This window comes from Microcebus murinus, chromosome 3 (assembly GCF_040939455.1).
Source record: "Microcebus murinus isolate Inina chromosome 3, M.murinus_Inina_mat1.0, whole genome shotgun sequence".
Taxonomy (NCBI): Eukaryota; Metazoa; Chordata; class Mammalia; order Primates; family Cheirogaleidae; genus Microcebus; species Microcebus murinus.
The window spans coordinates 73,750,479-73,894,657 of NC_134106.1; the positions used below are offsets into that span (position 1 = coordinate 73,750,479).

The following is a 144,179-nucleotide window of genomic DNA, read 5'->3' on the forward strand; positions in this document are numbered from 1 at the left end:
AGAAATATCCCTGACCACCAAAGACAAGCCTTCCAACCCACCCCCTTTATTTCTGTTTTTCTTTTTCTTTTTTTTTTTTTTTTGAGACAGAGTTTCACTCTGTTGTCCAGTCTAGAGTGCCATGGCATCAGCCTAGCTCACAGCAACCTCAAACTCCTGGGCTCAAGCCATCCTTCTGCCTCTGCCTCCTGAGTAGCTGGGACTACAGGCATGCACTACTATGCTTGACTAATTTTATATATGTATATATATATGTGTATATATATATATATATTATTTTTTTTAGTTGGTCAATTAATTGCTTTCTATTTTTTAGTAGAGACGGGGTCTCACTCTTGCTCAGGCTCAGGCTAGTTTCGAACTCCTGACCTTGAGTGATCCTCCTGCCTCAGCCTCCCAGAGTGCTAGGATGACAGGTGTGAGCCACCGTGCCTAGCCTGTTTCTGTTTTTCAACAAAAGGATATTCAGTGCACATCTGGAAAACAGGACCAGCTGAAGCATTATATGGAGCAAGGTGGTGGCAACAGCTGCCAATGATTTCTCTATCCATTTATTTATTTATTTTTCCTTTTTTTTTCTTTTTTTTTTATTTCAGCATATTATGGGGGTACAGATTTTAAGGTTTCAATAAATGCCCATTTCCCCCCTCCCCCCACACGTCTGAGTCTCCATCATGACCATCCCCCAGATGGTGCACATCTCACTCATTATGTATGTATATACCCACCCTCCTCTCCCCTCCCCCCTGCCCAATACCCTATTACTGTAGTACCTATGTGTCCACTTAGGTGCTACTCAGTTAATACCAGTTTGCTGGAGAATATATCTGGTGCTTGTTTTTCCATTCTTGGGATACTTCACTTAGTAGTATGGGTTCCAGCTCTAACCAGGAAAATATAAGATGTGCTATATCACCGTTGTTTATTTAACAAATATCTACTGAGCAAATGCTCTGAACTCGGAGATGGAGTACAGAGACAGGAAAGGTAAGAAGTTTCTGGTTAGGTAGGAGAGGAAGATTTGTGTGAGCAAAAATACGGCAACATGACAAGAGTAAAATAAATACCAAAGGTGTGGCCAGGAAGGAGGGAGGAGATCTGATGAGAAGGACGGAGGGACAAGGAGAGTGACATATGAGTCGGGCCTAAAAGGATGAGCAGAAGCTCTCCAGGTTGAAAAGAAAAGAAAGGGCACTCAAGATAGAGGGATCAGCATGAACAAAGGCATGGGGGTGTCACAATGAATGATACAAAAAGTGAACTTTCAGGATTGCTGAAGTCACCAGGAGCAAAGTCAAAACACAAAATAGACCAGGGCAAAAATATTTACTCATATCCCAGATAAAGGGATCATTTGTTCAACATATGAAGAGCTTCATCAAAACATTAGAAAAAACAAGAACAAAAATTCAACAAACAATAAGCAAGGGATATGAACAAGCTGTTCACAGGAAAGAGAATACTATTAGATCTTGGACAGAGTAAAAAGATGCTCAACATCACTGGTAATAAGAAATTCAAATTAAAAGCACTTTGAGATACCAATGTTCTCCTATCAGGTTGACAAAATCAAAAGTTTAACACACACCCTGTTGGTGAAACTGTAGAGAAACCCTCACCGATAAACACTACACATGGGAGTACAAGTTGGCATGATCCCTATAGAGGAAAATTTAGTAATAACTCTGAAAATCACAAGTGTGCTTCCCCTTTGGCCCAGAAATTTCACTTCTGGGGATTTATCCTACAGATGGACATAACCCACGTGAAATGACAAATGATCAAAATTACTCATGACATCGTTTGTAATAGGAAAAGTTGTGCATAACCCAAGTGTCTATCACCAGGAGACTGGCTAAATGAATTATGGGACATGGACTACTATGTAGCTATAAAAAAGACAGAGAAAGCACTCTCTGCATCAGTATGGCGTTCTCTCCAAGATATGTTGATAAGGGAAAAACAGCTAGATGAAACCTTGTTTATGGTGTGCTAACTTTTGTGTGACAAAGGGCAGAGGGGAAAAGGCAATGCATTCCACTGTGCTTGTATGTGATTTCAAAAATTCTGGAAGAGACATAAGAAATGAATAAAGTAGTTGTGGGAGGCTGGAGAATAAGATATATGGGGACAGGGTGGGAGCAAGACATTTCTACATATACTTTTGATATAGTGTAATTTTTGAATCATATAAATATTACTCAGGAATAAAATAATAATTTTTAAAACCTTTGTCCAATAAAAGAGAAATATGTGACCTATTGTGGAAAAACAACTGCTGAAATGTGCCAGTCCTCAGCAGCTCATTCCCAATGCGCTCTTTTCCTCCTTCTTTGCAGCTCTCCTAGCCAAGCCAGAGCCCCTCCGCAAGCTCCATCTGCTTCCTAACTGCAGTGCGAAGGAAGGCATGGCTGTTAGGAGCAGGCACCCAAGTGGCACCCGTTCTGCAAGACAGAATGGAGCTGGTGGCAGACGGGCAGCTGGTCTGGGAAGAAAGCAGAAATGCCTGTGAGCCCCAGCTGTGACACAGCCCCCTTTCCTTGATCGAGTGATACAATTCCACCCACACATCTCAGGTCCAAAAGCAAAGACATGTCGGGAAGAATGACAAACTGTTAAGGCATCTCACTTCGTAAGGAGGCCAGATTGCAATCATCTATGTATGAGTAAATGAGTACAGCTATTTTACAGGGAAAATTGGCAATGTCTACTTTTTTAAGAAAAAAATCCTCTATGGCTCATAAATTCCACTATTTGCTGTCTTCTCTAAAGAAATAAGTTCAAGAATGTCTACTAATGCGTTGTTTATAAATATTTAACAAATCAGCTGGAAACTACCTAAATATCCGTTGGTAGAGGGAAGGTTAAATGAACTGTGGTAAGTTAAAAAAGAAAGGAGATGGTACTGAAATAGAAAGATATCCAGGCAAATCATCATAAGAAAAAGGTGAACTGCAGAACAACAAGCACAAAGTGGCAGCATTTATGGAAAAGAAAATATACAGCACATTCTAATGGTATGTAAAGGCAGAGAACTCTGGAAGGGTACTGACCTAGCTAAAGATAGCGGCTACTTAGAGAGGGGTAGGGCAGGAGAGAAAGTCATCAAGAGAACTTTAGCTTTATTTATAACATCTGAATTTTTTACAAGAGGAATATATTAGTGAATTACTTAATCATTTTATTTAATCCTCTGCATTAAAATATTCAAAAGGCTTGGGTTCCAATTCCTGGATATGAGCCAAAGACTAAAATTGACCCTATAGGGGCTATTCTATTCCTGGTTTGGAGCCAAGTTTTCTTCCTGATAACAATTCTCCCTTTCTCTGTACTACGTGTCCTTGGCCCAAAAGAGAGAAACGATCTGCCACTAAATGGAAATGGTCAGACGTTTTGAGTGGAGAAAGCCAAGAATCCTCCCTGGATCTGACCAAGTTCGCAAAATACAACTGGATGAAGGAAGTCTTTCTGATGGGCTGGGAAGTCAACTAGTCTGCACCTCCAATAGGCAACACACCACACCTCCACAGCTTTTTTTTTTTTTTTTTTTGAGACAGAGTCTCACTCTGTTGCCCAGGCTAGAGTGCCATGGCATCAGCCCAGCTCACAGCAACCTCAAATGCCTTGGCTCAAGCTATCCTCCTGCCTCAGCCTCCTAAGTAGCTGAGACTACAGGCGCGCATCACCACACCTGGCTAACTTTTCCTATTTTTCTACCCCTGTTTCTACCCCTGTAGAAACAAGGTCTCACTCTAGTTCAGGCTCCTCTTGAACTCCTTACCTCAAGCGATCCTCCTGCCTTAGCCTCCCAGAGTACTAGGATTACAGGCATGAGCCACCCCACCCGGCCAGACCTCCACAACTTTCAGGGAGATCCCAGGTAACTGGAGACCAGAAGGCAAATGCTTGTGAACTTAACTTGCTGTCTCAGATTCTGTGACAGGCCAGCCACATGGCAGGCTATGGCTTATCCTATAGGCTTAGGCTGGAGGCAGCAAGTATCTGACTGGAGGAGGATACAGGATGCAATGATGTATGAGATCATTTCTGGTCTGAAAGACAGACTGGAGTTAGGTGGCTGCTATAAACATCCTGGTCAAAGGTGGGAGGTAAGTCAACCTGTCTTCTGCACAGACCTCCTCCCCAACCCATTCCTCATTCCCCATACAGCCTTGCTGAGCCACCCACAAACATCTGGTTCAACTGGAAGCTGGAGCAAGGGTGACCTAGAGGACTGGTGTCCAGGGTGAGGGACCAGAATCAGGGCCTCCTCCCAGTTCTTAGCACATATCACCCACATCCTGAGTCCTAAATTAATAGTGTAGAAGCAAGCCAAGTAACAGGTTTTCCCCCTCTGGAAAATCCTTAGCCCTGCTTTTCTTATTTGTATTAGCATAATTATTTGTTTACATAAATAATCATGAAAATCAGCTCCCTCTCATAAACCAGGTCAAACAACCATGAAATGCAGCACATGGGCCAAGGCCACCAGGAAAGGTAGGGCCAGAAGGAAACAAGGAAGGTGCCCGGGGCCCTGGCGGCTCTCCTGTCTCAGGGGTCTCCCCATCTCTGAGAACATTTCACCTTCTGGGAAGTGGAGCATTTAGAAAAAGAGGGGTCTGGATGAGGCCTGTGCCTGGGCAAATGCAGTTGGTCCTCTGAGGGCAGAAGTGTGATCCGTGACAGTATGCAGCCACTCCCTTCTGGGTCCCAAGCTCCCCCACAGGCTGTTTGAAAGGGCCACTGCTTCCCTTTCTCTCCAGCCCCTTGCCCCTGCCACCTGCAGCCCAATCCCATCAGCCCTCAGAGACCAAAAAGGTTTGAAATCTTTCCTTTGTGGCTGAATGGGACCCAGGGATCAGGAAGGGCTGGCCGAGGGAGTCCCAGCTACCTCCTGAGCATGTCACCTGAAGAAGCACCTGGCCAAAAGGGGCCACATAGTTTGCATGTGAATGTTGACTTGGATGAGACCTTAGAGCAGATGGATATCTGGAATCCAGATATATATATAGGAGTGCCCACATATGCTATGGTTTGGCTTTAAAATAAAATGTCTGGATCCTATGCATTAGCACCTGGAAGAGAAAGCAAGCATGGGAGCAGACAGGACAGGCCTCTCAGGTGCCCAAGAAGTAGGTGAGGCTGAGCTTCAGAATCCTCCCAGCCTTGGATGTGGGACCCTTAACCCAAGGAGGTAATGTCCTCCTGATGCACTGTTCACTGTCCAATTCCCTCCCCAGAAGGCCCTTCCAGGGCCATACTCCTTGGAGAACATTGGTCTTCCAAAATTTTAGCTTACATATCCCCTTAAAAAAATTTTTTTTAAAAAACTATGGATCCGGGGGGAGGGGGGCGGGTATATACATACATAGTGAGTGAGATGTGTACCATCTGGGGGATGGTCATGATGGAGACTCAGACTTTTGGGGGGAGAGGGGGAAATGGGCATTTATTGAAACCTTAAAATCTGTACCCCCATAATATACCAAAATAAAAAAAATAATTAAAAAAAAAAAAAAAACTATGGATCCTCCAACCCCACTCCAAATGCATATTTTAGGTTAATTAGGTCTAAATTTTTAAAATGTTAGTTGCCTTAAAGAGGTAAAAGCAGAACTACCATTTGATCCAGCAATCCCATTACTGGGCATCTATCCAAAGGAACAAAAGACATTCTATAAAAAAGACATCCACACTGGAATGTTTATAGCAGCACAATTCACAATTGCAAAGATGTGGAAACAACCCAAGTGTCCATCAATACATGAGTGGATTAATAAAATGTGGCATATGTATACCACAGAGTACTACTCAGCCACTAAAAACAATGGTGATCTAGCACCTCTTGTATTATTCTGCATGGAGCTGGAGCCCATTCTACTAAGCGAAGTATCCCAAGAATGGAAAAACAAGCACCACATGTACTCACCATCAAATTGATATTAACTGACCAACACTTGCGTGCACATTTAGTAGTAACATTCATCGGGTGTCAGGCAGGTGGGAGTGGGGAGGAGGGTTTGGGTATATTCACATCTAATAGGTGCAGCAGTGCTCACTGTCTGGCAGATGGACATGTTTGAAGCTCTGACTCAAGTGGGGCAAAGGCAATATATGTAACCTAAACATTTGCACCCTGTATTATGCTGAAATAAAAATAAATAAATAAATAAATAAATAAATAAATAAAATAATGATCAATTAATTCCAATCAAGTTTCTCAAATTTAAACAAAAAAAAGTTAGTTGCAAGTGTTATTATTTCTGGAATATTTAAGTATCGACATTTTAAAAGAAAAACTATATATTGCCTTTGTAAATGTACCCAGTACCCTAGTGATTGCTTCCTGTTGTCATCCCACCTACAAATGACCCAAATGCTTCTTCAATAGCAAGAAACTTCACATTCCTTTTTGTTCTTTGATATTTCTACTCATTTCTCCATAAAATTTCACACTAATGTAATATATGTTATGCTTAAAAGCATTTTATTGATCAACTTTCTGACAACAAAAATATGTGTTCAATGAAAATCTAATTTATTACATATTTATGTAAGCACAGGATACTACATTTTTTAATTTTTCCAGATTGAGTTATCCTCATTAGTATACAATTGATCAAAATAACAACTATATTTCAAATGTTGATTTTTATTAGCAATATATCTTAAGGAGATAGACCTTTTAAAAATTATTTCATAAATTTATATATTACTCCTAATTAGAATAAGAATTCAATATTGGCTTTATTTTTACTTTGGCTTTTTAAACATAAGCTCTGAGAAAGCTGGTACTTATAAATAATAAGTAGATGGAAATGAAAGGGAGTGTATCAGAGCATTGTCACTCAGTTATTTAAAATCCTTCCAAAAATCACTTGCCAAAAGTCACATAGTCGCCTATCACCCAAAATTATTTTTAATGATTTAAACAACCACCTATTCAAGTCTTCTTTCAGTCATGTTGGAGCTAAAGAATGGACAACCACCAGAACAACAAGAAGTTGGTAGAGTCCTTCACTGGGCACTGAACACTTATACTTCCCCTTTGTTTCATATCCCAGGGGTTCTGATATCTCAGGGCAATTTAACTTCCTAAGATTAGGGATGTAGGAAGCCTGCTGTTCTGACCTGTTGGAGACTAAGAGAAGAGCAAACATGATGAAACACGAAGGCCACTCTGGCCTTCCCTCCACTGCTCATGCGGCTGCCTGCCCGGGGAGTGTGTCCACTGGGTCAGATGAACGCCAAGAGTGTCCACAGCTGATGTCAGGGCTGTGACCGCAGTCATGCCACCTAATCTTCCTTTGATGCCTGGGTGTGGGGAAGAGAACTGGAGTGGAAGTCCTGGGCCCATCTTCCCTCTGACTTCATTTCCTCCTTTGCAATAATGAGGGGGTGGGGGCAAGCCCTGGTCATCAGCTCCAACATTCTGTGGTTCAGTTCCTCCTCAGTGATGGAAAATAACCAAGCAGGAGAAAAGGATAGAGGAGAAATGGGTGGGTGCAATGAGAGGTACTATTCAGGTGAGGTGGCCAGGGGAGGCTCCTCTGAGAAGGTATTTTGAGCAGAGGCCCCGATGTAGAGAGGGTACCAATCGTGCAAGGATTTGGGGCAGTGGCATGCCAAGAAAAGGAAACAAAGAGTGCAAAGCCCCCCCCCCAGGTTGAAAGTGGGCTTAGCAGAAGTGAGGCACGGTGTGAAGGCCAGCGTGGCTGAAGCAGAGTGAGCAGGCAGAGGGCTGAGAGGAGGATGGGGAGGCAGGTGACGGCCAGACCTCCATGGGAGCTGGGTGGATGTGGTGTGTGATGCAAAGCCAGAGGACATTCTTAAACACAGAAGGAACGATCTCACTTATGGCTTTAAAATGCCACTCTAGCTGTTGTACAAAGAACAGACCTGGACCCTGGGCATAGGAGAGTCGGGTGCCAAGAGTGGGAGCAGAGGGACCAGTCAGAGGCTGTGGCAAGGGACTACGCAGGAGTGAATGGCATCTTGGACCAGGGTAACAGGAGAGCAATGGTGAGCAATATATTCCGGGGACAAAGACAACAGAACCGGCAGGTGGCATCAATGTGGGAAATGTAGGGACAAGAGGAGTCAAGGGGAGTCATGGTTTGAGGGCTGACTAACTGTGTAAATGGGGGCATTTAAGGGAAAATGGAGAAGGCTGGAGAAGGGGTCAAGGTGCGGAGGTCAAAATTTCTGTATTTTGGCCAAGTTATATTTGAGATACTTATTAGATATCCACGTGAAGATGTCAAATAGTCAGTTGACTATAAAATTTGAATCTTCCTTGAGATTCAGATTCAGGAGTAACTGGCATGAACAAGGCATATAATGCTGTGGGACACAAGAAGCCACCTAATGTGAGACTGTAGCTGGAAAAGAGAGAACGGCTGAAATCTGAGTGCTGGGCACAATGGTGCAGTGAGGCTGGAAGGAACAGATGGAGCATCAAAGGAGACGCAGAGGAGCCTGCCCGGTGAGAGGAACGTCAGGAGAGGGGAGAGAACAGGGAAAGCTGGATGAGGAGAACATGGCCTGCCAGGTCCAACGAGGACCTGAGTAACGGGCACCTGGCCATTGGATTTGGCTGGAAAGAGGCTGTCAGTGACCCTGTCGGTGAGGAAGGGCTTGAGGACAGAAGCCTGACTGGACTGGGCGGAGGGGAGAACATAAGGCAAGGACTTGGTGGGGACAGAGAAATGCAGGGGTAGCCGGAAGGAGCCATGGGATCGAAAGAGGGATTTTACATTCAAGATGGGAGATGCTACAGAGCACATTAGTGGATTCACAGGAATCATGCGGTAAGAGGGAAGGAGCCATCATCTACGCAGGAGAGCAAAGGAACCCGTAGGGGAGGTGATGTACATGGTTCACATGCAAATAGGATTGTAATTCCTGGGGTAGAGACACAAGGCAGCTCCTTCCTGATTGCTCCTGTTTTCTGGATAAAACATTAATAGCACCTAAAGTATGCTCCGTCGTGTTAGCTGTTGAGATCGCTGTGGTGGCTGTTCCCGGGCAGGCTGGGCTGTCCTCTCCAGCTCTTCCTCAATGGGCCAAACCACACAGGCCACTGTCATGTCCTCTTGGAGTCGTCTTCTGCCACACTCCAAATATTGCTGTACTTTACCTTCAGCTCCTGTGAGGTCCTATTGGCTTCTTCTAGATGAGTCTGAGAAGCGTCTCTTCCTTACTGTCACATGGCAGCTCACAGCAGAGACCACGCACTCCGGCTGATGGGGTGGCGGGATGGGCCATCACAGACAATAAATGTATACGAATGCTGGGATTTTAAAGCACCCATTAATCAATAGAATGAGTATATAGAATTGTAGTCATCAGCAGACATTAAAAAAAATCAGGCATTAAAGAAATTGGTTAAATCAGATAAAGCAATGAAAGATATTAATTACAACCCAGATAGGAGGTGCAAAATTTTACCTACCTAAATCAGGTATGAAAAGTTCAAAGCTGATAAGATAAAAAATTGGGTAAGGATGACCTTTGAAAGATGTCCCTGAGACTTAGTTATGCAACCAGTTCACAGCGAAAAAGCCTGGTGTTAGAACCTCTCACTGACATAGGAGTCCAGCTCCAACTCTGAGAATTAGCTCAGTGTGTTACCCTGTGACGTGTGTCGACCAGTAACCCTGTCTCTCTAGCCAATAGCCCAAATCAAATTCCTGAATCTTTGACCCAGCAACCTCAGGGTCAGAATCTTCGACCCAGGAACCACTTGCAGTAGTTGACCTGAGATGTCCACCCCTTGGTTCAGAGGCTTTACAACACCAGGTAAGTATTAAAAAAAAAAAAAAATGCAGCTGATAACCTAAAGGAAATGAATTACAGTAACACTTTTGTGTTAACTTGTTAAGTTTAGAAATAAGTTTTGCTTTAGAATCCTCCAGATAATTATTTAATGTATCTGAAACAATTTTACACATTAAAGAATCTGAAATAACTTTGTAATTTCAATTTGCAATGTGTAATTGATATTAGACTTCTGATTTTGATTTGAAGAATATAAAACAATGTGGTTAAGTTTGTAAAAAGTGAATTTTTACAGCCTGATTTACTACATTTTTTTCCTTTGCTGTTTTTCTTTTCTTTTCTTTTCTTTTCTTTTTTTTTTTGTTTGTTTGTTTGGAGTTATAGGAAACACTTGGGTGCTTAGAAAGATTTTATTTGTTAAATGTTTAAGTCTGCCCTGGCAGACATTTGATGTGTTTGAAATAATCAGATATATTAAATTTGCACTATTTAAGGGAACTCAATTAACTATGCTAGAAAAGAGAGTTAAATATATAGGGGGATTTAATATGTTGTGAAAGTTGTCAGAAACAACTGTGACATAACTGAGCATTAATTTAAAGAAAAGGGGCTTTTTATTGGCTACACAAAAAAATTGGCCTTATCAATAGCATAGCAAGATTTGTCAGTTGACCTTAAAGTGTTAAGAAAATTTAGGTTTTCAAATATATAATTATAATAAATTTAATTATAGAAATTTAGGTTCAAGTAACTGTAAATATCCTTTCTATACACACAGGTCCTCTTGAACCTTAAAAAAGTCAACTAATATCACAAAACATCAATTGAAACAATTAATACAATATAGATTAAAGACTTAAATGCAAGACCTGAAACCATAAAAATTCAGGAAGAAAACCTAGGAAAAACTCTTCTGGACATTGGCCTCGGCAAAGAATTTATGACTAAGACCCCAAAAGCAATTGCAATAAAATAAAAAATAAATAGGTGGGACTTAATTAAATTTAAAAGCTTCTGCACAGCAAAAGAAATAATCAACAGAGTAAACAGACAACTTACAGAATGGGAGAAAATATTTGCAAACTATACATCTGACAAAAGACTAATATCCAGAATCTATAAGGAACTCAAAAAACTCAGCAAAAAAAAAAAATCAATTAATCCCATTTAAAAGTGGGCAAATAACATGAACAGACATTTTGCAAAAGATATTCAAATGGCCAAAAGTCATAGGAAAAAATTCTCAACATCACTAGTCATCAGAGAAATGCAAATTAAAACCACAATGATCCTTACCTCAATCAGAACGGCCATTATTAAAAAGTCAAAAAACAATAGATGCGCTGGTGTGCATGCAGTGAAAAGGGAATGGCTTATACACTGTTGGTGAGAATGTAAATTAGTACAACCTCTATAGAAAAGAGTATGGAGATTCCTCAAAGAACTAAAAGTAGACCTATCCATTTGATCCAGCAATCCCACTACTGGGTATTTACCCAAAGGAAAAGAAGCCATTGCATTAAAAAGACATCTGCACTCTTATGTTTATCACAGCACAATGCACAACTGCAAAAACATGGAATCAACCTAAGTGGCCACCAACCAATGAGTGGATAAAAAAATGTGGTGTATATATTATACCTACACACACACACACACACACACACACACACACACGCCACGGAGTACTACTCAGCCATAAAAAAGAAAATGAAATTATGTGTATTTTGCAGCAACTTGGATGGAACTGGAGGCCATTATCTTAAGGGAAGTGTCTCATGAATGGAAGAACAAATACCATACATTCTCACTTATTAGTGGGAGCTAAGCTATAGGTACACAGGGAGTCTACAGTAATATAATGCACATTGAAGAGTCAAAAAGGGGGCAGTGAAAAATTACCCAATGGCCACAGTATACACTATTCGGGTGGTGGGTAAACTAAAAGCCCTGACTTCACCACTATACAACTCATCCATGTAACCGAAAACCACGTGTACCCTTAAATCTATTGAAATAAATTAATATAATATAATACAATTTTTATTAATAAAAAGTCAATTGACACCACAGGCCCTTCGAGGCTCTCGAAGCCAAAAGACCTCAGAGAGAGGAGTCCCCCAGGTGGTCCTCAGGTTGCAGTGCCGCCATCCCCTTCCCACCAGGTTGACAGTCACTGTGCACAATCACCTCGTGGGTCCCTCTGTCGTCCTGATGCTGAGCAGCCGTGCTCCCCAGTCTCAGCACTGAGTGGGGCAAACACCCAGCCACGCACCACACACACGTATTTTGGCAACAAAAACACAATTTTAAAATAATTCAGATTCTTGTTTTGACAAGCCCCATGAAAAAATATGCAATCACGCAAGCAGCATTTCTTAAAATTCCCCTTTTCCTCACATCCAATTCCCTCACAGCTGTCTCCACCCTTTCTCTTCCAAACTCCCTGTTAAAACCCCATGTCCCAGATCTCTGCTTTTTTACAGATTTGGCATCACCAAAGTCCAAACAACTAGACTGGCTAAGGCAGAACTGCCCTTCTTAGAGCAGGGGAAAAGGGGGAAAGGCTAAAGCACTGTGTTAAAAATTGTCCACACGTGGAAAATAGGCAAGAAGCACACGTGTGCCTCTGCAGCGTCTAAGCAGCCTGCCTAAAGGCATCTGATGCTCTAGGATAGGGATCCATAAAATATTTTCTGTAAAAGGTCAGATAGTGAATCTTTTAGGCCTCAGGGCCATAAGGTCTCTGTCACAATTACTCAACACCACCTTGCGACAGCCATAGACAAATGAGCAAATGAGCATAGCTGTGTTCCAGTAAATCTTTATTCCAAAAACAGGCAGAAGGCCAGAGCTCACCCTTGGGCCATAGTTAGCTCACCCCTTCTCCAGAGGAACATGCCTTTGTTTGACTCACTCTTTACTATTGATTGAGGGCCAGATTCTGTAGAATAATTGTTTGTTAACTTGCAGAAGATTGACTAGTGGAAAGCAATTTCTGTTCAGTAGTATCCAAATTATTTCTGTACAGTACAGAAGATAAACCCAACTATTTTATTACTGCCCTGATTTGTATCTAATTTTGCTTATTTCAGTAGTTTTTATTCCACTGATTAAATGAATGTCTATATATATCTATCTCTATATCTACCTATCTTTGGAAATATGTATCTCAGTCTCTCATATCCTCTTTTGATTCTGTTAGATCCTCCAATGATGACTGTGATATCATGAAATAAATATTTGGTCTTCATCTCCTTTTCCTGAAATACAGCTTTTAAAACTCTTGGATCTCCGGAGTGATAAGTGTCTTCTGTATGCTAATGAATGACTGGTGACTGGCAGCCCCAAGGAAACTTCAGATGGGGACTGGTTCCAGGAAAGACCACAGCAGGATTAGAGCACTGGAACTTTCAGCCCCACCTCCCAGCTGCTGGGGAGGGGAGGGGACCGAAGGTTGGGTCCACCACCAATGGCCAATGATTCCATCAATCATGCCTATGCAATAAGGCCTCCATTAAAAACTCAAAGGGACTGGGTTTGGGAGGTCTTCTGGATAGCTGAACACATGGAGGTTCCTGGAGGGCCTTGCACCCCAAAAGGCATGGATGCTGTGAGCCCCTTTCCACATGCCTCTCCCTATGCATCTCTTCCATCTGGCTGTTCATCTGATCCCTTTGTGATATCTTTTATAATAAACTGATAAACATAAGTAAATATTTCCCTGAGTTCTGTGAGCCTCTCTAGCAAATTAATGGAACCCAGGGGAGGGGACCATGGGAACTCAGATCAATAGCCCATCAGTGAATATAGGTGACAACTTACTTACTACTCGCCACTGGCACCTGAGGTGGGGGACAGTTTTGTGGGACTGAGCCCTCAACCTGTGAGATCTGACGCTCTCTCTAGGTCCAGGTAGATAGGGTCAAAATTGAGTTGAATTGGAGCAGTGGTCCACAACTTTTTGTCACCAGGGACCACTTTCATGGAAGACAATTTCTTTGCAGACGAGGGTGGGGGTGGAAGAGATGGTTTCAGGATGATTCAAGCACATTACATTTATTATGCACTTTATTTCTATTATTATTACATTTTAATAGATAATGAAATAATTATACAACTTACCATAGTTTGGGGATCACTGAATTAGCGGACACCTCCCTGGCGTTGGCCACTGGAGGACTGCTTGTAGGGAGACATCCCCACACATTTTGGTGACCAGAGGTCTCAGAAGTAATCTGTGTTCAGTGCTGTGAAATTAGAGAAGCAGTTTATTTTTTTTTCCTTTTACAATGAGTTAAAGTTTTTGATGCAAGTCTACTGTACATTAGTAAAAGGGCTACTTTTTTTTAATGTCTTGAAAGTTATATTTTGACAGCTTCTATATCAATCAGTTTTCCTGTCCCTTTAGAACTGAAATCACTTGGGTTAACCTGGACCAGACTGCTGCCCATTCCCCAGGTCTTGAAAGCCTTGCAGCCCTTCCCCCAGCCCTGACCCTCCTCCGAACACCAAGGCTCCTGGAGTTAGCAACAGACTTGAACTGTGAGGCTGGGCTGGATGGATTTAGAGGACCTACAGGAAGCAGGACCTTCCAGGGAAACAACAAACTCCACCTGTCCAGACTCTCCAACCTCACCCCAGAAGGCCTGTGGGGACAGGGGGAAGACTGCTGCCTCCACCTGCTGCTCTACTCCCAAACCCTGAGTCATGCTGAACTAGTGAACCCTGAATAGAAGGGTTCAGTTTGGCACTAGGTATCCAAAGTACTTGAGGTGCTTCTCTCTTGGCCCAAAGTTCTTCTTATAAGAAACCATTACAAGAAAATTCCTCTTATAAGAAATTCTACTTATAAGAAACAATCAGGGATATGCCACAAATTTTGTGTGTTTTGTGGAGCATTATTCAAATAATGTAGAGCAGTATTCAAAGGAGTAAAAATAATTGGAAATAAACTGGAGACTAGTTGAATAATTTTTGGTACAATCACATGATGAGTATGATACAGCTATTAAAAATTACATTGAGGAATAATATCTTAGGGTACAGCTAAATATTCACTTTATAATGTTAGATGAAAATAAAAGTAAATTACAGGCCGGGCGCGGTGGCTCACGCCTGTAATCCTAGCTCTCTGGGAGGCCGAGGCGGGCGGATTGCTCGAGGTCGGGAGTTCAAAACCAGCCTGAGCAAGAGCGAGACCCCGTCTCTACTATAAATAGAAAGAAACTAATTGGCCAACTAATATATATAGAAAAAATTAGCCGGGCATGGTGGCGCATGCCTGTAGTCCCAGCTACTTGGGAGGCTGAGACAGAAGGATCGCTTGAGCCCAGGAGTCTGAGGTTGCTGTGAGCTAGGCTGACGCCACGGCACTCACTCTAGCCTAGGCAACAAAGTGAGACTCTGTCTCAAAAAAAAAAAAAAAAAAAAGTAAATTACAAAACACACAATTTGATTCCAATTTTGATGACTACATATATGATATGATATATGTATACATTCTGTAAATGTATATATAAAATGTATATTTATAAGTATATACAATGTATGCTTATACTGTATATATAAATATATGTAATTATATACATATATATCTGTTATATATGCATATAACATGTGTTATATATACAGCTATTAATATTATATATTTACACATACACACATATGTATAACATCCTCTCTAGAGAGCAGAAAGACTAGATAAATATGATGGTGAAGACAGGATACATCTACGTACTTGCTCAGCCTGGGGGACTGGTTTTGAGCCCTCAGGGGAGAGAGGTTAGACCCAGAAAGCCAAACAGCTACTGTGAGAGTCTTGTTTCATGCTGTTTGTGCAAACACAGCAGCACAACTGTTGGAAGACCCCTCCCCTTCATCCTACAAACTGTGGGGCCACTTTAGGACCCCCAGAGTTCAAGAAAGCCATCTGCAGAGGACAGGAAGCAAACACATGCATGGGCTTGCCACTGAGCTCGCAGGCTGCACCCTGGAGGAAATTCCCGAACCGGTGGAAGAGATCCTGGAGGAAGGTAGACGCCCTGCCTCAGCAGGTCCAGACCAGAGTGCACATGCCACAGATGTTTATCTCTCTGGATGGGGAGGTCTAAGGCCATGTCTCCCAACATTAAGTATCACAAGAGATGTACAAACCTAGTCCCTGGGCCACAAAAGGAAATAAACAAACTCTGGCTTAGGAGTTATGGGGGGAACAAGGCAGGGGGAGGGTCAAGAAAAGTTTCACTGGAGAAGTGGAACTTAGGCAAGACCCTGAAAAATGAGGATGTCCACCAATAGACATATGGTAGATCAGGAAGCAAAGGTAAAGAGGGGGCAGGTGCAGGGGGCGGCCTCAGATGTGACCGGAGTGGGGCGGGGCATGCTGGTGCAGAAGGAGGTGCGACTGGTGTTTGGGAAGACAGGGCGCCACAGTGCGGGTGTTGGATTTAATCCCATAGGTAAGCAAGCCAAGGGGTCAACCCCCGACCCTCTGGAGACATGGCTCCAAAACCACAGGTGTTTATGGAACGTCTACTTTTACTCCACCATTCCCTCCCTCCTAAGAAGAAAAAGAAAGCAGAGGCACACAGAAAGGTAGTGTCTTGTTCCAACCAAACTGACAAAACCTCACACCCCAAACTGCTGACTTGGCCTCCCTTCCTTGCCAGTGTCTGAAGGGCGATGCACAGCAACTTCCGTGCTTGAGCTCCCCACCCCCCGAAATGCCAAATATCAATCTCAAGGCACGGCAGTAAGAGCATCAGACAGGGAATCCCAGCTTTTACACAAACACACCAGTTAAAACTGTGACTTAACATTCACTTAATCACTTAATTCATTAAATATTCACTTAACTTCTCCATTTTATATTTCCCACCTATAAAATGGATGGTATCTGAGGTCCTTTCCAGTTATAAACACAGATGATGCCATTGTCCTATTTCATACCCAACTTTGCTATTTCATAAAAGCACATGGCACCATGCATTGCTCTTTGTTAATTCCTTTTTTACCTCTCCTTCCTCCAGCCCCTTTCCCTAGGAGAAACCAGCATTGGCCTTCTTCACTCCAGTCCTAAGAAAGCGCTTTATCTCTTTGGTCATTTAGGTGGTGAGAAGTGTCCCCATGACAAACCTGCAATGGCCCGGAGGCAACAAAAAAGCGAGTGAAGAAGGCAGTGACAATGATGATCATGTTAACAACCAACACTGCAAATTCCTTTTTGGTACACAAGAAAAATATTCTCACTAAAGAGAAAGAAAAGAAAAAGAACATCAAAATTCCCTATAATGCCCACACATTGAGTAGCTGCATTTGCATTGCACTTTACTGTTATTTTTACATATTTCACATTTTAGCCTTCAGAACAATTCTCAGGGGAGAGTTTAATTTTTAGTCTAGTGCCTGACACAGTGCTCAGGACAAGAGCTTAATGAATGTCCAATGAATAAATGATCCCATTTTAGATGAGTAAATTGAGACCCAGAGAGAATAAGCAATATAGCATGTCCTTCCTATTCAGACATCTCCCTTTCGTGTCACCACATGCAGTAGCCCTCAATGCCCTGAACTTTGCCCTACTCTACTTTTTGGACTGGTTCTTCTGATCCCACACTGACTCACCATGCCACCTCTCCCGTGTAAGATGTCTAGCTTTTAAAACAAAGTGTGTGGAAATAACACCTGAGTCCCCACCACCACCACCAAAAATTACGCCTCACTATAACAGAAACATCTCAGGCTGGTTGAGAATTTTGTTCCCTCAGAGATGGTAGGAAGACCCTAGGCTCGGACCTCACACCACAGCTGTTCACACAGGAGAATGATGAATAAGGTACTGGACTCTAGTTTGTAACTCTCCTAGGCTCCAGAACTCAAGCATGGAACATACCCACTCAATCCCCTTTCCTGACAGTGACATCAGGAACATTTGCATCTGCCATCCCAGAGAAAGGTTAAGAGAGACAGGCTTCTAAGCACACAATGGGTGGAGGCTCATGTCTGAAAAATGAATTCTTTCACCCACAGCTAGTTTTTTTTCCTGTCAATAGAAATACTTAGAGACTGAGTTGGCAAATGAGAGCATGGGACACGTGCCAGGAAATTCTGGTTTCTGCTGCTGCTACTGCTACTGCCACTGCTACTGATTAATCACTCTGAATTCACTTTGTTTCCACCAGACCTCTGCCTCAGCTTCCTTGGGAATTCCCCAGCACAGGAAGTTTATAATGTCTCGGTTATTTTGCTATTTCTAAGGCTAGAAATGGAATATTTGTGGAACTTACTTTGCAAGAGGAAATGATGACCTTTGAACTTTCATCGAAAGAGCAGGAAATAGATGCTGTAATAAGGTTCGGTCTGTCAATACCATCCAGGAAGGCTAAGGATCTCTGATGTTCGGAGTGACCTCAGCAGAGTCTCTGAGGCACAGCTGGGCAGTGGTTGTTGGGAAATCCTGGGCCTAAGCCCCATCCACCCTTCCTCCTCCTACCCACCCTCCACTCTCAGGCAGCCTTGGATTCCATTTTCTAAGATCAGGAATGAAAAAGACTCCTCACCAAGAATCTTGTAGCCCCTGGCCGAGCCTGTTTCCCAAACCCATCCTAGGGATGTCTCTCCATGCCACCAGCTCAGCAGCCTCTCTGCCCCTCTGTGTAAGGAAAGAACTTTCTATTGGCCACCAAGAAAGTCCTCCCTGGACTTGAGGCTGCCGCTCATCAGCTGAGCCCTGCAGGCTCAGACCTCCCAAAGTGCTCTCCCTGGCTCTAAGCCCCAGATTCACTATATTTGGTGTCTCAACCTTGATTCTCTTCCTTTTCCCCACCCCTCTCTTTCCTGCCAGGGAGACCCAGCCCTAACCGACACCAGAGACGTCTCCACTGACCTTCACACCACCCTGAACTGAGCTGTGGCATCTCCTTTATCTTTACAAGACTTCTCCCTTACTCATCGCCTGGCACCTTCTCCTCCTGAGAAGTTTTGCAAAACAGCTGCTGCTATAGAAGGAGGAAAGGAAAAAAGATGGGGAAGCAGTGAAAGGAAGCTGCTTTTTACTGAATCCCACATGTAAACAAAATACTGAATGATTTGAACTTAATGAAGTGCAAACCAGAAATGGTTTTATTTTTCTCCAGCAACTGCCTTCAAACATGCTCTGTCAGACCTCTCTGATATCTCAGGCCAATGTAGAACTTTCTGGTGAATAACTTTCATCTATGAATATTCCCAGGTTCCAGAAAAAGATGGTAGCTAGGCACTCTTGCACCTAATTCTATTGCTTTCCCCAAACCCCATTAAAGTAATATTAAAGGAATTTTTAAATGCACAAAACCACAAGAACAGAAGAGGAAACAGCAATGATGTAGGGGTCAGGGATACATTTTTTTATCAGTCGCACAATTCCCTGGCATTCACTTCACTGAGTTCACATTCATAGCAGCAATTAAAGATTTCTCTGCCTTATACTGGAGTTTATTTAAGAAAAAAAAAATCTGAAAGCTGGAGAGCAGTTGGACAAGTGATAGATGATCCTAAGCAAGCCATGGAAAAGTCAGGAACCAATCACCAGCTCGTACCTTTAAGGGTAGGATGGGAGGGATGGGTAAAATAAGAAAGATTGTACAGAGGTTGATTAAGAGAGACCCCAGAAAGCACATGCTGTATGATTCCATTTGTATAAAATTCCAGAAAATATAATTTACAGTGATAGACAGCAGATCAGTGTTTCCTTGGGAATGAAGGAGGGGAGGAGAAGGAATTATAAAAAGGATGGAAAAATTGATAAGATCATGAATATGTTCACTATCTTGATTATGGTGATGTTTTCACAGGGTTACATCGAAACATAAATTACACAATTTAAATATATGTGCAGTTTATACCATGTTTGTTTTACCTCAAGAAAGCTGGTTTTTAAAAATACTGGCAGGGCTGTGTGGAAATTCTCACTTGTTGCTAATTGGTTCAGTCTTTTTGGAGAACAGCATGGCAATAATTTCATATCTGAGTAATAATAAAAGTGATATTAACAGGGGGAAAAATAAATTATTAGATTCCCAGATCACCTTTCTCATACTAGCAGAAGACAGGAAGTTTATTCTATAATAAGTATAATAAAATACAGGGTCTTTGGACTGGGAGCACCAGCCATGTTTCAAGGTAGGAGAAGGGTACTAAAAACAGGGTGATAATGAAAGTATGCAGCATAGTGTTGAGAATCCCAGCCCTTTCCCCAAAAACTACAAACAGAAGGCTGATAGGCAGGCCTTTAACCTTCAGGCAGGAGATCAAAAGAGCCTTCTCTGGGAATCAGGCCAATACTGATATTAGGGGCTCCCCAACCCAGTGGCCCTGCCAGGACATCAAACAACGACAACCACAAGCAACAGGCATCACCATGCACTCAGACCTTCCAATCAGCTTTTGAGTTGCCCACTCTCAAATATCAAAGATTATTAAACATCTGCAGAATGGTTCTAGCAAGACAGAGGTCAGAACAAAACAATCAAAAAAAAAAAAAGCAGAGGAAGGAAAGAGACTATGTAAAGTGAAGAAAATTAAAAAAAAAACTATTACGAATATCTTCAGAGTAATAAAATAGTAGAGTGTAAAGCAAGAACAAAATACTATGGAGGAAAAGGTGGTTAAAAGGGAGAAATATTCAAAATATATATATACATATGATAAGAAAACTGAAAACTCAGTAAAAGAGTTGGTAGATAAAGTTAAGCAAGTCTCACAGAAAGTAAAGCAAAAGGATAAAGACCTAGAAAATGGGCTAGAATCAATAAGAATATTAGAGACAGATGCAGGAGACTCAGAGCTGAAAACAGACCACAGAAAGGCACAAGAAAAATAACTTTTTTCAGAGAAAGAGATAAGAGGAAAAAACAGAAAAGAGAAAATAATCCATTAATAAAGTTTTTAGAACCTGAACAACACAAGTTTTCCCATATGAAATAGCTGATTGAGTGCCTGGTGCATAAGGAATGAAAAAAGACCCATATCATAAAATTTCAAAACAGTGGGGATAAAGAGGCAATCCTGTAATATTCTAGACAGAAAGCAACAGTCACATGGAAAGAATCAAGCATTTGAATGATGTCAGACTTTTCAGCAGCAATACTGGAAGCCAAAAGAAGATGGAACAATGTCTTCAAAATCATGATAGAAAATTAATTCCAATGTAGATTTCTATACCCAGACAAACTATCAACCAAATTTAGGGTAGAATAAATACACTGTCAAACATACAAGCTCCAAAGAAAATTTTACCTCTTAGGCATCTTTTCCCAAGAAGCCACTGAAAGGAGTAAAGACAGAAGAATGAACGGAAACAAGAAGAAGGATTCGAGGCAAGAGTAAAGTGAAGAGACTCCTGACAGTGAAGGGAGATCCCAGGGTGAAGCTGAACACAGCCACAAAGAGCTACGGGTCCAAACTGCAGCAGTCAGAATGCTCCAGGAATTCTTTTTCCTAAGATAAAAAGAAATTGCCTAATACCTCTAAATGTCTTAAGAGGAGATTTAAACAATTAGTAAAAAGTTTAGAGTTATCATTAAAGCCAGAGGTGATCTACTATGAAACTAAGCAAGCTTAAATTCCAGGACCCTTCATTTGCAAGAGTCCTTTCTAAGGCCCTGTACCTAATTTTGTGTTTGTAATTTTACATTTATTTGCTTAAAGAGGACCGCCAATAGAAATTATATCCAGCCCTAGTGATGAATTCATAGAAAACTAAGCAAATAAGAAAAAGAAAAGACAATTACTCAAAGGAAAATAAATTGTTGAGCTGGAAGGGAAAAGTACCTGGTTTACTAAACTACTCAGTCCTGAATAGCAGGTATTCATTATAAGACAAACACTGATTACTGGTACAAGAAAATTAAGAGATAACTCTATTAGGAAGACTAGGAAATACGAAACGTGGGTGTGTGTGGTGGAGATTGGGGCGGGACAAAGAACTTAAAGCTTCATTTCCCAAAGTAGGAAGGTAATTGTTAATGCCTAAAAGTCAAAGTTCAAGAAATAACAACACAAGCATGATGTTAAGAGTAATTATTAAACACCAAATAGGAAGAGAGAAATGGGGAAGAGGGCAAGAATCTGATTATTTTTTTGTAACAAATCTTATAAAACTATTTGACTCTTTACATGCAGAACTTTGATTTATAAAAATAACAAAATAGGCTGGGCGCAGTGGCTCACGCCTGTAATACTAGCACTCTGGGAGGCCGAGGTGGGCGGATTGCTCGAGGTCAGGAGTTCAAAACCAGCCCGAACAAGAGTGAGACCCTGTCTCTACTATAAATAGAAAGAAATTAATTGGCCAACTAATATATATAGAAAAAATTAGCCGGGCATGGTGGCACACACCTGTAGTCCCAGCTATTTGGGAAGCTGAGGCAGTAGAATTGCTTGAGCCCAGGAGTTTGAGGTTGCTGTGAGCTAGGCTGACGCCACGGCACTCACTCTAGCCTGGGCAACAAAGTGAGACCCTGTCTCAAAAAAAAATAAATAAATAAACAACAACATCAAAAAATAACAAAATAACAAAATGGCTATTTTTAAAAACTGGATTTTAAAAAGGAGAAGAAAGACAGTCTCAGTTTAGTCATTAAAATTCATTCCAGGTTAGCCTACCCAAAAATTATATTCAAAAATCAAAAGTTCTAGAAGACCAGCCAGGCCCAATGGCTCACACTCTGGGAGGCCAAGACAGGAGGATTGCTTGAGGTCAAGAGTTTGAGACAAGCCTGAGCAATAGCATGACCCCTAAAATACTAAAAATAGAAAAAAAAAAATAGCTGTGTATGGTGGTACACACCTGTAGCCCCAGCTACTTAGGAGACTGAGATAGGAAGATCACTTGAACCCAGGAGTTTGAGGTTGCTGTGAGCTAGGCCGATGCCACAGCACTCAAGCCTGGGTGACAAAGTAAGACTGTCTCAAAAAAAAAAAGTTCTGGAAGATGAGTTTGCAGATGTTCATTATGCTATTTTTTTAACTTGTATGTTTGAAAAATGTCATGATGGGAATTGGTGGTGGGAGATGAGGAAGGAAGGAGAACATCAACCCCACATGCCATGCAAATTTCTCAGCCTGATCTACAGCTCTGGAGAAAAAGAGCATGTCCATCCTTCACACTTTCCTCCCCCCCGTTCTCCTCCTTCTTCTGGCTCTTCCTTCCTCCTGGAAGTTGGAGCCCGGGAGAGGCACTGGGAAATGGGGCTTGCCAGTGAAGCTGCCATGGAGACCGAGCCCCCTGGGGTGGGGGGAAGTGCTCATGGGTGAGGCTGTGCCCATGCTAGCATGAGACGTGTGCACGCATGTCAGGTGACCTGGTGGGGCAAACAGCAGGAAGCCACTCATTGGCATGAGCTGATCTGTACACAGGGGCGGCAAGAGCCTGCACAGGAATGGGACATGAGGAAACAGCACACCATCCTCCTTTGGTAGGTGCCTCTGCTCCGCCACAGGAAATTACGGAGAAAGGGCTTGTAGGAGTTATTTTCGCTAAAGACTCTGTGAGACATGAGTGTGAAAAAGTGCCCAAGACACAGAGGGGGCCGGAGGTACATTCTCCCTCCTGCAGGAACGCAGGATAGCCTTGGTGCCTTGGCACACGCAGGGGTCTTCAGCGGGCAGACGGCCTCTGGAGTGGACGTCAGCGTTCTCTTCTGGCCACCAGCAGCAGGGCCAGCGCTGAGCACTGACCAAGCTTCACGGGGACTGAGCTCTCAGCAACAGCAGGGGCAGTGCGGTGGGCAGGGGTGCAGCCGGAGACCGCTTTGTACGTGCGATGGCCTCTGAGGACACTTGCAGGCAGCTCCAAGTTCTCAGGCAGAAGGGGCAGGAGCCAGGAAAGCTGGAATTATTATTACATTATCATTCCTTTACTTCCATGCAGTTGTGAGACCCAGAGGCTTTCTTTTTTCTTTTTCTAGGTATAGTGTTTTCACAGCTTCATTGTATGTATAACTAACATACAAAAAAACTGCCCAAATTTAAAATGTACAATTTGGTAAATTTGACAAATATATACACCAGTGAAGCTATCATCACCACAATCAAAATAATAAACATGTCTATCATTCCCAAAAGTTTCCTCATGCCCCTTTGTAGCCTCTCCCCCACCTCACTCTCTGCCCCCAACATCAGACAACTACTGATGCAATCTGTGCTCATGGATGAATTTACATCTTCTAGAATTTTTTACAAATGCAATTATACAGGGTATACTCTTTTGTGTCCGGCTTCTTTCAGCATAATTATTTTGAGACTTATCCATATCATTGTGTATATCCTTAGTCCATTCCTTTGTATAGCTGAGCAGTATACTATTGTATAGACGGACCACGGTTTGTTTATTCATTCACTTGTTGATGACATTGAGTTGTTTCAGTTTTTAGCAATGACAAATAAAGTTGCTATGAACGTTCCTGTATAGGCATTTGTGTAAACACAGGCTTTTATTTCTCTTGGGTAAACAAAGACCTAGGAGTGGAAGGGCAGGGTCACACTGTAGATATGTGCTGAAATTTTTAAGAAACTGTCAAATTGTTTCCCAAAGTGGTTGTACCATTTTACATCCCACCAGCAGTATATGAAAGTTCCAGTTCTTCCACATCCTCACCAATACTTTGTATGGTCAATCTTTTTTAATTTTAGACATGCTAATGTCTTTATAATGATGCCAGAGAGTCTTGAGTTACATTTATAACTTCTTTGGTAACCAAAACAGTATCAGGCGTAGAGGAAATACTTGTTGCTGGATTGGTCGGTCTTTTGCAGTAAGTGGAATTAGTTACAAACTGGTAGTTCCACTGGCTTAACCTGTGCCATGTGTGCCAAAGGGCCCATACATGTTCATAGAGACAGTGAAGGACAGAGACAAAGCAGGGGATTGATAATTTAGCCCTTATGTAGTAAGCTATCAAAGATGTTTATAGAATAAATCAGTGACACAGTCCCTGACCTTATTAAGAAGCTCACAATGTAGTGATAAAGTATTCCAAAAGTGTGGCAAAATCTGTTTTGCTGTCACCTTATACATGATACCCATGTCTCTTTTATAAAAAATAAAACATATTTTCAATAGAAGGTATTAAAAACAAAATTTTAGTAATACACTTTTATTATAAAGTATAAAATGTTTAAAGTGCAAGAATAAAAGGAACCTAAGCCATACTTGTGCCAAGGAAAAATAAAATTACCATATTCAAGAAGCTCCCCATATACCCCTTCACCCTGATCACCAAATAAAAGAGGTTTTTTTTTGTTTGTTTAAAAAAAAAAAAAAAAGCAGGGGATTGATAAGGAGGTGAGCTCTAGTCCTGACCTGACACCTAGTAAAATATTAGTTAAGTTGCCATGAGTAACTCACTTTAACTTCCCAGGGGCTCAACTTTCTTATCTGAAAAATGGGAACATTGGCATAGCTAATTTGCCAAGGTCTGTGGATAATCAAAATTACAAAGATCAATGATATTTCTACAACAGAAGCAAATTTCTAAATATTTTAAAGAGTTCATCAGACATAAAGGAAGGGAACTTGAATATTTTTGAGTCGTTCTTTTTTCCAGTATATTTGCATTTTGTTAAATTTTCAGAACTACCTCATGAGGAAAGTATAGCAACTCCAATTTAGAATGATAGAAAATGTCAATCTGAATGACTCCAAAGCCAAAATTTGTCTTACCACAATGAGAAATGAAGCAACTAGTTCCCTGCAGATGCAGTAACAACTCAGGGCCCCAGCACATGTGACTTCTGTCCCCCAACTCAATAGAGTTACAGTTTCATGATACAGTAGTCCCCCCTTTTCTGAGGTTTGCCTTCCACAGTTTCGGTTACCCAAGGTCATCCACAGCCCAAAATTATTAAACGAGAAATTCCAGAGACAAATAATTCATAAGTTTTAAACTGTGTGCCATGCTGGGCAGCGTGAGGAAATCTGGAGCCATCTGCTCCATCCCGCCCATGCTGCACATCCACGCTATCTGTGCTACCCGCCTGTTAGTCATCAACTCGTCTGCTCCTGACATCCAGCCATTGACATCTTCATGCTCAGTGATCCAGGATCACCCGAAGCACATGATCCTCCTTCTGACGTGTCATCAGAAGGTCAATAGTAACCTAACGCTGTGTGCCAATGCCTACATCATTCTCCTCACTTCATCTCATCACATAGGCATTGTGTCAACTCACATCATCACAAGAAGAGTGAGATTTTGGCACATTAAGATATTTTGGGGCTGGGTGGGGTGGCTTATGCCTTTAATCCCAACACTCTGGGAGGCAGAGGTGGGAGGATCACTTGAGCTCGAGAGTTTGAGACCAGCCTGAGCAAGATCAAGACCCCATCTCTACTAAAAATAGAAAAAATTAGCCAGGCATGGTGGCATGCGCCTGTAAGTCCCAGCTACTTGGAAGCCCAGGAGTCTGAGGTTACAGTGAGCTATGATGACAACACTGCACTCTAGCCAGGGTGACCAAGCAAGATTCTGTCTCACAAAAAAAATAAATAAATAAATAAAATATTTTGAGAGAGGGAAAGAGAGAGAGAGAGAGACAGAATTCATGACTTTTATTACAGTATATTGTTATAATTGTCCTATCTTATTATTATTTATTGTTGCTAATCTCTTTCTGTGTCTAATTTATAAATTAAACTTTATCATAGGCATATACATACATGTGTGTAACTAAAACTCAGACCATGACAAGTAGAAAGGCCACCCCACTCCACATGTCCTTCACATCTGGAGTACTCAAGAGTCAACCATACTCCAGGAGATCCCAGGGCAAACTGAGCCAGGCTCCCCGAGGGTCTAGGAAGCAAGCTCTGTGAGAAGTTGGAGGAGAACCAGGAGGGGCATGGAAGAGATACCGTCAAATCCCTAAGGCCTCCCTTGTGGAGTCAGACACCCTGTCCATCTTCAAGGGCAAATCTGGAATAACCAGGTGGGACTCACAGAGGACCTCCTAGATACTGGCTCGCCAGAAGGGAAAACACTGTAGTAACAGAGCTGACTACCTGTGGAGTGGGCTGCTTCACAAAGAAACAGGTGTCCTATCTCTGGAATCATCCCCATCTTCATAGGAATGCAGTAGAAGATACTACTCCTGCCCTGAGGAAGAGGTTGGACCAGGGAAACAGCTCCAAAATTCTAAAAGAAAGCAACTACTGGCACCTGCCAGGAGTTTTCTAAAGTCTTCGTTAAATGAAACTAAAGAGCTAGGACAGGAAATGCCAAAGTAGATTCATAGATTTCCTCTAAGACAATACAAGTGGACAGTAATGAAGTAATGAGTACTAGGGCCTGGCTCAATGATGGTAGTGAGGGCTGGGCTAGAAAACGTCTCAGAATATTAAGCAACGCTGAGCATGAAGCAAGATCTATTCACTAGATTTGCTTGGAAAGGGCCAGACTGGAAGGACCTTTATACAGGGGTCTACTACCCAAACCTCCCAAGGGGTCCAAAGGAAAGAGGAGTATCCCTTCAGGAGCTCAGAAGAGAATATTCTCAAGAACTGAGGGCCAGAAAAAAAATTTTCTTAGGAATTGGGGAAGACACTTTTGAAATTTTTTTAGTGTTTTTCAATATTTCTAAAGGTTTTTCTTATAACAAAAGCAATATACAAGAGCTGTCCAGAAAGTATCCGGCCATGTAATATGTTCTCGTTATATTGACAATGGCTGGGTACCTTCCAGATAGCCCTCTGTTTGTCGTAGACATTTTTAAAAATAAATAAAAACACAAAGAAAAACATTAAAAGCATCTCTAAATCCCACCACCAAAATATTACTATTGTTGATGTATTGGTATGCATCTGCCTAGTCCTTCCTATTTTATAAAATGGAATTATAATATGTGTACTGCTTGCTACCTGAAATGCAGACCAAAATGGAAAATAACTTATTTGCTTCATCTGTGTTGATAAGTTTACATTACTATTTTATGAAAAACTCTTAAAAGCCAATAGTAAAAAGTTGAGCACCCTCAATAAAAAGGGGTGAAAGTCATTAACAGAAAATTCATAGAAGTTTCTTTTAAAGCTAAAATCACCAGCATTAGTGAAAGTCTGCAAAAGTGGATACTTTCATTCAACGCTGGTGGGAGGAGAAAGAGACACGACCTTCCTGCAGGGCCATTCGTCAAGGGACAACCAAAAACCTTACAACCGAAAAGGCCTGTGGAATTATGGTTTTAGAGGTTTATCCTAAGGAAATTCATCTCAAAGAAATTTATCCTCAGGATTATCTAGATATTTGCCTTTATTTTCTTCTGGTAATTTTATGGTTTGACTTTTTTTTTTTTTTTTAATGTTTAAGCCTTTAACTTATTAGGAATTTAATTTGGTATGAGGAAGAGAATGTAACACTTTTTTTTCCCTATTATTTCAAATGGTTTGTTGATCCCCAAATACCACTCATTGCTTAATCCACATTTTCCCCCTCTGGTTTTAAATACTGTAAGTTTGGCTATGAATTATAGCCCACTGCCTTTCTCTGAAACCAAGGGTCAGAAGGCCCAGCTTCCTCCCTGAAACCTAAGGGACAGCAGTGTGTCACATCCTCTCTTTCTACTTTGTTTCTAGGAACTCCTTCTTTCCAACTCCGCAAGGCCCCTGGTTCAATTCTATAGAAACTCGCAGGGTCCGCAGACAAAGCAGAAGTAACTTATGGGGAAATCTGGGAAATGCTCATCTATTCAGCTAAGCCTTCCTTATATGGTGACTCAGAATGTCTAGAGTCGAAAGCATCATTTTCCTCCCCAAACTATTTCCTCCTCCAGACTTCTCTATTTCTGTTGTCCAGATTCAAGGTCTTGATGTCACCACAGGGTCCTCTTTCTGCTCTCCTGTATGCCCAAGTGGCCCTCCTCCTCAGATCCACTCCCTTCCCCTCCCTCCTGTCAGGTGGGTGGTCACATCGAAGCTTCCCCCCCCCACTCAGGCAGCCTTCAGTCACTTCTTGTGCTAATCTGCTGTGTTCACCACTGTCTGAATTTTCTGCCTCCCATCATCACTCTGCTCAAAGCATCCTAGTGGTTCCTTCTTGCTTACACATGAAAGTCCAGACATCAAACATAGAAGGCCCACCACAATTAAGTCCTACCCAACCTACCTTTCCAACCTTCCCTCCTTACTCTGACACAGGCTCTCTGCCTGTCACGTACATATTCTGTGGTTGCTCTTCTCTTCTATCCCTAGTCTGAACTGGATTTGGGTCTATTTTTTAAACATTCCTCTCAAGTATGGGAATAAAGCATTTCATGATGCTGGTCTTGATTTCCAAAATTTTAAATTACATTGCACCCTAATGCCCATGCATTTACTTTTTCTAGTGGGTCCGTACCCCTTACAAAAGCTAAGTTCCAAGTTCATCTTTGAAAAAAGATATAAATGCCTGCAAGTTGCACCATGTTAGGTTCTAAGAGTTTTGCATGGAAGATTTTATCAGATCATTTTCCTCTAAGTCAGGAAAGAGGTGGGGACAGGACAGGCACTGGGTGACTGAAGAAAGTGCTGAAACAAGGCCAGGGGAAGCTAAGGGGCAATAAGGAACCCCAAAGGCAAGGCAGCCACAATTTCAGCTTAGCAGGAAGGGCACCGCCCTCCAATTATGTCCCATGGCCAACAGGATGGACCACACCTGTCAGCTCCATTGACTCTAGGACACCACAACTTCATGATCCCTTCCACCTCCCACCTCCGGCTTCTGCTCCTCAGTCGCCTGCACCTGCTCCTTCCTGGGGGCACACCCATCGGCTACTGGGTGTGCCTTCCCGCTCGCTCGCACACCCTGCCCCGCCACCTCACCCAGCCACCCCGAGACTCCCATTGCTGACTCCCATTCCGCCTCTCTCACTCCAGCCCATCTGTCCTGCACTCTAAACTCATGCAGGCAGCTCCTGCTGGAGTTGTCTCGCAGGCTCCTCACACGCTATGCCATTTTCTCCATGTCAGCCGATATTTCTCTCAGAATACCGTGCTTTAGTGACCCTGGCTGCTCTGCGCAGAATATTTGTAACTCAAATACATCCCCTTGTCTCTCACCTGGAATTGCATGAGGCTTCTCCCACATTTGCCCCCAGCGTTAGAATCTGTACAGATCTTTTCAAAACACAAATCTGGTTTTCTTGCTCTCCTACTTAAAACACCTCAAAACTGCCATCGGGAAAAATTCAACATCCTTAATATGTTTAGCAGTTGCCCATGACCTGGCCCTGCCTACCACCTCAGCCTCATCTCATGCCCCTTGCCCCTCACTCTCTGGGCTCTACCTCCCTGGCCCTCCTTCAGCTTCTCAAACACCCATGGTCCTTCTGCCTTCGGGGTCCCTGTGAGTGCTGTTCCCCTTGCCTGGGACATGAATCTCTCCCCTGACCTCTACCTGCACCTTCATCACACTAATCCTACCCTTACTACTACCCATTATGTCATGTTCTTGAGGAGACTTTCTCTGATAATTTAGACTAGAGCAGGGCCCCCCACATATAACTTCACAGCATTCCATACTACTCCTTTCTTAATAGCCTCCTGCTATAGACTTAATGTTCCTATTCCCCCAAAATTCATATGTTGAAATCTAATCCCAAATGTGATGGTATTTGGAGGTGGGGTCTTTCAGAGGTGATGAAGTCATGAAGGAAGAGCCCACATGGGATTAGTACCCTTATCAAAGAGACCCCAGAGGGCTCTCTTGCCCCTTCCACCAGGATACAACGAGATGGTGTGGTCTCTGAACCAGAAAGCAGACTCTCATCAGACACCCAATCTACTGGTGCCTTAATCTTGGACTTCCCAGCATCCAGAACTGTGAAAAATTTCTGTGTTTGTAAGCCACGCAGTCTATGGTATTTTGTTGTAAAAATACAAACAGATTGAGACACATACAACTGTCATTACATGTGCAATATATGGCTTCTCTGCTAGCAGAACTGCTCCATGAAGTTAGGAACCGTGTTTGTCTTGTTCACCACTCAGCCCTCAGCCCCAAGCGTGTTCCTGAATCAAAGATCCCTGTCTTCTGTGAATGAATGAGTGAGTGAATGAATGAATGAATGGATAACCCTTGGTAATTATTCTAGCCTATTATACCTACTACAGACAAGCTCGGGTTCTACTTAGAATTCCTTTGACTATAACTTGATTTTTGGCTAGCCACATTTGACATTCCCTGCAGTAAATCTACTGTCCATCCCATATCAAGGAAGGGCCTGCACTAATACAGTAAAAAAGGTCTAAATTCCATGTGTGGAAGAGGGAGAATAAATCCAAAAGGAAGAATAGACCAAGCAAAGGCGTGGAAATGGAAGAGTGTCAGACATTTGGAGATAAAGGAATGGAAGGTAACACTAAACTGAACACTCTCACAAACACAATCTCATTGAATTCTTCCCAAACTCTATGAAGTAAGAATTACTATCCCAGTTTTTCAGAGGAGGCAACCAAAGCCCTAAAAGCTAAACAGCTTGCCCAAGGCTACACAGTAGCAGACACAGATATGAGATGTACGCCTTATGCCTTTCCTCATCCTACTTCCTCAGCCTGGAATTTCCACTCCACTCTGCAAATCTAACCCTTCAAGCTAAAGCACAGCTCAATGCAGCCTCTGTGCAGGCAGCCTGACTCACTCGCTCCCATCTCTCTGCTTGTCTCTGCTATAGCACTTCTTTATTCTGCTTTCATTGTAGTCATCTTCACATGTCTTTCCCACAAGTTCAAAGCTTAAGGGCAAGTGGAGTTCTTTGCCACCTCTTTCCCCAAGGGCTTCAGATACAATGCCTCACGTGTGACAGAGCTGTAAAACAGGTTCCCAAGCTGGCTCCAGGCAGGTTTGCATGGGACTGCGCTCTATGGGAACACCTGCTACCTCTGGGCCCTGGTCCTGCTCCTTCGTTCTGCTCTTCCTCTCTCAGGAGAGCCACAGTGCCTTTGAGCAACCCTGCATGGGGTAGAAGGGCCTGTTAGGGACAGCACAAAGAGCCCTTGGAGAGAAGAATGCAGAAATGGGAAAGTCATGACCGTATTTTTTCCCCCAAATGTCCATTTTTGTCCAAATGCTCTAAAACTTGTCTAGACTTTGAGACTCAAAAACCTAAACTTCCTTTTCCTGAGGGTAATCAAGGGCCCAGATGGTCCTTCATGTATATCAAGCTTTCTAGAAAACAAGGCTGAGTCATCACCACTCCATAGACATGATAAAGAGGCCATTTCCTTCTAATTTGTCAGCAACTGTTATAAATTTCTCTACTAGAAAAGCAACTTATTTCTATTTATATTGAGAGTGACAAATCAAATTTGCCATTGAAATAATGCAGAAGAAAAGTAGAGAGTTTAGCATGCAATCTAGTTGTGACTCAATGTGAATGAGACAGAGAAAGATTCTATAAAAGGAGAGGAAGGAATGAGTCTAATGTGGGCCATGAAGCAAAACATGCAAAATGTTCAGGATAGTTATGAAATCTGGAATGAAAGTCCAGGGCTGGAAGAACCCTGTAGCCAGCCAGTCCAATTTACAGATAAGGAACACACCTTCCACTCTTCATCCTGTGCTACAATTGCTCTAATGAGGACCCATCCTCTCCTGCAGCCAGCAGTTCACAACAAAAGAAGGAAAGACAGAACTGAGCACTGGACATAGGACTTTTGTTATTGACTACTTGCATGCATAAAAAGTCAGCCTCCCATCAGATGGAATGCTTATATTTACCTTTATAAAAATGCTTTGAAAGACAGTAAAGCACCATATAAATGTTAGATTATTAATGTAATTATTATATGATTTATATCTGTGATAGTAACCCAACAGTACCAACTCTATTGGCCATTTTATTTTTGCCACTAATTTATATCTACATCTGGAATCCAAATTTGGCCAACATGAAAGCATCCAATTAGGTTCTTGATTTGTCGTATTGGAAAATTTATCTCCCAGAGGGTAGAGAACATGACAACAGGAATGCTAATCTAGACGTGATTATGTTCAAGAAGGAGTTGATTTGTGAAAGGGGAATTTGAGATAAAGTGAATGTCATCTTGGAGCTTGTGATACAGAAGGGAAAGAGAGTCATACATAGTATTAGTCAGAATAGGTTAGGTTAGGCCGCAATAACAAATAACTTCTGAAATCTCAGTGACATACCACAATTAAAGGTTTGTTTCTCACTCATGCAAAGTCTAATACAGGTTGTTCTACTCTCACGAATTTGCAGCCACACCTTATTCATTTGTGGCCACAGTATCTGGGACACGTGACTTCCAGAGCTGTTGCATCAGGGGAAGTCATACATGACGGAGGCACACACTGGCCCTTGATTGCATAAACCAAGAAGTGTAACACATCACATACCACTTCCTGCTCACAGTTCACTGGCCAGGACAAGCCACATGTCCCCAACTGAACTGCAAGGGAGACCAGAAAATTAAGACAGACATTAATCAAGTAATCCCACAAATGAGCTGATGGATTTTTGGTGAGCACTATGTATCATACATATGTTCCCGAGATTTCAGGAAGGCAAATGTCAAAAAAGTTCTGAGTATCCCCAACAAAGCATACGTCCCTTGCAAAAGAAAGTCTGAAAAGAAATATACCGAAATAGTCTACAGCCATACCACCCTGAATGCGCCCCATCTCATCTGATCTCGGAAGCTAAGCAGGGTTGGGCCTGGTTAGTACTTGGATGGGAGAAATATACCAAAATAGTAATAGTGATTATCTCTAGTTGTTAAACTGTTTTATTTCACAATTATTTATTTTATTTTCTTCTTTATATATTTTTATATTTCCCTAGCAATATTTAATAAATGTGTTTTAGAATCCAGAAAGTAATACAAGTTATTTTTTGAAATTGAAAAACAAGTTTGGACTAGAGATAACCATGACTCCAATGAGGAAAATGACTCAAAAGGAAAGGGAATTTCTTCAAAATGCACTGCTGATTAGACCATGACAATTAGCCCAGTAAGAAGAAAAGTGAGAGATGGGCCCAGACATGACGTTGCCACCCAGGAAGCCCTCTGAGGAATTCTGATTTTTAAAGGGCATTCGTGAAGATGGGAAGAAGGGCAGGTCTCCAAGGCAGCATGTGAAGAGGAGGCAGAGGCCTGCTGATCCCCGTTCCAGAGATGAGGGGAAGGGAATTTAGGAACCAAAAACACATCAATTAGGGAACAAATGTGCTAAGACCAAGAGGGTATAGCAGCTACGTGACTGACAGGGAAGCTGTCCCTTCCTGCTCTGGGCATCAGTCCACTGTCTTGCTCTATCCCTCAGCCCTCCGGGTTCCCAGAGCACTTGTTCTCTTTGTCACACAGTTTGTGTTAAGGCAGCAAGACTGGTTTCCATGTGCACTTTATAGAAGAACTCTTCTTTCTCCTTATAATCCCTGTCCTTTGTCTACTTTTTCTGCTTTACAGCCTAGAAATTGTTTTCAAACGCAAAGATGATCTTTTAAAAGTACGAAAGTGATTATGTCACCCACACATGCCAGCCTTAATGGCTTCCCATTAGACTTTGGGTAAAGACCAGGCCCTGCCCGTCTGGCTCTTGCTTTCCTGCCCCATGCTCATCTCGCCAACTCATACCCCCAGCCCCTCACTCCCCTCCTTACCTCCACCCCAGCTCCAGCCCCAAATACCTATTTCCACTTTTTTGACTCCCAGGGACTTTGCTCAGCCTGGAATGTTCCTTCTTCCCTCCCCATTGAACCACACACTCCCACTCTAACACTAGTGCCTCTGTTATATATCCTTACTGTACTGATCTCAGTTAATAATTATCAGCTCATTTAGGACATTTAGGATCATTTAGGATCTTCAGTGTCAGCTTTCTTGAGTCAGGAACCACAGCTGGTTTTCCTCACTTAATGGGTTTTCATTCTTTGTAACTCTTTTTTTATTTACAGATGAGAGGCCATGGGATTATTTTTTCATTTTCCCCCTCTTCACGGAAGAGCCAGCGTCACTAAGTAGTAGGAGATTTTGAACTAGAATTCAAGGAACAGTGAGTTGTAATTTTACTTCCCACTCTCCTATGAATTCTCCATGTGACCTTGGGACCATACTTCCCCTGTAGCCTGTTTCCCCTTTTATAAAAGTAAGAGTTTAAACTAGATGGTCTCCAGTGTGCATCCTTCTCTAACATATAATTCTAGGACCTTCAATAGACTAAAACAAAACAGAAGAATTAAAAATTAATTTAAAATAACAGAGGAAAGGCAGCAGCTATACTAAAGAGAAGAGAAGTCTTTATGGTTGACCCAGGCTGCACTTGGTCATACCGTCTTTCCCTGAAAATAAGATCTACTCATAAAATAAGCCCTAGCAGGATTTCTAAGTATTAGCGCAATATAAGCCCTACCCCAAAAATAAGACCTAGTTAGTGATGGGCGTGGCTACGCAGCAGCGTATCTGCACAACCCATGCATTTCGTTGCAGAGCAGTAAAGAAGACGAGCAGCCCTTCTCATCTGCCCCATGAGAGCTCTACTGCTCGACATGAGAGATTGAGGCCAATCGTTCTAAAGGAAATAGAGTCGCAAGAAATTCAGGATGGAATTTGGGGTTTAGAGAGCTATGATGATGTTCCAGAAGAAGACAACTTAACTATATTTGAATAAATGTAGATTGTTGTACCGTACTTTAAAAAAAATAATACATCCTCTGAAAATAAGCCCTAGGGTGTCTTCTTGAGGAAAAATAAATATAAGACTCTGTCTTATTTTCAGGGAAACATAGTAGTAAGCTTGCACCCTCAGGCAGATTGCTTAATCTCTCCCGACCTTGACTTCCTCTTCTGTAAAATGTGATAAGAATACCCTCACAGGTTCAATGAGAGGATTAAGTGAGATACTGTACTATAATGCCTTGAATATGGCCGGCTGTTATGTTAAGTTCTTTCCTCCTTCTCCCTAACTGTCATGGAATTTAAAAGCAGATTATAACTAAATAGGGCATGAGTTGAGACTAAAGGCTCTATTGTCTCTGCATGGGATGGCTTATGTATGTATGTTTATTCCTCTCAAGAGGTTTTATACCACCTGAAAAATAATTGCATCCCCCTGAAAATTCACACTGCATTCAAGTGATTCTGTCCGACCCAGCTACATCCAACAATTTTAAAGTTGGCTCCAAAGATGCTTACAGATGTTTCCTATCTTCATGGTACAATGGAAAGACCATGACTAAAGTTCACATTCAGGCTCCACTGCTGACCATGTACTTAATTATGTCAGTCACCTTCACTCTGTTCCTGTGTATCACAGAATGAAATGAGATTTCATTGGAGGAGGGGGGGGGAGATATCTCAAACTTTTTCTTTCTTTTTTTTCTTTTTTGGTTACAAGGATCCTAGAAGCATTAAATGATGTCTGAGATAGGAAGGACCTTAAGGATGATCAGTTTCAGCCCTGGCCCTTGGCATTGTTGGTGATAAGAGATTCAGGCATTTATATGCAGTGGAAAGAGAAGATTGGGCTTGGAATCAGAAACTTCAGTTCAAGTGCTGAAGTTTGTGACCTTGGGTTAAGTCACTTAAAGCAACCTGTACCATGAAAAGCATCACCACAATTCTTTGAACCCACAAGCTCCAGTCTTATAAAGTATGTCCACTCATCTACCAACATATATCATGTCATCTTGCATATATCATTTTGTGGATCATGAGAGAAAAACACTGATTCTTAGCAAAACCCGTGGCACAGTATAAGTGCACAGTAACTTTTTTTCTGAATGATTTAGCTGACAATGACTCAAGAAAGATTTTTAAGGCCTCTGAGTTGAGAGATGGGTCCCTGAAACCACCCAAAGTCCCTGTCACGGGAGAGCCCCCAGCACGCACACACCCAGGCCCCAGTAGAACCCTCCCCAGTTTGTTTCTTTCCCCCTTCCCTAGAAGGGATGGTCTGGGAAAACTTTGTTCATGCTCCCAGAAAAGCAGGCTCCCCAAAACAATGCAAGGACCTTTGTTTAAAGGTTCTTCCTTTAAAAACTCATTTTCAAGAAGGTCATGTGAAGAAAAAGGTTGAATGATCCTCTAACACAAGTTGGCTGTTTCTCAACCAAACTCTCCTTAAGAAATTCAACAACCACATTTGGGGAATTCTCTACAACAGAGGAGTGAAGATGGGGACAGGATGGGTGTTGCCACTGACGGTAGAACCAAGGGTGTTTTCCTGGATTACCAAAGAGGTGCTAAGTATTGCTCCCAGAAACTAACCGTCTTCAGAGTTTCAATGGCGGCCTTCACCTGAAAATGTCCTCCCTGTTGAAGTTTTCAAACCAATATTTTCATAAGAACAATATTTTCGTCGGTGAACTAAGGTATTACGATAATGACTATATGGGTTCCCAAGCGACTGAAGCCATCATTAGTATTGTTATTATTTTTGTTTAGTTGCATCTCCATAGCAGCAACATTCACGATGTGCTTTGCAATTGTTTCTTAGTAATAGTCCTCACAAGATCCCCAGAAGGCAGAGGAGGGAACCCAGATTGATGCCTGAAGGGGAACCAAGGTAAGCAGAAATGTAGAGAGTTGGCTGCCATCACTGTTCATACGACACCCCCCACGCTTCCTCTGCCCCAGTCTGGTCCTACACTTACGTCGCCCACATCTGGGATGCTGGTTACTTCTGTGGCTCTTGCTATCATTATTATAACACCAAATCTATGTCTAGGAGAAACTAGACTGAGCATTAGAATCAGAGTCAGAGATTTTGCCCGTGGAGTAGCCCTTATGATCATATAACCAATGCCATGTTTTAGAGTTAAACAGGACCAGAGATAATACATCCAATACACACAAGCCACTTTACTCCCAGTTCCATGCTTTTTTGCTTGTTTATACCATGTTTCAGTATCTCATTTTTCTCTTTATCTTTTTTTCTCTCCTCTTCCATCTTCTTCCATATATTTCCTTCCTTCCTTCCCTCCTTCCTTCCTTCCTTCCTTCCTTCCTTCCTTCCTTCCTTCCTTCCTTCCTTCCTTCCTTCCTTCCTTCCTTCCTTCCTCTCTTCCTCTCCTCTCTTTCTCTCTTTCTTCCTTTCTTTTTAGAGATGAGGTCTCACTACATTGCCCAGGCTGGAGTGCAGTGGCACGATCATAGCTCACTGCAGCCTCCAATTCCTGGGCTCAAGTGATCCTCCCACCTCAGCCTCCTGAGTAGCTGCGACTACAGGTGTATGCCACCATGCCTGGCTCATTTCCTTTATTTAAAATTTACATGGCTTAAACTCCAACAAGGAAACCTGAAATATTTGTTTGCTAAGACTATGGTATTTTACCTCCTGAACCAGGCTGGCCTTGGGAAATTGAGAAAGTCTTTAATAATAATGACCAGGCAATACTGGTGCAGTCTCATATGTAAGAATCCATGCCCTCTTCTCTCCCAACCTACATTCCCAAATTTAGGCACTGGCTTCTGGCTGGGGCCTTGCCCATGCCTCCTGGAGTCCCACTTGTCCTCACACACCTTAGGTTTATCCTAAAGAAGGGCAGATTTCTCTTTGGGTTCTAACAGAGGGTCACTTTTCTGTAACATGACTAGGGGTGAGAGTTCTCTGCTGAAGGTCTGTCACCTCTGTAGGAAATGTGTTGACAATACACGGAGCAATAAGAGGATCACTTTTTTTGATCAGATATCACTTTTCTCTCCTCCACTCTGCCCTCACCAGGAGGTTGTCACCTCACACTCAGAGTGATTTATGTCTTATGCAAGCAAACTTCCATCCTCTGAAAAGATGGCTCATTTTCCCTCAAATGCCATTACCTCACCAGGGCCAGCCAGTGTTCTGCCAATTCACACTCAGCCCATGGGCACAATCAACAAATTAAATGAAAACACAAGCTACAGCCACTAAGCTTCTCTCCAAATCTAAGTGCCTATATTTGTGATTTCAGGATTTCTACCTTCCTCCCCTGCTACATAGCTTTAGAAACTTGATAAGTTTCCTGCTCTTCTTCCCTTTTTCTAATACATGTTTATAATCGTACAGAGCAAAGCTATCAATAACTCCTGGAATATCTGTAAACAATACTATCACATATGCCATCTTCATTATTTTAGCCAGTATCAAGTTAAATAAACATAGAAATTGAAATTCTTAAGAAACCAGAATTATTCCCTGTGAATTCCCCGTGATGCAACTCACTTGTGGCCACGCCTACCCAGGACAATTACAAAAGGGTAAAGAAGCCTGACTCAGGCTGAAGCTTCCAGCCAGAGAGGGAGTCATTTCATTGACGCTTGAGTCAGCAAAGGTATTGTTCTTATTACATCTCTGGCTTTTAAAGTGTTTCTTTGTTTTTCTCCTCAGCTGTTTTCTCTCAGACTGCCTACCTTCTCTAAAACGACAGCCTCTCCCTTCTTTCTTTTCTTTTCTCTCCGTGGTTTGGTGTGTGAGCTACAATCACAGTCCAATTTCAGAAAATGATTCTGTCCTTTTACTGATGGGAAGCTGGGGATGGAAGAACTGGCTTCCTCTGAGGGCATCAGTGGGTACAGCCGAGCCTTCCTTTGGGAAGAAATCTCTACTACCAACAACTTTTGGGAGAAAATTGAACATTTCCAACTCTGTCTCTCTCTGGCATCTGTGTAAGACAAATACCTTATTCTTGTGGAGTTATTTTTTAACCAACTCAAACTTTCATTGAATACCTACTATGTGCAATGCATTGGGTTCAGCACATAAGGAATGCCAAGATAAATAAAACATTCTGAAAGAATCGTATAATCTGATAGAGGAGGCAGATGCATACAAAAAATAATTCAAGAGGGTGAGAAGAAGAATGGGGGAAATGCTGAGTGTGGACTAAATCATTCAATGAATTTTCTCAAGAAGCACAAAGTGGATGTGTCTCCCCTTACAGGCATCTGGTTCAGAGGCTATCTCAGCTGACAGCCACAGGTGTTCTCCGTTGCAGAAGTTAAGATGGCCAGAGTCCCCGACCTGTTTGAAGACTTGAAGAACTGTTACAGGTAAGAAATAAGATTCTATCTCCTGTTATTTAACAAAGGGTTCAAGGCTCATCAGAATCCAGCAAGGCATTACAGTGACCAGCATGAAGCCAGGCAGAGGCTCCAGAGATGTGTACTAGCCCTAAAGTCAGAGCAGGTTCAGAGAAGACCCAGGAAAACTAAGCACCCAGCATGTTAAACTGAGATTACATTCGCAGGGAGACAGCCATTTTAAAGAAATTATTTTTGAGGTCTGCTGAGTCCTATGTGAATTTCAACATTAACTTAGACAGCCTCGGTTGAGTTCATATGCTCTGATACAGGAATTGATTTTAATAGACTGTGAGAGAATCCATTGGCAGGAAAACTTGATCTCAGTTGGGAGTAGAAAATGGCTCCATGACAATTTGAGCCTGTGAATACACATAAACAGCCCAAGCTCATTCAGAAATAGAAGAAATGTAAATGAACAAAAAGTTTAAATTATGGAACCTTTTTAAACTAATGTGATATTCCTCTTATCTATACTAAATACTAACACAAATTAGGCTGTCAAAATGTTGCCTGGATATTTTACCAAGTATAAATTATTAAATCTGTCTTAGTGAATACATGAAAGCAATATGCAACATATGATCAGTTTGGTTAAAATCAAAATGAGATGCTTCAAAAGTATTATATTTCTTTTCTTTTAAGGAGCTTAGTGTTTTTCCCTGAAATTAAAGTTCTTCAATTTATTAGCCAACCCCAATTTTTATAGCTAAAGCCCAGGTAAAGTTCAAGGCCTATCCGGATTACTAATTCCAAATTAGTGAGCTATGAATTACTGTATGTATGTGTATGTATAGAAGTCCTTAATTTTCAAAGATGCCAGTAATGGCCGCGTATGTGCGCACTCGCGCGTGTGTTACCCGAAGCTAACATGGTCATTAAAATAGGTTGCCCAGGGACCATAATGAAATAACAAACAGTATTACATTCTCATCATTTTATTTCAACAGTGAAAACGAAGAATACAGTTCCGCCATTGACCATCTCTCTCTGAATCAGGTAAGCAAATGACTGTAATTCTTATGGGATTGCTATCCTTATACAGTAGTTCTTCATCACAAGAGAAGAGAAATGGCTTGAATCTTAGATGCTTTTGTTTTAGCTTCACTAGAGGTCCAGAGACCTGCATTTCTTCATTATAAGTGAGGCCAGCTGCCTCTCTAAACTAACAGTTGATGGTACTCTTCATCTTCACCAGCTTTTCATGGAAGAGAGCAGAACTATCCCAAATCCCCAAGAATTGGAATCTCCTGGGCCAGGTTTCATCAGGATGTTAGTTATGCCATCCTGGGACAGCCTCTTTAGGCTATTTCACCAGGAGTCTCTCTCTTAATGTGATACATTGTGGTTGTCCTCTCTGACACCAACATCAGAGGTTAGAAGGCATCCTCCAAACACAATAGCCCATGAAGCTGAGGGACAGGAAGCAAGACAATGGAAAGTGGGAAATCTGCAACCACTCACCAAGCTGTGTGATTGTGTTTGGAGGCCACAAATAGACAGTAGAAGTACTGATATGTGCATCTCTGGTACTGGCTTTAAAAGCTGTACCCAAAGGAATATTTCTAAAATAGTTTGAGCATTATCAAGTAGATGTTTAACCTCCTAAGAGGGAACTAATTGGAAGGCTACCACTCACTAAGATCATTGTTAACCTATTTAGTTACAACATCTCATTTTTGAGCATGCAAATGGATGGAAATTCTTCCCAAGAAATCACATCCTTCATCCTGGAAGGAATGAAGGAAGGGGAAGGAGAGGGGGAGCAAAAGAGGAAGGGAGGGAGAGAGGACTGATAAATGAGAGTTAACCAAGACCAAAATGGAGATCCTATGCCATAGACAGCCTCTCATTTTCCATTGTCTTTCCTCACAGAAATCTTTCTATGATGCAAGCTACAGCCCCCATTGTAAGGACTACATGGGTCAATTTATGTCTCTGAGTACCTTTGAAACCTCTAAGACATCCAAGTTTACCTTCAAGGAGAGTATGGTGGTGGTTGCAGACAATGGGAAAGTTCTGAAGAAGAGACGATTGAGTTTAAATCAACACATGACTGATGATGACCTGGAGGCCATTGTAAATAATTCAGAAGAAGGTAAAGCCTCGAGCACAATAATATCCTTGCTTTCCAGTTTTAGGTAAATGGGGACAATAGCATATAGGAGAAAAGAGAACCTGGAGTCAGAATAACAGGTGGGAAACAAAGCATTAGTCTGATAACTATAAGGAAGACAAATTAATTTTTATCCTTCTCTAGCAGGAAGGGATTAGCAGTGACCTGAATCTAGAATACTTGCTCATGGGCTCATCTCTGGGCCATATTGTAAAGGTCTGTGACTTTTACTCTTTCAGGAGAAAGCAGCTATATACTGTTAGTGGTTGCCCACCTTGGGCATGTTATTTTCATCTTTCTGTGCCTCAGTTTCCTCTACTGTAAAATGGAGATAATCAGAGTCCCTGCCTCATTGGCATGTTGTGAAGGTTAAATGAGTCAATACTCCCAAACTTCTGGGAGAGAATAATGTCTGGTACATAGTAAGCACCCGATAAATGTTAGCTGTTATTATTTCTACTGCTATCACTACTATGACCTTTATTAATACTACCAGCACTACTAATTTATTAATGGGTGAATTCTCTCTAAACCTCACAGCAACCTTACATTGTCATTTTACATGAGAGGAAACTAAGCTCATTGAGATAAGTGACCTGCCCGAAGACTCACCATCTGTGAGAGAGCCTCAAATCTAATTCAGTTCTATCTGACTACAAAAATCAGTTTTTCGCCCATGCCTTTACTGTATAAGCCTCCACATAAAACATAAACCCAATATTCCTATTTTTAGGATAACATCTAAGCAATAATACATGTCTACCTAGAAGGTTTAATATGTGACAAAATATAAGAAAATAAAAATCGCGTTTATTGCCACTCAAAGTTTATCACTGCCAGCACTGTGGTAGGTTTCCTTAAAGTCTTTTCTATATGCATACACACACGTGAACAAACATATCTAACATTATTAGCATCACACTATATCCAATTTTATATCTAGTTTTTTTCACTCAGCAATATCAAGAACATTTTAGGGTGCTAATTTTTTGCCAGTATAAGTAATGCAACAATGAACATTTATATCAGTAAATTTTCATTTCTATCACCATTTGTTTCCTTGGAATAGATTCCTAGAAGCAGAACTACTGAGAGCCATGAGGACTGGTAAAGCTATTGATACATACCACTTTCCAGAAAGGTGGTAGACCTGCACTCTGAGTAACATATATAATTTTTAGTGTATTCATTTTTTCCTGAGTGAGTTCATTTGAAAGTATAGATAGGGAATACTGGTAGTCTTTCTGGTCACTTAGAAACCTCCAGACAATGAACAATGAGAAAGTTGCACCAATAATCTCTTTTTTAAAAAAAAAACAACAAAACTGCTTCCTGAGGAATCAAAGTTTAAAAAGAACCAAATACATAACCACAAGGATAATCCTAGAATCAATTCTACTGCTGACGGGATGATTTCACTTCTCTGGGTTTGCTCACCTGGACTGGAATAATCCTAACATCCCTTCCAGAGAGGGGGACGTTATGCTTTCTATGCTTATGCTTGAGTATATATATCGACTGCATTTATATGTAGACAGTAATCTGAACTTATGATCATGGTCTTAGATATCATTGAGCCCAGGTCAGCAGCTTCCAACTTCCTGAGCAACATGAGTTACCGCTTTAAAAGGATCATCAAAGACCAAGTCACCCTGAATGACACCCAAGGTCAAACTATAGTTCGAGCCCCCTCGAATGAGCACCTCTGGGCTGCTGCAATAAATAATAAGGACGATGCAGGTAAATAGTCAACTCTGTCGTCTTCCCCTCCTTTTATTTATTTACTTATTTCAAGCTTTCTGCTTTCAAAAACTAACTTCTTTAGATTCCTGGTTTGCACATTCTTCTAGAATAGGTTGAAGCACATCACTCCTGGTAAAAAATCTCAGGCTCACACCTGTAATCCTAGCACTTTGGAAGGCTGAGGCAGGAGGATCACTTGAGCCCAGGAGTGGAGGTTGCAGTGAGCTTTGATGATGCCACTGCTCTCTACCCTGGGCAACAGAGAGAGACCATGTCCCCCCCCCCCCAAAAAAAAATCTCAGACAAGGACAGAAGTTTCAGCTCTATCTGGAAGTTCTACAAGAGAGAAATTTCCTATTTTCAAGAGCACAAGATGAAGTACAAAGCCTGCTGATTAACTATCTTCTTGATTCTTTTAGATATTCTTAACCCTTGATTTTAAAGATAAGGAAACTGAATCTCAGAAATATTAAATGACTTACTCAAATTTACCCAAAAGCCAGTTAAAAACAACCGCTCTTCTTTACAAAGCCTGCTGATCAAACTTACAAATAACACCAAACTAGGAAGACCTTTATTATCTTTGATAAAATAGTTGGTGAGGCAAAACCACCATTAAGCTGCAAATACAGTCTAAAAGATGAAGTTTAGTGTGCAAAAACTTTTGTCACACAGATCCACTTTTCATGGTGGACATGTTTTAGCTTCAGGACAGATCAACAGTATACAAAATAATTTTTAAAGATCCAAAGAGAGGCCAGGGGTGGTGGCTCATACCTGTAATCCTAGCATATTGCAAGGCCAAGGCTGGAGGATCACTCGAGGCCAGGAGTTTCAGGTCACAGTGAGCTCTGATGATGCCACTGCACTCTAGCCTGGGGGACAGACAGAGACCATGTCTCCAAAAAAGAAAAAAAAATCCAATGAGGCAACTGTGCAGTAAATAAGCAGGACTTTTTCTGATTGGATCTACTTCAGCTAACATGCTTTCCACTCTACAACATTTACAAATTATTTTGTGTTCTATGTTCATACTTAATATTATTTCATACAATCTTCCCACATATTGACAATCATATATGCATTTGCCATCTTTAATGGCACTAGAGTATTCTACCATGTTGCTGTGCTGGTCCCTTGGGTTTGTTCTAAATAGCTCTGTTACAAATATCTTCATAGACATTATTGGTTTTTTCTCTATCTCTTTATTTCTTTGGAGCATATCCCAAAGTGGAACTTCCAGATCAGTAGGCATAATAATTTTACGGCTTTATTAAACATCATTCTCTGAGGAAAACTGAACCACTTTTTAGTATCACTAGCAACATGTGAGTGTTATCAGTTTCCTAAACACCTCTGCCTTAGGTCATTATGAATTCCTGATCTAACAAATTGCAGGGTCTTATCCCTCTATGTAATTATAAAAGATTCCAACAATTACATATTTGGTTCCTACACATTCATTCAAGATAAAAACTCTAAGAACATTAATCAAGTATTTACCTGCCTGGTAAATGTGGCAGACATTGTGAAGGATGCAGAGGTGAACGGAATTCCATTCCGGACTTCTAGATATTCACACCACAGATGTGGACCTAACCATACACACACACACACACACACACACACACACACACACAATATCTACATAAGCAATGATCTTATACAAATAACACAATGGATTTACTTTCTTTTTTACTATTCTTTTCACCAGTGAAGTTTGACATGGGTGCTTATGTATCAAGAGATGACAGTAAAATTCCTGTGACTCTAAGAATCTCAAAAACTCAACTGTTTGTGTGTGCCCAAGATGAAGACCAACCAGTACTACTGAAGGTCAGTTGTCCTTAGTCTGCACTTACCCTCACTTCCATCTCATATGTTTGTAAATGAGCCCATTAGGCACCGGCCCTAGCAGGGTGGCACTGTCCTTTTCCCTCCCTACCACCTGCCCACACAACCCCACCTGGCTTCTCACCCATGCTCAGGCCATCCTAGGTAGGATCCGTGAGACTATAATGGAGGTAGCAAGAGTGAACAAGAGCTAAATTGCTTGCTTTCTTTTTTTCTCTTCCTCTGTATGACTCTACTGACCCCCCCCATCCCAGGGCAACCATTAATTCCATCACTCTTTACTGATGTCTATTATCTGACCTACATGATATTAGGCATTAGGACACTGGGGCCTGCCTCCAAGAAACTCCAATAAGCCAACTGAGATCAGAGAGGATTAATCACCTGCCAATGGGCACAAAGCAAAAAGCTAGGAGCCAAGACTAAAATGCAGGCGTGCTGACTGCAGTGCCTCTCCCTCTTCAGAGGCCCCAGCATTATCCCTTACCTCAGCCCCATCTCCACTACCACTGTGCCCCTCAAACATACAGGTTCACACATGCATGCCCACTGTAGCCTAAGATGTTTTCTCCACTGATGACTCTTATTCAGCAAATGTATAACCCAAGGCCTCCCATCCCCAGGTAGAATTTATGTGGACATCTATGTTTCTCTAACTGTATCAAGCAAAATGAAAGTTATAGCTACAGAGTAGGGCAGTAGCTTCATTCATGAATTCATTCAATGGTCATTATTTATTCAGAGCCTTTTATTTTCCAAGCATAGTGACAACAGCTATTTAGGCAGTGGTGAGTCAAAGCCCCTAGCATTATAGCACTTAGTCTTCTGGGGGACACAGACAATAGACAAGCCAAACAACCAACAAAGAAGTACAAGATGCTGCAAAGAAAATGTGCTGGGTGCCAAGACAGAGAAAAATGGGGGCATGCCATTTAGACAGAGTGGCAAGAGGAGAGCTCCTTGTGAGATGGGAGCTGCTGACAGGAGGGAGCATGCTATGTGGCGTGGGTGGAGTGGGCATTCTAAACAGAGGGTCTGGGTACACCCAGGCACCAGAGCTTCAGGATCTTTAAGGCCAACTTCAAGGATCGGAAAAAGTAGACTTGGAGCTGAGGCATTGTGAGAAGGAGGAAAGATATGCAGTGGCTAAGTGCTTGCAGAGCTTGAGTTTGGATTCCATTTTTTACAAAGAAAAACCATTAAGTGGTTTCACACAGTGCAGTGTCATAACCTCACTTATATTTCCTAAAATAGAGAGCAGATCAGAAGGAAGGAGAGAGAGAAAGCAGAGAACCCAATTAGAAGGTTATAACAGCAGCCATGGGTGGAGCAGGTACGGAATCAGGTGGAAAGAAATAGAATTGGACTATATTTTGGAGATAGAATGAACAGGAGGAAGAGGAGAAACTGCATTTACTGAGATGGGAACAACTAGAAGAGGAATAAGTTTTAGAAATAAAATTCTTGCTGACCCTTGAAACCCCAAGGAAACCTCAAGAAGGATATTTACTTGCTTTAGACTGAAAAGAATAGGAAAGAAACATCTCAACTTGGAATTTGAAATCTATTTTTCCATGAAAGTATTTTTCCATGAAAGTATTGCTAGATTCTATTCATACTCACAGGAAGAGCATATTCTAAAAAAAAATTGTATTGAAATAGTTTAACTACTGATATACCTGGGAAGTTATGTGTGTGTTTAACCTTCAATTGTTGACTTAAATACAAAGATAAATGTCGTCTAAATGCTAAATTGTTTTCCCAAAGAAAACACTTAGAGGTCAGTATATTTAGGAAGCTTAGAATCACCAGTGCTCAGATTTGATGCAGAATGCCTTATGCCTATGTTGAAACCAGGACATGAACAATGTTCACCACTTATCTGCCTGGATACAGTGAGATGCTAGTGCTAGTGTCATTGGCAGTCTTCATGAGTAATTTAGATCTCTCTCTAATCAGCTGAGGAAATCAACACTTGTGAATAGACTGGGTCATACATCTAATAGGCATTTAATAAATGCTTGCTGAATGAACAAATGAATGAAGAACCTATATCGTCACATTAAAGCCATAGTCCTAAAGTCCTCTTTCTCAGGAAGGCCAGATGCCAAGGGGTTGAGCTTCAGTTATTTTTCTATCATCTTCTTGTTCTCTAACAGAATTCTGTTCTCCTTTTGTAGGAGTTCCCTGAGACTCCCAAAACCATCACAGGTGGTGACACCAACATCCTCTTTTTCTGGGAAACTCATGGCAGCAAGAACTACTTCACCTCAGCTGCCCAACCACAATTGTTTATCGCCACAAAGCAAAACCATGTGGTACACATGGCAAGGGGACTACCCTCTATCACTGACTTTCAGATACTAGATAGCTAGGCTTAGCTTTTAGTCTACTCACTTACAAAGTGTTGACAATCTGTATGTACCATGTACATGAAGAAGTCCAATCCTTTACTCTTAGTCATTTGCTGAGCATGTGCTTAGTCTTTGTAATTCGAAATGAATGTTTACCCTCTTTGTAAGAGAGGAGCAAGGTCATAGAACCAACACTAACATACAACATTGTTTGTTATTTAAAGAACACCCTATACTTTGCACAGTACCAATCATTTTAGTTATTATTTTTCATAACAATCTTAGGAAAACCAGGGCTACTGACTATGCCTACCAAAAAGACTCTACCCATATTACAGATGGGCTGACTAAGGCATAAGAAAACTAAGAAATACATACAATAGCATTTGGAATGAGAAGCCACAGACCTAGTATTTAATTCCAACTGTTTGCCTTCTGCTGATGGATACTTTAATCAAATGGCATAAGTTTCTGGGACTTTGGTTTTATCATTTTCAAAATGGAGGGAATAATACCTATATCCTTCCTGCCTCAATAGTTTTTTATGCCAATCAGTGAGATCATTTTGGTAAAATACTTCTTGAAGCTAATCCTCAAGAAAAGGCAATACATGAAATATTTTTAAATTATTATTCTTGTGTATATATATTTATAAACATATTTATTAAGATATTAATAATTATAATATTATTATATTTATGGCAGTTCTTTGTATCCTCCAAGTGTGACCAGACATCATCAATAAAAGCAGACAATGTTTTCCAGGCTGAGTGAGTTTGATTTAGTTAGCACCAGGGCACTTTGTTCCAAGTCATGATTTTTCCATACCATGAAACTCTGCATTGTAGTATGTGGGAGCCCTATTATTATGATAATAAATTTATATTAATCACTTTGTTTGTTTATGCTGATAATTGGGCCAGTCTTTGATTCTTCTGCCCTTATACTTGTCTTGGCATTCTTGTGTCATTCAGTTTCACCTGGAATCAAGTCCTACTAGCTAAAATGAGATTAACTCAACTCTAGCAACCATGGGACCACTGTTATCTAAACTTTCTTTTCTGGAATATAATCAGTGTTTCTTCGGTTCTAAAATTTGTGAACAAACCATAGTGTTACATTATTATCAACAATAGCAACTGATACATTATTATCATAATTAAATAAAACAATAAAATTGATCTGACACACAGTTATTTGTTGTCTTAATCATTATTTTATTGCATGGTAATCAGAGACAAATGGCAAAAGTTTACATAAATAACTATACTTAGTGTTAATTTACAAAGCCAAACTAAGATTTTATGGTTTTTCTCTCCCCTTTGTTAGCTGCCAGTCTGCATAAATGGCATTAAGAATGATAATATTCCCAAGTTCAGTTCAAGCTCACATTACACATATACAACACTTATGCTCATGTGTCCACACAAACTCACATGTATGGAGCCACATTAAAAACAACTAAGGGACCCATTTGGAAAGCATGGGTACAAGATAGGTTGAATTGAAAAATCAAAAGAAATCAAGGCTAAAAGCAAGAGAACTTGGAATGGGGAAGAAGTAGTCCAAGATGACCCTGCTTCCTGGTACTGGAGACTGGATGAGTGGTGGCATCTTAATTAGCATTTTTGGTAAAAATATGGAGTTTTTCTACATTCTAGGATGAAGTATGATGAGCATAATTTTAGATATGTAATTTCAGCTACTAGCAGAACATCCAAGTGAAAATGTATAATGGGCAGATGACAATGTATCTGGAACTCAGAAAAAGTTAGAGCTAAATATAGATTTGGAATGGTATGTAGTAGGCAAAATCCTAAAAGTGACATCAAAGGTAGAAGAGAAGTATATGATGAACACTGTTGGTTATCCATGAGATCACCAACTTCTCTTCTTCCTTCCTAACAGAACCCTGATTTCATTCAGAAGTCAACATACCCTGCCCCAAAGAATGAATTCAATTGGTTTAAGATCATGTCCATTCTATCCTCACATGACTAAGTCATTTGACTTAATCCTGTCGAATGACATCAATCTGCAGGGGGCAACTTCTGGAAGAGACTTTCTATCCTGGTAATAAGAGAGAGCCATAGAGAAGAAGGTCCTTTTTCCTCCTTCCTTCCTTCCTTCCTGCATGAGACACATTCTATGAGAATGTGAAACTTGGGACTGTAGTCACCAACCTGCAACCATTCAGAAGACACAGCCACACATTGAGGAATACAGACTGGTGAGAAAAAGAAACTGCATCTTTAACAACATTGTTAACACTAAGATCCCACCTCCAGACTTTAAGAAAACAAGAAATGCTACTGCTATTAAGCCATTTTTGAGTGGTCTGCTATTACTTACAGTCAAACTCAGCCTAACTGATACACAGAGCACCACAGAGACCTAGTCTCTTGTTCATTTCACCCTGTTCTTCCTAGCAGCCACTATTTTTCTAGGATTTCCTTACCCCAAGACTGGCCAGAGTAAGATTAAGTAACACCTGCTTCCTTGATGTTCTTTTTAAAGAAATACTTAAAAAATACTTAAGAAACTATTTTAATATTAGTATATCTTAATATTTTCAGAAATCGGAAAATACAAAACACTGACCAAGCAACACGAATTCAAGAAGTCTTAAAAAGTATGATAGCTCAAAAAAACTCCAAACAATAAATGCTGGCGTGGTTGCGGAGAGAGAGGAGCACTCCTACACTGCTGGTGGAAGTGCAAACTAGTTCAACCTCTGTGGAAAGCAATATGGAGATACCTTAAAGCAATACAAGTGAATCTACCATTTGATCCAGCAATCCCATTGCTGGGCATCTACCCAAATGATCCAATGACACTCTACAAAAAAGACACCTGCACTCGAATGTTTATAGCAGCACAATTCATAATTGCAAGGCTGTGGAAACAGCCAAAGTGCCCATCAATTCAAGAATGGATTAATAAAATGTGGTATATGTATACCATGGAGTACTATTCAGCTCTAAGAAACAATGGTGATATAGCACATCTTATATTTTCCTGGTTAGAGCTGGAACCCATACTACTAAGTGAAGTATCCCAAGAATGGAAAAACAAGCACCAGATATATTCTCCAGCAAACTGGTATTAACTGAGTAGCACCTAAGTGGACACATAGGTACTACAGTAATAGGGTATTGGGCAGGGGGCAAGGGGGAGGGGGGCGGGTATATACATACATAATGAGTGAGATGTGCACCATCTGGGGGATGGTCATGATGGAGACTCAGACTTTTGGGGGGAGGGGGGGAAATGGGCATTTATTGAAACCTTAAAATCTGTACCCCCATAATATGCCAAAATAAAAAATAAATAAATAATAAATAAAAATAAAAAAATAGCAAAATATTGAATCATTGTAGAAATGGCCTTGGAGCGTTTTAATATTTTCCCAGACCCACCTATTCATAACCTCTACTCTACCTCCCTCACCACCTACACAGTAGGAGGGTCACCACAATGATTCTCAACAGTCTGAGCACTGAACTTGTTAGAGTCTGTGACTTTTATTACAGACATACATCAGTTTCCAAATTGATGAGCATAAAGTCAAAGCCCTGCCTTTCGATCCAAGGTACAGAAAGCAAAAAGCCAAAAGACAGTTGCCTAACCCTCCTCCCACTGAGTCACCTCCTCTGACATTTAAAAATACCTACACTTGAACTTTTGGAGGAGATGGAATTGTTGAGATAGCAATAATTATTGTGGTGGATATGAAATATGCTTGTTTATCTGTATCTATTCCTTGATTGTATGCCAGTTTTATAACTACATATATTTGTCAACATTGTCCAACATTGGCTTATCAATATCTTTGATGTACTTTTTGGCCAGAAATGAATTCTGTATAGTACTCAAGATAAGGTCAGACCAGCACAGCCTAGAGTTGGATCTTTTCTTTCCTAGTTTGGACACCAGGCTCTTGTTACAACAGCTTAAACATTAGCTTTTTAAACACCAAGTGACATTGTTGATTCATATAGTATTTATAGATAACTAAGACCTATAGGTTTTCAACCTAAGTTCAGAACTTCAAATGTATCCCTATTAAATTTAATCTTGTTAATTTGGCCCCAAGAACTTTCTAGATTGTGCTGGATCCTGATTCTCTCATTTGATACACTGGCACTCTCTCAATTTGTGATATCTGCAATTTGGAAAGCATATTTTTATTTTGCTCATAATACATTGTGGATATAAAGAATAAGTTACAGGGCCGGGCGTGGTGGCTCACGCCTGTAATCCTAGTACTCTGGGAAGCCAAGGTGGGCAGATTGCTCGAGGTCAGGAGTTCAAAACCAACCTGAGTGAGACCCCGTCTCTACTAAAAATAGAAAGAAATTCATTGACCAACTAAAACTATACATACAAAAATTAGCCGGGCATGGTGGCACATGTCTGTAGTCCCAGCTACTCAGGAGGCTGAAGCAGTAGGATCGTTTGAGCCCAGGAGATTGAGGTTGCTGTGAGCTAGGCTGATGCCACGGCACTCACTCTAGCCTGGGCAACAAAGTGAGACTCTGTCTCTAAAAAAAAAAAAAAAAAAAAAAAAAAGAATAAGTTACAAATACTTTTACAGTGTGATCTTGTTTCTATTTAAAATACCTATTATTAATATTCAAATGATTATGGAAGGATATTCACCATCATGTGAATATCTTATCTCTGAATGACTGAATAATTTATAATTTAATGGGTTTTCTCATTATATACTTTTCTGATTTTTTAAGTGAATATATGATTGCATGACAAAATTCCAATTTACACAAATTTTATTATTTAAAAACATCTCATTGAACTATACATAAAATGGATGAAGTTCAATATATGTAAATTATACCTCAATAGAGAGGAGCTTCTTTTAATTTACAAGAAAAAAAATATCTCTATTTCATTTCTTTCTTTGTGTAACCAGAGTAGTCTTTCTTTTTGTACTCTCTCTTGACCCCAGGCATGAGATGTTCACTTCCCTAATATGAGGTCATTTATCTTTCTTGTCATTGTTTGCCTTTCCCTCTCATTCTTTTTCCCTAATATGCACTCTTACTGGCCAAGAACATCTTTGCTCCCTCTTCTCAAAAACTTATCTCTTACCTATTTTTCTATCACAGTGGCTGACAGACAAACAATACAGGGTCTTACGCAACCTTCTGAGCAAACTGGCTAAGCCCTCTAGAATGACTAGCTGAAGTCTTTAGAGTGCCTGGGCTTCTCTAACATTAGAGATTTTTTAAAGTATACATGTTGGGCCTCACATCTGGAGATTCTGATTCAGTAATTCTGAGTGAGACTTTGAGCACCTTAGTTTTTTTAAGCTCCAAAAGTAATTCTCTTGTTTATCACTGGTTAAGAACCACTGAATTAAGGAACTCCCAAAGTCAAAGATGGTTTTATCATAGCGCTAACAATGGCTTCCCTTTGGCCCAGTCAATCCAGGGTTAGAGGAGGCGAGAATGCACAAGTCCCATCAATTCAACAGAAGCTATCTGACTGCCACAGGGATACCAGTGGGCCCCATTTAGAAACAGGGTACTCAACAGTACAAGTGGCCCTCCTTGTCATATACTCACTTACTCTTGCACAGAAGCTGAAGGGTCTGGCAAGTAGATGCTTTCACTTAGGTTCACTCTTCTGAAAGGTCTATTGTGCTCTACACAATTGACAGAGGTCTACGAAATAAGGAAAATATGACTAGATTGTCCCTGACTTATCCTCTCATCTCTCAGCACCCCAAAACCTAACTTCGTCTCCTGGCATGACAACAAGAGGCCTTGATTTCCAGAGGAACGCTCTCCTGTCAACCCCTCAAGAAGTAGAACATATTTTCTCCCACACGGCTCCTATTTACCACTTCATAGATGATGAAGTCAGTTATTCCTCTTGTGAAGAAAAACACTGTTACTAATTTTTTTAAAAAATAGAAAAGAGAGGATTTGTGATTACAGACAGGCATTCTTGATATGAATGCACTGCAACAATTTAGAAGATCATTCAAAAGATGTTTTGTGGGTACAAAGAATAAAATGCTGTAATCACAAGGTCTCAGCCTGGGATCACTAGGAACAAGTCATGCCACAGACCTCATTTGTATTTTTGCTGGGATTACCTGGATGCCATTGGCTGCTATACCTCTATTGTAGCAATGAGTGGATCATGGCTTATTGTCATGAGCATAACTCCTCTTGTCCTAACCCATACTCATCAAAGGAACTTCTGATTATAACCGGTTTCCAACATATCTGCCTCCAGGAAGAGGATGCACTGGCTAGAAGATGTGAGTCAAGTCTTTCCTGCAATTCTAGTCCTGTTATAAATTAAAATTGGCTCTCTATCTTATAATTCAGTCTCTTGTGAATTCAGAATACTATAGAGATAAAGAGAACAGACTTGGGAATCAGGATTGGATTCAAATCTCATTTATTTTGTGATTTGGGGCTAGTCTCTTAATCTCTCAATCTCAGTTTCCTTACCTGCAAAAATGGAGATGGCAATTACTACATCAAAGGTATGTGGTGTTAAATGAGATGAAATACAGGAAGAGCTTAGCACAGCACCATGGATCTAGAGTGTTCGGTTCATTCATTATTCTACTTGACTAGCTGTTATCACTTTTAGGTAGTGAATTCATCCCTGAGAAACTAATCCACAAGAAGGATAGTGATTAAATTAAGTTCCTAAATGCACATTGAGGACTGGAACCTGGGTGAAGGTAAACATTCTGTAAACCATCAGGTAAGGTCTCTTGACGAGCCAGTCAGCCATGCTTGGTGACTTCAACCTAGCCATGCTCATTTCTTTCCACTTTCTACATTATATTGTATTTCGATTTTTAGAATAGCATGTAAGAAACTCCCTAATGATATTGTGGTAGATAAGATGGAGCCACATGGGCTATAAGACCCAGCAGTATTATTGAGTGGGCTTGCAGCTACTTCTAATACATAGTGTGGTTACTGAATTGAAAGGGTCTTTAAAGGGAAAAAGCTGTATTCATTCAACAGATATTTATTGAGGTTCTATTTGGTGCCAGACACAATGGCTATAATAGTCTGCCCTCAGTTTACAGATTAGCAGGAAAAAAGATAAACAAATAATCAAGTTAATCACAAAGGTTCCTTGAGAAAAGGATGCTTTGCCTGAGACTGAAGGATGATTAAGAGTTAACTAAGAGATATTCAATAGTAAGAAGATAAATGACCTAATTTAAAAATGGGAAAAGGATCTGAATAGACACATATTCAAAGAAGATATATAAGTGGACAATAAGCACATGAAAAGATGCTCAGTATCATAAGCCATCAAGGAAATACACATAGAAACCATAATGAAATACCACTTCACACTCACAAGGATTGTACAATCAAACAGATGAACAAGGGTTGGAATCAAGATGGCGGACGAGAAATGCCGCCAGACAGAGTGTCTCTGCAGAAAAGACAGATTCTAGCAGGAATTAGAAGAAAGAAGCAAAAAGACGAGCATACAGCGGACGAGGGTCGGAAGGAGGGGTACCTGAGACCACGGGAGACTCCATGGGAGGAGGCTGCAGGGGAGAACTGGAAGCTGAGACCGCCGCCGGAGCAGCCTGGAGACCAGCGGGAAGGGTAGGTTTATCGGTCAAATTTCCCCTTCCCTGCATCTCGGACTGCTGGTGGGCTCCCCAGCGGGTGGAGAGACCTGCGGACACCAGCCCAGAGACGGCCGCTGCCAGTGAGCGGTAAGCCAGTAGCAGACACAGCACCAGGCTCCCAACTCCCTCGGGGCACCTCCGTGTGCACAGACCTGAGCCACAGGGCAGGCGCCATATTGCCTCATTCTCCCCTGCACTGACCTTACCCGAGGCTGCCCAGAGAGACAATATAGCCACCAGCCGGAGGCACCTCCAGGGAACGGGACCTTCCCTTTTGGGGCCCTACAGCTGACTGAGGGGAACTCAGACCGTGAGCTCCCTACCCGCCAGCCCTCCCAGGTCCTGCTGGCACGGTGATCCCAGGAGAACGGGGCAGACCCTGAGGCTTGAGAGACATAGACCCAGCTTGGGCTCCCCAGGGGGAATTTGGACCGGCACTCCTCTCCCTGATGAAATATAGTTTGAACTCTGGGACCCAAAGGTCAGACCTGCAGACCAGATCCCCTGCACCGAGGTCTCGCATTGCCCAGGCACAGAAGGGATATACCTGAACAGCCTACTGAGGTGTGTGTGCCTTTGGGGGCAGATCAGCATCCTAGAGGGCAACCCTCCCCCCAAAGGGAGGCCGTGCACCCAGCCCAGGTGGTGTTCCTACGCAGGGAACCTCCCGGCCGGCATCACAGCCAGGGGAGGCCTGGTGGCATGTGGTCTGGCCTGCTGGCAGAGGCCCAGGAGTAGCTGCCGAGTTGGGGAGGGTGGAAAGAAGCGAGGCCCACTCCAGACTGCGGATCTCAGACAGCCCCACCCCCACACGCAGATTTTCTGACTGAGCAGGGCCATTCCAGCCCCTCCCTGCAGCTTTTCCTGGAAGCAGAGAACAGAACTTTGACCCCTGCTAACAGCATTGGTGGTGCCTGAGGGCAGGCTTACCCAACCCAGTTCCACCCAGACTCTCTCCTAGGCCAGCCCTCACCGAGGGGGAGAAAAGGACACACCTGGAAGTCCCAGGGCCCCACTGACCACCTGAGACACTAGAGTGCCTCTCTACAGGAACAAGAGCTGATAAGAGGACACAAAAACAACAGTGCAGCCTGTTCCTCCAAGCAAGCGCCACCTACTGACAGGGAGGGCATCCTGCACACCCTTTTCACGGCACCTACTGACTCACTATACAGGGAGTGGTCAAACCTCACACACAGACACCACCTACCGGCCTAGAAACTAAACAAGGCTTGTGATTACCCAAACGAAAACCTAAAGGAAAGAAACAACAACTGATCCACATGGGAAGAAATCAGCGAAGGAACTCTGGAAATATGAAGAACCAAACAGAAAACTCTCCACCAAAGAGGAGCACCAGCCCCCTAGAAACAGACACCAAACTCAGGAAACCAAAATGACAGAAGAGGAATTCTGAATGTGGATCATAAGAAAATTCAACGACCTGCAAGAACAACTCAATAACCAACACAAAGAAACCACAGAAAGCCTCTAGGACCTGGAACAAAAGTTCACTAAAGAAATAGGCACAATGAAGAAAAGTTTAACCGAACTCCAGGAAATGAACAATCAATTCAGGGAACTACAAAATACTTTCTTGGAAAGTCTCAAGAACAAACAGATCAAACAGAAGAAAGTATCTCAGAGATTGAAGATAACACCCTCCAATTAAATAAATCAGTCACAGAGATAGAGCAGAGAAATAAGAGAAAAGAGCAAAGCCTACAAGAGATGTGGGATTATGTGAAGAAACCTAATGTGAGGGTCATAGGGTTACCAGAAGGGGAAGAAGACAACACTCAAGGGTTGGACAAGCTATTTAAAGATATAATAGAGAAAAATTTCCCAGGCCTTGCTAACAATCTTGATATACAAGTTCAAGAAGCTCAGAGGACCCTGGGAGATTCAATGCAAACAGGAAGATGTCACGATATGCAGTCATCAGACTGACCAAAATATCAACTAAAGAGGCCCTTCTAAGAGCTATAAGACAAAAGAAGCAAGGAACATACAAGGGAAAGCCAATTCAAATAACACTAGACTTCTCTACTGAGACTTTACAAGCAAGAAGAGACTGGGGCCCCATTATCACCATTCTGAAACAAAACAATGCCCAGCCTAGAATCTTATTCCTTGCAAAACTAAGCTTCGCATATGAAGGAGAAATAAAGACATTCTCAGATAAGCAAAGTCTCAGAGAATTCACCAAGACAAGACCAGCCCTACAAAAAGTACTCAAAACAGTGTTACGCATGGAACACCATAATAAAAACTCACGAATATAAAAACAACCAAAACCAAAGATTAAAGGCCAGCTATTACCATGGCTCAAGAGAGAAATCAAAGCAACAACATCCAACCCAACAGAATGAACAGTAATCTACCTTACCTATCAGTCTCTCAATAAATATGAATGGCTTAAACTCTCCACTTAAGAGACATAGGCTGGATGAATGGATAAGAAAACACAGGCCAAGTATATGCTGTCTTCAGGAAACACATCTAACCTGCAAGGATGCATATAGACTAAAAGTAAAAGGGTAGAGATCAGTATTCCAAGCAAGTGGAAGCCAAAAGAAGGCTGGCGTGGCAGTTCTAATTTCAGATGATTTAGGGTTTTTTTTGGTTTTTTTGTTTTTGTTTTTGTTTTTTGAGACAGAGTCTCACCTTGTTGCACAGGCTAGAGTGAGTGCCGTGGCGTCAGCCTAGCTCACAGCAACCTCAAACTCCTGGGCTCAAGCAATCCTTCTGCCTCAGCCTCCCGAGTAGCTGGGACTACAGGCATGTGCCACCACGCCCGGCTAATTTTATATATCTATATTAGTTGGCCAATTAATTTCTTTCTATTTATAGTAGAGACGGGGTCTTGCTCTTGCTCAGGCTGGTTTCGAACTCCTGACCTCGAGAATCCGCCCGCCTCGGCCTCCCAGAGTGCTAGGATTACAGGTTTGAGCCACCGCGCCCGGCCAGATGATTTAGTTTTTAAACCAACAAAAGTAGTGAAAGACAAAGAGGGTCATTATATAATGGTGAAGGGCACAATTCAACAAGAAGAGATAACAATTTTAAATATATATGCACCCAACTTAGGTGCACCCAGATTCATAAAGCAAACCTTACTGGAGCTAAGCAAATGGATTAATAGCAACACCATAATCGCCGGAGATTTCAACACCCCATGATGGCACAAGACAGATCCTCCAAACAGAAAATTAATAAAGAAATAATGGACTTAAACAAAACTCTGGAACAAATGGGTCTGACTGACATTTACAGAACATTCTACCCAAAATCCACTGAATATACGTTCTTCTCATCAGCTCACGGGACATTCTCTAAGATTGACCATATCCTAGGACACAAAGTAAACCTCGAGAAATTAAAAAAAAAATAGAAATCATACCATGTATCTTCTCAGATCACAGTGGAATAAAAGTAGAAATCAACCCTAACAGAAACTCACATTTCTACATAAAAACATGGAAATTAAACAACCTCCTACTAAATGATTACTTCATAAATGAAGAAATCAAGACAGAAATTAAAAAATTCTATGAACAAAATGACAATGGAGAGACAAGTTATCAAATCCTCTGGGACACAGCTAAAGTAGTTCTGAGAGGAAAGTGTATCTCCATAAATGCCTATAACCAAAGGTCAAAAAGATCACAAATAGACAATCTAATGAAACGACTCAAAGAGCTGGAAAAAGAAGAACAGACCAACCCCAAACCCAGCAGAAGAAGTGAAATCAACAAGATCAAATCAGAACTAAACGAAATTGAAAACAGGGAAGATATTCAGGAGATTAATAAAACAAAAAGTTGGTTCTTTGAAAAAATAAACAAAATTGACACACCACTGGCTAAGCTAACGAAAAGCAGAAAAGAGAAATCTCTAATAAGCTCCATCAGGAACAAAAAAGGAGATATCACAACTGATCCCAAAGAGATACAAGATATAATTTATGAATACTACAAAAATCTTTATGCACACAATCTGGAAAATATGGAGGAAATAGACAAATTTCTAGAAACACACAGCCTCCCTAGACTCAACCAGGAAGAAATACATTTCCTGAACAGACCAATCTCAAGAGCTGAAATAGAAACAGCAATTAAAAATCTCCCTAAAAAGAAAAGTCCCGGTCCAGATAGTTTCACACCCGAATTTTACCACATTACAAAGAAGAACTAGTACCTATCTTGCAGAAACCATTCCACAACATCGAGAAGAACGAAACCTCCCCGACACCTTTTATGAAGCGAATATTACTCTGATACCAAAACCAGGAAAGGATACAACAAAAAAAGAAAACTACAGACCAATATCCCTAATGAATATAGATGCAAAAATTTTCAACAAAATCTTAGCTAACCGAATCCAAACGCTTATCAAAAAAATAATACATCACGACCAAGTGGGCTTCATCCCAGGGATGCAGGGATGGTTCAACATACGTAAATCTATAAATGCAATTCACCACATAAACAGAAGCAAAAACAAAGACCACATGATTCTTTCAATAGATGCAGAAAAAGCTTCTGACAAAATTCAACATCCTTTCATGATATGAACACTTAATAAAATAGGCATAGAAGGAACATACCTAAAAACGATACAAGCCAGACCCATAGCCAACATCATACTGATTGGGGGAAAATTGAAAGCATTCCCACTTAGAACTGGAACCAGACAAGGCTGCCCACTATCTCCACTTCTATTCAACATAGTGCTGGAAGTCCCGGCTACAGCAATCAGACAGGAAAGTGGAATTAAAGGTATCCAAATAGGGGCAGAAGAGATCAAACTTTCACTGTTTGCTGATGATATGATATTATATTTTAAAAACCCCAAAGATTCAACCAAGAAACTCTTGGAACTGATAAATAAATTTAGTAAAGTCTCAGGATACAAAATCAATACACAGAAATCAGAGGCATTCATATACGCCAACAACAATTTAATTGAGAACCAAATCAAAGACTCAATTCCCTTCACAATAGCAACAGAGAAACTAAAGTACCTAGGAATATACTTAACCAAGGAGGTAAAAGACCTCTACAGGGAGAACTACGAAACACTGAGGAAGGAAATAACAGAGGATGTAAACAGATGGAAATCCATACCATGCTCATGGATCGGCAGACTGAACATCATTAAAATGTCTATACTATCCAAACTGATCTACAGATTCAATGCAATATCTATTAAAATGCCATCAGCATTCTTCACAGATATAAAAAAAATAATTTTACGCTTCGTATGGAACCAAAGAAGACCCCGAATATCAACAGCAATTCTAGGCAACAAAAACAAAATGGGAGGTATTAATATGCCAGATATCAAACTATACTACAAAGCTGTACTAATTAAATCAATCTGATATTGGCACAAAAATAGGTATATTGACCAGTGGAACAGATGTGAGAATCCTGATATAAAACCATCCTCATATAGCCATCTAATCTTTGACAAAGCAGACAAAAACATACGCTGGGGTAAAGAATCCCTTTTCAATAAATGGTGCTGGGAAAACTGGATAGCCACTTGTAGAAGGCTAAAGCAGGACCCACACCTTTCACCTCTCACAAAAATCAACTCATGCTGGATAACAGACTTAAACCTAAGGCATGAAACTATTAGAATTCTAGTGGAAAATGTTGGAAACACTCTCCTAGACATCGGCCTAAGCAAAGAGTTTATGAAGAAGTCCCCAAAGGCAATCACAACAGCAACAAAAATAAATAAATGGGACATGATGAAACTAAAAAGCTTCTGCACAGCCAAAGAAACAGTCATGAAAATAAACAGACAACCTGCAGAATGGGAGAAAATTTTTGCATTCTACCCATCTGATAAAGGGCTGATAACTAGAATATACTTAGAACTCACAAAAATCAGCAAGAAAAAAATCAAATAACCCTATTAAAAAGTGGGCAAAGGACTTGAACAGAAACTTTTCTAAAGAAGACAGAAGAACGGCCAACAAACATATGAAAAAATGCTCAACATCTCTAATCATCAGGAAAATGCAAATCAAAACTACAATGTAGTATCACTTAACTCCAGTGAGAATGGCTTTTATCAAAAAGTCTCCAAACAATAGATGCTTGCATGGATGCAGAGAGAGGGGAACACTCCTACACTGCTGGTGGAACTGCAAACTAGTTCAACCTCTGTGGAAAGCAATATGGAGATACCTTAAAGCGATACAAGTGAATCTACCATTTGATCCAGCAATCCCATTGCTGGGCATCTACCCAAAAGATCCAATGACACTCTACAAAAAAGACACCTGCACTCGAATGTTTATAGCAGCACAATTCATAATTGCAAAGCTGTGGAAACAGCCCAAGTGCCCATCAATCCAAGAACGGATTAATAGAATGTGGTATATGTATACCATGGAGTACTATTCAGCTCTAAGAAACAACGGTGATATAGCACATCTTATATTTTCCTGGTTAGAGCTGGAACCCATACTACTAAGTGAAGTATCCCAAGAATGGAAAAACAAGCACCACATATACTCACCAGCAAACTGGTATTAACTGAGCAGCACCTAAGTGGACACATAGGTACTACAGTAATAGGGTATTGGGCAGGTGGGAGGGGGGAAGAGGGCGGGTATATATATACATAATGAGTGAGATGTGTACCATCTGGGGGATGGTCATGCTGGAAACTCAGACTTGTGGGAGGAAGGGGGAAAGGGCATTTATTGAAACCTTAAAATCTGTACCCCCGTAATATGCCGAAATAAAAAAAAAAGATGAACAATAACAAGTGTTACTAAGAATGTAGAGAAATTGGAACCTTCATATACTGCTGATGGGAATATAAAATGCTACAGCTGCTTTTGGAAAACAGTCTGGTAGTTTCTCAAATGGTTAAACATAGAGTTATCATATGACCCAGTAATTTCACTCATAAGTATATACCCATGAATATTGAAAGCATATGTCTATACAAAAACTTTTACATGAACATTCATGGCATTACTATTCAAAAAATGGAAACAACTTGAATATCCATTAACTGATGAGTGGGTAAATAAAATGTAGTATATCCACACAATGGAATATTATCCAGTCATAAAAAGGAATGAAGTACTGATACATGTTTAAACATAAATAAACCTTGAAAACATTATGCTAGGTGAAATAAGGCCATCACCAAGTACATACTGCATGACTCCATGTCTATGAAGTGTCCAGGAAAATCTATACAGACAGAAAGTAGAGATTCAGTGTAGTAGCTCATGCCTGTAATCTCAGCACTTTGGGAGGCCGAGGCAGGAGATCACTTGAGGCCAGGAATTTTGAGGCTACTGTGAGTTATGATTATGCCACTGCACTCTAGCCTTGGCAACAGAGTGAGACTCTACCTCTCAAAAAAAAAAGAAAGAAAAAAGAATGTAGATTAGGTGGTTTTTAGAGGCTGAGAGGAGGGGATAATTGAGAGTGTCTGCTAATGAGTATGGGATTTCTTTAGGGGGTAATGAAAATATTCTAAAATTGAATTTCACACTGTAAGTGGGTGAATGGTATGGTATGTGACCATCTCAATAAAGCTGTTATATAAAAAATAATAATAATAATTAACTAGGAGAAAGGAGGAGGAGGGGTTAGGTTCCCAGACAGAGAGAAGAGTATGGGGTGGAGCTTCATGAAGAAAAAAGCAGTGTGACTAGAGGACAGTGAGCCAGGAGAGAACAGTGTGATCTAAAGCTGAGGATGTAGGCAAAGGCCAGGTCCTGCAGGGACATGTGGGTCTTTAGCCTGAGAGCAATGGGAAGCCCTTAAAGCCAGCAGGATCAAGGAGAGCCATGGTGGATATTTTGTGTGAGTTGAGAATTTTTAAACCTGTCTAGTTTTTTTCATTTTGTATCCTACAAAACAGTCCTTCAAATAGCCAAAGGATAATAATAAGGATGCAGAACTAGCCTATGTTGCTCCAAAGGACTAGGACCAATGAGCAAGAGGGCATTTTGAGCTCATTTTAAGGAAAGTTTCATAATAAGCAGTGCTTTCCAATAACAGGACAGGAAAGGCAGCTCCCCAACACCAGCTGTATTCATGCAAAGGTACGATACCTACCTACATGGGACCTGTAGAATTGTCCAGCACTAGGTGGGAGATCAGGCAAAATGACTTCTAAAACTGAAAACCATTCAACCACCTTGATTCTATGAAGACCAACAGAACCCCCTTCGCTTTTCCAAAACGGTCCATGAAGGAGCCCTTTCTTACTCATTACCAAATAAAGCTCTTGACCAACTGCTAGATTTAACCATTAGGCACAAAGTCATGGTCCTAGATAAAGTGTCCAAAATTCTTACTCAAATAATGATCAGTTTTCCTATTTAAACATTTTATACTACTAATGTAAATGTCAAAATACACAAATCCAAAAACCCTAGCATGGTTCTCCCCCAAACTACCTACTTGGGGCCAAAGAGAATGGCTTCTGCAAGGGCTTCACACCCTGATGAGTACCCAACTGGTGACACAAACCTGGAAAACAGGGGCCCAGATATAATTGCTCCTCTCTACCCACCACCGCTCCAGCACCCAGAGAAGAAGACACACAAGGGGCCAAGTGCATTTTCCAGACTTCTCCATTCAACTGGAGAATAGCTAAAACAGGGGACTAACTTCAAATGAAAAAATGTTAAGACTGAAACAAGGGGAATGAGGTATGTCTAAGGACTCAGGACTACCAGATCTGTCCTCTGCCATTCCTTTCTCAGTTAGGCATACACCCAGCTCATAAGGCTAAAATATACATTAAACAGTAGCCACCCTGAAAGAAATATGGTGGTTCCTCAAAAAATTAAAAATAGAATTACCATATGATCCAACAATAACACTTCTTGGTATATATCCAAAAGAATTGAAAGGAGGATCTCAAAGAGTTATTTGTAAATCCATGTTCATAGCAGCCTTACTCACAATAGCCAAAAGGTGGAAGCAACCTGTGTCCACAGACGAGTGAACAGGTAAGTAAAATGTGTTATGTCCATTCTATGGAATGTTATTTAGCCTTAAAAGAGAAGGAAATTCTGACACATGCTATGACATGGATGAACCTTGAAAACTTTATGCTGAGTAAAACAAGCCAGTCACAGCGTTAGGTTTGTTCGGGGTGAGAACCTGAAAAGTATGTATACGACAGAATATAGTTAATGCAAAATTTAGGCTTGTAAACGATAGCTGCAGGAGTCTGGAGAGTGCCTAGACTTTGTAAATCTAACAGACAGCTGCAGCCAGCATTCCTTTTCCTCCTGATAGAGACAAAGTTTATCCCTCCCTAGCTCTCCTTAAGGATGGATGTGACTCGGGCGGGGTCCTAGGAGCTGGTTGTTTGAAAAAGAATTAATTACAAAGGGCTGTTCTGACCCACTTACTTACTCCTCCAGGAAAAACCCTCTATAAAACCCAAGGCTCTCCTCTTCCTCTCGTGGACGCTTTTTTGCCTCCATCCATCTGCACCCAGATACTCAAAATAAACAGCATTTTGCTACACATGAGGCTTCCTGTGTTTCTCTCAGCTCTGGACCTAAGACACAGAACGACAAATACTGCACGATTCCACTTACAGGGTACCTAGAGTAGTGAGATCCATGAAGAAAGTGCAATGGGGGCTGCCGGGGGCTGGGGATAGGGGAAAATGGGGAGTTAGTGTTCTATCCAGAGCTTCAGTCTGCATATTAAAAAGTTCTGGAGATGGATGGTGGTAATTAATGGTGGCAAAAAATGTGAATGTACTTAATGCTACTTTTTAAAACGTAACAAAAATAGGCAAAATGTTAAGTCTGATGTTATGTATATTTTACCACAATTAAAAAGAAACCATCCTGCAGTACTAAGAACCAAGCGCCTTTAGATTCCTAAGACCCAATAAGGAGTAAAGATATATATGCTCACGACGAAGCGCCTAACTCACCAGATTCTGGTGTTTTCGTTTTTGTTTTTGTTTTCATAGCTCCTGTGAACCTGAGTCTTAAGAGGAGGGAATCCGGAGGCGGGCCCCGTCACTCACTCCGCTTAGGGGCTGCCGCAGCGCCAACACGCGCGGGCATAGGCTTTACACACACCTCCCCGCCGGGCGGAAAGCTCCTCGGAACTCTAGGAGTGGTCTCGTCTCGGGGGCGGGCTCGGGGGGCGGGCTCGGGGACGGACTCGGGGGCGGGCTCCACCGCGCAAGGGCATAGCCGCCTTCAAAGCTGGAGGGCGTTGCACGCTCTTCCAATCAAAGAGCTCCGAAGGAGAACCAACCGCAAAGTGCCTGTTTCTTATTGCCCCGCCCTCCCCTGCGCCGACTAGCGAGTTTCAAACCCGCGGGAGCCAATGAGAGTGCGCGGACGCGTGGCGCGCCGGCCCCGGCTCCAGGCGCGGCCTTTGAAGAAAAACTGTCACAGAGGAGGCATGGTGGGGCCCAGTCCCGCCGCCTCTGCTGCCGCCGGTGAGTAGACTGCGAGCGAGCCCCTGTTTCTTGAAGGCGTTGGAACACGGGAGGGGAAGTAGGAAGGCCACCGAGGGAGTTCTTCCCGGGGAAGTTGCCCGTCTGCTCGTCTGCCTGCCTCAAGTCTATCCCTGGCGTTTCCGGGAGCCCAGGCCCTGGCCCCCCGGGGACACGGGTGGGCCAGGGGTAGGGGAGGCTGTGCGCGGGGCCACGCCCCACGGGCATCTTCCCGGTAAACCCTGCAGCAGCAGGTAAACTGAGGCTCTTTCCCCGGAGTCACACCACCGGAGGGCCCTAGGTGGAGCCGGGTGTGGTCCTTTGTGGTGCGCGGCCCAAGCTTTGACTGCTGCCAAGGGGCGGGGTCCGCCCCGAACCCGGGTGTTCTGCCTTGCCCTCCGACGCGAGGCTTTTCTCTCCACTCCTCTGGAGCCTGCTCTGGCTAGAAGTTGATTGATTAAATCTGCCCCCAAGAGATAGGCATCCTGCGTTCCCGGACCTCTTAGATGTGCCTGGAGCCCTTTCCTGCCCCTGAGAATACTCCTGCTCAGATGCCAGCTTCTCCAAGGTGCACAGGATGTGTTTTGTTTCATCCATTGTGCCTGTTGATGCCTACTAGGTCCTGGTAGGATTTACATAACAACGCTTAAAGATGGGAATTTTTGTCCCTATATTACAGGGTCAGCAGCAGCAAAGTTTGCTATCTTGCCAGAAGTCACAGAGCTAGAACTCCAGCACTCTGTACCACACTCCTCAGTCCCTGCTCTCTACACTGCCTGACATGGACCTCGGATGTATTTCTCCACAGCTGCCTCATAAAGATGCATCAGAGTCAGAGTGCAGAACATAGGGCAACTCGGTTGAGATAGGATTAAGAGTAGTTTGGCAGCCCTGCAGTCTGTTATTTTTTTTAATCATTATTTAATTTTAGCTTTCTCCAATCACCTGCTCTCCTCACTCATTCTCCACCTATGAACTCCCATAATTCTTTCATTGACCCTCTCTTATGGTACCTAGATTTTGCCTTATATTGTAATTTTTGTTGTTGTGTATTGTGTGTCTCCTAGATTGAAACTTCCTGGAGGCAGAAATACTGACTTTTCATCCCCTCACAAATGCTTTGCATAGAAAGTCACAATATTATAGATATTTGCCATGAGCCTCCATAACCTGGCATATTATAGGAAGCCATGTAAGGGTTTATGGGTAAATATTATCTCTTCAAAAAACAAAACAAAAAAACATAAGACCAGGCCGGGTACAGTGGCTCACCCCTATAATCCTAGCACTTTGGGATGCCAAGGCAGGAGCATCACTTGAGGTCAGGAGTTCAAGAACAGCCTGGGCAACATAGCAAGATCCTGTCTCTACAAAAAAAAAAATTAGCTGAGTGTGGTGATGAGTTCTTGTAGTCCTAGCTACTGGGGAGGCTGAGGTGGGAGGATAGCTTGAGCCCAGGAGTTCAAGGCTGCAGTGAACTATGACTATACCACTGCACTCTAGCCTGGGCAACAGAAGTAGACCCTGTCTCTGAAAAAAAAAAAAAAAACAAGACTAGGCCTGGCCCACCAACTCAGGTGGACCAATAACAGAATTTCTTCATGCAAAGCATAGAATGTTGTAGCTGAATAGTAGCTATGAGCAAGTGCTCTGGGGTTAGGTATCTCTGTTTTCAAGTCCTGGCTTTGTCATGTATTAGCTGGGTAACTTTGGACATATTATTTACCTTCTCTAAATTTCAGACTGCAAATTTCAGACACTCCCCATTGGATTATTGTATGGATTAAAAGAAGTACCATAAAAAGCTTAGTATAGGGCCTTGCATGTAACTGATATTGTTGATGTGATATTAACTTGAATGCAAACTTACAGGACTAGGGACTTTTTAACTTTATGGTGCAAAGCCAAAATCATTACCAAAAAGTGTCACCTTTTAGAATATTAATGAACTGGTTACAATCTCAAGCTAAAATTCTGTTTGCTTGCCTATTTTTGCAGAAGAGCGGCAGAGAAAGCTTCAGGAATACCTAGCAGCCAAGGGAAAACTGAAAAGCCAAAATACCAAGTGAGTTTGTCTACCCACAGTTATGCAAGTTTTGTTGCCCTCTTTGTAATAGCAACTTAAAACCTTTTTGAAACATAGCCATTTTGCTTACAGTCTACTCAGATTCCATTAGGATCCTGTGACTCAAAAGAGGATTTCAGTCCAGCTGTGACAAAAACCCCTGGGCAGTGCCTAGTCCACTGGCAACGATTTAAGCATTATTGTTATGACAGTCTCCAAAGGAAGAAGGGAAGGTTCTACCCAGAATTACCCACCATGCTGGAAACTTTTCTTGTCCCTATTTTTGTTCCTGGGAAAATTGATTGTTGTGAAGGCAATTTTGGTCAAGAAATTGAATGACCTGGGTTCTGATGTTTCTTACTAAAGCAGGAGAGTCAGTTACAATCAGTCCTCCATAGCTCCAGCTTGACAGCACTCTTTGGTCATTCTCTTAAAATTTACTATGGGGGTGGACAGAACATGACCACTACACTTTTATCTTTCATCAACATCATTTGTGATGTTATATATCCCTCTTGCTTAGCATTGATGTATTTTCTCCTCGGTTGATTGCTAAATTTTTATTTGAAAATTAATTTTTACAAAGTTAGCTTTCACTTTTATTTTACTCACCTCTATTTCTTAGATTAAATGAACCTAACTCATTTATTCAATAATTATTTGTTTGATAATATATCCATCATTCTTGATGCTGGAAATATGATGCTTAATAAGTGAAGTCCCTGTTCGAAACCAGCCTGAGCAAGAGTGAGACCCCATCTCTACTATAAATAGAAAGAAATTAATTGGCCAACTAATATATATAGAAAAAAAAAATTTGCCGGGCATGGTGGGTGCATGCCTGTAGCCCCAGCTACTCGGGAGGCTGAGGCAGGAGGATCACTTGAGCTCAGGAGTTTGAGATTGCTGTGAGCCAGGCTGACGCCACGGCACTCACTCTAGCCTGGGCAACAAAGCGAGACTCTGTCTCCAAAAAAAAAAAAAAAAAAAAAACAAAACAAACAAATAAGTGAAGTCCCTGCCCTCCCAAGGCTTATGTTCTAGATGAGAGAGACAAACATCAAACAAGTCATGATCAAAGTCCCTGTTAGTCTAGCAATTGGTTTTGGGTCATGGAGATTGATTTCTTCTAAATTCTGTGTTCTCTTATCCTTTTTTTTTTTTTTGCATTTCCTGTTTCCCTAGCTAGATTTCATGTATGTTCATGTTTTTTTTTTAATTATATCACTTCCCCCACCCCCCGAAAACTGACAAAGATAGTATTTGAAGATACTTAAAACAAGGAAGTTTTTTAAAGGAGCTGGTAATGGTTTTATTTGGCATTGTATAGTGTCTGGCACATTGCAGTATTCTAGAAATGATGTTTGAGGGAATAAAACTATGCAAATATGAAAGAAATACATATATTTCATTAATATTCTTAGAATGCTATGTTTATGCATAGAATGTCTCTGAAATGATCATAGAAAAAAATGTATAGGAGCAGTTGTGGTCTCTGAGAAGGAGAATACAGGCCTAAGGAAGGGATGAGAAGACTTTTTATTGAATTAATTTTGAATTATTTTGCAATTACAGAAATTCTAATCATAATTTTTAATCACTGTACTTTCCAAGCCTTGCTTGGGATCCTTCTGTACTGATGATTAATTTTATTTTGTCTTTTATAGGCCTTATCTAAAAGCCAAGAATAATTGCCCAAATCTACCGCCTTCTAAATCTGTAAGTAGACGCCTTCTAAATCTATAAGTAGAAATTAGTCTTTTTAGAAATAGCCATTTTGAAAGCATAATTAGTAATAAAAATTATAAAGATGTTAGTGACCTAAAAACATGCATTTCAGAGATATTTTTAATAAATATAAGAACGTTTGATTTAATAAGATAGACTCATTTTTTGAAAAGAACAATATACTATAGTTTAGTTTTGTAAACCAAAAAACCCTTAAGTGGACTAGGTTTTCTTAATAGCTAACATTTATTGAATACTTAATGTGTGCCTGTGCCTGGCACTTTTCTGACTTACATTTACCTCAGTGAGTCTTCCCTTATGAGATAGGTATTATTAGTAGCCCCACTTTGCAGGTAAGCAAACTAAGTCATAGGAAGGTTAAATATTTTCCCCAGGTCACATAGCTATTAAGTGACAAAGCTAAGAGCCTGTAGTCTTAACCACTTTGGTATGCTGCCATGAGGTTAATTAGCTCAGTAGTCAGTAAAAGAACACTTACATTGGATCTTCCAAGCTATTTAACAAGTATATGTTTCCTAATCAATTCAATTCAGCTAAATTGTGTATAAAATGATAAAGTATCTTAATGTACTTAAGGTTTCAGTGGAAGAAATTAGCCTTCTGAAAGGGGCACAAATTCTTCATCTGCAATAAAATAACCCATAAAAACCCCACCTTTAGTTTTTAAACCATAGTTTTATTTAAGTTCTAAAGTGCAACTGAAATAGTGCTGCCCAAAGTGAGACATTCTCACTGGTGGGAATTTTAATAAGTTTTAATGATTCATTCACTGAATCATTTTAACACATTTCAGTCATGTGAATGTATGCATATATAGACATATGTATGTTATGTGTATACTTGACATCATTAGACACTGGAGGATAGAAAAGCGTATATAAGGCAAAATTGATGCACAATGATTCAAACAGTTGGGAAGCACTAGGTTGCGTTTTCTACTTTATACAGATTGAACCAGTTAGCATGCAAGCTTAAGGAAAAATCTGCTGGAAAGGGCCCTCATTCTGAGTTCCCAGTGACTTCTCTGGAAACTGACAATAGTGACTTCAGTAAATCATCTCTTAAAGGAGAGTGATACCTACTTTATCAGCTTTACATAGTTTGTAAAGGTAAAAATGAAATGGGGAAGGGAATTAAAGAATTTAGGAGAAACTAAAAGCATTATGCAAATAATAGTCATCATTGCAATTGTATATGCTTTACAATTTACATAACACTTTTGTTACATAACAGTAACAGCTAACATTTGATTGGTTATTACCTGGGCATGGCACTTTATGTTCATTGCCTCAGTACTCAAAACAACCTTGTAAGGGTTGTTTAAGGGAAGTTAGCCCTATGATTTAATGTCCAAACCAGGATTCCTTTGAGAGCAAAAGGAGGTGTTGTTACTAATTATGTTGGGCCAACAGGCATAAATCAAAACTATTAATATCTTGTGAAAACCAGGATATATGGCACAATAGATAGTATTCCCATGGACATTCTTTTCGGCCTCCACCCATCTGCCCATGTGTACCCAGATGCTCAAATAAACAGCATTTTGCTACCAAAAAAAAAAAGTATTAGTATTCCCATTTTACAAATGAGAGGACTGAGGATCAGAGAGATTAAGTACTTATGCAAAATTACATAGCCAGTAAAGGTCAGACCCAGGATTTAAACAAAGATATTCTAAAGTAACTTTAATGCATGTTATGAAGGAACACAAGTTTTGCATTCTATTTCTATCCAGAAGTTTTAACACATTGAGAGAAAATATTTTTAAGTCATATATCTGATGAGGATCTAGTATCCAGGATATATAAAGAACAGTCACAACTCAACAACTAAAAGACAAATAACTGAACTTAAAAATGAGCAAAGGGTCTGAATAGACATTTCTCCAAAGAAGATATACAAATGGCCAATAAGGACATGAAAACATGTTCAACATCATTAGCTATCAGGGAAATGCATCTATTTCACACCTACTAAGATAGCTATAATCAAAAACTCTTATAATAAGTGTTGGGGAGGATATGGAGACATTATAACACTCATACATTGTTGGTGGTAATGCAAAATAGTGTAGCCACTTTGCAAAACAGTTTGGCAGTTTTTTCAAAAGTTAAGCATAGAGTTACCATATGACCCAGCAATTCTACTCCTACATAGAGACCCAAGAGAATTGAAAACATATAGTCACACAAAAACATGTACATAAATGTTTCTAACAACATTATTTATAATACCCAAAAAGTGGAAACAACTCAAATGTCCATCAATTGATGAATGAATAACTAAAATGTGGTATATCCATACGATGGAATATTATTTAGCCATTAAAATATAATGAAGCATGTGGCTACAGGATACATGGGAACTCTCTGTACTTTCTGCTCAATTTTGCTGTGAATCTAAAAAAATAAAGTTTATTAATTAAAAAAAAGTAAAGTACTGATACGTGCTAAAATATGCCTGCATCTTGAAAACATTATGCCAAGTTAAAGAAGCCAGACACAAAGGCCACATTTTACATGATTCCATTATACGACATGTCCCAAATAGGCAAATTCATGGAGATATAGAGACAGAAAGTAGACGAGTGGTTGCCAAGGGCTGCAGGGAGGGTAAAATGGGGACTGACTGCTAACAAGTACTGGATTTCTTTCTGGAGTGATAAAAATGTTCAGGAATTAGATAGTGGTGATTGGTGTACAATCTTGTGAATACACTAAAATCCACTGAATTATATACTTATTAAGATGATAAATTTTATGATATGTGGATTATATCTTAACTTTTTTTAATGTACAAAAAAAGCAGCTAAAATAAATACATTTGGAAACTTTAATACCAACATCCCCAATTTTCAGTAAGCAATGATGGAGAGATCTGAGGTAGATATAAATGTTGAGGCTTAAGGAGTAACCCAGATATAGCCATTGTGGGTATACTATCCATCTCACGCTCTGTACTCCCAACTCTCCCCCATTTCATCCCTAATAACACCATACACACCAGTACTGTTCCAAAGTAGACACCTCCTTGCCTTTAATGCCAAATGGTCCTGGTTAGATTTTCTTTACACACTCATCAAGTGTACATAGTAATTCTTCACAATGTTGTTCATGCTCTGCAATCCACAGTGACTTGCTCAATTATTTACATATCAATTCTAATCTCCCTTCCCTAGTTTTCAAAGTTCTCTGTAACCTAGCCTTACCTTTCTCATCCAAAAAGAAATCACATGAGTCGACTTTGCTTATTGATAACATAGAATCTAACCTTAAAATCCTGTCCTGACTTCACAAATATGACTAATTTTCTACTGAAATGTTAGGTGTTTATTGAGAGCTGTTCCTATATATCTCAGGACTCTCATCATCTACCACCTATGTATCTCCTTGTCTCCCATCTCTGGTGGCAAGACAGAGTTTCTTGAGTGATGCCGTGATGTTTACAAAGGCAGTGATTTAAAAAAAAAAAAAAATAGTGTAGCTGTACAAAGTACTAGGAGAAACTTATTGAGAAGTGCCCTAACATAAGTTCATATGTATGTATATTTTCCAGGGTCCCTACGAGGACATTTCACTGGGACATAATGGGCACTCAGCAAGTACTGTTCAATTGAGGCAAATTTATTTTTTAAACAGCAATTTTTGTATATTCACTGCATCTCTGCTTGATTCTGTCAAGCTAAAAGATTTTTATATATTAATATTCCTAATAGGAACTCAAGTTATAAAAATCACCTATTAGTGAGCCTTTCTCTACTTTCTCAGGATCCAACTTTCTTAAATGAAATTCTAAAGAAAATGGCTAATTTTTTTTTCTAGCATGTGTTTAAACATAGTTATTTTTATCATTATTTTACAAAGAGTGAACTATTGTTATGAATTTTTTCTATACATTTTTGTTTGTCTTTTCAGACTGTTAGATCCCAAAAGGATATTACCAACCACGTTGTTTTGCCTGTCAAAGATAAAAAGTCAGTTAGCATTAAACTCCAGCCCAGACCAGCCAATATTATAAGGTGCCAGAAGCCAAAGTTGGAGCCACCAAAACTTCTAGGCAAAGGGCTAATTTCAAGATATGTTTCTTCTAACTCAAACTGTAAGCCTTCTAGCAAGAGTCAGCAGCAGCATAAAGCTAGGTCATCCACTGTGAGCAAACTGTCAAGAAAACCCGTGGGGTCACTTAATATACAGGAAGTGAAAACTACAAAACAACAGGTAATAGATCAAGGAACTGCTAAATGTACAGACTCTGTGGACAACACTCATGTTGAAAACCAATCTTTGGATAAGTTTCTAAAAGAGATAAATAAAGAGAACCTACCACAAACCTTATCAAATCCTGAGAGGAAGCCAGATCCTGAATTATGTACCATCAGTAAGCCAAAAACTAACTCTTATAATCTAACCAAGAGCAATTTGGCTCCTAAACAAGTCTTGGGCAAAAGTTCAGTTAATGGTGCTGTTCTGAAAGACAGAATTCATAAACAACTTGTTGGAGAAAAGCAAATCAGGATTCTGTCCATAAAATCACACCAACTCTCAAGAGGAACAGATCTTGCAAGACCAGAAGAAAAACCCCCAAGGACAGTTCCCTCTCACTTTAATCAGACCCTTAGTAAGACTCAATCATCAAAGAAACCAGTGGTCAAGGAGATAAAGGTAATTAGTAATAAATACAAAAGACCAAATGAAATTAAGTTACGGTCACACCCTGTTGCTGAACAGAAAGTAAAATATACCAAACCCAGGACAGACCCCAATTTGCTTCAGGGAGGAAATAAAAACAGACATCCAAACATCAAGCAAGATCAGAAATCCACTCAACCTTGCTTTAGACCTCAAACATGTGTTCTGCAAAAATCAAAAGCCATGAGCCAGAAACATACTGTGACAGCTGGCAGCTGTAATTCAGTCATTCCACGCACCCCTAGCATAAGAGCAAATGGAGCCAATGGTAATAAACGTGGCAACAGCTTTCAACAAAAAGCACACACTTTGGACTGCAAGTTGAAAAAGACTCTTCCCCAGAACCATTTTCTGAACAAGACAGCTCCCAAAACTCAAGCTGGAATCACAAACATAAATGGAAGAAGAGTCCCAAATGAGACCCAAACGAATCCAAATATTGAAAAGAAGGCAACAGTAGAGGATCGAAGGTACTTTGCTTTAATTCCAATATTTTGCACCTTAAGATGGTTAGGAAAATTGACCATCAAGAATACTTGGTCAGGAAGTAAGCTATAAATAATGGCTCCTAAGTAATTTTTAGCTATAGCCTGACAAAAAGATTTGAAGCAAATATAACAAGTATTAAGACTTGCTAAAGCTAGGTGGTGCATACATGCATCATAAATCATTCTCTGTAATTTTTCTGTATGCTGAGATAGTTTATTTCTTAAAAAGAAATTGAAACACAGAATGGATGAGTTGAGTAAGAAATCAGGGTTGCATGCTGGGCATGGTGGTTCATGCCTATAATTGTAGCACTTTGGGAGGCTGAGGCGGGAGGGTCGCTTTGAGGCCAAGAGTTCAAGACCAGCTTGGGCGATATAGTGAGACATTGTCTCTACGAAAAATAGAAAAATTAGGCACAGTAGCATGTACCTGTAATCCCATCTACTCTGGAGGCTAAGGCAAGAGGATTGTTTGAGCACAGGAATTTGAGGTTGCAGTGAGCTATGATGATGCCATTGTACTCTAGCCAGTAAGTACTCTATCTCAAACAAAAAAGAGGTTGCAGACGTAGACTACTCATTCAAGAAAGCCCTGCAGCAATAGTACAGACTATTGAGTTCATATAGCTAAGAAGTAGGAAGATAGTCCCTTGTCAAGCAGACCAGTGATCTAGTTCAAAAACGAAGTTATCAGGAAAAAGGAAATGAAGCTTCCATGAGTCTCACCAGTCCAAGTTTTGAAAAATAAGCTAAAGCAGAGAGGAACAGTCAGTTCAAATACAGAGTTCAGATGATAGAAATCAGGATCTCAGGTTGCTGGGCCATAATATTAACATACAGGATGCTTGAAACTGAGCCCAAGGATTTCGTACACTTTCCACACAGGACCAGACATAGTCCTCATAATGTGAGTGAGTCTCCCAGGAGAAGCATGTATGTATACCTTGTTGGAGTAGAAAATCAGGAAATTCTTGACAAGAGTAAAAGGAGCATGTAAAATTAGATAGTTGGCTAAAAACTGTAGCAGGATGAAATGAGAGCAGGTTTAAGTCTCTGGGTACAGCCCTGAACCCCACCAACAAGCTATATTTGCCCTCCTGAAGAGACAGAAAAACACAACTTAATTCAGGGTGATGTGATCGAGACAGTAGGGCTGGAATGGCTTCTTTAGATAGAAGGGTCAGGGGAAGTACTTTCAACTGTAATAGCTGAGACCTAAGCCTGGGAAAACACTGATAACAAGAAAAAGGACAATCCTGAGCAGAAAGAAAAGGGAGTGCAAAGACCCTGAGCGGCTGAATGAGGAAGTCAGGGTCTCTGCCCTAGAGCTCATGGTCTAGATTAGAGGGTTGGTCTACAACAGAGGATTGGTCATAAAACTGTGTTGCATGTTGAACATGTTTAATTACAAATGGGAATGAGTCTGTAGAGGGATAGATTCACACCTTCTGCAAGTGTTCCTTCAGCACCTGCGGCGTGCCAGGTGCTAGGGAATACAGTGGTGAGCATACAATCATAGTCTTTGCCCCATGGAGCTTATTATTTGGTGTATATATGGAAAGTACTAGGGAAACAAAATTATAGCACTGAGGTCCTAGGACAAAGTTGGCTTTAGAAAAGGAAAGTTCTCTTCATTTATGATTAAAAGGAAGGCTAAGGGGAGAGGAAGAATTCCAGGAACATAGAAGGAGCACATGCTAGATGTGTCAACTTATATCATTAGTAGTTGGTTACAGTGAAGGTAAGGAGGGAGTCGTTGGGGCTGAAATAATCACTGTATGGATTGTGCTCTGGAGTACTGTACTCAAGGAGAAAAACAAGAAAGTTAATAGTTTTCATACATTCAGAAATTAGTTAATGGCATTCTGGAAAAAGCAAAACTATGAGGACAAAAACCAGATCAGTGATTGACAGGAACATGGGGTTGACGACCAAGGAGCGTGATGGAATTTTTGAGGATATTGGAATTGTCATATATTGATAATAGTTATGGTTACATGATTTTATTCATTTGTCAAAACTCACAGAATTGCACACTAAAAGTGAATTTTGCTGTATGTTATTAAATACCTGTGTGTGCTAGGTACTGTGCAAGGTACTGGACCTCCAAGATTTCTGCTTTTGTAGAACTTGTATTCTAGTGGAGGAGACAGAAAACACACCAATTAAATAAAACAGGATAATTACAGATAGTAACATCTTCAAGGAGGTGTCATTGGAGTGGAGCACTGAAGATGCAAGACAGGAATGAGCTTGGGTCTAAAAACTGAAAGGATGCCAGAGCTCCTGAAGGAGAGAGAGAGAGTGGCATGAGGTTGGAGAGAGGCAGGCAGTAGCCTTTCAGCCATGGAAAACATTTTGAATTTTATTCCAAGACCCATTGGAAATCCTTGGCAGTAACACAATCTGGTTTACCTTATTTAAACGAGATTGATGTTTACATAAACATCACTTGCTGTGCACAGAATGAATTTCAGTAAGGGTTAGAGTGGAATCAAGGAGATGAGTTAGGCTGTTGCAGCATTTCAGTGACAGTGATGTGGCTTGGGACGGTGGTAGTGTAAATAGAAGCAATACTGACCATATAATGATGTGTCAGATGTCAGGAAAAGGATGGACTACTCACAGACAACTCCTATTGGGGTGCTATTTAACAAAGTAAGGAAAACAAGAAATAGATTTGGAGATTAAAATCAAGAAGTTTGCTTTGGACAATATTAGATTTGAAATACCTATCAGACATCAAATCAAAGTTATCAACTAGGCAGGAGAGTTTTACAAAGTTTGGGCACCAGGGAGAGATCTGGGCTAGAATGTACTTTTGTAAGTCATCAATAATAGTAGCTGTAATTTTAAAAGCTAGAGAGCCTCTATTCAAATGCCTGGATCTACATGTCTTGGTGTCCCCATTCTCCAAAAAGCAGTCTCTTGCCAGCTTAGAAGCAGGATTGGAGAATGTGAACAGTGGGGGAGAGCAAAGATTAGGTGCCATCAGAGAACAGCTATTTAAGAAAAGAGCCCTGAAATTATTGATCTAGCTTATGAAAGAAAGGGAGTCATGTGTGGTCAAGTGAGGACTAAGGAATCAACCAGGCACGGTGGCTCACACCTGTAATCCTAGCACTCTGGCTGGCCAAGTCTTAAGGCCAGGAGTTTGAGGTTGTAGTGAGCTATGATGACGCCACTGCACTCTAGCTGGGACAACAGAGCAAGACTCTGTCTCAAAAAAAAAAAGAGGACTAAGGAACCAAGATCCTATGAAGACAAAATGCAGGCTTGGTGGGTCAGGGTTGAGTGACCCTGGGAGATGGGAGAAATGGAGTGCTGAGTTAGTGATCTCAAAGATAGAGGGATGTCTCAGAAAAGCAAGTGTCAGGTAGAGTACCATGAAATGAAAACTTTCAAAGAAAAATAATGAATAATCACGAAGTCAAAAGTTTAAAGACTGAAGTGCTGGCCACTTATAATCCTAGTACTCCTGGCATCTGCCTTCTAACAGGTGAGAGCAACCTAGTGCTGTCATTACCCATTTGTAAATTGTTTTTTAATTCCATTCTCCTGATTTTGTCTATAGTTTATATGTATAGTTATGGTCAATGTATACGTATCGTATACTTTAGAAGTTTGACTATATTTAAGAAAAAAACTAAAACCACCATCCCTCTTCCTTTAATTGAATAACAGGAAACAACTAGAAGAATGGCAGAAATCTAAGGGGAAAATCTATAAACGGCCTCCTATGGAACTTAAGACAAAAAGGAAGGTAATAGAGGAAATGAATATTTCATTCTGGAAGAGCATGGAACAAGAAGAGGAAGAAAAGAAAGCACAACTGGAACTGTCCAGTAAAATTAACAACACTCTGACAGAATGTCTGAAGCTCATTGAAGGGGTAAGTGAGAAAAGATAAGCTAGAGCTTTGACTCAGAGACTTGGAGATTTTAAACATTTTTCTTAAATATGGTGTAAGGGAGATAGCCTTTGTCTAAGCTAGAAATTTAGCTGCTCTATAAATATGGAATAATAATAGCAATAATAACATACACTTAAACAGTGGCTTTGTATGTACATTTATAAACACTTTGTAAGTGCTTTTATAAGCGCTTAAATGATGTCATCTCACATAATTATAATAATGACTATTACTATGCCCACTTTACAAATGAAACTGAGGTATAGAGAAGTTGGAGAACTAACCCAAATAATTTGGCTCCAGAGGGATCTAAAAGGAACTTTGCCTTCTTCAGGTATCAAGGTCCAAAGAGTAACATTTAGCATTTAGGTATGAAACTGAAGTCAAAAGACAAGTTCTTATATTAAGTTGGAATATCCTAAATATTCTGGGTAGCTATAAATAGTGTCTAAATTATATCTTAGATTCTGCAGATAAGGATAAAATAGGTGGTAAGCAAAGGGTATGATCCTTAGGAGGTTCCATGAAGGAAAAATAATAAAAATGATGAGGTAGACTTTTATACTAAGATCCTTGCCTAAAGCAAAACCCATTCTGTCTTTTGGCTGGTAATGGACATCAGCAGAAGAAAGGAAGCCAGTTTTAGTCTATTCCAGGTAACATTTTCACAGCATTCAGTTAAACATTAATTATTTCTCCTTTGTGGAATTAAACTTCAGTTCTTTTTTTTTTCTTTCTTTCTTTTCTCTTTCATTTTTATCATATTTAAAAAAACATGAATAGAGTTTATTATTTAAATTATTTCAAACAATACAGATAAATGAGAGCTCTTTCCTCCACACATACATAAATACTTAGACATCCTAAGCTTCTCTCTGGAGATGACCCCTATTGCCAGTCATTCTTCCAGACAGTGTTCATGCATGTCCATATAGTATAGGTACCTAAAAAAATGAAGTATGTAGGAGTTTTTCATGAGTTACAATTATTTCACATTTATATATGTGTTCATTGGTTATCTTTTCATGTGTGTTGCTAGTATCAATGTTATGCCGACTTTGTCAAATGAGCTGGGTATTTTCCTTCTTGACCTATACACTGAAAATAGTTTGTGTAACATGAGAATTTTTTTTTTTGAAGGTTTAGTAAAAATTTGCCCATAAAATCATATGCTTCTTTGGAGGATAGTTTTGTGTATATATTTTAAATTTTAATATGGTCTACTACATATCAGTGTAAGGCTAATAAAAAAAAAAAAAAGAAAAGAAAAGAAAGAATATGGTCATTGGTCCACTATTTTTGTACTTGTTTTGTATTTCTTGAGTCAACTAGTAAATTTTTTACCTTTCTTTAAAATTAGACTTGCCAAAGATTTTTCTCTTTATTAATCTTTTTAAAAGCCTTTTTTTGAGTTTTATTGATTTTCTCTTTTATCAATATTTGTACCTATTTATATTTATTATTCTAGCTTTTTAATTGAAAGCTTAGATCATTTAAGTCAGTCTTTCTTATTTTCTTATAAATATGTTTAATGCTATAAATTTGCCTCCAAATTTTGCTTTTGTCAGATCCCTCAGATTTCACTAAGTAATGTTTTTTATCAGTCAGAGTTGGCCAGGCGTGGTGGCTCATGCCTCTAGTCCTAGCACTCTGGGAAGCCGAGGCGATAGGATCGCTTGAGCTCAGCAGTTCCAGACCAACCTGAGCAAGAGCAAAACCCCGTCTCTACTAAAAATAAAAAGAAATTAGCCAGACAACTAAAAATAGAAAAAATTAGCTGGATATGGTGGCACACGCCTGTTGTCCCAGCTACATAGGAGGCTGAGGCAGGAGGTTCACTTGAGCCCAGGAATTGGAGGTTGCTGGGAACTAGGCTGACACCATGGCACTCTAGTCCAACAACAGAGCAAGATTGCCTCAAAAAAAATCAGTCAGGGTCAAGTCAGAAAAACAGAAACCACACCAGGTATCTCAATAGAAAGAATATAATTGGTTACACGATGTCTTATCTGCGTTCTCTAGAAGTAGACCCTAACAGGAGGATCTGTGTGAAAACAGTTTATTAGGAAGAGACTCTCAGAAAAAACTGGAAGAGGAGTGAGGTTGTAGGACCAGGAAGTGCAGGATGCCAAGCAGGATGTGGTATCAAGTAAGTTTATGGAGAGTATCTTTGCATAGTCCCACAGGGGAGCGCTATAGACAGTGTGGGTCATATCTCTGAGTCCTCCTGATCAGGAACAAGGGAACTTCAGTCTTAAAGCTTTTGTGGTCCTTTGTTAATGGCTGCCCCTTGGAGGACAAGAATTCCCAGGTACTTCTGACTCTGGGCATATACAAAGGAGATTGGCTGTGAAAGTACACTGTGAGCCTATGTGCACCAAAATGGTAAAGGGATCAGAGGGCTGAAAGCCAAAAGGAACCTGAGGTAATTACTGCAGGAAGCAGCTAGCACCCACTGGGTCTAGAGTAACAAAGAGAGATTGACGGTATCAGAACCTAGAAGCAGGAAAGACAAACCCTTGTGGAAATGGGACTCCAGCTCTAAGGAAGGGTATACTATACAGTGGATGCTGGACTGTAAGAGTTAGACAAGGGATCATTCAGAGCTAGGACCTAGACTTTGAGGAAAGGATGCTATCCATTTTGTACTCCTGCCTCTGAAGAAGCTCAGTGAGGTGGGAGTGCCAGAAAAAGGTGGAGGCTAGAGCCAACTGTTGCTGCCAAGATGAGGAACCATTGCTAGGATGATGAAAACAAATGGGAAAAACCAAATTTCTTCTTCCTTCTCAATCCCTGCAGTCTAGTCTCTCTATAGTGCCTCATACTGGCAGAGCAGCTGCTGTCAAAGCAGAAAATGGTTTACAGACTTCCAGGCCCATTATCACAAACCAGAGGATAAGAAGAGGTGGATGGAGCTAAGAGACAATAGCTTAATAATTGACATGATGTTTTCATTGTTCGTTTTTAAGTAGTTTGAGATTTCCATTTTGAGTTCTTCAGCCCAAAAGTTATTTTAGAATAGTATCTTTTTAATTTCCAGATCTATAGATTTTTTTTTCTGGCTTTCTGTTAATTTCTAATTATATTGCATTATGGTTGGTGAATGTGGCCTATATGTATTTTGGATAGAATTTGTTGAAATTTTCTTTGTTATCTTAATATCTGATCATTCTTGGTAAATGTTCCAAAAGTACCTGAAAAGAATTTGTGTTATATTTGTTTACATGATCTGTTGCTTTCTGTAAGAAATATGCCAAAGTCTCTCACTGACACTGGGATTAGTCACCAACAATTTCTCTTTATATTTCTGTCAAATTTTACTTTCTGTTTCTCAAAGATGTGTTAATTACATAGAGATTCATGACTTGCTTTGATTTCTCTTTTGTCTGATTAATCTTGCTACACTTGCTTTTTCTTGTTAGTATATGTCTAGCAGATCTTTTTCCCATCCTTTATTTTTAAACCTTAGTGGATTGGCTTATTTTAGGTATGTCTCGTATGAATGCGTACAGTTAAATTTTTTAATCAAATCTGAAACTCTCTACTGTAAAAAGCAAATTTGATTCATACACATTTTGTGATTACTCATATGTTTAAATTTATGCCTTCATTTTATTTTATAATTCTATTTACAGGAATTGTTTTTTATTTTTCTTTATTTCTGTGTTTGATCCAGTTTTCTTTATTTCATAAAAAAAATTGAAATCAAAATGAAATGATAGATGTAAGTTCAAACATAATTGCACATTATATATCATATTTTTCTTGCAGTTACTTTTGTTTGGCTGGGGAAATTTTCTAATTTCAAATTGTTTTCCCTGGAAATTTTTAAGTAACTTCTTCATTTTATTTCTGGCATTTGGACTTGTTAGTTTATTAATAAAGTGTCATGTTAATCCGATTCTCATTCCTCTATAGGTAATCCTTTTTTTCCTCTTTGGAAGCTTTTAAGATTTGTTTTTTTATCCTTGGTTTTCTAAGCATTTTTTTTAAATTCATATTGCTTAACTCTCTCAGATCCTTTTAATCTGAACAATTCTTTCTTCAGTTCTTGACATTTTTTCATCTACAGCTGCTTTGAGTGTGTGTTCATCTTTGTTCTCTTTATTTTTCCTTATAGAAATTCTCATAGGTGAATATTGGAATTACTCAGTAGTAGATATATCCTCCAGAACTCTAAATTTTTCTTTCATACTATTCATTTCTTTGTTCTATCCTACTGGTTTCTGAGAATTTTACAGCTAAATTTGCAACTCACATATTATTCTTCCATGGTGTCCATGCCATTGTTTTGTCTATCTGTTGGTTCTTATTCATAACAGCCCTTTCTAGCCTTAGGATAGCAATATTCTCGTTTATCACTCTGAGATACTGACTGCAGTATTCCTGAAATTTATTCTTTCTCCCTCATCTGTTTTCTCCAGTGTTCATTCTTGTTTGTTGAGTTTTATGCTTCCTTCACATAGTGTTGGTTTTCTCAGGCATTAGTGTTTCTCAGCTGTGAGTTTACCTTCATATCTTTCCTTTGTGAAAACAGTAGAAAATACTGCTTGGCTGAACATGCCAGCACCTGGATTTCTGGGCATGGCAGTGCTTCCCCTTCCTCCTGCTCTGTGTCACTGCCCTGCTCTGAGCACAAGCCAGAGGGGGCCAAACCTGTGAAGCCACTTCAAAGTTCCTCTTTGTGAGATTTAACCCTCCTCCATATACACCTGCACAAATCCTCAGCACACATATATACCCCTGTGACCCCTGCATATCTGTGTTATTCTTCATACTGCTGTCAATGTAATATAGAAATTCTGGTCACTTTTCCATGTTCAAATTATTATGAATATGGGATGTTATCAATATGTTAGAAATGTTGATTACTCTAGAATTTGTTTTGTTTTTGTTTTTGCACCACATGAAAATGAAGAACAGGCCAGGTATGGTGGCTCCCGCCTGTAATCCCAGCACTCTGGCAGGCCGAGGCAGGAGGATTGCTTAAGGTCAGGAGTTTGACACCAACCTGAGCAAAAGCAAGACCTCTAAAATACTAAAAACAGAAAACTTAGCGGGGCATCATGGTGTACGCCTATAGTCCCAGCTATTCAGGATGCTGAGGCAGGAGGATCGCTTGTGCCTGGGAATATGAGGTTGCAGTGAGCTATGATGACACCACTGCACCTTACCCAGGGCAACAGAGCGAGACTCTATCTCAACAACAACAACAAAAAGAATATATTTCTTACCTTCAGCTGTAATAAATGTTTTTCTATTTGCTCTCACATAACTCTTAAAATTTAATAATCAATGTCAAAACTCATTGAAACATAAAATCAAAATGGATGAATTTTATTATACGTATATTGATTGTACCTTGGTAAAATTGAAATTTTTTAAAAGTTTAAAAAAATCAGTGATCAGACTGATTTCTGCATACCTGATATAATAAATATTAGGAGATGTGAGAGTAACAGTTAAATGATAATAACTACCTCGGATATTTTCTTTTTTCCAGGGTGTACCTTCTAATGAAATACTTACCATATTATCCAGCATTCCTGAGGCTGAAAAATTTGCTAAATTTTGGATCTGCAAAGCAAAGTTGTTGGCAAGTAAAGGCACCTTTGATGTTATTGGGCTATACGAAGAGGCCATTAAAAATGGAGCAGCAGTAAGTATCTGACTTGAGTGGGTGACTTCTTAAAATTCTCTTTCATGTGAGTTATTTGCAATGTGGCGATTATATAATGTAGTGTTAAACTTCTAATTCACTTCATACAGTTATACATGGACTATGAATACAGTATGTCCTTTATGAATATTTTAATTAAAATATTTTTTAGAGAACAGGATTACATGTAAACCAATAGGATCAGTTTTTTTATCAAATGACTGTGTCTCACTTAACATTCATATCCAATACTTATAAAGAACCTAAAAATACATTAAACCCAACACATCAGTATCTATAAATCAATAATTCAGAGCCATTGCATTAAATAACTTTTAATTCTAAAACCTAGAAAAAAACACTATGTATGTAATTATTTTTCACAAAGACTGCATCAGTTTTATAATGCTTTCCACTTAAATGTCATTTGCCATGTCATACTCCATACTATACAATACCCTTTTCCATAATTATTCAAAATCAGTTGTGTACATGCACATAGTTTCAACAGTTTAATAGTTCAGTAAGTTTTATTCAGTAAGGCCTCTGCCTCCCTCCCTTCCCATTACCCCTGTCCCAGAGCAAACAGATTATTTTTATATTAGCCTGAATAGTTTCAGAAAACATGGTTATGCTGCTATTTCTTGATTTTTCATTTTTCAAAATGCTATGTGGACTTCCAGCTATGCAGGATGAGGATTTAATCCTCTTTCACATACCTGCACAGCTCCCCAGCACACATATATATACACCCCTGTTTATCATCCTTGGCAGTTCTTTGTCATCCCTTATACTTCCATTAGAGTCATATGGAAATTCTGGTCACTATTTAGGGTTCACATTGTTATGAATATGTAAGAAATATAGTAATGAGGCATGTAGTATATACTGTAATTACTTTCCCTTTCAAGCACAACTTTTGACTTTTCCTAGAAGTAATTATTGTCAGGTTTTGCCTTTGCTTAGTTTTCTGAGTATTGTATAATTAATTCTCAAACTCTTCTCTAATTGTCTAATACTTTCAAAGCATATTCTATTGATTTCTTTTTCTTAGAGATCTCTGTCCTAGACCCTTGTGGTTTACTCCATGCTGGACAAGTCATCAGCTGTCATTCTGGGGTTTCTTTTAACTAGCACCCTCAGATTTCCTTGGTTCCTAGAGCCCATATCAAGTTTTCTTCTTATATTGCCTATTTTCTGGCTAGGCACAGTGGCTCATGCCCATAATCCTAGCACTCTGGGAGGCCAATGCAGAAGGATTGCTTGAGGTCAGGAGTTCAAGACCAGCCTGAGCAAGAGTGAGACCCCCCATCTCTACCAAAAAGAAAAAGAAAAAAAGAAACCAACCAGACATTTTGGCGTGCACCTCTAATCCCAGCTACCCGGAAGGTTGAGGCAGAAGGATCGCTTAGACTCCAGGAATTGGTGGTTGTAGTGAGCTACAGTGGCATCACTGCACTCTACCCAGGGCAGTGGAGTGCAGGTCTGTCTCAACACAAAAAAAAAGAAAAAAAAGGCAACTATATTGCCTATTTTTCTCTAGTCCTTTTCTTTCTCTCTTTTTCTTCCTCTTTCTTTCCCCCCTCTTCTCTCTCTTCTCTCTCATTGTTTTGTTTTCTTCTCTATTGTTCACATAAGGCTTTACTCATATTTTGATGAAACTGAGCTGTTTGCATGTGTAAGAGGTGGGTTTTAAAAAGTTTATTAGAAGCTCTAGATACATATCTGTCTTCAGCATAGGGTGAACTGCCTGAGTTAATTGGTTGGAAAACCCTCAATATCAGTATCTTTAGGTCTATTCTCTTAAACTGGTCAAATTCTCTAGCTACCTGAGAGCTAGAAACCAGGCTGCCAACATTGTGGGGGAGAAGATAGCTGGAGTCTTAACTTTCACCATGGAACTTTCATTTATCCCCTTTTTTCAGTAGGCACCTCACCCTGAGTCTTGCACGATGTCCACCAGAGACTTGGATAATATATCCCCATTTTCTGTTAGGATGAAGGGGGTCAGACACAGTCACCAGGCTTCAAGGAGTTGAGGGTACAGGGTGGATTTGAAGGCCTGACTGCTTTTTGAACAAATACTCAAGAGTCCTCCTGATTTGGGCTCTACCACCTGTTCCTGAGCGTTTCAGAGGCCCCGTGGTGTTTCTCAGCCACACGGCTAGCTTAGGATTCGGCTCTCAAGTTGGTCTACTTGCTTACCTCTCTTCCTTCTGAGTTGCAGCTTCCAAAATCTTGTTGCTATTTCTTCTTGCCTGTGTTTTGTGGTTATTGCCTCTTTTTAATCCCTTTATTATCATTTCAGTATATTTTCAAGAGGGATTAGAGATAAATGGATATTTAATCCACCATCTTTAACCAGAAGCCTGTAGAAATGTAAAATACACTTGATGAGTGTTTTACATAATTGAGACTCTTTGCAATGGATTCTATATAGATTTATTCCCATTCATTATTCTTAAGGTATAATTCCATTTTAGATTTTATAAAAATTTATGAAAAGCTTTGCTTTTATGCTCTATTGTTAGTTTATTCTTTATTTGATACAGAGTCCCAGGTCAGGAAGACAAACCTCCAAATATAATGTTCCTATGGGAAAGTACAGTTCACTTTATGATATTCTTCTGTTTAATGGCATGGTTTACATACTTTGAAAAATGAAAACTGTTTCACATAATTTTATGAGAAAATTACTTTTCTATAAAGATTTTTTATTTTTTAAGTTATGTTATATTATCAAATAAAAGAAGAAAGGAAAAGCTAGGGAAAATTGCCCAAAATGCTAACAAAAATTGTATTTGGGTAATGGGATTATGGGTGATTTCATTTGCTAAATTTAACCTATTGTTCAATTTTTCTGTAGCAAGGTATATGACTTTTATAATAAAAAACAAAATTGGGGCCAGGTACCGTGGCTCCTGCCTATAAACCTAGCACTTTGGGAGGCCAAGATAGAAGAATTGCTTGAGGCCAGGAGTTCAAGACCAGCCTGAGCAATAGCAAGACTCCATCTCTACAAAAAATAGAAAAAATTATCTGGGTGCAGCACTGCGCACCTGTAGTCTCAGCTACTCTGGAGGCTGGGACAGGAAGATCACTTGAACCCAGGAGTTTGAGGTTGTGGTGAGCTATGATAACACCACTTCACTCTAGTTCCAGTGACAGAGCAAGATTCTGTTTCCAAAAAAAAAATTAAGACAACATTAAAAATATGTGATACATTTTCTGTATGGCTAGTTTTGCATCTTTTGGCCAGAATCTGTATGTGGGAACACTTATTCAATGGTATCATACAAATCAATAGGAAAATATAATTTGATTTAGAGAAATGACATTGTAGATAACTTTAAACACATTTCTTCATTAAAGTCAAGTGTTTAGCACTTAACCAAAATTTTCTGTTTCTTCATTTTTCTCATAAAGCTTTAAACTGAAAAGCTAGATAAGAGATACATAGCTAGACAAGACATTTAAAAACAAGGAAACATTTTTATTATGAAAAGTTTAATTGATGTTAAAGTTCCTTAGCAAATTTTTCCATGAGTGTTTTTAATACTGTTCCTATATTTTCTTTCTTCCAGCCAATACAAGAGTTGCGAAAAGTTGTTCTTAATATTTTGCAAGACCCAAACAGAGCCACAGAAGGTACTGTTATTTTTGTATTTACATTCATTTCCCCTAGCTGTACAAATAAAAATCATCTAGGAACATGTAAGTAAAAAAAGGAGAAGAATTATAAGTCCCCTGAAATGCCTCTCACTCCTTGATTTCCACAGCCTGGCCCTTTCAACCATTGTCATCAGCCGATTATTCCTTTTTTTTTTTCCTAGTGTATTTCAAAATTTAGAGGGTACAGGTATATTTTGTCACATAGATGAATTGTGTCATGCCGAAGTCAGGGCTTTCAGTGTACCCATCACCAGAATAGTGTACATTGTACACAGTAGGTGGTTTTTTATTTCTATCATTATAAGTAAATACAGTGCTCAATACTGAACAAAGGTTATTTTCACCAGAACAGCCTAGACTAGAGTCTCCTGCTTCTCCAGAATCCTAGGTTGGAGAAGACAAACAGCTCTTTATCAGAAGAGACTGAGGCAAAAGGGAGAAATGCCTTGGTTTAAATTACTTGTTTAATCATAAACCCACCAACACTCATCTACATTTGATTAGCCAAAAGGCTAAGAAGTGATGCCCAGCACTCATATAAATTCATGTTATCCCTTTAAAAATAGCCACCTCAGAAATCTCTTCACTTTGTTAATCATATTATCATTGGTCAGAACCTTTAGAGGACTCTTCTATGAGAAATATGCCAAAAACAGTGAGTGACATTATAATTGCTAATGATACTTGTTATATGAATGGGAAGAAAAAACAAGCTATCTTTAGAAAATAAAATGGATTCTTTTATTATCTTAGAGGGTGACAAATCTTTTTAAGAGTAGATTTCACGGGAGTAGGGGGGGAATCAAGTCATACGGAATTAATCTAAGTAGCCCACTACTTTTAGGAACAAGGTCATAGAGTAGATAATACTCAGTGGTAAACTTGCTGGAGATGATGCTACCATTCAGGTATTCACTTATACTATAACAGTGTTCTTCAAAGGGATGAAAAGAGAAAACAGGAATTCATACCATTGCCGCTTTTTGATCCTATTGACTTTCCTTAGGGTCTTTACTTTGCCTGGCCATAGTGTTTGCCTGGCACAGTCCTATTTTCTTCTTTTCATTTTGGTTGTTAATGCAGACATTTTTCACCCACTGTCCAAGGTAATAGCTATGCAGTCATCCCTGGGCAGGGAGGGATTTGGGCGGTCAAGTGAGTTAACCCTAGTAAGTCAAGAAAATTGATTCAATGTATGATGTAAGGGTAGAAGGCCAGTGATTAGTCCCTAAGTGAGTTCTCTTGAGAGTGAATAAGAGGTGGAGTTTTGTTCAGAGTGTTGAAAGGGAATCTTCAACTGTCTAGACTGGGCACTGAACCAGAGTTAGGAGCGTAGCCTGATGTAGCAGGGCATTGTTATAGGGCCTAGCAGGAAAAATGAGTTATAAGCCCCATTTCAAATCAATTACTTCTTATTTAGTATAAAAGTCCATGAAGATCACTGGGAAATTATTGTATGTGTTACTTTTTCATTTAATTGTTTTTTAGCTCAAGTATTAAATTAAATCTTACTTTCCTTTCTGACCTTGCATATACATGAATTATTTCTGACTCTTTAGTTGCTGAAACTAATATAACATCAGTGGAAGAACTGGCCATGAAGATGGAATCTGTAAAGCCTTGTGTTTCTCCACAAGAGAAGGAACAAGTTACAGCAACACCCCAAATAACCAAGGCAGAACAAGATAATCATCCTGGTATCAAATTACAGATTGCTTCAATCCCTAGGTAAGGAAACCCTAAAGCAGGCTTTGTGTTCACAGACTTAATTAATCCATTTCTCAGTTTCTCCTTCACAGATCCAGAGTAGCAGCAGTTTGTAGATAACCTCTGCTTTATATGTGGTCTAGGCAGCCTAGTCCATCTTTGGCGTTTAGGAAGGAGCTGAGGGTGAGGGGAGGTTGGAACTATCAACAGGAAGGTCTTCTCTCTGCACACACATCAGCCCCCTCCCACCACCGATGATGAGACCTGACCTGCAGTGAGGAAAGTGCTGCCAGAGTCAGAAGGGATATTGGAATGGATTCACCCTTTCCCTCCTACCTCTTAACTCCCATTTGTCCTGCACCTGCAGATCCCTCCTGCCTTTCCTATGAACCCTGGCACAAATGCTGCGGGGAGGGACACAAAACCACTAGCAGGCGCAAACTAACCATAGGAGAGAAGTAGATGGTGAATAGCACTATAAGAACAGGGAGGGATGGCTGGGCGCGGTGGCTCATGCCTGTAATCCTAGCACTCTGGGAGGCCGAGGTGGGCAGATTGCTCAAGGTCAGGAGTTCAAAACCACCCTGAGCAAGAGCGAGACCCCATCTCTATTATAAATAGAAACAAATTAATTGGCCAATATACAAAAAATTAGCCGGGCATGGTGGCGCATGCCTGTAGTCCCAGCTACTCGGGAGGCTGAGGCAGGAGGATTGCTTGAGTTTGAGGTTGCTGTGAGCTAGGCTGACGCCATGGCACTCACTCTAGCCTGGGCAACAAAGCGAGACTCTGTCTCAAAAAAAAAAAAAGAACAGGGAGGGAAATTGACTATGTACTAGTCAGAGAATACTCATAATATCAGAAGCATTTTGTTTTTTAACAAGAATCAGTTTAAGGCAGAATCCATAGTAATTTTAAGAGCTGCGTCAGGATGTCAATGTCATTTTCTAAAATGTTAGTGTGGCATCATTCTTCTCTGTTCATGATCTAGAAAGGAAAATTCCAAACAAGAGCACCAGGATAACAGTTCTGTATTTCAGTTCCCTGGAAAGTACAGCTGGCCTCTGCCAATCCTGATCTCCTCTCCCAGACATGCCATTCCCCATTGCAGGTAGCTCATGGGTAGATGAAAACAGGCATTTGATCTGAAAACCACCTCTTAATGGCTCTAGAATTTATTATGAGAGCTTATTAGTAGACCTGCCCCCTAATTTTACTTAGGCTAATGTAATCAGTGGTTTTGTGGATTGTAGGCCGATTCACTACGTAGAACAACCTCTGCATCCTGTCCTCCAGGCTACTTTTTGTTGGAATGCATTTACAGTTTTACAAGGAAGATGACCAATTTGTGCCAGTTTCGACTGTGGTTTGGTCTGCCATCTTAAAAGATGCTTTTTGAATAATTTACTATCAAAGCTAGAAAGAATCTGGGAATTTATCAGTTCCAAACAAATTGGGATTAGGCCCAATTTCCTTAAAACATGTCAACTCCTTTGAAAGTTTATAAATTAAACAAACACCAACTACCAAGTAGTTAAGTAGTTAACTTCAGATAAAAACCACATTTCACACTTCATTCAGTAAATCCCTGTGGTTACACTATCCAGGAGCAGGTGAACACCACCCAGTACATTTTGGAAATCAGGGAAAAGCCATCTAAGACAAGAGCTGCTTTGGACATATCTATTGTTATCAACCTACTTTGAAATGTCTGTTATGTTTCATTATGGAATAAGAAACAAAAAATAATAAAAAGAAATTTTTTTAAGTTGTAAGGTTTTGAATGTATCTCTTGCTCTCTCTCAGAATAAATGGAATGCCAGAAGTGCAAGACATGAAGTTTATCACTCCTGTTCGGCGTTCAGCAAGAATCGAGCGAGCAGTGTCCCGCTACCCAGAAATGCTGCAGGAACATGATTTAGTAGTGGCTTCTCTTGATGAACTATTAGAAGTGGAAGAAACAGAGTGTTTTATATTCCGTAGAAATGAGGCTTTGCCTGTAACATTAGGGTTTCAAACCCTTGAATCATAATATCCTCAAGCATTTTTTTAAGTGTTTTTTTAAATACTTTCACAGTCTCCGTGAATAAGAAATTCTCTTGTCCAAGTGACCTGGAAAATATATATATATTTTTCACAGCCTCCATGAGACAAGAAATTCTCTTGTCCAAGTGACCTGAAAAAATATATACAATGGAGAGACATCATGGATGCAGAATATGGACTCTCAGAACTTAGGAAGTAACTCACTGGGCTTACTCTCAAATTTTAAATCCCCATGGGAAAGTCTTTGGTTTATATGTTTAAGACTACAGTTTGCCACAATTTTACAGTATACATACATTTCGAACTTCTGAATATTAATTTACCCCACAACTATGATAAAGCTTTGCACTTTATTAGTCTACTTTAATCCCTGCATAGTTATTTTTTATAAACAGAAGATTGGTCCCGCAACATGATGGACTGTCTTTTACGTATCCATGTAAGCAGAGAGACCTTACAGCATGGAAGATCTGAGCTTTGAAACCAGCCTTCCAGGCTCAATGAAACTTGACAGACAACCAGATCAAATCCTCTTGTTTTACAGATGAGTTTATACTAGCTATGCCATTGCTCCAAGGTCACAAATGACATGTGTGATCTTTGCCTTCACCACCATATCCTTGTAAATGAGGGGTAATTCTTATCCTTTCTGTGCCAGGTCTCCTTAAATAAAGCACCATCCTGAATTGGGATGGTCATCTAGCTTTTTATATCCAAACCTAATTTTGCATTTGTTATTCAGAAGCACTTCAAGTAAAACAAAAGAGGACAGAGGAGAGGTGTGGGAAGGGGACACTTGCTTCAAATCTTTCCTCTGCTAGGGGTAGCTGGCCTGAGAAGGAAGTGTGAGTCCCAGCGACTAATAAGTTGCTTTTCCTTCCTCCTGGGCAACTGTTCTTGGAAAGGTAAAATCAGAGTCATTTTGTAAATATAATGTGTAGAGAAACCTAGTTAACACATTTTAAATTTTAGCTTTCTTAATATTTAAGTATTATCTAAAATTTAAAAAAAAGTTTTTGTTCATTCCAGCTTATTTATCTTATTTGTTATAAAAAACAGTGATGATGGCTTGGCGTAGCGAACTAAGGGTTTGTCTGAGAAAACACCAATAGGCTATTTCAAGAGGCCTCACAGGGAGCAGTCATTACCCTGGAGAATTTACTTTAATCAAAAGTCTATCAGCCCCACCTAGGAACTGGATTTTTTTCATTGTAAAGGAAGCAGATCTATTTTTCGAGGTCAGATTTATAATAACAAAGTTCATAAAACTAAACTATAAAACTGTAATTCCAGCAGACTAACTTTCAATAAGAAATAGACTCCTATAAGTCAATAGCAAAAAAAACAACCCAATTAAAAAATGGACAAACAACCTGAACAGTCATTTCTCCGAAGAAGACAAAAATGACCAAAACTATATCAAAAGGTGTTCAACATTACTAATAAAGAAAATGCAAATTAAAACCACTGCAAGACATCACCTCATATCCATAAAGATGGATATTATCAAAAAGGTTAGATATAACAAATGTTGGTGAGGTCTGGGAGAAAGGGAACCCTAGTACACTATTGGTGGGAATGTAAATTGGTATAGCCATTGTGGAAAACAGTATGGAGGTTCCTAAGGAAATTAAAAATATGACCCAGCAATCCCTCTTCTGAGGCCAAAGAAGATGAGATCACCACTTCATTAAGATATCTCCACTCCCATGTTTATTGCAGCATTATTCACAATAGCCAAGATATGGAAATAACCTAAATGCCCATCAATGGATAAAGAAAGTGTGATAAACATACACACACTGGAACATTATTCTTCGAAAAGGAGATTCTGCCATTTGCCACAACATGGATGGACCTGGAGGACATTATGCTAAGTGAGACAAGCCAGACATAGAAAAATATTGCATCTCACATGTGGATATAAAAGAAGTAGATCTATTTCTCAAGGTCACATTGATAATAAAAATTTTAAAACCTCAACTCAACAGAGATAGAGGAAACAGTGGTTACCACAGATGGAGGAAGAGGAATGTAGGTTAAATGATACAAAATAGAAATGTGGGATGTACAAGTCAAGAGATCTGTACAACATGGGCACTAAAGTTAATAAAATTATATTGCCTTATGGAGTTTTGTTAAATAAGTAGATTTTATCTGTTCTTGTCACAAAAAAACTAAAATGATATGTTAATCTGCTTTACTATGGTAACCATTTTCTCTCTTTTTCTCTCTCTCTCTCTCTCTCTCTCTATATATATATATATATATCCATAACCTGTAAAACTCAAATATATCCAATAAAACTTATTTTTTAAAGAGTTTGTCACCACAACCAAAATGCAGGAATCCACATGGCCAGTCCTTTCCTTCCCGAAACCAAATAATTCTCAGAGGGTTGCTTAGTGCTTATAAAATCTGAACATGGGACTTAGATGAATCAAATATTCAAAATCTCCAAGCTAAGAGATTCTGAAGCAAATCCTTCCACGTTAGGAAAAGCCTCAGATCTCAGATACTCTGTCCTTGGTCCATTGACCAGGTCCTCAGGATTTATCCTGCACTACTATCCTCTGCTGGTGCATTTACCTTTTCTTTGGTTTCTAGCATGGTTCATCCTTGCCACTTAATGTCCTCTCTCTGCGTCAGGCCTGGAAGTCAGTTGTCTCTCTGGTGGTTTTATGTATCTGTCCTCAAAACCATTGTCTTGACATTACAGCTTAGTTCTCAGAAGAGCAGTTTTATTTCCTTTATTGCCAGTTCTTTGCAGGATGTCTCACAGTACCACCCTAGGTACTAACTGTAGGTTGAACTATTGGTATCTAAGAATGTATAAATTTCAAAATGACAAATTAGAGATTTTGAAAAGCCTGATCAGACTGTAGACAGTCTTCCAGGCACAAAAGATGTGGAAATGATTGTGGATGCTACAGCAATTGCAGAAAACTACACCCTGATTCTGGGATTTTTCGTAGATACTCAAGAGCTCTCTTGTGTAGTAAATAGTTGTTCCTAGTCAGGGAGCAGAAGGGAAGAAAAGTGGAAAGGAAAGAAGTCAGTCCCTTAATCACTTGGGAAGAACGTTCATAGGGAATTGTAATGGAAATATAGGCCTTTGCAGAAATCAAGTCTAATATTGCTTAAGCACACCTTTTTAGAGGAGGTAAATGTATAGTGAGTTTTAAAGGAAGATAAACAAGCTTTAAAGGAAGATAATACAGCATCACTATTGAGAATGATCATGAACCAGAAGTCGTGGAGGAGAGGCATGGCAGTTCACACTTATTTGTGCTTACTCTATGCCAGGCACTCTGCTGAGGCTTTCACATGCTGTAAAAGACAGATTTTGCCTGCCTGGCATGTACTCCCTCTTCTAATAAAAGCACCCCATTTTCCCTACTAGCACCTCTTTTCTACTCAGTCCAAGAGGTGGTTGGAGAAGAAGGGACTCCACCCAGGGGTGAGCATATGACCCAGACCTGGCCAACCACAGCCCGGCATCTCTGGCCAGTGGCATTGATTGCAGGATGAGGTCATGTCTCAGTAAGAGCCAGTGAGACTCCATTTCCCAGACTTTTGTTGGAAAGAGACTTTTCCTGGTGGAGTTGTTGAAAAAATAAGATAGAAATCTGGAGCTTGAGGACATCCGTCTTATAACCACGCAGACAAAATCTGCCAGAGAATAGTATCAACAAGGACTGAACTAGAGAGCTGGAGAGAGCAAAGTTATGTCCAATGACATCGATTTGACCCCCTGGCTAACACAGCCTGGAGCTGTTCTAGCCCTGGACTTTTTAGTTATAAAATTCCTTTTCAATAAATTTCCTTTTCTCTTAAACCATTTTTATTAGGTTTCTGTCAGTTGCTAATGAAAAAATCCTGACTAATGTACAAACTCAAAGTTAGTAAACTCTTATTTAGAGCTTATTCTGGCCAAGCTCAAATCTCACTACATCCTCACCATATCTTTCTGACATATTAATAGATATGGAAGCAAAGTAGTTAAACAGTAAATGACAAGCCTGCAATTTCAAACTTAGGGCTGTCTGGCTCCAGGTCCCAAGCTTTTAGCTCCTATCTCTGTTTAAAGCAGGGAACTGACAGATAATGAGGAAAGAGCAAATCTGAGAGAAAGAAATTCTTAAACTCTTCCCAAGCTACCAAGTAGGAATCACTGTGATAGTCAAAGTACTGTCATTTATTCTGCAAATAAACGGTCACATTTTTACCATAGTTCACTACCCCAGGGATGCTGCTTCTGCCCTCATTTCCTGACTGCTCCAGACTCGATGCCAGAATCAGGATATCCATTCAGCTGCTGTAACTAGACCCAAATGGAAATGCCTCTCTCCCTCACACCAGCAGTCCAAGTGACAGTCCAATGCTAACATGGTGCCAGGCCCAGGCCACATCTGTCTTGTGACTCAGACTCAGCCCTCGGGTGCAGCCTAGTCCATGTGGCCAAGGACGGCTCCCAGCCCACTTTGCTCTCCAGGCAGTGGGAAAGGGGAAGAGAAGAGGGAGGCAGCCTCTCCTAAGATCACAACTTGGAAGTTGGATGCATTACCCTTGTCCAGGATGGCGGGGCTAGAACTTGGTCACATGTCCCCACCCCTCTTCAAGGAAAGCTGGGAAATGTCTATCAAGTGGCCACATGCCCAGCTAAAAATTCTTTCAGAAATGGGTGATGATCATCAGTGTCTGTACACACAGTCTTTAGAGTAATGGTGTATCTCTCTAAGGTGTAAATAAACTGGAGTATAGAGGTGACATCAGGTTTTTAAAGAAAAAAGCCTGCATCAAATTAATAGTCCCCAAATAGAAGTATCTGTCCTACCCTACCCAGACAAGTTCCTAAGAGTCTAGGAGAGCTAAGCCACGCTTTGTAGCCTTTCTCCCCTTTGCCCTCATCTCATATCCTTTGCCCCACCTTTTCCCCTGAAGTTCTACAAGCAGCACTAGAGTAATAATAAACTGGGTGACATGGCTCATTCAATATTATATATAGGACACTGCAGATGGCAGACATATAATGGTGAGCCAGAATGACCTGACCCCACGGAGCTAAGAGTGTGGTGGGGACACATTAATCTAAGAATCACAAATGTAAAAATGTGAGTCCTGAGAAAGAAAGGCCTGTGGGCGAGGGACTAAGAAGAAACTGGTCTAGTCCGGGAAGCCAGGAGGCCCGGTAAGGACGGAGGGAAGAGCAGGTGTAACAGGGAGAAGAGACGGGGGGTGCTTTAGACAGAGGAAAGTACCAGGAAGGCCCTTCAGCCACTCTCTCCCCTCCCTCCGGCCCCTGAGTCACTTCTGCCTCATCCATCAATCCTTGTCTACATTCTTTCTACCCTCAGTGGGAAGTCTAAGGGCTGATTTTTGTAGTATTGGCTACTATACTATATTTCAGGACCTTTCCAGAAAAGCATGGGCCCTAGGATCAGAGCAGTTTTGCTGATAAAATACTATCCTCTAGCCCCTGATTAAGAGTCTAGTGTTTAAAGTCACAAAGCCGGCGAGAACTGGTGCTTGCCTGGAGAACCCGGCCCTGCAGACTCTGGAGTCTGAAAGTCAATCCAGGGAGGACAAGGAAAGGCCTTAGCAATGCCAGACCTGGAAGCTTCTGAAATGCACAGATGTAGAAAAAATGTGAACTCTCCGAGCACGTGCCCTGTTGTCTCTTATTCCAAGTGTTTCCATTGTTTATCCACAGAAAATGAAACTAGTGAACAGTGTCATCAGACCTATTCCTTCAAGGGTTTGCTTTGTTATTTCAAACATGTACAATACATTCATTCTGAGTCCCATACAATGCTAGATGATACCACTGACAGACAAAAAATGAACTGTAGGAGTAAATTAAAATCAGGGCCATCAGAACAATGAAGGGCCAGGACTTAATACCACAGAGAAGCTTCTAACAAACTAAAGAATCAAGTTTTTCAATCATGAGTATGACTTTTTGTGTTTTAATGCATGCATCCTCCCTAAAAGAAGTGCTCATGGGCTCTAAATCTGCTGCATTTAGGAGATTTCAATACAATTGCTTTTTCCTTCTTCCACATTTCTCCTGTTATCCAAAAAATATCTCCAGTAGATGACTCATGATGCTGGCTGGTGTCTGGGATTCAGTTGTCCCGAATGCAGCCTTCCTGGTCCTCAGCTCTCTGTTTGCCCTTCTCCTATAAGAAACAAAGAACATGGCTATGGAAACTTTCTTCCCAAGTTCACACAGAGGACCCTAGCCAGGGGTAGGAAATGTGTCAAAATGCCCTAATTGATGTGGATGGGGTGAGGACTTAGAGGGGTCAAACCACACACTTCCAGGGAAGCCCACCATTCCTGACAAGAGTGCATCTGGCCCTCTGGTGGGCTGGGATAGAAAAATAGCTGCAAACCACTGATTAAAGGTTATGAATGCACTTGAATTTTGAGCTTCTCCTAGGCAGGAGCAAAGTAGCTCAGGATTCATCTTCTAACATTGCCAAGGTGCTCCGTAAACGCTGTTGAAAGAGCACACGCTGTGCCTGGAACCACCCACCCAAAGGGAACCTATGAGATGGGTATTTAAAAAGCGAGCCCTGGCAGGGCATGGTGGCTCACGCCTGTATTCCTAGCACTTTGGGAGGCCAAGGCAGGAAGATCACTCAAGGTCATGAGTGCAAGACCAGCCTAAGCAAGAGTGAGACCCAATCTCTACTAAAATATATATATAGCAAGCCCCAGGAAAGCCAGGGTAGAAGCAGGAACCCTAAGACAGGCTTCGGGTATGCAGAACCCAGGGAGGAGAGGAGCGAGGCAGCCACTCATGTCTCAGCTCAGAGGCAGGTCAAGCAGCACAAAGCCTCAGGGTTCTGAAGCAGAGCTGCTAGCCATGGGTGTTGGGAGGGTGCCCTTCCTGCTACCTCCCCCAGAGGGGAGGGGTTGGTACAATGGATCAGCCAGCAGGGGTGTGTGGGGTGCAGGACCCAGCTAACCCCTGTGGAGCAGAACCTGTGGGCCTTTCCAACCCAATGCCCCACTTTGAAAACAAATACTTTAATTTCCCCTTGTCCATCCTGAATTGAAATTCATAGATAATTTTCATCTCCATAATTTTAAAAGTCAATATAATACACTAACTATAACAAAGGAGAAATAAAAAGAAAAGCAATTTACAACAAAATCATATGTATTTCTCCATAAATACTCAGGAATGACCACACTTAAAAATAAAAAAGACTCTTGCAAATTTTCAAGTGCCCCCTGGGTAGCACCACCCCGTTGGGAACCACTGCTGTAGCCCACGGGAGCCCCAAGCCACAGAGCCCCTCCCAGCCACTCACCGTCTGGCTGCAGGGGAGGGGGCAGGCGGTGGTGGCCAGACTGGCCCGTTCTTGCTCCACAACTGACTCATGTGGCATCTGTAGGGACAAAAGTGATGGAGATAGAGCAGCTCCGAAAGGCTGTTGCAGAAGTGGGAGCTAGGAGGGTTGGCAGGGGAAGGAAGGTTCTGGCAGCTGGATTTTACCTCTCTAAAAAACCCCAGGCCAGCACTGTCGACTAAAGGTCCCTAGGGGGTGCTTTCTGTTCACCTGTCTCGTCTCTATTTAGCAGTGATGTCTAACAGTATTAATGGCTATGCCTGGGACCCCCAGCTTTGCCAAGGGGGGTGCCAAGTGAGAGCATGCAGGGGCACAGTGCAGGGGACAAAATGTGCCCCCTGGGTTCAAATCCCAGCTCTGGGGTCCACGAACTGTATGACAGCAAGTTACAGATTCTCTGTGCTTCCATTTAACCAATGGCAAAATGAGGATAATAAAAGCTACTTTGCTGAGTTACACTGAGCATTAAACATAGTCGATGAAAAGCACCTAGCCCGGTGCAGGAAACATAGCAGACAATAAATGGTTTTTCCCCATTCGAACAGCTGGAAGGCAGCCAAAAAGGCAGGGAAAGCAGGAGACAGGGAGCCTTGAAGACCCGGTTTCGAGTCCAGATCCTTCCCTGCAGACTGTGCATCTTATAACATGGAAACAATGATGCTTTCTTAGAAGACTGACCTGCAAGCTCGGCTCCCGCCACCCTTGCCCAGTGACCTCACAGCTGCCTCTACTTCCCTGATCTCAACCCCGGAGCATCTTCTATCTCCCAGAGGAAAACCAGCCGGGTGTTTACTGTATCACCTGCTGCTTCCTCTGCCTCGTCAGCAGTCACTGTGTGTTTACTGAGGATAGGACAGTGCCTTCCTCCCCGAAACTGGTATCATTTCTACCAAGGAAACGAGGAGGCAGTGCGGTCTCAATTTAAAGCAGGAGTTAAGGCTAGGCATGAGGAGGAACCTCCCCAGCACAGGCGTCTCATCTCCATCACCTTAACGCCTCCCATGCATGTTTTAGGGTGTGGACGGTTATCTGCAAGGCCTTTGTGTCTGAGGCGGGAAATTGAGTCTGGCAAACTTGCAAGCTCCAGGCTGGGCTGGGGACCAGTGAGTCCCTCTGGGGGGGACAGTGAGGGACCCACCAACTCCGGGGCCGCACGGAACAGCGAGCTGAGCGGGTAGTGCAGGAAGTTGAGGCAGGTGGCAGTGTAGAGGTCTGCGTAGCGCATCAGCTGGCTGGAGAAGAGCGTCTGGCGGAAACCACAGCGGAACAGGCTGCCCATGGTGCTGTAGCGCAGGTCCAGCTCACGGGTGACCCTCTGGCCAGAAGAGCAGACGCTGAAATGAGATCCCAACCCACCTGCCCTGCACCACCCAGGGGTGGCCGCCAGCCCTGAGCGTGACCCCCTGCTAGAGCCAGCCCAGCCCTGCCCTCACCTACTCCCTCCCTGGCTCTCCCACCTGGGGACATGGAGGCCCGTGCCCACCCAAAGGGAAGGAGCTGCATGATTTAAACCCACCAGCCTCACACTGTGCTTTTGGAGGTGGAGCAGCTCTCCACTTTGCCAGAGGCCCCACTCTGGGCTTCCCTCACAGTTACCTGCCTGGTCCCGCACAGTGACCTCCCAGGACTAAACCCGCAGCCTAATTTTCCCTTTGATGGCCTGGCAGAGGACTTGGCAAAGGCTCCCAGCCCACCTGTAGGTCCCCACCCCCAGTCCCTTCCTGCTCCCCTGGCAGGTCCCCACCCCACCACGAGGCCCTACTTTTAGAGCCAGGGTGACCCTCCCTGAGCCTTAGTTTCCTCATCTGTAAAATAAAGGTGACAATCCCTACCCAGTCCCCTTGAAAGGCTGTGAGAATGATGAAATGGCTGTACTTTATACACCTTACGCTTTATAACCTGCAAAAGGCTCTGCAAAGACCCTTTGTTCTTGGTCCCAGCTGGGCCTGGCTGGGATGGACAGGTGGCCTGACTCCCTTGCCCTGGCCAGCCTGTGGGAACCCCCAGCTTTGGTGGCTGGTCAGTAATGCCACAAAGGAATGTTTTCCTTTCTTCTCTTTTTCCAAGACCCTGAGCTCACTAGCTCTAAATCACATTTCCTCAGCCCTTTCTCTGGCTGGCCCCAGACATTGATCAGAGCTGACTAGTCCGTTACCTGGGAACCCATCCCAGCAAGTATGCTCTTCTCAGGAAGGGTTATTGGTGGGGACTCAGGGACAGCAGGCAAGCCAGCAAACAAGCTCAACTCAGCCCTTCCTCAAGAGCACACTGAGGTCCTTTGGGGCCTCAGCCAGCAGAGGGCGCTGGCTGACAAGGCATGGGATCTTGGGGCGGTTGGGGAGAAGCTGGTAACTGGGCCCCAGACAAAGCAGCCCCTGCTGGGCCAGCCATCCTGGTCTGCTGCCCAACTCTCACCTGGATCTCCGTCTTGGTGGAGCTGATGACTTGCAGCCCACGACTGCTCCCATCCATGTGCCTGGAGCAAAATAGCCACGTGACCCAAGAGGAGAGGAGCAGAGCAGCGTCCTGGCACAACCTCCCCAGACCCCATGAGGGGGACACCACACGGGCTTGCAGTGGAGTGCTGGGCTGGGTGTGTGCACATGCGTGAGAGGGCAGGCCCCTGAGTCGGTGCTGTGTGGCTTAGGAGGAGAGGCCTAGAGGTCACGGAGCATGGGCAATCCCAAGGGGGGTCACAGGGGTTCGCAAGTCCAGTTCACTAGGGAAGCCCAGCCTGAAGCAGGTCTTCTTGACTTCCTGACCACCTTGGCCAGGGCCCTGCCACCAGGCCTGGACACGGACTGCCACCCCTCCATCGCTCTCCCCACACCCCCAGAAATGCCAGGGTCTCACTGGTACAGGTCCGCCAGGCACGTGTCCAGCCTCTTCAGCCGCTCCAACCGCTCTGAAAATGGGACAAGGGACAGCGGGTTGGGTGACAGCCCGGGCCACCCAGTGACCCTGCCTACCTTTGTCTGCCTGGGCCCAGATGGGGACTTCCTTCCCCCAGCGTGCACACAACATCCGAGACCCTTACGTCAGGTGAGACTCTGCCCAGAGCAGAGCAGGGACAGTGCAGGCCCCACAGGCCCCATGAGACAGGCGAGGAAGCCATTGAGGGAGTCAGGTGACCTTCCCAAAGTCACATGGCAATGAGTCATACCTAAAGCCTCAGCTCTTAGGACAAACTCCAAATTGTCTGAGCTCACAGCAGTCCCTGACCCTGAGCATGACTTCAGGTCATTCCCGGTGGGGGAGTGTACGCCTTCCAGTCACTACAAGTCCTCAGGGCAGGGTGCGGTCAGGTGAGACAGGAAGCCCCAGGCTGAGGAAACGCCACAGGACTCTGGAGTCAGGAGATGAGGATTTGAGTCCTAGCTTTGCCCCTTCCAGCTGTGTGACTTTGGGCAAGCCACTTAACCTCTCTGGCTCTCTATTTCCTTGTGCATAAAATAAATCCTCCCTCATAAGCCACAGAGTGGACAGGATTCCTGGTCACAACTAACCTTCCAGGGGAAAGGGGGAAGATAACAAAGGGCCCTCCATCTGCTCCTTCCCCTACGGCTCACCCTTCTCCCGGGCCCAGATGTCCAGCTCCCAGGACAACTCAGGAACCACCAGGCAAGTCCGCCAGCCCTGCCGCTTCTTGGACTTGAGAATGTCCCCAAAGATGTGGTCCCCAATGTACAGGATGTCCTTCCCCCGCACCCCAAGCAGCTCGCACACCACATCCGACGAGCCTGCCCACCAATAGAGGACAGACACCGCCTCACCCCTCCTGTCCTGGTGGGGCGGGGGGGGGGGGGGGGGGGACGCGGGCTCCTAGCAGGGGCAGGGTGGGAGCTGGTACCTCCCGAGTAGACTGCACAGTGCTGATGGGGCCCAGTGTAGGTGCCCACGCGGAGCTTCCCTGAGTCCTGGAGGGGCAGAGGGGTGCTCTGGAGTCAGGAGAACTTCATCTTCTACCCCTGGTCAGGGACCGGGGCTGGGAGCAGCCGGCTAACTACAGGCAGTGGGAGGAGGGAGGCAGCAGGGGCCCTGAAAGAGTCCCCTGGTCCCTGCCTCCAGGCAGACAGGCTCACAGAGCTGCAGCTGCCATGGCCAGTCCAGTCTAAAGGGTTGGCAGGCTCCCCCTCCCAACTGGACAGGGCCTCAGCACCTGTCATCAGCACCTGCCATTACCGTGTTGACCTGCCTCAAGACCGTCCCCTCCGCAAAGAAGCGCGGCTTCTGCGTGTCCACCACAATCAGGTCGAAGAAGGACCTCCAGGGCCTGGCTGGGGCTGCAGCCTGTGGGGCGGGCGTGGGTGTGTGCAGGCTCCCAGGGCACACGCAGCCTGGAAATCAGACCCTGCCACAGCCGGGTCACAGCTGCCATCTGTCCCCACCCGCCTCCCTCCCAGCCGGATGAGATCTCCCCAGGCTGGGAAAAGGAAGTCTCGCTGCCCATCGGCCCCAGCAAGCTGGGCGCTAGGAAGGGCTCACGGGTATTTGTGGGGTTGGCGTTGGACATCGAGTGGCTCTCGGGTCAGCCTCCAGAGCTCCTCCCAGAGCAGGCAGAGACCCAAGGACACATGGCACCAGCACAGCCACCAAGTGAGGGCCCCCCTGCCTGCCCCGAGATGCCTGGTCACTCTTAGGACCCAGACCCTGCCCTGGGCCTGCTATGCGCTCATCTCACCCTTCCCACCCCCTCCCCAGACACCTGACTGACTCTTTATGGGTCATTCTCCAAAGGTTCCTCCTGTGGCCTGGCTGAGGTCACCTGCCTCATACCCACTGGAGAGGTTCTGATGAGGCCCGGCCGTGTGGAGACCCCGCCCACACTCGGGTCTTCCTCGGGGAGAGGCTGGGCAGGGGAGAGACGCTCGCTGCGCATCACAGCCTGGGCCCCCACTTTGGGCAGCCCACCCCAGCCACAAACGCGATGCTCACCTCACTGACACCAAACAAGTAGGTCATGATGGCCTGGAGATGACAGGGCGGGGGTCAGGGCACCAGGCTTGGGCCAGGCCAGGGGACCACTGCCTGCCTCTGCCCTCACCCGCCATCCCCCCAGGGCCACGGGAGTGTGAGGTGGGGCAGCTGCTCCTTTCACTGGGGCTGGTAGGCCAGGATTCGGAACCAAGAGGCTGGCCAGGCAGCGGAGACAAGAGAGTCCCGGCTCCTCCCCTGCCCTCACTGTCTCAGCACTGCCTCAGTCTCCCTGAGGCCAGGAAGGAGGTCTAAGGCCACACACCCCAGTATACACACTCACATCGGTGTAGTCGTAGCTGCTGTTGGTGGCCAGAAACACTTTGCCAACCTCCTTCATCTTGCCCAGCAGTACGGGGATTCGTGCCTGGGGCAGAAATCAGAGTGACTTCCCGGGGCAGGATCCCCTCCCCCACAGCTGCCCTGGGATCCTCTTCTCAGGGTCCAGCCTCCTGGGAGCCCACCCCCAGCCCAGCCTCCCAGGCAGGTGGGCTGCAGGCCAGGCAGGAAGGACTGAGCGATGCCAAGGTCCAGAGCTCTGTCTACACCGTGAGGGGGCCAGGGAAGGGGGCAGCCTTGGCCCTGAGGCTAAGGCCACTCACGTCCTTCTCCACGTATTTCTCCAAGTTCTCCAGGGTCTTCTCCTTGAGACAGCCCTGCAGGAGGAAGCAGAGCTCTGTGTGTGTGTGTGTGTGTGTGTGTGTGTGTGTGTGTGTGTGTGTGTACACGTGTGGGAGATATGGGGTGGGGGAGCAGTGGCACCAGGGAGCCCAGACCACAGTCCTCCACGGGAAGAGGAGCGGGACATCTACGGGAACTGGAGGCCTGCAGGTTGCCCGGGAACGCCAAGGGCACACAGGCCAGGGTCCTGGACCACTCACCGACTGGTGGATGTTATTCATGGCCTCAGTCACATCCTGGAAGAGGCTTCGGAAGGACATGAAGAGGTTCCCATGCTGATAGCCAGTGTCACAGCTGGGGCAGGCCAAGGGGGGTCAGGGGATGCCAATAAGGGGGCCTGAGGTGGCCACCAACCCTGGAGCCCATCCCAGAGTGACACCTCCAGCCACACTGGGGCCTACACTGGGCTCATGCCCAGGCCATCCCGGGAGGGGCATTATCCTGGACTAAGGGTCACCCTTGGGGGCAGCCCTGGTTACAGGGCTGGAGGCCACCCTGCAGCGAGCCCCCCAAGCCCCAGGAGGGGCCTCTGCCCCCACTTTAGGGCTGGCCCCTGGGCAGAGCCTGTGTCCTGTTGGTCACCCCAGGGCTGGGCAGGGCCCAGGACGCACTTGGTGTAGCGGGAGCAGCCAGAGAAGAAGTCCACCAGGCAGGCGTAGAGGTAGGTTTCTGGGGTGGAGAGGCCGGTCAGTCACCAGCCCGGGAGCAAGCAGCCACCCCCCAGGCCAGAGCTGGGCCCCTGAGGACCACCTCCCTGCGCCCCCCACCCACCCGCCACCCACCAGGCAGGTTGAAGAGCGTGTTGAGGACGTGGAACCGCTGCAGGTCATCCCTCTGAATGAACTTGCTGGGGTAGAAGCTCCAGATCTCTGCCCTGCGGGTGGGGGAAGAGCTGGGTGCAACCAATGCCCCTCCCCAGCACCCCCCAGAGGCCATCAGGCCCCAGCCATTGCCTCCTGCCTCCACCTCCCCAATCCAGCTGATGTCTGGGATGATTTGAGTCCCTCCCCCACACTCGCTCTGCACCCCCATGGCGAGCATCCTCCCCTCCCCCTCACCGGCCACCTCCACCCCTCCCCTTACTCCGAGAGGAAGGTGAAGCCGTGGGCACCCAGCAGCACGTTCCCGTGGGCGTCCACCTTCAGCAGGTTCCCGTAGAGCGCATCAAACACCAGCCCCCTGGGGAGAGAGCACACGGCTGTGGGTGGGGCACCAGGGCCAGTCACCTCCCACCTGGCCGGAGCCCCCCCAACTCCCATACCTGGTGGGGAAGGCCGGGTCGTAGGTGTAGCGCAGGATCTCGTGCGGGTACCCGATGCACACCAGGCGCTCCAGCAGCAGCTCGAAGGCCAGCGCCTCGTATGCCGGGGACTTGTAGGCTGCAAGGGGACCGAGCAGACCCAGGCCCGTTGGTGCCTGGCTGCCCATCCCGTGCTCCCCGTAGCCGCAAATACACTGTGTGCAGCCCTCCGTACCAGCCAGAGTGTAGTCCATGTCGAAGCCAAAGCAACGAATCTTCCCCAGTGCCAGGCTTCGGTTTACGAAAATCCTGGAGAGCAGAGGATGTTGGGCTCAGCCTGCCAGCCCCCCAACGTCCAAGACTCAAGGAGTCATGGGACCGGGAACCCAGCAGAGGGGGCAGAGCACCCCTGCAGCTGCAGAAAGCACGCGGTGGGGGACAGGCCAGCTGGGGCCTCCTCTAGCCCAACGCCAGTGCGCGGCATGTCCATGCAAGTGCGCTCATGAGCGCGTGTGCAAGCGTGTGCGAGCGTGTGTCTGAGTATGTGCAGAGAACGGGCAGCTCGCTGTCCCACCCTGCAGGCCCGTGTTCCCTGTGTGTGAGGATGAGTGAGTGCCAGTGTGGGGCTTGTCACTTTCCGAAGGAGGGTCCTCGTGTCCAAGTTCAGAGATGACATGATTATCAGAATTGGGTAGCCCAGGACACCATGTCAGGGGTGAAGGACAGAGATTGTTGTGGGGGGAAGGAAGTGAAGGGGACTCCCTGCTGGAATGTACGCTGTCAGTGTCTCCACCTGAGGGGACACTGCCTCCTACTGAAGGGTGTCCCTTGTGAGCACAAGTGCTTGTCTGCATTTTGGATGTCCCCATATCTATGTATTTAAGAAGTCACTGTGTGCTGCTGTGCTGTGTGGGGTGTCTGCAGGCTGAGATCCCCGACCCCACCTCGAGTGCCCGTCTCACCTCTGGTGCCAGTCCTGCGTCAGGCCTTGGGAGGAGACCAGGCCTTCAGGCCCCCGGCTGGTCTCCCGTGGTGCTGCCCTGTCCACACTAGCCATCACCATCAGGAGTAAGATGCGACCGTCCCTTCCCCAGCCTCCTGCGCACTATCAGCGGGGCCCAGCTGCTCCCCTCTCCCCAGGAGGCCCTGGACACCACTGAACCAGCAGGCCCCACCCTGTGTCCCCCTCACCCCCAACCCCCTTTGAGGGAGGAGTCATCCAGGACAGTCTCTGGCATCTCGTCCCTTCTTCAAGAGAGAAAGCAGCGAGGACCAAGGAAGGACAACTCGCCTGCACTGTGCCACCTCCCTGTCCAGGGCTCATGCACCCGAGGACCTCGACTGCCTAGAAGCAGCAGAGAGCCCAGAGTGAAGCAAACATGGGACTTGCAAAGGCAGGAGGTTCTGTGCTTTAAAAGTAAAAGAGTCTTTGATAAATAAACAAGTAACTCAGTACTCTTGCTTTATACCCAACTCTAACACATTTGGTTGTCGAATTTCCCAGCTCAAGGCCACTGAAAGAAGACATTGCTAGAAGCATGCCAAGAGCTGTAAGAGGGGCAGACAACTGGGATCTCAGAATGAGGACAGAGGACAAGACAAAAAGATGTATATAACGCTGAGCAACTGGGGCCTGTTAGCCTAGAGCTGTAACTCGACCCAGGGCCCGCGCCACTGGCTCACAGCAAAGCATGTGACGGAGCCGTGATCTGCCTCAACCAGAAAGACTTAGATGAGGTAGCATGTCCTGTTTTAAAAAGGAAGGCAGGTTTATGATACATTTTAGTAAACCTTCTCTTCGAAATGGCTAAACTAAACGAAGTTGGCACTTTTAAAGGGATAAAAACTATCTGGAAGCAAGAAAACCGTATCTACAGAACAGCTGCTTCCTGGACAACGCCAGCAGAGAGACTACAGCCATGGCGACGCTTCAGCCAACGACGGACCACATATAGGACAGCAGTCGCACAAGGTTACGATGGAGCGGAGAAATTCCTACCACGCAGCGACGCCACAGCCGCCGTAAGGCTAGGCATTACTCACACGCGAGCGGTGATGGTGGCTGGGACCCATGGGCTACAGCTAGGTGTGCGGAAGGTGGTGCCATGCAGTCCGCGTGAGTACGCTCTGTGACGTCACACCACGACCAGATCGCCTAACACGCGTTTCTCAGAACGTGCCCCTGCGTTAGCACTGTGTGACTGCGTGAGGGCGGTTAGGGTGGTGAGGCAAGGATGTGTGGGCTGCAGGAGATCCGTTCCCTCACTGGGTGTGGGGAGGGATGGACGGACGGATGGCAGGCTGCATGTGGCAGCCTTCACTGGAGGGTGTCAGAGGAGACCCAAGTGTCAGGAATCAGGAGGATTTCTGGAGTCCCTTCCACCCACGATTCCACGCTATCTGCTCATCTTATGGGAGCCCTTTTAAGCCCTTTCCCCACACTGCGTGTTTCCCCTCTAGGTCAGAAGAGAGAAGGAAGAGGTTGTGGGAAGTTCCTCAGCCGTCGTGCTGGGAGTTAACACGGCAGGAGTACAAAAATGCAACCTGCTTTTCCTGCAGCTGCGCTTAGGGTCTCAAGATCCTCTCGAAGCTGAGGGCAGGGGAGCCACCCAGGGACGTTCAGGTACACACTGTCGGCCGGGCGCGGTGGCTCACGCCTGTAATCCTAGCACTCTGGGAGGCCGAGGCGGGCAGATTGCTTGAGGTCAGGAGTTGGAAACCAGCCTGAGCAAGAGCGAGACCCCGTCTCTACTAAACATAGAAAGAAATTAATTGGCCAACTAATATATATAGGAAAAATTAGCCGGGCATGGTGGCACATGCCTGTAGTCCCAGCTACTCGGGAGGCTGAGGCAGAAAGATCACTTGAGCCTAGGAGTTTGAGGTTGCTGTGAGCTAGGCTGATGCCATGGCACTCACTCTAGCCTGGGCAACAAAGCGAGACTCTGTCTCAAATAAATAAATAAATAAAATAGGTACACACTGTCACTTCATCGGTTTCTCAGGTCACTTCTCCAGGCACACCCCCGGTCAGGTCACCTCCTGGGATTGACTGAACAGTGTGGGGTCATTGGGAAGGGCATCGCTTCCTGGTGGGTCCTGAGGCCCCACCTTGCTGCCTGTTGAGTCTTCAGCTGGCGTGGTCTGTGTGGCCATGCTTGGACGCGGCTGCTCGCCCAGAGCCCCTTGGCTAACGTATATCCAGCTAGAGAGGGCCACGGGCTGTCACAGGGCCCTCCTTGGCCCTGATCCCTGAGCCACTGCTGCAGGCACACCCTCGGGGCGGGCTGCATTTGGAGCCCCCTCAGGAAGAGGAGGATTGTCAGAATAACAAGTGAATACTTGCACTGTTTTTACTGTGTGCCAGGCCTCATAACAAACCCACAGGTAGGCTGGCTGTTATTCTGAATTTACAGATGATTAAACTGCGGCACAAAAGCATTAAGCAACTCGCCCACTCTTACAGAGCTAATAAAGGACAGAGTGGGACCGAGCCCAGGCAGTCGGGCGCCAGCGTCTACTCTTAAACATAGGCAAAACCGCCTCTGCCACGGTCCCTCACAAAAGCCCTTTGACTTTTCAATGTCATAAAAGACAAAGAAAGGCAGAAGAAATGTTCCAGCTTAATTGAGGCTAAAGAGGCAAGGCAAATATGCAACAGCTGAGCCTGTGCTGCATCCTGCACTGCAGGGGCATATAGCGCTAAGGACATTATTAAGGCAACAAATAAAATTGGAATATGAGTGGTGAATTAAAGTAATGTCTCAGAGTACAGCTGTGAAGTTGATGTCTCTACTGTGGCAATGGAAGAAACTATTCCTGTACTTGGGAAACACTCACTGAAGAGTTTAGTGTAAAGGCAGTGAAGTTTGTAACTCACCTTCCAATGGTTCAGCTAAAACAATCATCTGTACATACATGCACACGTATATGCATATATACATATGTGTGTGTGCACATATGAGGTGGGAGACAAATGATAAAGCATACAGAATAAAATGCTAATGATAGGTAAATCTTGGTAAAGGGTGTAAGGCTATTTGTTCTCTGTACTATTTTTTATCTTTACAACTTTTCATAAACTTGAAATTATTTCCAAATTTAATTTTTTTTAAGATAGAGCCTCACTCTGTTGCCCAGGCTAGAGTGCCATGGTGTCAGCCTAGCTCACAGCACCCTCAGACTCCTGGGCTCAAGAGATCCTCCTGCCTCAGCCTCCCAGGTAGCTGGGACTGACTACAGGCGCGCACCACCAAGCCCGGCTAATTGTTTCTATTTTTAGCAGAGACCTGGTCTTGCTCTTGCTCAGGCTGGTCTTGAACTCCTGACCTCAAGCCATCCTTTCGCCTCGGCCTCCCAGAATGCTAGGATTAGAGGTGTGAGCCACCCCACCAAGCCCCATATTTTTAAAAATTTTTTAAAGAGAGCCTGTGTTCTGAGACCCCTTCCCAGTGCCCCTGTTACTGTCCTGGAGGTCTGCTCTTCTTCCTGCCCTGTCTGAGCTTTGGGCTTGGCATCTCTTCTACTGAAAGAGGAGGTGGAAACAGGACCCACCAGCCAACGTTCCTCTAAATTCCTCCACCAAGACTGTGTCTGTTTAAGTGTCAAGGCCAGGCATCTGGTGGCATTGCTCGCCGTGGATGCCTGTACTCAGAGAGGTCGCCAGAACATGGGTGCCCAGCCAGGCAGGGGCCAGATGTGGGGTGTGGCTGTCACTGCTCACACGTCCCACAACATTCAGTCATAGCGTCCTTCCAGATCTCCTCGGCTCATCCACAGCAGCTTGGCAACACAGGACCTGCAGCCCGGGCTGGGGAGCCTTCCATTCCTCTGACCTTGGAGAAACTCTCTCAGCATGACCAGAAACTTCCCCTAGACAGGAGCTTCCTTGCACAGGTGCCACTCGTTCAGGGAAATAGAGGTGGGGACCCAAGCAATGCTCCAGGAGGTCTTTTCAATAGAGGAGAATCTTGGCTGAGGTCTTTAAGGAAATGTAGAATTTTTATTAGTTAGCTTAGAGGAGAAAAGAATTTCATGTAGCCAGCAAGGAGCCCAGGGCTGAGAGGCAGAAAGGAAATGGATCACAGGGGACAGCAAAGGATGGAATTTCACTTGTAATCCCAGCACTTTGGAGGCTGAGGTGGGAGGATTGCTTAAGTCCAGTAGTTCAAAACCAGCCTGAGCAACATAGTGAGAAACCATCTCTATAAAAATTTTAAAAATTACCCAGGCATGGTGGTTCGTGCCTATAGTCCCAGCTACTCAAAAGGCTGAGGCAGGAGGATCACTTGAGCCCAGGAGTTTGAGGCTGCTGTGAGCTATGATGACACCACTGTACTCCAGCCCAGGTGACAGAGTGAGATCCTGTCTCTAAAACAAAAAAAAAAAAAAAAAAAAACGATGGGACCTGCTTCCAGGGCAATGGCCATCAGAGCCCTAGACAGGGTCCTGGCCCAGTTGTGTTCTCCCCTGTGATGAGGCCACACTGCCAAAGGGCATATTCTAAGGTGGCTAGGGAGGGACTGTGACCAGCCTGTGACCAGAGGGTGCAGCCTATTTGCTAGGGAGGGCCTGGGGCTAAGTCAGGGACATGGGGCACCATGGCCCAGATACAATTCTGCCTCACCCAGGGCAAAGGCTGGCCCCTTCCTCAGGTCAGGGGTCATGGAGGGAGAGCTTTAGGGTCAGAGATTGGGAAACTTCAAAGCACCTGCCTCTCCTTCCATCAAAACGATGGAAGTTTCTGGGAGTTTGTGGTGTGTGTGTGTGTTGGGGGTGAGGTGTGATTGTGGGCACGTGTGCACGTGTGAGCATGTGCATGCACATGCATGAGTGTGGGTGCCAGTGTGTGTGGTGCATGTATGCATGCATGAACATGTGTGACTGTGCAAGCAGGCATGCTGGGACTGGGATTGGGCAGACGGCCTGCCAGTCACCACCCTCCAAGTTCAGGCTAGAACCCCTGAGGTCCTGCAGCTGCAGTCCCCTGTAAGGGAGCAGGGGCCAGGAATGCCACCATCTAGCCCAGAGGATGCAGGGTAGGCCAGGGGCCAAGGGCTCCCCCATCTGCCATCAATGCAAGGCTCTCTGGGGTGCCTCTGTGAGGTGAAATTGACCTCAGAGGGAGTGAGGCCTCATATACTCCTAAACTGGAAAACCAGGGAGCCCACTGCACAGTGGCTGTGCAGCCCGGCAGCTCCCGGGGATCCCAGGGAAGAGTCTGAGGGTGCAGGAGGCTCAGGAGACAGTCACATCCTGTCTTGGAGGAATGTCTCCAGCTGGGTGGTGAAGGCCTCTGGTCCAGCAGCAGAGGCCAGGGAGCTGCAGGAGAGCCCAAGGCAAGGTCTGGGGTGGAAGAAAAGCATCCGGGGCCACGGCAAACCTGCTCAGCTCCCACTGCGGCCTGGCCAGGGGAGGGATGAGCGCCCAAGCCAGGGGTGCATCCCCGACAGAGACCCACGACCTCCTTCCTTCAGCCCTAAGAGTCAAGAGGGGACAAGTGTCTATACCCCAGCGTCTGGACAGATGAGGACAGGTTGGAGCAGAGAGGCCAGGGGCAGAGGGAAGCTGCGGGGGAGTCAGCAATTCTCCAGACTCCATGTGTCGCTATGCATAAATCTTTCCAGCCAGACCACATGCATTTATTAAGCATCGCCTCATGCCAAGCCAGGGCTGGAAGGTGGGTTTAAAACTATGAATAAGATGTGTCACTTCTCCTTTAGGGAATTCACAGTCAAAGAAGGGAGACAACACAGGTTATTGGGAAACAGTGAAAAGATGAGCCAATGCCCTTGAGCACCCAGGGAGACCAGGGAAGCCTTCCTCGAGGAGGAAGCCTTAACGGACCAGTCAGAATCTGCTGCAAGGGCAGGTGGAGCATTGTTTATTCCAGGGTGTCCAGGCTTGGCTGGAGAGGGAAGCACACGGCTGGGATCGCAGCCGAGGGGCACAAGGGACATGCCAAGGCCGGCCTCCTGGGACTTACCCCATAGGTGATGGGTCACATTTGGAGGGTGGTAAGCAGAAAGCGAGCTGGTCCCATATGCACTGGCCTAGGAAGGAGGAGGGCACCCTGAGGCGTTGAAGGGAGGCAGAGTTGGGAGACCGTGACAGTGAGTGGGGCAAGAGATGCTGAGCCCTGAACTAGACGTGGGCAGAAGCCACTCTGGGAAGGGAGCAGGTGGAGACACACAGAGGAAGCAAACACCACTGGCTCGCAGACTGATGGGTGACGGGGCGAGGGAAGGAGGTGTTACAAAGGGAGCCCATCTGTCTGCGGTAGAGGCAGTTGGCAGGCACCGTTGCTGGGGCGCTCAGAGGAGGGGCCAAGGTGTGGACTGGGGCGGGGCGATGGTGAATTCGGTTCAGGACACAGACTGTGCCGTGGAGGAGCCTGAGAGACCCCCAGGGACACAGGCTGCGAGCAGGCGGGGTCTGGGCTGGGATCAGGTCACGAGTTGCTGGCGTGAGTCTGGACGGGAAGGAGTGGCAGAGACTAGGAGGCTGTCCTAGACTTGAGTTCCTCAGAGGCGGGGTGGGGGGGACCAGCCCAGTGCTATAAAAAGAAGAGTGCATTAACCAGGGCGCTGGGAGCAGCCGGGGATACAGGGAAGGCGCGAGGAAGGCAGGGAGATGTCATTCCCGTGGGGCTCCAGTGAAGTGACACTGGCAGCGGAAGTCCAGCTGCTGCTAAAATATTCCATTACAGACCTGGGCTCTGGGAGCAACATTTAGGAGGACAGCAAGAGGAGAGCTGTATTTCACCACAAACGGGCCTTTGTAGAGGTTAGGGTGAGTGCAGTTCCAGAAGAAGGTAATGCCCACCCTCTTTTGAAATACGAACAGGAGCTCCCTGGGCAGACACGTGAGGAATTCTTAGCAGAGCAGCCATGGGTGTGAAAGGGAGGAGGGTGTAGCCAGCCCACAGCCAGTCATGGGACCCACAGGGGCCGGGAGAGGGGACGAGGCCACAGCAGGAAGGCTCCTATGTCCTGCTAAAGAGCTTGACCTTGAGCCTGGGGTTGGGGGGGGGAGTGCAGGAAGCCCAGTAGCATTTTGAGCAGATGAGGATGCACTGCACCTAGCTTTTAAAGCTGCCTCTGGTGTCGGTGCGAGCAAGCACTGGCAGGCCCGGATAAAGCAGAGCTGCAGAGGAGCCGCTGCAGTAGCCCAGAAAGGATAAGGAATTAATGGGAAATGGAGGAGGTGGGACAGGCCAGAGGCCTATTGGGTTAATCAGGACCTGGGGACTGATTAACTATAGGGGATCCTAGGGGTGGGGGCGTGCAGTGTGGAAGAAGCTGGGATGCTGAAGAGGCTGAGGAGTATGGGGCCACCCACCCAGCGATGCCAACAGGAAGGAAGGGGGCTCATCGGGAAGGCAGACAGCACCGTTCTTGTGCTGGGGAGGCCTGGGCTGGGCAGACTTGGGAGCTCCAGGTCCACAATCCCTAACCTGAAACCTTTGAGCCCAGATATATTCATATTCAGCGTTTTCTGAGTGCAAGAAGGTAGCACATGATTTCCTGTATATATGCATGATCATGCCCTTGCTGTGGTCTGGGGTAGCAACTCACAATCAAACACTTTGACATTCCTGCAGCTAATGCATGCATATTCATTCACACGAAGTGGGTGCACAGAGACGGCAAATAACCTTACATCAGGGCCGATTAAGGTTTGCAACCAAAAGAGTTCAGAAAATCCCCTTGGTTTGGGGCTCTAAGGATTGAGGATGTTGCAGCAGCATCTGCAGCAGCTTAAGATCCAGCGGGAGGGACGGAGCAGGAGAAGAGAGCAGAGCCCCCGGAACAAGGTAGGATGGAGACAGGACAGGACCCAGTGAAGGAGGCTAAGAAGGCACAGGCAGAGCAGCAGGAGGAAGTCCCAGATCCTGCAGGCAGTGCTGCAGAAAGGCGAGAGTGGCGAGAAGGCCCAGACATCCCTGCATTTGGCAACAGGTAGATCATAGAAGGCCTCGGCCGGTGGGGCGTCAGTGGTGTGATGAGGCAGGAGTCAGGCAGAGAAGAGGGCAGGGACGTGGGAGCTGCATGTGAAAGGCGACCCTTGCAGGAGTCTTGGCCAAGAAAGAAATGAGACCAGGCAGTAGCCAGACTGACGAGCGAGAAACCTGGCAGTGTTGTGGGCCCAGGGTCTCAACGAGCAGCAGAGGCCACAGGAAGGAACATGGGCTAGAAGAGTGATGGCATGCATCCACCAAAACATGGGCTAGAACAGTGATGGCATGAGTCCACCGAAAGACACGTGTGAAAAAAATCATCCCAAACTGGAACCAACCCCAACGTCCATCAGCACCAGAACAGATCAATAAATAGTGACATGTCCATCCAACGGAATCAGCAACAAAGAAAAATGAACGATGCTCCCCGCAATAACACGGGTGAACCTCACGGACATACTACTGGGCATAGGGATTCATGTACTTTGCTGTGTGTACATTATACCTGAATTTAGAAGAATCAAAGATGATAAAGTTTGAGGTTCAGCTGTGGAGGAGTCTAGCAGTCGAGGTGCGAGGTGTGGGCCTGCCCCATGGGGCAAAGGCAGATCCCAGTGAGGCTGACAGAGATCGGGGTGAGGGAGCCGTGTACGCTCCTAGGACATAGGAAGTCACTCGGCAGTTTACAAGAATTATTGTAAAACAGCTGCCAAAAACTATTTTTGAAAGTGGATGATGCAAAAAAAAAAGTGGATGATGCCGTACTATTTTTGTCACAGGCTCTGTTCCTGTGAGGCTGACTGTCCCCAGTTCTGCCCCCAACTCCATGGCAGCTTTCCCCGTCCAATGCCGGGACACTGTGGACTCTCAGTCACTGACACACACACGTGCACATGACACACCACACCGCACACACTGCCGAGGGCCAAACCTGGATAAAGATGTAAGTGAAACAGAACCTGGGGGCAGAGACCAGGACGTCTACACCTAGGGGCTTGCTACAGGGTCAAGCTGGCTGGGCCAGGCTCCTCGTTCCCTGGGGATGAGTTCCCTCCCAGCCTGCTCCTCTGGCTGTCGTGCAAATCCGACTTCTGAGAATCCTCCCCCGCCCTCCATCCACTCACCGGCCAGTCCAGGGCCTGAATGTATGTGACACAGGACAGAACAGGGAGGCCACAGGGAACAATGAACTATAACAGCTGCCTGGCATAGCGGAATTGTGAGTTCATGAATTGTTATCATCCCAAAATGGTTAAAATGTTTACTTCGTAAGTCTTCATTCTCTTTCCGATAAGCTATATCTAAATTAACGTTTAAAGAAGACAGGTTGGAGAGGCGTAAGGAGGTTGGCAGCTCCGTTGGGGTGACAGGTCACAGATTCCTCAAATCCGCGCTAAGCCCAGTGCAGGCAGAAGCACAGTCGGTGCCTGTCTGTGAGAAGCTCAGAGTCCCCTCGGAGGTGCGCCTCCTTGGGGGTTCAGGGCAGCACAAGCTACGCCCTGTGCAGAGATTCTAGGTCGGCAGGAGACTGACCTAATTAAACACACAGGCTTATTCTTGGACAAGGAGCCCCAGTTTAGGTCTCTAGGTAGCCACAGCACCAAGGCGCAGCCCTGGTGATGGCCGCAATAATTCTCATTTTTAACTAGCAGGCACTTATTTCTGATTACAAAGTAGTACATATTCACCACAAAATGTTCGGAAAATATAAAGTTCAGAAAAGAAAATGCTACCTACTAGAGATAACCGCTATTTTTGCTTATTTCTTCTCAGTCTTCTTTTTTTTTTTTTGAGACAGAGTCTCGCTTGTTGCCCAGGCTAGAGTGAGTGCCGTGGCGTCAGCCTAGCTCACAGCAACCTCAAACTCCTGGGCTCAAGCAATCCTTCTGCCTCAGCCTCCCAAGTAGCTGGGACTACAGGCATGTGCCACCATGCCCGGCTAATTTTATATATATATTAGTTGGCCAATTAATTTATTTCTATTTATAGTAGAGACGGGGTCTCGCTCTTGCTCAGGCTGGTTTCGAACTCCTGACCTCGAGCAATCCGCCCGCCTCAGCCTCCCAGAGTGCTAGGATTACAGGCGTGAGCCACCGCGCCCGGCTTCAGTCTTCTTTTTATACATATTCACGTATTTGACAACCGAGAAAGAAATGCTTATTCACCCAATGTACGTGTAAAAAGATACAAAATTATAAATTGCATGATCCTAAATGTGTTATAAAAATTGGGACGGTCATATATCTATAGTTCTGTATCCTGTTTGTTTCGCTCACCCTGAATCTCCTCCATGTCATTAAATATTCACCTACTTGATTTTTAATGGCTTCATAATATTCACCATATAGAATAATGTATAAACTGATCCCCATGTGGTGGGGAATTTAGGTGATTTCTAATTTTTCAAATAACTCCACGATGAACCTCCCAGTACATCTCTGATTAGTCTCCGGAGCTAGATTTCTAGAAGTAAAAATTATCTAGAATTCTTACTATACATTGCCAAATGGCTTCCTGAAAGTTCACAGCAGTTGGCACCACCACCAGTAAAATATGGGATATCCTACTGCCCGTGATACATCTCAGTTCCTGTAACAACAACCAGAGCTTCTTTGTCAACTGCAGGTAGATCCAAATCAAATACAGAGGCTGCTGTTAGCAGGTAACCAGCTCCTCAGAGCCATCTGGGGACTTTGTAACTAAGCACAGCCCAGCACTGTTTCCCAGCATGAGTCAGCTTTCACCAGGTTGGGCTGCTGTAACAAACAGCCCCAGAATTGTAGGGGTTTACAACAAGCAAGGTTTATTTCTCACCTGCATTACTCAGAGATAGGGCTTTATTCTACATCTTTTTATTCTGAGACTCAAGCTGAAGGAACAGCCCAGCCTTTATTTCTATTCTCGTGGTCAAGGACAAAGATATAAAGCAAAAGCCCACACTGGGTTTTAGGGCTTTGACTTGGACTTGGTATGTGTCACTCCCACTCTCTTCCCATGGGCCCATCAGCAGCTGATAGAGAGGGTCACCTAGGTTTACCTTTTGTGCAAATCAAAGGAAAAAAAGTGTGTGTGTGGTGTGTGTGTGTTTATGTACATATGTTTATAAGTAGCTTCATTAGAAATAATGAGGATATATCATTACATTTTAAAAAGGCAAAAGTAAAGCATTCGTATAACAGGCTACCATTTATTTTTTAAAGGGAATAATACATACACATTTATGTGTGTAAATGCATGAAATAGTTCCCAAAAGATCATTAAGAAGCTGGTGGCCAGGCGCGGTGGCTCACGCCTGTAATCCTAGCACTCTGGGAGGTCGAGGCGGGCAGATTGCTCGAGGTCAGGAGTTCAAAACCAGCCTGAGCAAGAGTGAGACCCAGTCTCTACTATAAATAGAAAGAAATTAATTGGCCAACTAATATATATAGAAAAAATTAGCCGGGCATGGTGGGGCATGCCTGTAGTCCCAGCTACTCGGGAGGCTGAGGCAGGAAGATAGCTTGAGCCCAGGAGTTTGAGGTTGCTGTGAGCTAGGCTGACGCCACGGCACTCACTCTAGCCTGAGCAACAAAGCGAGACTCTGTTTCAAAAAAAAAAAAAGGAGCTGGTGACAGTGGCTATTTTAGGAACGAGAACTGAGGGACTGAAAGTAGGGAGGAAAGGCTTTCATTGTATACTCTTTTGTATAGCTTCAATTTTTTTCTTTCTGTTTATACTACCTTTTCCAAAAAAATTTTTCTCTTTAAAAATTTTAAAAATTGGTCAGTCTCAGTGGCTCATGCCTATAATCCTAGCACTCTGGGAGGCCAAGGTGATAGGATAACTTAAGGCCAGGAGTTCGAGACTAGCCTGAGCAAGAGTGAGACCTCATCTCTCCTAAAAATAGAAAAATTAGGCCGGGCGCTGTGGCTCACGCCTGTAATCCTAGCTCTTGGGAGGCCGAGGCGGGCGGATTGCTCAAGGTCAGGAGTTCAAAACCAGCCTGAGCAAGAGCGAGACCCCGTCTCTACTATAAATAGAAAGAAATTAATTGGCCAACTGATATATATATAAAAAAAAAAATTAGCTGGGCATGGTGGCACATGCCTGTAGTCCCAGCTACTCGGGAGGCTGAGGCAGGAGGATTGCTTGAGCCCAGGAGTTTGAGGTTGCTGTGAGCTAGGCTGACGCCACGGCACTCACTCTAGCCTGGGCAACAAAGTGAGACTCTGTCTCAAAAAAAAAAAAAAAAAAAAAAGTAGAAAAATTAGCCAGGCATCTCGGCGCACCTGTAGTCTCAGCTATCGGGAGGCTGAGGCAGAAGGATCACTTGAGCCTAGGAGTCTGAAGTTGCTGTGAGCTAGGCTGATGCCACTGCACTCTAGCTCAGATGACAAAGCAAGACTCTATCTCAAAAAAAAAAAAAACATTTAAATTGTCCTTTCTCGCTCATGTCACACAGCCTCTCTATTCTCCCTCCATTGCTCCCACATTGGGACATGCCCTGATTCTCATACCTAGAGGCTGAGAAGGCAGAGTTTCCAGGAAGCACTGGAAAACCCAAGAACAATGATCAACAGTTACAAAGCAAAAAAAAAAAAAAAAAAAAAAGAAGAAGAAGAAGAAAGAAAACTAAACAGCAAATGCTCCAACAGGCCAAGCCACTTCATGTGGTTGTACAAATCATGCTTCCTCCCCGCCTGCCAAACAAGCCCCTTGGAGTAAGGTGAGATCAAGAGATAGGGCTGAACTTCTCTTGCACGAGTCAGGAGTCTTGCTCCTGCAAGGAGGTGAAGAGACAGGGAGAAAAGGAGGAGACAGAGGCAGACCAGTGAAGTGAGCGAAGGAAGGCAGGACTGGGTGACACGGAGGCCAGCAGTGTCCCCAAGCTCGTGTACTCTGCAGATGGGGCTGCCTACTGTGCCATCTGCTGCCGAGACCCTCCTCTGTCCTCCTCCCGGCCCACTGCTGCTCCACGTCTTCAGAAGAGGCTCCCCTATACCACACCCTTGGTGGGAGCAGTTCCCTTTGCAGAAATCTCGAGGCTGACATTTACCATCTGAATGCAGGGAACGGGGACAGCACCCGTGGGAACAGAAGCTGAAGTTAGAGATAACAGGAAGGCGTAGCGTCCAGGGAAGGGGTGGCAATTCTGAGGAGTACTTTGAATTTCTAGAAGGTGTGAAATTAGGAGTTCAAACCACGCTTGTGTCTACAAAAGCCTGCAGCCCACAGTGGTTACTGGGTTAAACAAACAGAGGGTGCTGAATACAGACTGTCCTTGCATGCACAGTGGTACGGGTGGTCTGCACCATCAGCCACCTGCTACAGGGATTATCGGGGGAAGCTCACATCCTCGGAGGCCTTCTCCTCACCCTGGCAAGACCCAAAAAGCGCTGGAGAAATGCTATATTCACAGCACATTTGCACAGGACACTGTGTCACCAAGTCACCGATCCGGAGCACTTTGCTTACTTACTTGCTTACTTTCCTGCTTAAGCTCTTCGTGCCAGACCCTCACCCAGATGGACTAGCACAAGCTCCCGAGTTCCCTGGGTATGTTCCACAGAACCCGAGATCAACAAAGTGTTACTAGAGTTCCATGGAACAAAGATGATGTGATTAAATAAGTTTGGGGAACACTGGAATAAACAGGATATGTGATTGCAGGAACTTCTCAGAGCTTTACTATTTTGATATGCATAATGAGTCCCCAAGAAAGGACTACGATAGAGAGCGTTTCTCAAATTCACTTGACCATGGAATCTTTGTTTCAGAACAGTATCCTAGCCAGGGTTCCAAGGAGCACACATTGGGAAATGTAACTCCAGTACTTCCAAGGTCAGTGGGCAACAGTCATGCAGGCCTGTTAAAGGCAGAAGTTGTTGGAATAGGGATACTTTGACTTGGCCTTTATACCCCAACCAGGGCCATTTTCCATCTAAAAATACTTTAGCCAGGTCTGCCACAACCTGAGACCCCCATGTCACACAGATGTGGCTTAGCCAAGGCTACCATCAAATTCTACACCTCAACCTGTTACTTGTAGAGACTGCAGGGGAGTGGGATTAGGGTGAGTGGGGGGAACAGTCACATCCAACTATATACACTTTCATTTTGTTCTTTTTGTAAATAGCAAGCATGTATTTCTTTTTAAATTTCTATGTATGTAGTAGATATGACCCTTCAGGAAGACTCAAGAGAGCATGGATCTTACCTGTCTTGTTCAATACTGTATCCACAGGAACTGGCACATAGTAGCTGTTCACTAAACACTTATTCACTGAATCAAGCTGTGATTCAGTAGGTAGAGGAGGAGAGAAGGTAGAGACCAAAAGACCTACTCAAGGACAAGGGAAAAAATGGGTTCAAGCATTTAAAAACAAAGTTTAAAATACTTTATAGAGTTTTAAAGTGATGAATTAAAAAGCAGTGACATTGAAAGACAATGTCAAGAGAATGAGAAGAAAAACCAAAGACTAGTAGAAAATGTTTAAAAAGACACATCTGGTAGCATTCTGGGAGGCCAAGGACGGAGGATCACTTGAGGTAAGGAACTTGAGACCAGCCTGAGCAAGAGCGAGACCTCCTCTCTACTAAAAATAGAAAAAAGTAGCTGGGCATCATGGTGTGCACCTGTAGTCCCAGCTACTCTGGAGGCTGAGGCAGGAGGATCGTTTGAGCCCAGGAGTTTGAGGTTGCAGTGAGCTATGATGATGCCACTGCACTCTACCTTGGGCAACAGAGCAAGACTGTGTCTCAAAAAAAAAAAAAATCTGAGAAAGGACAGTTATCCAAATATACTATATATATATAATGTATATATACAATATATACATTGGATATATTTGTATATATCCAAATATACTGTATATATACAATGTATATATCCAATATACAAAGAACTCCTAAAACTCAACAATTAGAAAACAAACAACTCAATTCTTAAATGGGCAAAAGACCTTAACAGACACCTCACCAGAGAAGATATACAGATGGGAAGTAAGCATAGGAAAAGATGTTCAACATCATATGTCAGTAGAGCATTGCAAATTAAAACAACAACAAGGTACCACTACATACCTACTAGAAAGGCCAAAATCCATAACACTGACAACACCAAATGCTGCCGAGGATGTGGAGCACCAGGAACTCTCATTCCTTCCTGGTGGGAATGCAAAGTGGAACAGCCACTTTGGGAGACAGTTTGTCAGTTTCCTACAAAACTAAACATATTCATACCACACAATCCAATAATCATACTCCTTGGTATTTGTTCAAATTCATTTGAACAAATACCTTGGTATTTGTTCAAGTCCACACAGAAACCTATACATATATGTTTGCACCAGATTTATTCTTAATTGCCTCCACTTGCAAGCAACTAGGATGTCTTTCCATAGGTGAATGGATAAATAAACTGTGGCACATCCAGATGATGGAATATTGTTCAAGGTTAAAAAGAAGTGAGCTAGCAAGCCATGAAAAGACATGGAAGAAGCTTAAATGCACATTACTAAGTGAAAAACGCCAATCTGAAAAGGCTACACATGATTCCAACTACATGAAATTCTGGAAAAGGTATTAACTATGGAGACACTAAAAAGATCAGTGGTTGCCAGGGGTGAGGGTGAGAGAGAGATGAAGAGGCAAAACACGGAGGATGTTCAGAGCAGTGACACTATTCCGCATGATACCATAATGGTGGGTACAGGTCATTACAGATTTGTCAAAACCCACAGAATGTGAATACCAAGAATGAAACCTAATGTAAACTAATAAATGTACTAAATAACTGCATAAACTACATTAACCCTAATGTAAATGGACTCTGGGTGATAATGATGTGTCAATACAGGTTCATCAATTGTAATAAATGTACCACTCTGATGGGAGATGTCCACAGTGAGGGAAGTTGCCCATGTGTGGGGACAGGGGGTATATGGGAACTCTTGGTACTTTACACTCTATTTTCCTGTGAACCTAAAACTGCTTTTAAAAATAAAGTATATTAGTTTTGAAAAAGCAAATGATATTTGAAATTTTTCTGAGTGAAATAATATCATGATGTCTAGGATTTGCTTTAAAATACTCCAGAAAAACAAAACAAAACAAAACAAAAAAATCTGTAGATGATAGAATAATATTGCCGAAATATTGATAATTGTTGAAGTGGTATAATAGAGAACACTAATCTCTATACTTTTGTGTATATTTGAAATTTTCATTAAGTTTTTTATAAAGCAATGACTTGAAGAAAAAAGTTACAAATAGGTAAGAGGATAAGGCTAGAATGAACTCTATGGCATTTGATTGACATTGGACCTATCAGTATGAACTCATTTGTGTAAATATACAGAGAGATACAATAATAGAATACATGTGTATGTATGGGTTAGTATTTCACAAGCAACAAAAATAAATAACTGGAAGGAGGGCAGAGGTAAATAAATAAATGTATTGACTTATAACCCAAAGAATAAAATAAGTATCTACATATTCATATTGACATAATTAAATAGATAACTAAATAAATAAATGGAGGAGAAGGGACAGCTCTTTCTTCCAGAAGAATTCCAATTAATAAGTATAGAAATAATGAGGAAACTAGTAAAATCACCATTAGAACTCCATAGTAATAATTAGAGCTTCACATTTTGTTTAATTCTCTGCTGTCTCCATCTTGAAATTCCTAATAATTTTTGAAAGGGGGTTCTGCATTTTCATTTTGCACTGGCCCCTACAAATTATGTAGCTGGCACAGTCTGTAACAAGATCCACAAAGAAAAGTTAAAATTAGTGGCTGGAAGTTTGAGGAAGACCAAAATATTTTAGTAGCTTCAAAATACCTCCCCGATGTACTTATTAATTACAAGGGGGAAAACAGAAGCTTTATAGTGGAGAAACCAGACAGACTGTAAAGTTCCTGTTTTTCCCCTTGTAATTACTTAACCAAGTAATCAAAGCGAATATCATGTACCCTGATATCATGCCCTGAGAAAAGCACCTCACTTCTGTGTTATTCTTCCTCCAATCCATAACTTTAATCTAATCATGAGAAACCATCAGACAGGTTCAAATCAAGGAAATAACAACATTCTACAAAATACTCAACTATTACTGTTAAAATCATCCAGGTCATGGAAAACAAGAAAAGACTGAAGAACTGTCACAGATGGGAGAACAGGCAATGGCAACTAAATGCAAAATGGGATTCTGGATTGGTTTCTGGACAGAAAAAGGACAGTGATTAGGTGAAAAACTAGAGAAACTTGACCAAAGTCTATAGTTAACAGTATGGAGTCCATGTCACTTTTCTGGTGTTGGTCCCGGTACTATGATTAGGAAGACTACCAGGAAAACCCAGGAGAAGGGCATAAGGGAACTCTCTGTGCTACCTTTATAATTCTCCTTTAAGTTTAAAATGATTTTAACATTTAAAAAAAATTAATTGATGATAATATAAAAGCAGTAATGAAATACACCATAAGCAAAGCCAAAATAAGTGACAAACCACAGGGAGGCAGCTTACAACTCCTATCACAGGCAAAGGGTGCATCTCTCTAATATGTAAAGAGCTCCTAGAAAAAGATCAGTAATCCAACAAGAGAAAAACAAACAAATAATTCAAGGAAAAGATATACAAATGGCTGTCAAATGTATCAAAAGATCATCAAACTCACTCCTATGAGAACTACAAATTAAAACTACAGATACCAATCTCGGATTGGCAAAAATCCATCTAGTTGATAACACACTCTGTTGGTGAGTCTGTGTAGAAAGAGGAACTTCCACACATTCTTTGTGGGAGTGTAAATTGATAGAAGCCCTTTGGGAAGGCAATTTGGCAACATCTATCAAAATTAAGATAAGTTCTCTGACCCAGGAGTTCCACTTTTACATCTCAGATTGATTTACACAAATCCAAAATGCCCACATGTCTAGGGTTGCTCATTGCAACACTGTTTATAATAGTGAAATAAGTAGCATACACCCATCAACAGAGGACTGGGTCAATAAAGGAAAGCCCCACAATAATGCAATTCCGTGTATATATACAATTATGAAAAAGAATGAGGAGGTTCCCAGGGACTGGAAGGAGGGGGAACCAGGGAGCTGTTGGTCAAAGGGCAGAAAGCTTCAGTTATGCAAAATGAGTAAGTCCTAGAGATCTACTGTACAGCACAGTGCATATAGCTAACAACACTGGATTGTTTTTAAGATACTCAATGGTATTAAAGATAGATCCTATGTTAAACGTTCTTATCACGCACACACAAAAATGAGGAAGTGAGGGAGGAAATTTTAGAGGTGATGGTTAAGTTTATAGCATTGTTATGGTGACAGTTTCATGGGTGTATGATTATTTTCAAACTCATCAAGATGTACACATTAAATATATATAGTTTTTTTTGTATGTCAATCATACCACAATTTAAAAAAAAAAAAAAGAATGAGGAAACTCTCTACTAGTAAAAAAAAGATCTCCAAAACACACCAATAACTAGGGGGGAAAGGCCGCAGAATAAATAGTATCTACATTCTCTGTAAAAAAAAGAATCTATATTTGTTTTTGCGTACATCTGCATAAAGAAACTCTGGAAGAACACATAAGAAACTAAAAACAGGATTTCGGAGGACGGGGAAGGTGGTAGGAACTAGAGACAGGAAATAAGAGGAAGACATTCTTCACAGTACACTGGTTGTTATTTTTGAATTGTGAGCCATGTAAATGTACCTACTCAAAAAATTAAATTAAAAATTATGGGGAAATTATCATATAGAGTGTGATTACAACCAAAACCAAAATTATACCCTGAGAACCAGTCATTCCTTAGATAAAAGATGCATTTTTAAATTCATATTGATAAGACAAAAGGCAGACATAAGACCTAAACATTTCAAGAAAATTTATCATATAAACACACCAAACTTGAATCACTGAACTTGTCTGTCTGTTAGGTAGAAGGAAGGAAAGGAGGGAGAGATGGAGGGATGACCAAATGAGTTAGCCTGTTGGTGGGAAGGTAAATTGGTGTACCCTTTTTGCAGGGCAGTTTTGCAATATATATCAACATTTTTAATACATATGCCCTTTGACCCAGAAATCTCTTTTCCAGGAATTTATCCAACAGATATATTTTCATAGCTATGTAAAAGATAATCATTGTGGCATATAAAGATATGTAATGCAGCATAGTAATTTATAGAGCAAAAATCTGGAAGCTACCAAATGTTCATCAACAGAGAACCAGGTAAATGATAGAGTATCCAAAAATGAAATCCTCTGAAGAATGAAGTAGATGTATCTATACTAAATTAGAAAGACGGCTGTGATATTAGCAAGTGAAAAAACAAGTTGCAGTTTAGTAAACAGCACAAATCTATTGCATAAAGGTAAAGTATGATAAAAGACAACTATGTCTATAGAAAATGTCTTGAAGGATCCACCAGCACCTACTAACCATGGGCAGCTCAACAGTGAGACTGGGAATGGGGCCAGGAAGGCCAATTGGAAAACATTTATTTTTTTTTATTAAGTTATGTTTACCATGTGCATTCGTTATTTTTTGTTTGTTTTTATTCTGGTAAAATAAACATAACATAAAATGAAACACTTTTTGGCCATTTTTAAGTGTATTGTTCTGTGGCTAAGTACATACATATTGTTGTGCAACCATCCCCGCCGTCCATCACCAGAACATTTCATCTTCCAAAACTGAAACTATGTACCCCCTAAACGTTAATGCCTCATTTGCCCCTTTTTCTTTCTCTATGAACTTGCTTGCAGACCTCATGTAAGTAGACTCATACAATATTTGTCCTTTTGTGTATGCCTGATTTCACTCCACATATTTTTTTCTAGATTCATCCATGTAGCATGTGTCAGAATTTCCTTCCTTATTTATTTGTTTGTTTGTTTGTTTGTTTGTTTGTTTATTGAGACAGAGTCTCACCCTCTTGCCCGGGCTAGAGTGCCATGATTTCAGCCTAGTTCATAGCAACTTCAAACTCCTGGGCTCAAGCAATTCTCCTGCCTCAACCTTCTGAGTAGCTAGGACTGCAGTTGCACTCCATGATGCCGGGCTAATTTTTCTATCTTTAGTAGAGACTGGGTCTCACTCTTCTTGCTCAGGCTGGTCTCAAACTCCTGAGCTCAAGCAATCCTTCTACCTTGGCCTCCCAGAGTACTAGGATTACAGGCCTGAGCCCCCAGGCCTGGCCAGAATTTCCTTCCTTTTTAAGTCTAAATAATATTCCACTGGATGTGTATACCATGTTGTGTTTGCATACGTCCAATGAATATTACTGATGGACATGTGGGTTCTTTAAGCTATTGTGAATAATGCTGCTATGAACATGGGTGTATAACTATCTGCTGGAGTCCCTGCTTTCAATTCTTTGGGGTATAGACCTAAAAGGGGAATTGCTGGATCATATGGTAACTCTATGTTTAATTTTTTGAGGAACTACCAAACTGTCTTCCACAGAAGCTGTACCATGTTACATTCTTACCAAGGCACAAGAATTCCAATTTCTCCACCTTTATGCATTACTTTTATAACTAAAAATGTATTGACTTTAAAATCTCACTCTTGCCGGGCGCGGTGGCTCACGCCTGTAATCCTAGCTCTCTGGGAGGCTGAGGCGGGCGGATTGCTCGAGGTCAGGAGTTCGAAACCAGCCTGAGCAAGAGCGAGACCCCGTCTCTATTATAAATACAAAGAAATTAATTGGCCAACTAATATATATAGAAAAAATTAGCCGGGCATGGTGGCGCATGCCTGTAGTCCCAGCTACTTGGGGAGGCTGAGGCAGGAGGGATCGCTTGAGCCCAGGAGTTTGAGGTTGCTGTGAGCTAGGCTGACGCCATGGCACTCACTCTAGCCTGGGCAACAAAGCGAGACTCTGTCTCAAAAAAATAAAAATAAAAAATAAAAAAAAAATAAAATCTCACTCTTTTGACTCAAAAAGGTCTCTAATTTGTATCCTTAATTAACATTATTTTTATGTTACAAATTCCTGGAGGGTGGCCGGGAGCAGTGGCTCACGCCTGTAATCCTAGCACTCTGGGAGGCCGAGACGGGATGATCGCTTGAGGTCAGGAGTTTGAAACCAGCCTGAGCGAGAGTGAGACCCCATCTCTACTAAAAATAGAAAGAAAATTAATTGGCCAACTAAAATATACAGAAAAAAATTAGCCAGGCATGGTGGTGCATGCCTGTAGTCCCAGCTACTCAGGAGGCTGAGGCAGGAGGATTGCTTGAGCCCAGGAGTTTGAGGTTGCTGTGAGCTAGGCTGACGCCATAGCACTCTAGCCCAGGCAACAGAGTGAGACTCTGTCTAAAAAAATTCCTGGAGGGCAGAGATCAACATTTTTAAATGCATTAGCTATTTGTTTAAAAACTGTGCGGTCCATGGAGGCCTTCCAGAGGAAGAAGGGAAAACCCAGCAAAGTGGCAATGCATTAGTGCCTCCTCAACAGACAGCCTGGGGACAGCTGCCCACACCGAGCCCCCTGCCAGGCTCTCCTCGAATTCTCATGCCTCCCAGTCAAGGTAGGCACAGGCAGGTGATGGTGCGGGGTCTATCGGAGGCCCCACGGGCACTCCAGAGCCCAGGACTCTATTGCACTTGAAAACTCCTGAGTGCATAAAACAGCCACTGCATGAGCAGCCGTTGGATCTGCCTGGGAGCAGCCTAGGGGGTCCACGAGAGGCCGACTAGAAGCCGAATGGATTCCCAACACTGGCCGGGCCAGATTTCTTGTTAAATAGTACATCTTTTCTGCCCTCTTTGGTCACATAAGTCTTCCAGAGGATGAGTCATTCTGTCCTGGGACTACCTCATTTTACCTGTTTACCTACTACCTATATTACTGCCAGGTTGTCGCTGTCAGGAGATGCTGACGCTTTGGAGTTTACTGGGTCTTTACACTTGCTCTAACCAGTAACTACAGACACACAGGAACGCACAGGAACTGCACACCTGGAGCACCTGTTCAGGGCCTCTTGAATCACTTTTCGTGGAGGGACAGGTGAGGGCTTTGGGGGCCAGCGGGTGAGCATGGGGGGCCTGGCGAGCAAGGGGAGCAGCAGGCATGGGGCACTCCACTCCCTCCTCTCCCCCTCCAGCCTCACTTCCAGGCCATTGCTTTCCTCACCCCCTTGGGCCCATTCTCCAGACAGAGAAGGAAAGACCAGGTATGGACAAAGGAATTGGTGTGTGGAAAAATCAAATACCTGGCTTATTAAGGTTGTTCTGTACTAAGTGGGGAGCTGGGCCTCAACTCCAGATTTTCTGGTTTGTTTTTCTTTTTCTTGAGACACCTGACCTATGTCTCATCCTCTTAGTGCTTGGTCTTTGCTGGGTCTTACTGATGAACAAATCCAAATGACAGTGTCTGGATTTTAACAGGTTCACAATTTAAATATTTTCACTTTCTCAAGGGATCCAAAGATCCTGTATTAACCCAGGCTGGTTAGAGAGCTAGTGCCAAGTAGGAAAAGCTTTCTGAAACCCTCAAATCCCAGCATTCTGATGTTCAGCAGCGGAGCCTCCCGCCCAGGTTCATGCCTTCTTTCCCTTCCTCTGCCCTCTCTCCCAATGACTCATCCCCCTGATCTTCCCTCTTCTCAGCTGTGCCCATTCGCTCCCTACCCAGCTTTGCCAAGCCAGGGCCCTCCTGCCTGCCCTCGGGGTGACTAGAGGCAGAAGTCACAGGACTGGGGAGAAAGTGACCCTAAGCACTGGGGATGAAGTGGTTGCAGGATCTAATCTGGGTGAGGTCCAAGCGACAGGGCTCTGGAAGGAGAGCAAAGACATGCTCAGGCAGGAGGACGTGGAGCCTTGGCTGGCTCTGGTCACAGCTCCCAGGTGGGTGCAGGAGCAAAGGAGATGTGAGTCAGGTCAAGGTCACTGCTGGATGAGGCAGCCAGGATAGGGGAGGGGCTGGGAGGACAGCAGGGTGCAGGTCACAGCCACACTCGGCCAGGACAGGAGAAGCTGGGCAGGTACAGGCGCTAAGGAGTTGGGGAGGGGGTTGCTTTGGGTACTGTTGCTGCCTCACTGCGGAAGCCAGAGGTCAAGTTCAGGCTTGCTGATTTCTGGCAACAGGAACTCACCAGCTCTGACATTACGCTCAGCAGGAACTGACTCAGTATTCATCAGGGTGCCTCTAGAATGAGTCAGCACCTGCCACGTTTCCCTGGCTCTAGCTTCACTCCACTAAGCAAAGTCCAGGAGAGAGTCTGCTTGGCCCAGATGGGGGTCACATGCCCTCACACCCTGGCTGGTGAGACATGCATGCTTCCTCTGAGAAGCCACCTGAACTTGAAATGGTGATTCCCTGGAAGGGAATGGGGCTGCTGCCTCCAGAAAAGGAAGAGAATGTGGGAGGTCAGATGACCAAAAATCTTTATTCTGGTCCCTTAATGGAATGACCGATCTCTGAATCTATCCTTAAAAATGAGGATGTGAATTGCTTGGTGGCTTTAAAAATGTTTCTAAAAGATATATGTCATATTGCCAAACAAGTCCCAAGCACTCCCTCTAGTTTATCCATTTCTGAGGCTTTCATCGAGTCTGTAGCTCCAGGTAATAATGGCTGCCGATCACAGTGGGACCAGACATGGAAAGCTCTGTGTATGTAGTTACTGTTTAGGTTGTGACATTTCTCACTGCCGATCTCCTGCCAAGCCTCACTCTGATTTCTACATCCACCCACAAGACATATGGAGACTTCGCCAGAAGCAGGCCCTGGGATGCCCGCCCACCCCACTATAATGTCACGCCAAGGGCTGGAATTCTTCTCCTGCTGGGCTAAGCAATGTGCCTATGTACACAGGCAAGTACCATACACGCACAAGGATGTAGCACTGTCTCAAGTCCCAAAGACTGACAACAATCTAACACCCAACAGGAGAAGACATATTAAAGAAGTCATGGCCTGTTCACTATTCAGCCATGAGAAAGAATAAGGCAGTGCCCTGTGTGCAAATGGAATGATCGCCAATCTGTGCTGCTCAAAGCAGGTGCCAAATGTCATGCAGAGTATGACACCACTTGTGTAAAACATGTGCCCATATTTTGGTCCCTCTCACATGTACACGTAGCAGGGACAAAATTATTAAAACATAAGCATTCAGAGTTCCCCCACCAGCCCTTAAGGAAGACAGGGGTTCCACAAGACACTGGAGAAAGTGCAGTAAGCAAGACAGGGAGTCGCAGAGATAGGAAACTGAAAAGCAAGACAGAAAGACTTTGGGGGTTGAAGGAAAGACATTGTTTTTAAGGACTTTGCAGGGTGGTCTTGTAAAAGGCAATTTTCATTCTTTTGGGCCAGCCAGCACCTGGCCTCTTGTCTATGTTAAATGAACCCCCTCTTTAGAAGGCAGAATCCCCTTTGCAATAGAAGCCGACAATGCCAATGGCTCACGTTCTCAGTTTCCCTCGCAGGAGGTTTTGGATACATGGCTCCACCAATCAGATGTATTCACCCAGTGTTTGGACCAGAAATTAGTGGCATGAAGCACCCTGCCAATGAGGTGGCAGTGGTGGCAGTACCTCCAGTCCCCAGGGTGGCAGGTGCAGCAGTCCTCAAAGCTAGCAACCAGGCTCCAGAGTGGGCATCATGGTGCTGCAAGCTGCAGCCACCAAGGCCTAGTCGGTGGTCAAATTGCAACCAGACCAACTCTGCAACCTGACTTCTGGGGTTGGTCTCGTCTGCAGAGCCTCCCAGCTGTGAGATACCATGTTTCCCAGAAAATAAGACAGGGTCTTATATTTATTTTTCCTCAAGAAGACACCCTAGGGCTTATTTTCAGGGGGTGAGTTATTTTTTTTACGTACAGTACAACAATCTACATTTATTCAAATATAGTTAAGTCGTCTTCTTCTGGAACATCTTCATAACTCTCCAAAGCCCGAATTCCATCCTGAATTTCTTGCGACTCTATTTCCTTTAGAACCATTGGCCCCAATCTCTCATGTCAAGCAATTGAGCTCTCATGGGGCAGATGAGAAGGGCTGCTCATCTTCTTTACCGCTCTGCGAGGAAATGCATGGGTTGTGCAGATACGCTGCGTAGCCACGCCCATCACTAGGTCTTATTTTCTGGGTAGGGCTTGTATTGCGCAAATGCTTAGAAATCCTGCTAGGGCTTATTTTATGGGTAGGTCTTATTTTCGGGGAAACATGGTATCCATAGATTCTGTGAGAACCACTATTGTCTAACAGAAAACAATGATTTCTGTTGCTTACAGCCACAAATCCTGACTGAGACACATGGACACAGCACCTCTCTCCTTAGTGCTCTCAAGGGACCTTCAGTAAAGAAGGTCTAGGCTAGTTCAAAACTGAGGCCATATTTGTGTTTCTTTTGGACATGTCACTGTGCAAAGGCAAGAACATGGACTCCCGGTTTTATTTGGGTTACGTGCAATGTGCATATCACACATTATGAATATGGGAAGGACACTCACCCCCTGTTCCCCGTGGCCGCTCCTGAGGAAGAGAATGATGTGGGGAGGAAGACTTTCTTCTCATTTTATATTCTCTTCACTAATGAATTTTTTTTAATGTTTTTAGAGTTTAAAATAATTATTTTTAAAAACAAATGTAACACATTTGTAAATAATCAGAGTGTCTACATAAGAGAAAAGTAAAATACACACTCTAGCAAAAGGCAGAGCCTTTTGAAGAAGCAGGTGGTGAGGAATTGGTAGTCTGCTAATATCAGTTCTGAGAATCTTAATTTGGTAGGTCGTCATGACTGCGCACATTTTCTTTTTAGTTTTTTATCTGGCATGTCTTGATGTCACTTTGTATTACTTGTGCAATAAATGATTATTTTTTAAAAATCATCTTGAATGACCAGCAGAAGGGCAGCTCTGCTCTGCAGCAGACCTTAGACAAGGCAAGGGACAGGATGGGGACAGAAGGAACCCAGATAAAAATCCAGCATATACTTAGAAAACCTCCAACAGCCCTAAGTGTCACTGCTATTGGGGGGCAACTGGAAAGACCATCTGTCACAAGGTCAAAAACAAGAGCCATTAAAAAATTGTTCTGCCCATACAATGAAATATTATCCAGCAATAAAAAGCCAACAACTACTGATACCCACAGGAAATAAAAGAATCTCACAGACATTACAGTGAGTGAAGGGGCCATATACCAAAGAATACATAATGCTTGATTAAATTCATACAAAACTCTAGCAAGGGCAAAACTATATCAACAAAAAGCAGAGGTGATCAACTGCAGAGGGGCAAGAGGGAATTTTGGGGGATGATGGGAACTTTCTCTAACTTGATTGTGCTGGTGTTTATACCAGCGTATACATTTGTCAAAACTCATCTTACTCTAAACTTAAAATGGGTGCATTTTATTGTATGCAAAGTGTACCTCAATAGAGGAGGTGGTTTTGAGTGAACACTTGTATCTAAGTAACTCTTTTTTTTAGAGAGAGGAGGGCGGGGGACAAGATCTCGCTATGTTGCCCAGGCTGGCCTCGAACTCCTGGGCTCAAGCAATCCTCACACCTAAGCCTCTGGAGTAGCTGGGACTACAGATGTGCACCACCACGCCCAGCTACATTTACTCTGTATATATACTTGGTGGTATTTATGAATGAATGATGGAAGAGTATGACCACTATGTTGTTCATTTGTACTAGACTGCGGCCAAGTTTTTATGTGTCTAAGAGAAGAGGAAACAAAGCCTCTATCCATCTCCTCATGTCCTGTGTGGGCACCAAAGAAGACTGGACCAAGGTGAGCAGGTGAGATGGGTCTCCCCTCCCTGGCCTCCCCGCCGGCCCCAGGCAGGCTCAGGAAAGGAGGGTGATGATGTGCTCGCCTGATCACTCTGAGGAGGGCCAGCTGCCCAGCCCAGGGGCATCTTCACCAGGAGCGAGGGCTGGCCAAAGACTCTGTTTTCAGAATTTGATGGTTATCCCTACAGGGAACCAGATGAACAACATCATGAAAAGCAGACCCAAGGAAGTAACATCCCCGATGGCTGTCGACAGACCCACGTTTCCACCTCCCAGCTCACCCGCCCAGCCAGGGCTCCACACTGTGCAGTGAGAGGCTTTGAACGTCTGGGCCCTGGGGCACTGGCCCGACCAACCCCCTTGTTCTGGGAGTGGGGAGAGAGGCCAGCAGGGACCCTGGCCTTTGCCCTTAATTAAGTTGTGAACCCAGTCCCTACCCATCATTGATCACCGGGTCCTGGAGCGAATGGCAGCCCACAGTAACTGAGATCCACACCTGACTTCAAAAGGCAGGAGAGGCCAAGGAGCAAGTGGGTGGGAAGGCATGTGGGGAACACGTAACCTGGATTGTAAAAAGAGGAGTGGTCAAGAGGGAAAGGTTACAGTGAGGTCCAACCCCGGCCAGCTCCTGGCAGCTAAAGGTGGATTCATGTACTCCAGAATGAGAAGGCATGTTCTGGGCTAAGGCAAAATAATATTTTTATCTAGGGAATTTAAGATTGCAAAGGCTTTTCTCGTTTTTTTGCTTTGTTTTCATAGAGCCAGAGTCTTGCTATGTTGCCCAGTTGCCTAGGCTGGTCTTGAACTCTTGGGCTCAAGCAATCCTTACCCCTCAGCCTCCCAAAGTGCTGGAATTATAGGCATGAACCGCAGTGCCTGGCCTTGCAAAGGCTTTTTGATGATAAGATTCTTAGAAGTTCCAAAAACTAATATCAGTTGCAGCTAGGTTAAAAGAAAACAAATAATGATGATTAATCATAAGGAATCTGTAGCCTCCTGCTTTACAGAATGCTTTCATTTAAACTATACTCTTGATCTACACAGCAATGTTAGAGACAGGGAACCTATTATTACCTAGGCTCAAGGTCATGCTGTAAAACTGTGTATCAATTCACAAAAGCACCTTGAAAATCTAATTCATTGACCAATACTGTTTGACATTGTTAGATAGAATGGGCTATGCTATTGACATTACCTAAAACATATTTAGATCTTTTTTTTTTTTTTTTTTTTTTTTTTGAGACAGAGTCTCACTCTGTTGCCCAGGCTAAAGTGAGTGCTATGGCGTCTGCCTAGTTCACACCAATCTCAAACTCCTGGGCTCAAGCAATCCTGCTGCCTAAGCCTCCCGAGTAGCTGGGACTACAGGCATGCACCACCATACCCAGCTAATTTTTTCTATATATATTAGTTGGCCAATTAATTTCTTTCTATTTATAGTAGAGAAGGGGGTCTCACTCTTGCTCAGGCTGGTTTCGAACTCCTGACCTCGAGCAATCCGCCTGCCTCGGCCTCCCAGAGTGCTAGGATTACAGGTGTGAACCACCTCGCCCGGCCCCATATTTAGATCTCGATGCTATTCACAGAGGCGTCTTTGAAGTGCTTCTGTTGAGTGGAAGGCCAAGCTCAGACGTCGTCTTCTCACTCTCGGCCCTGCCCAGATCACTCCCCTGCTGTCCCCTGGCTTAGGTTTTTGTCTATACAGCTAAAGGTTAACGACTGGCTGGCATTTGCTTTTATTGTAATAAAATGTTCACTAGAAAAAGCACCTAAATTCGTGGATCGCATCAAATAATCTCCCAGTTGGCCATGCCCAAGGAAAACCTGCCTGCAGACCTCAACTGGACAGCAAGACCCTGAGGGAAGTCCCCCCGAAAGGCCAGCGCAGGGCCTGGGTGCAGAGTAGAAAGGCCCCCAATCTGGGAAGTAATGTGTCCCGTACTCAGCTCCCAGGGATGCTGGGGATTACTGCACGGCCAGTGGCAGAACCACGTTGCCCCGGGCAGAAGTACACTGCCATCACATTAGTAGGAACGTTATTATTGTTAGTTTTACAAATGCCTTCTCCTCTTTCTTCTGGGCACCAAACTCGAACTGCTGTGTGCGAATGACCACCACAGGTCAAAGGTATGGAAAGTTGGCAGGGGGGTCTCAGCAAAGGTCTCAGGGAATGCGTTGCCTGGGCAGCTTGTTGCAGAGAGGAGACCAGCCCATAGCCCAAGCCATTCTGTCGCTGAGAGATAACTTGGCCTTGCCTCCTCCCGCCCTCGTGGCCCCCTCCCTGCTCTGAACCCCCCACCCCCACCCCGCACTGCAGTCACTGTGGTCATGGCACTGGAGCTGAACCTGATTCTGTCTCCCCAGTTTGCCTGTGAGCTCCAAGGAGGCCAGGGCTGTGCCTCAGGCCGTTGCAGGAAGTTGGGGAATGGGAGGAACAGCCAATCCAGAGAGGGAGGCTGGGGCCCATGCCTGCTCTGCCAGGGAACACCTGCAGGCCTCGGAGCCTCTCTTTTTCCATCTGTGAAATGGATGAGCTAAGCCCTACCTACCACACAGGGTTTAGAGCTGAGCTGTCCAGTGTGGCAGGCACCAGCCACTGTGGCTAATGAGCACAGAAGTGTGGCCAGTTTAAGTTCAGATATGATCTAGAAGTGAAATGCACACCAGATTTCAAAAACTGGTGCCAAAAATTGAAAGTAAAATCCCTCAATAATTTTTATGTCGATTATGTGTTGAAATAATAGTTTTTTCCTCTTTTTCATTCCTTTTTTTTTTTTTTGGCCTCCAGCTTTACATAGATGAAATAATATTTCTGATATATTGGGTTAAATCATATATTATTAAAATTAATTTCAACTTGTTTCTTTTTACTTTTTAAAATGTGGCTACTAGAAAAATTCCAGTTATATATGGGCTCACATTATATTTCTATCGGACAGTGCTCGCTTAGAAAACAGACAGCACAGCAAAGAGCTACTCGGATGGATGGAGTTATTAGGACGCTGTTTCTTCTGGTCCTTTCTCCTTGAATCTTGCACAATGTGGGCACAGCCAGGGGGAGGGCTTGGCAAATCCCTGTCAAACATAAAAGTCTTGGAATTTCTCAGCAAAAGGGTCAGCAGCCCAACTGCCCTTAACCCCCTCCCCAATGCAGGTAAAGAGACCTGAGCCCCAGAACAAATTGAATAAGATCCCTGATGATCAACCAGCAAGATCATCATTTTCCCAGTAGTTTGGGGACTTTTCTAAGCAGTCACTTCCAAATATCTTTTTTAAATTAGCTTTTACTTTGATAAAACTGCTTTTGTTTCTGTCACTCACAGACTCTTTCTCCCATCGGACTCTGCCCGGTTTTCTTCGGTGACCTACTAATACAGCAGCGCTGGGTTCCCTGTCCACACAAAGGCCCTGAGGTTGGCAGAATCCCGCTAAAGTGGCCCTAGACAGGAGTGCACCAAACCCAAGTGATGCCCCCTTCCCGGGCTTCAGCTTGCTCAGCTCTAAGATGGGCTCATTCACCTGCCGACCTTGTGTTTACCTTGGGGCAAAGGCCCAATGAAGGAACAGACATGTATGCAAGTTTTTTGTGGGTGAATCAGCTGTCAAATGTGTGAGGCCCACACTGCTGTTAACAGAGAAGAAAAACAAACACGTTTTGAAAGAAAATCCTCACAGGGATCGCCAACCTTCAGCAGGAGCCACGAACTGTAGGCACCTGAGAGTCTAAGATCATCCAAACCCCATTTTACAGATGAGAAGAAAACTGAGGCCGCATTAAAGGAGGAGAAGGGTCTGCTCCAAAGACCAGAAACCAAGATTGCAGATGCCTAGGGAGAGCACTTTGCATCTGGTTAGTACTCTATAACCTCTTTTAAATTTTAAAATAACACAGTTTTCATATCACAAAGCAGTTATCTTTTAGAAATTTTTGAAAATACAAAAAAAAATATATAGTCCATAATCCCCTCAACCAGAGGTAATCCTATCAACTGTTCGGTACCTTTACTAAATAGCCCTTTTTCTCCTCAATGTGAACATACCTGTATTTTTTTTCTTTTACAAAAATGTGATACTACTACAGTATTTTATAATTTGTTTCCCCCCGCTGAATAAATAGCAAACATTTCTCCAAAGCAAATATCCTTTTATACTATTACTATATTATCATTCATGACTACAAGATATTGCACTGAATGGATGTGTAACTGACCCCTGATTACTGAGCATTTAGGTTTTCTCCAGTTTTTCTCTGTTACAACAATGCTACAATGAGGATACTTATAGATTTTTTTGTACACTTTCATGATTATTTCCTTTCTAAAGTGATTCATGATATTGACAACTGCTCTGCAAATTGTTGTGACTTCACAATCCCCCAACCAAGCATGGGAGTACCCATTTCTTCAACCCTCCCTAACACAGATGAGGTTCTGTAATTTTTTCCATCTTTTCCAGTTTAATAGGTAAAATTTCCATTTCTCTGCTTACTGCAGAAAATTAAACATTATTCATGGGTTATTGGCCGCATATATTTCTTTTTTTAATAACCTTCCTAGTCACACATTTTCTTTGCCTCATTTTTCTATTATAGTCTATAGTCTTTTTCTTAATTATTTCTAAGAGCTCTTTGTATATTAAGAGTATCAATCCATTGTGTCACGTGTTACAGCTCCTGTTGGTTTTTATATTGTCTAACTGGTGTTTTTTCATGAGTATGGAGTTAACTCTATGAGTATTTCCTCTGTCATTTCTGCTTTGTGTGGTTAGAAAAAAGTCTTTACACCATAAGGATAAAATTATCTGTGTTTTCTTCTAAATCTCATTAAAGACCATATTAAATATTCCACTTATTAAAATTTTTCATATGACTTGAAATTATTTTAGTTGTGGTATGATTCAGAATCTAACTTTGTTTTCCTTTTCTCAAATGGTTAGTCAGTTGTTCCGATTATCTCATTTATCCTGGGTTTCACAACACTGGCATTGTTGACATTTGGGGCTGGATAAGTCTTTGTTGTGGAAAGCTATTCGGTGCATTGTAGGATGTTTAGCAGCATCTCTGAGCTTTATTAGATTTCAGTTGCATCCCCCTGACTGTGACAATCAAAAAGTCTCCTGACATCGCCAAGTGCTTCCCGGGAAACAGAGTCACACTCAAATGAGAACCACTGATGTGTCCTTCCCCCAGTGATCTGATATACCACTTTTACCATTCAGTCAATTCTTTTTTTTTTTTTTGAGACAGAGTCTTGCTTTGTTGCCCAGGCTAGAGTGAGTGCCGTGGCGTCAGCCTAGCTCACAGCAACCTCAAACTCCTGGGCTCAAGCAATCCTTCTGCCTCAGCCGCCCGAGTAGCTGGGACTACAGGCATGGGCCACCATGCCCGGCTAAATTTTTTTATATATATATATTAGTTGGCCAATTAATTTGTTTCTATTTATAGTAGAGACGGGGTCTCGCTCTTGCTCAGGCTGGTTTCGAACTCCTGACCTCGAGCAATCCGCCCGCCTCGGCCTCCCAGAGAGCTAGGATTACAGGCGTGAGCCACCACGCCCGGCCATTCAGTCAATTCTTATGCATCATATACACTTGGATCTATTTCAGGCCTTTGCATTCAGTTCCAAGTAGTTAATGTGTATTCTTGGACGAGTAGTACCAAACCTCTTTGATTATTGCAGTTTTGTATTAACTTTTAAATCAGTTTATGTCCTTGCTCTCCAAGCCTCTCTCTTTTTTCATCCTCCACAGAGGACACTTAATCTTACCGAGCTATCAGGTGAGAATGGAACGAGAGAGGCCCAGGCAGAGTCTAGGGCAAGGAGGGTCCCACCTTCGTGTCACGGAGCTGCGTGCTGGGTGGGGCCTGCAGGCACGGGGGTGCCCAGGCTGATAGGGGAAAAGGCGCCCACAGGACCTGGACGCCTATCTCTGGGGCCATCTGGTGAAACCAGCGGGAAAGAGCTGCAGCAAACAAAACAGGAAGATGGGGCGTTACTAAGTGGGGCTGGGGGATGGGTGGGGTAGAGGCAGGACATCTGTGATTCTTTGCAGGGCATATAGACTTCTGTTGTTCTATGAGGAGTTGAGCATAGTTGATTCTAGTTGCATCCCCCGCCCCCACTGTGACAATCAAAAATGTCTCCTGACATTGCCAAGTGCTTCCCGGGAAACAAAGTCACATTCAAATGAGAACAACTGATGTGTCCTTCCTCCCCGTGATCTGATATACCACTTTTATCATTCAGTAAATTCTTATGCATCATATACACTTGGATCTATTTCAGGCCTTTCCATTCAGTTCCAAGTAGTTGAGAGATAACTTGGCCTTGCCTCCTCCCGCCCTCGTGGCCCCTCCCTGCTCCCATTTTGGACTGGATAATTCTTTGCTGTGGAAAGCTATTTGGTGCATTATAGGATGTTTAGCAGCATCTCTGAGCTTTATTAGATTCTAGTTGCATCCCCCCGATTGTGACAATCAAAAATGTCTCCTGACATTGCCAAGTGCTTCCCAGGAAGCACCTGTAGGGAATTAGCCCTTTAAGCCTGTTTAGTGGAGGAGCCATATATTCTCGTGGGCATGACTGATGGTACACTCTCCAGAGAGTACAGAGAACTTAGGGCTCCTTATCTCTGGGAAGGAGGTTCCCACCTCTGCCCTGGACTGTTGGGATGAACAGATCCGGGCTGCCTCCCCCAGGAGCCCACAGGCTAGAGGTTCTAGCACTTTCAGTTCAGTCTTCTCAGAAAGGCCTATTCCTGGTTACCAAGTTTTCTCCCCCATGTCAGGGGCTTGGGCTCTGTCTCTTGACTGTCCAACAGCTCAGATCAAAGAAGTGACTGGCATCCCAAAGGCACCAATTAGGATGGTGTCAGTTGCAAAAAACAACAACAACAAAAACCCCAGAAAACACAACTCAAACTGGCTTAAACAATAACAAAAAATGTATAGATCACATCACAGAAAAATCCACAGGGAGGCAACAATGTTACCAGGACCTGTTCTTTCCCTGGCTCTGTGCCACTCCCCCATGGTAGCCATGTCCTTGGTAAAGGCTTGGACTCTGGTGTTCCCAGATGGACACCCTGGGCTGCATGATTCCTTTTCACAAGCAGCACGAAATTCTTTGCTCCAAAATCCCAGCAAAAGTTCTGAGATACACTCTGAATAGACCAGAGTAGTTCGTACGTCCATCCTGCAGGTGGATAGAATTGGCTTGCCTTGATTGGCTTAGAGCTAGAATCATTGAAGTCCCCCACTAGAAATCGAAGCCGCTGGGAAGGGGGAAGGGAGGAGGGAATGGAAGCTGGGACACCCACAAGTCCACTGTGCCAAGCTTCCTGAAGAAGCACGAAGGGAAGCAGGCTTGAAACACTTGTTGCATTGAAGAAATTTTCCTGCTACATCTGCAATAGACTCATGACATCTTTGTCCTTATTACATCTTTATAATTTCTTCCTAGGCTCAGGGCTCAAAAACCCTACCAACCTCAGGTCAAGGCTAAAAAATGTAAGCATAGCACATGCATGGGACCTACATCAGGAACTAGAGCCTGAATACCAGGCAAAGCCCAGTTCTTGCTGCATGTTCTGGCCAGTCCCTCAATAAAGGGCACACACAAAGGTCTAAGTGACAAGGATGATGTTATAAGTGTCTTGTCTGAGAAACAATTTGTGGCTATTACAGCAAAAAGTACCCTGATGAAGCAAGCTGGCCTGCTATAGCCACTGCCCATCCTGAGATGCATGGCTGCTCCAGAGTGCCAAGGGGGCTTCCCAGGACGAACCAAGCAATGAAGCAAGAGCCCTAGTCTGGCGTCAGCCCGGCAGCTTTGCAAAGGCAATGCCTGGAACAGCCTCCCTATCTCTGCAAAACATGTTTCTCATCACATGTCTCAGCAGTTTTGCAACAGCCTTCCCCATCAAGCAGGTCAGCGGCTCCTACCCATGAACTCTGCTGTTTTGCAAAAAGTTCTGCAAGGTGGGGACAGGGGTTGTAAGTGTAGGAGATGAGCCTCCTCTTTCCCACAGGCTGGAGGCAAACCCAGGCTTAGCCTGTCATGGTACCATCAAGCTTGCCCCTGCAGTCAGGGTAGACCCAGCTGCCATAGGCCATGGAGCTGTATTGGGAAAGCCATCGTTGCACACCAGGCATTCAGAAAATGGCAGCAATATCATTGTAATTATGCAAATAAGGCTGTTTTTAGTCCAGCACTTCACCTTGGCTCATTTACATGGGAGATCTTACCAGAGTACAAGATCCCAGCCACCAAACCCCAGAAATGGGTGACACAGGCATCGTTACTATCTACAAAGTTAAAAATAACCTCCCTTGTGTTTTCTTTTCCTTCTCCTTTAATCATCCGCTTATTTGTATTGGCTTTGAAGACTCCAGAAGCACAGGCCACAGGTTTCGTGGTAGAGGCTGCCTTGCCTGAGCACACGTAGGAGTCTCAGTGGTGCTCTGTGTTTCTATGGTATCCAGCTCTCTGCTGGCCGCAAGCTTTTCTGAAGGAGCGATCGCCAAAGCACACAGCAAAAGTTGTTTCAATGGTCCTTAAATAATTGCCCGCACACCTTAGGAGGGGCGATGCAATTGGCTTCTAGCAGTCTCACTTATCTCAGATTTGGAAATGCTCCTGCCTTACTGATCAGATGTTTCCTCTGGGTGGGACACCAGATAAACCGTCTCTGCTTTGCTTTCACTTTCTCCACACTGTAAAGACACATTCGTACCGTGCTGCCTGTGTGACCTTGGATTGCTTTCCTAACCTCTACGACCCTTAAGTCTTCTCATCCATAACGTATAACTTCCTGATTGAGTTATTGTGAGGAGCAAATGAGTTAAAGCAAGTGAACATTAAATTAAGGCATGTTATGACTAATTTTGTACCACCCTACTTATTGTCTGATTTCCATTGGCCAAACCCAACTAAAAATTACATGACACAGGAAATCTAAATTATACCTGTCCCATAATTATGTATGTATTAATAATTACAAATTAAATATTCACTTAAAGCAAAGACTAGTACAGAACATGGAAAATTAAAACAGTAGATTGGGAATCATGAGTAGGTGATTTATAATATATTATTTACATAACATGGGGAAAGTAAACTCCAAAGAGTTGTAGTAGGTGGACTTAAAATTTTGAAATGCAATAGACATATTTTGTGAAATCTATGAAAGATTAAAAAATCTTCCCTTCAGCTTCTGCCTTAGCTATAGCTCTATCTATTGTTACATAACAAACTATCCCAAAATATAGTGGCTTAAAATAAGCAATTTATTTTGCCTACACTTGGAGGATTTGGGATTTGAGAAGGGCTCTGCTTGGCTGCTCTTCTCTGTTCACGTGGCATCAGTTAGGGTGTCTCAACTGGGACTGGAGCTCCCCCTCGGAGACGGCTTGCTCACACAGCTGGCAGGCCGGGGCTGGCGGATGGCTGCGACCTCCGCCAAGGCTGTTCTGGAGGGGCAGATCTTGGTTCCACTCCATGAATCTGCTTGGGCTACCTCACAGCATAGCAGCCGCAGGGTAATCAGACTTCTTTTACGGCAACTACCTTTCCGTAGAGCAAGTGTTCCAAGAGACAGTGGAAGCTGCCAGCCTCTTAAGGCTTGGACCTGGAAATGGGCAGTCACTTCTGCCAAATTCTATGGATCAAAGCAGTTAGAACCCGCCTAGCTTCAAGGAGAGGGGACATAGACCCCACCTCTGTGAGAAGAGGGTCAAAGAATCTGTGGCCATTCTCAACCAGTCACAGTTATCTTTTTGTTAGGCCAGCCTTGCATGCTGGTGCCACAGATAAGTCATTACCAACATTTCTTGCCTTACATACTTCCTTATATTCTCTTTCCCCTGCACTGCACCTCTTACTCCTTCCCACCTCCTGGTCCTTTGCCCTTCTCTCATACCTGCCAATACTCATTTCCAGTGACAGGTTCCAAAGCTCCCCGACATTCCAATGACTTCATATTAATCAAGACCTTTGGAATCTGGCAGACCTGGGTTAGAACCAACTCTATCAATTATTTGCTATGTCCCTGGACAAGATGCTTAATATCTGACACTCAGTTTCTTCACCTGAAATAAGAAAGCTACCTACCTCATAGGATTGTTGGGAGAATTAAGAAATAATGTATTTGGCAAAAATTTTAAAGTCTGACAATACTAAATGGTGGCAAAGGCATAGAACTGAAATTCTTCTACACTGTTGATGAGAGTTT

The 144,179-nt window shown here is 43.1% G+C and overlaps 3 protein-coding genes and 1 long non-coding RNA gene across 5 annotated transcripts; 2 read left to right on the forward strand and 2 right to left on the reverse strand.

The window, feature by feature from the left end:
- Positions 1-6,337: 6,337 nt before the first annotated feature.
- LOC105859194 (uncharacterized) lies at positions 6,338-65,646 on the reverse strand. The gene is made up of 6 exons (XR_012918597.1): positions 65,472-65,646; positions 52,260-52,416; positions 44,442-44,563; positions 19,679-19,785; positions 13,906-14,030; positions 6,338-9,292 (listed from the first exon to the last, which is right to left on the reverse strand). It is a non-coding gene; the product is annotated as an uncharacterized LOC105859194 (long non-coding RNA).
- Positions 39,000-50,595, forward strand: IL1A (interleukin 1 alpha). Of its 2 annotated transcripts, none has more exons than XM_076000970.1 (7): positions 39,000-39,057; positions 39,667-39,775; positions 40,756-40,804; positions 41,681-41,903; positions 43,488-43,661; positions 45,379-45,500; positions 50,449-50,595. In XM_076000970.1, the coding sequence occupies exons 2-7, from the start codon at positions 39,729-39,731 to the stop codon at positions 50,470-50,472; spliced, it is 639 nt and encodes a 212-aa protein (XP_075857085.1). In that variant the 5' UTR covers positions 39,000-39,057; positions 39,667-39,728; the 3' UTR covers positions 50,473-50,595. The 2 variants fall into 2 exon arrangements, with proteins under 2 accessions (XP_075857085.1, XP_012598285.1); XM_012742831.2 differs by lacking the exon at positions 50,449-50,595 and adding an exon at positions 47,699-49,064.
- Positions 65,647-65,788: 142 nt separating the features above from the next.
- On the forward strand, positions 65,789-93,322 carry CKAP2L (cytoskeleton associated protein 2 like). Its single transcript, XM_012742846.3, has 9 exons — positions 65,789-65,990; positions 67,986-68,052; positions 69,720-69,771; positions 73,716-74,959; positions 78,662-78,869; positions 84,394-84,549; positions 88,134-88,197; positions 89,781-89,949; positions 91,735-93,322. The coding sequence occupies exons 1-9, from the start codon at positions 65,876-65,878 to the stop codon at positions 91,958-91,960; spliced, it is 2,301 nt and encodes a 766-aa protein (XP_012598300.1). The 5' UTR covers positions 65,789-65,875; the 3' UTR covers positions 91,961-93,322.
- Positions 93,323-97,912: 4,590 nt separating this feature from the next.
- On the reverse strand, positions 97,913-142,062 carry NT5DC4 (5'-nucleotidase domain containing 4). Its single transcript, XM_076000453.1, is given in 20 exon segments — positions 97,913-98,156; positions 99,300-99,377; positions 100,477-100,653; positions 101,754-101,814; positions 102,192-102,243; positions 102,908-103,078; positions 103,189-103,255; positions 103,521-103,689; positions 104,290-104,306; positions 104,596-104,679; positions 104,915-104,968; positions 105,194-105,287; positions 105,605-105,662; positions 105,776-105,867; positions 106,077-106,172; positions 106,255-106,372; positions 106,469-106,564; positions 113,219-113,285; positions 139,780-139,910; positions 142,014-142,062. Coding segments are annotated over 20 exon segments (1,785 nt in total). The 3' UTR covers positions 97,913-98,102.
- Between the last annotated feature and the right edge of the window lie 2,117 nt (positions 142,063-144,179).

Coding starts and splice junctions, on each gene's coding strand:
- IL1A (XM_012742831.2), top strand. CDS start 39,729: ATGGCCAGAGTCCCCGACCTGTTTGAAGACTTGAAGAACTGTTACAG. Junction 39,776..40,755: donor GACTTGAAGAACTGTTACAG/GTAAGAAATAAG, acceptor TTATTTCAACAG/TGAAAACGAAGAATACAGTT. Junction 41,904..43,487: donor TGTAAATAATTCAGAAGAAG/GTAAAGCCTCGA, acceptor TCATGGTCTTAG/ATATCATTGAGCCCAGGTCA.
- CKAP2L (XM_012742846.3), top strand. CDS start 65,876: ATGAGAGTGCGCGGACGCGTGGCGCGCCGGCCCCGGCTCCAGGCGCGG. Junction 65,991..67,985: donor CGCCGCCTCTGCTGCCGCCG/GTGAGTAGACTG, acceptor CTATTTTTGCAG/AAGAGCGGCAGAGAAAGCTT. Junction 89,950..91,734: donor CAGATTGCTTCAATCCCTAG/GTAAGGAAACCC, acceptor GCTCTCTCTCAG/AATAAATGGAATGCCAGAAG.